This window comes from Salmo trutta, chromosome 38 (assembly GCF_901001165.1).
Source record: "Salmo trutta chromosome 38, fSalTru1.1, whole genome shotgun sequence".
Classification (NCBI taxonomy): Eukaryota; Metazoa; Chordata; class Actinopteri; order Salmoniformes; family Salmonidae; genus Salmo; species Salmo trutta.
This window is the reverse complement of record NC_042994.1, coordinates 18670236-18809987: the sequence shown is the minus strand read 5'-3', so window position 1 is coordinate 18809987 and position 139752 is coordinate 18670236. Positions and strand designations below refer to the sequence as shown.

Here is a 139752-nt window from a genome sequence, read left to right as displayed (position 1 = left end):
TGGGTTTATGTGACATGATATGCTAGCTTGAAAAATGGGTGTCTGATTATTTCTGGCTGGGTACTCTGCTGACATAATCTAATGTTTTGCTTTCGTTGTAAAGCCTTTTTGAAATCGGACAGTGGGGTTAGATTAACGAGATTCTTGTCTTTAAATAGCTGTAAAATAGTCATATGTTTGAGAAATTGAAGTAATAGTATTTCTAACGATTCAAAAATCGCGCCACTGGAATTTCAGTAGCTGTTACGTAGGTGGGACGAAATCGTCCCACATACCCGAGAGAGGTTAAGTATTCCGGGTTTTTTTGGCCACTGTTTGGTTTTCTGGTATTCTATGTTTAGTCTAGTATGCATGTTTCTATGTTTGGTTAATTGGGGTTGGGACTCTCAGTTGAAGGCAGGTGTTGTCTATCTGCCTTTGATTGAGAGTCCCATATATTAGGGTGTGTTTGTGGTTGTTATTTGTGGGTGATTGTTCTGTGTTGAGCCTTATGCTTGGCCAGACTGTTTGTAGTTGTTCGTTCGTTCATTTTCGTGTTTTGTTATTTTGGTATTCATTTTTGAAAAAAAAAAAATAATCATCAAGATGAGAGAACACATACCTGCTGCGTTTTGGTCCTCCTTCACCGACGACAACCGTGACAAAGATGTTAACATCATTCAGCTACTGTAACTGCCTACCTAACATCAACAGGCAGCACCAGTAGCGCAACAATTAAAAATGGACACCAAAAGTAAAGTTCCTGGCGATCAAAGCGATCTGACTCCCCCTTCTGTCTGAACTTGGAATATTCCTGTTCGCGGGCTTTGGCCCTGAACCTGGTTGTTCTGTTCTGCGTTGTGTACTATTCTAATAATTTGAAGTTTGATGGAATAACCATTTTAACTCTACTACAAATACATTTCGTATTAGGCTACATGTCTGACTCCTGACCTATTTAGAGTGTTTATATGCTGTTTAATACGACATGTAGCCTATTTGAAATTATGAGTGCTTCTTACAGTCACCTTTTCCTGTTGTTTACTTAAATACTTCATTCAAATCATATGGTTTGGTTTCAATATTTCAAAACCAAATGGTAGGTTATACGCCACAGCTTTCAGCCAATCAGCATTCAGGGCTCGAACCACCCGGTTTATAATTTCAATTATCTCGCCAACCCCCTCGTTACCACTCTGGGTAGCAGAGTTTCAGTTGTGTTTACATCTGTAGGTCTGATATCTGATTGGAAGTTCACTTTTATAGTAGCATATTGGTTAACAACTCACATTGTTTTATTTTAACAACTCAGAGGCTTTTAAGAGTCTTAGATTCATTGTCTCTCTCTTTTTCTTTGTTCCTGACCTGCGCTAGTGAGATACGCTCTCTCTCTCTCTCCACCCCAGCGACTCTTGGGGCATGGCCTTTCAGGCTATGACTTCTCTCCCCCCCCCCCCCTCTGATCATGCATAAGGTATTGCATTGTAATGTTTGTTAATGCCTTGTATATGATTTCATAATGTTAAATACCTTTCCACTCTCAGTCCAATTCTTGCAAGTCAATGTCAACTCATTGCCTAATGCTTGCTTGCATATTTTAAGTATCTTTATAGCGTAAAATATAAACATTTTAATGTATAAATAGTTATATATCAAATACTACCACACTACAAAGTCAATCAATTTAATATACACCATCACAAATATTCACATGTTTTCATTTAGGCAGGTCTTAAGAAACATTATGATATTAAACCTCTACGGGATCAGTGTCCCCCCCGCGGGATGGTTGAGCTAATGTAGGAAAATGTGATTAGCATGAGGTTGTAAGTAACAAAAACATTTCCCAGGACAGATATGGGCAGAAAGCTTAAATTCTTGTTAATTTAACCTCTCTGGCGCATGTGGGACGAACTCGTCCCACCTACGTAACAGCCACTGAAATCCAGTGGCGCGATTTTTGAATCGTTAGAAATACTATTACTTCAATTTCTCAAACATATGACTATTTTACAGCTATTTAAAGACGAGAATCTTGTTAATCTAACCCCACTGTCCGATTTCAAAAAGGCTTTACAACGAAAGCAAAACATTAGATTATGTCAGCAGAGTGCCCAGCCAGAAATAATCAGACACCCATTTTTCAAGCTAGCATATCATGTCACATAAACCCAAACCACAGCTAAATGCAGCACTAACCTTTTATGATCTTCATCAGATGACACACCTAGGACATTGTGTTATACAATACATGCATGTCTGTTCAATCAAGTTCATATTTATATCAAAAAACAGCTTTTTACATTAGCATGTGACGTTCAGAAAAAGCGTAACCCCCGCAAACTTCTGGGGAATTTACTAACAGTTTGCTAAATTACTCACGATAAACGTTCACAAAAAGCATAACAAATATTTTAAGAATTATAGATACATTACTCCTCTATGCACTCGATATGTCCGATTTTAAAATAGCTTTTCGGATGAAGCACATTTTGCAATAATCTAAGTACATAGCCCGGCATCACAGGGCTAGCTATTTAGATACCCACCCAGGTCAGCCTCCACCAAAATCACATTTCCTATAAGAAAAATGTTCTTACCTTGCTTGTTCTTCGTCAGAATACACTGCCTGGACTTCTACTTCAATAACAAATGTTGGTTTGGTCCCAAATAATCCATCGTTATATCCAAACAGCGACGTTTTGTTCGTGAGTTCTAGACACTATCAGAATGCTTCATCACGGTGTTGCGCATGGCGCATTGGCGTGTCAAAAATGTCTAAATATTCCATTACCGTACTTCGAAGCATGTCAACCGCTGTTTAAAACCAATTTTTATGCCATTTATCTCGTAGATAAGTGATAATATTCCGACCGGGAATATGCATTGAGCCTAAACAGCCGAAATTAAATTTCTCCTCAGGAGCGAATCGTGCACGCGCCTCATTCAAAGGTCCTCTGAGCCGCCACTTGCCAAAGCCGATAATGTGTTTCAGCCTGAGGCTCCCTCGTCAACCTTCAGTTATTTCCCGGGCTCTGAGAGCCTATCGGAGCCCTGGGAATTGTCACGTTACAGCTAAGATCCTTACTTTTCAATAAACAGATGCAAGACGCACGACTCCTTGTCAGACAGGGTACTTCCTGCTTGAAACCTTGTCAGGTTTTTGCCTGCCATAGGAGTTCTGTTATACTCACAGACACCATTCAAACAGTTTTAGAAAATTCAGAGTGTTTTCTATCCAAACCTGAACAATAATATGCATATTCTAGCTTCTGAGTTGGTGTAGGAGGCAGTTAAAAATGGGCACATATTTTTTCCAAAATTCTCAATACTGCCCCCTATCCCAAACAGGTTAACTGCACTGTCCAATTTACAGTAGGTATTACAGTGAAAGAATATCAATCTATTTGTTTGAGAGGAGTGCACAATGTATTGATAAACCAATTAGGCACATTTGGGCAGTCTTGATACAACATTTTGAACAGATATAAAATGGTTCATTGGATCAGTCTAAGACTTTGCACTGACACTGCTGCCATCTAGTGACGAAAATCGAAATTGCGCCTGGGCTGGAATATAAATACATTTATAAATATGTATATTTATAGGCAATGAGTTGACATTGACTAGCAAGAATTGGACTGAGAGTGGAAAGGTATTTAACAATATGAAATCATATACAAGGCACTATGATCAAATACCTTATTAATCATCTGATAAATCATGAACAAATCATTTAAAATAGCGTTTATAAATGTGTAAATAACTATAGATTTCTCATTGACATTTTACAAATGTAGGAATAATGATTAATAAATGGTAATTGAACTCTTCACAAACAGTTTATAAATGGTATATTAAGGGACTTTAATGTAAAGTCTTACTGAACATTTTGATCCATCGATGAGACTTCATCAATACAATCCATTATCATTCGTCTCCTAACTCATGTATCTCTATGACATGTAACTGATGTGCTCTGTTTTTCCTTCCTCAGCCACCGTAACGCTGCGGTGAGGAGCTGCACTGTTCAGCACCTGGAGAGACTGGCTGAGGTCATGGGGATGGCTCGTCTCCTGTCGGGGAAGAAAGACCTCACTGACCGTTTCTTGATTGCCGTCAGTAAACTGGCTGTGGACCCTGCACAGGAAGTCAGGTGGGATGTTCCTCCTGTAAAGTAGCTTGCTTAAACATAATGGCCGGCCTTAATTTAGGCTGTGATTCAATCCATGGCTCGCTATAGCACTAGATCGCCGACAATGCAGCTTGTAAAGGTAATTTACTCTTGAGTCGACATCTGCAGCGTTTACCACAAATACAAATTGAAATTGCCTTTAAAAGCCACATTGTCAGCTGTCTACAGCATCTATGCTAAAGGGTGTCATGGATTGAATTGCGGATTTTAGGTATTCCAAAACAACCACAGGTTCTCTTGGAGGGGAATAGTAATTGAAAACAAATAGGAAAAATTATAAACACAAATAAGTGCTACATGGCATAGGAAAATCCAAGTCCAGGCACTCATGTGGGTTTGAAAGTTAAAAAGCCAAAAGCTAAGCCGAAGCCAAAGGCCGCCAGGGATGTTCTTCTCCCATCGCCAACTAGCGACCTCCTGTGGTGACCAATGCACGCTGACAAGGTCGCCAGGTGTATGGTGTTTTCTCCGACACATTGGTGCAGCTGGCTTCCAGGTTAAGTGGGCTTTGTGTCAAGAAGTAGTACGGCTTGGCTGGGTTGTGTTTCGCAGGACGCACGGCTCTCGACCCTCCTGCAAATTCTACCTAATGTATGTCTTATTTTGATGGGATATTTTTTCTCAGGTTGCCATCGTTTGAGTACTGTTTTTAATCACAGACAGGAGAAATTATTTGATATGTTGCACGTTTAAGATGATATTAATATCTTTGTCCACAGGCATCATGGTCGCAATATCTTGAGAAACGTGGCCACCAATGGCGACTTTGCTAAAATGTGGGACAAATTCGCTCCGAGGAAAGAGCGAGAATCCTTGAGGGAGGTCATCTCAAAGGTTAACCTCAAAGAAAGGTACATTCTCTCTGGATGATTAAAAGAAGTATGACAAATGAGCTGATATGATTACAGAACTCCAATCCCACTGGGCACAGACATCAGTTCAATGTCTAGTTTTGATTTAAATTTGGGAAATCAACCAATGTGAAATTAACCAAAAATGTTGGTTAAAAGTTGGGTGAAAAAAATCCAATTGTGTTTTCCACATTGATTCACCGTCATCACATAGATTATTTGGGTTGTTGAAATGAGGTGGAAACAATGTTTATTCAACCAGTTTTGGCCCAATGGGATGAATTTAATATACTGTAAGATTAAATCTTTCTGTCTTTTCTCTTTTTCAACAGGAATATCTGAATAATCCCCAACTTGACTATATGTTTGTATCTAAATATTTGCACATTTCCCAACTTCACTATTATCCCCTCCAGTCCCCAAACTCCAATATTTTCGCTCATTCTAAGAAATTTGACACTATCATCCAAACCCCCATGTAAATGCATCTTTAAGCTGCATCGACTCCTTGTCCAAGTCCTGAATTCACTATAAGGCAATATGAACCACATTCAAAGCACTAAATGACCTTTCCTCGAAGCTCCTATCTGATCTACCAGCTCAATAGTGGTCTACTGAAACCATACTCACCATCTCAGGGGGTGCTCAGATCATCAACCACTGACCTCCACACCATCCTCAAAACCAGCAGTCCTCTTTTGGAGGCAGATTGGTCAGTGCTCCTGTATGGCACCAACATTGTGGATTTTCATCCAATGCTTCTGGACTATGAGAACATTCTTTGGACAATAAAATTAGGTAAAATGGAAGCTGGCTACAGTCTCAGTTTTATCCTTCAAGACAGTGTGAGGATGTGTAACAACAATACCTGTAGTTTAATTTCATGATCAGGGCCAGATTACCGAATGGGCACGCAGGGCACCTGCCCTGTGGGCCCCGACCTCCAGGGAATATCATCATAACATCCAAAACTAAAAGTAGAGCGGATGTATATTACAGTACGTGGACGTTTTACAATTCGTGAGCTCGTTTCATAATTTGTAGCCATGTTTAATATAAATTTGTGCTCATTTTGTAGAAATTCGTGAGCATTTAAAAACATTTAGTGGGGATGTTTTATATCAATTTGCTTACTGGTGAAAAAAAAATGCATGAAATGTATGCATTCACTACTGTAAGTCGCTCTGGATAAGAGTGTCTGCTAAATGACTAAAATGTAATAGTAAATGGTGCTCTTCCATGCCGTCTCGAGGAGGGGTGCGTCACTTGAGTGGGTTGAGTCACTGACGTGATCCTCCTGTCTGGGTTAGTGCCCCCCCTTGGGTTGTGCCGTGGCGGAGATCTTTGTGGGCTATACTCGGCCCTGTCTCAGGATGGTAAGTTGGTGATTGAAGATATCCCTCTAGTGGTGTGGGGGGCTGTGCTTTGGCAAAGTGGATAGGGTTATATCCTGCCTGTTTGGCCCTGTCCGGGGGTATCGTCGGATGGGGCCACAGTGTCTCCCGACCTCTCCTGTCTCAGCCTCCAGTATTTATGCTGCAGTAGTTTATGTGTCGGGGAGCTAGGGTCAGTCTGTTATATCTGGAGTATTTCTCCTGTCTTATCCGGTGTCCTGTGTGAATATAAGTATGCTCTCTCTAATTCTCTCTTTCTCTCTCTTTCTCTCTCTCTCTTTCTCTCTCTCTCTCTCTCTCTCTCTCTCGGAGGACCTGAGCCCTAGGACCATGCCTCAGGACTACCTGGCCTGATGACTCCTTGCTGTCCCCAGTCCACCTGGCTGTGCTGCTGCTCCAGTTTCAACTGTTCTGCCTGCGGTTATGGAACCCTGACCTGTTCACCGGACGTGCTCCTTGTCCCAGACTTGCTGTTTTCAACTCTGTAGAGACAGCTGGAGCAGTAGAGATACTCTGAATGATCGGCTATGAAAAGCCAACTGACACTTTCTCCTGAGGTGCTGACCTGTTGCACCCTCGACAACCACTGTGATTATTATTATTTGACCCTGCTGGTCATCTATGAACATTTTAACATCTTGGCCATGTTCTGTTATAAACGCATTTTATAAACTGATTTGCATTTTAATGAGGGAAATAAGTATTTGACCCCTCTGCAAAACATGACTTAGTACTTGGTTGCAAAAACCTTGTTGGCAATCACAGAGGTCAGACCTTTCTTGTAGTTGGCCACCAGGTTTGCACACATCTCAGGAGGGATTTTGTCCCAGTCCTCTTTGCAGATCTTCTCCAAGTCATTAAGGTTTCGAGGCTGACGTTTGGCAACTCGAACCTTCAGCTCCCTCCACAGATTTTCTATGGGATTAAGGTTTGGAGACTGGCTAGGCCACTCCAGGACCTTAATGTGTTTCTTCGTGAGCCACTCCTTTGTTGCCTTGGCCGTGTGTTTTGGGTCATTGTCATCCTGGAATACCCATCCACGACCCATTTTCAATGCACTGGCTGAGGGATGGAGGTTCTCACCCAAGATTTGACGGTACATGGCCCCGTCCATCGTCCCTTTGATGCGGTGAAGTTGTCCAGTCACCTTAGCTGAAAAACACCCCCAAAGCATAATGTTTCCACCTCCATGTTTGACGGTGGGGATGGTGTTCTTGGGGTCATAGGCAGCATTCCTCCTCCTCCAAACACGGCGAGTTGAGGTGATGCCAAAGAGCTCCATTTGGTCTCATCTGACCACAACACTTTCACCCAGTTGTCCTCTGAATCATTCAGATGTTCATTGGCAAACTTCAGACGGGCATGTATATGTGCTTTCTTGAACAGGGGGACCTTGCGGGCGCTGCTGGATTTCAGTCCTTCACGTTTAGTGTGTTAGCAATTGTTTTCTTGGTGACTATGGTCCCAGCTGCCTTGAGATCATTGACAAGATCCTCCTGTGTAGTTCTGGGCTGATTCCTCACCGTTCTCATGATCATTGCAACTCCACGAGGTGAGATCTTGCATGGAGCCCCAGACCGAGGGAGTATGACAGTTCTTTTGTGTTTCTTCCATTTGCGAATAATCGTTCCAACCGTTTTCACCTTCTCACCAAGCTGCTTGGCGATGGTCTTGTAGCCCATTCCAGCCTTGTGTAGGGCTACAATCTTGTCCCTGACATCCTTGGAGAGCTCTTTGGTCTTGGTTATGGTGGAGAGTTTGGAATATGATTGATTGATTGCTTCTGTGGACAGGTGTCTTTTATACAGGTAACAAACTGAGATTAGGAGCACTCCCTTTTAAGAATGTGCTCCTAATCTCAGCTCGTTACCTGTATAAAAGACACCTGGGAGCCAGAAATCTTTCTGATTGAGAGGGGGTCAAATACTTATTTCCCTCATTAAAATGCAAATCGATTTATAACATTTTTGACATGCGTTTTTCTGGATTTTTTTGTTGTTATTCTGTTTCTCACTGTTCAAATAAACCTACCATTAAAATTATAGACTGATGATTTCTTTGTCAGTGGGCAAACGTACAAAATCAGCAGGTGATCAAATACTTTTTTCCCTCACTGTAGCTAGTTAGAGCAGAAGTGGAAAAGCGTAGTCACTGGTGGGGACAAAAATAATGTTTGCTTCTTTCAGATGGCAATGTTGTCATTAGCTAGCAAAGTTTGTAAGAAAAAATTTATTGGTCTCCACTCAATCTCTTAGCTAGCTAGCTAATGTTTCACTGCAACTAAAGTCAATCTGGAGACCTCAAAATGAAGACGCAAGGTTTTGCTACTAATAAGTTGCCTTCTTTAGATATTGCATCGTGTTTTTAAGCCATAGTAATGCACTTTAGACCAAATCTTCAGCTGGCCGTCCTGGCAGTCCTGAAATGAACGTTCAAAACAATATTGTGACGAAACGTGCAACCCATGTATAGGTCAGTAGTCTCAGAGCCCAGAACCAAATTTTGCATGCATGCTGGCAATCTACTAGATTTTGTTCTGGGGGCAGACCAACCTGGTCTCAGAGCATTTTGTATTATTATAGTTTTTTTAATTAACCATTATTTAACTAGGCAAGTCAGTATGTATTCTGTATGTAAATCCGAGACACTCCAGTTAGTATGATATGTTACGTTTTGTATGGTATGTATTAATTTCTGGTTGTCCATCACCCATTTTGTATGATATATTACAATTCGTATTATGTTACAAATTTGCAAAACGTACAATATGTTACATATTTGGTACACGTATTATATGTCAAGAATTTGTGAAATGTATGATATGCTACAAATTCTAGCTTGGTGGGTAGCGTTACCTGGTTGGCATTAGCTAGTTAGGTTTAAAGGGGAAGGGTTAACTAAAAGGGTTAAGGTTAGGGTTAACTAAAAGGGTTAAGGTTATGTTTAGGGGAAGTGTTAGCTAACATGCTAAGTATTTGCAAAGTAGCTTAAAAGTGGCAAGTAGATGAAAAGTTGCTAATTAGCTAAAATGCTAAAGTTTTCCATGATGAGATTTGAACTCACAACCTTTTCACCCAAGTTTAGTCAAAACCGGGCCAGTGGTGTCTGAGAGATCGCGTGTGACTAACTAACGTGAGCATTGTACGTACGAACGGACGGAGACAGATCCACCCTCTGATTTCATCGTGGGTGACAATGAGTGAACCAACAAATATAAATGTATTTTCACACAAACTTTTTTTATTGTTGAATTAACAAATAATGTCATCATCGTATAGTATCCAGTATTTTGAAGCTGTCACTTTCAACTGCTCCTTTTGCAGACGTGTTTGTCCATAAAAGGGCATACAGTGGCGCCACACCCCCAACACACCTCCAGAGAGTGGCCAATCGGTGTCTGCATCTTGCACTCCTTACACCCGCCCACAACCCTCCCACTTGATTCCACCCCATGCCTCTGCTGACTGATGAGCTTCTCGAGGGCTTGCTTCGTGGCCGGGTCGCCACAGTGCGCGATGCCGTTAACCGCCACCCGCTTTGGATCTTTAACGCAGTCCTCCTCATGCCCAATGACGGTGGAGGGCAGCCAGGCTGTATCGTATCCGCTCTGTTGCCACGAGCACCACATTGCTACATTCTGCCTATCCATCTTCTTCACGCGGCCCACCCGGCCCTTCAGCTGCAATACCACATGTTCTCCAGTGGGACACCCACCGGGGTAACCCTTCGCCTTGGCTATGTCCCGACTGCAGTAGACCCCCGGGTCCAACGTGCCCCCCGCCGAGGGCCGGAACCCCCCTGTGGTGATGGCTCGAGCGCTGTCACGGTGGGTGCCATGGTACATGGTGTAGCCTTGTCTGCCCCGTGGTGCCTGGCCAGGTTTCAGGACAATCTGCTCCTCAACCAGAGCCTCCCAACCGGTGAACTGCACCAACTTCGCTGGCATGGCTCTGGTAACGGACACACAGTTGACACCAATTTGTAAACTGATGAGATCAATCAATCAAATGTATTTATAAAGACCTTTATACATCAGTAGTTATCACAAAGTGCTTTACAGTAACCCAGCCTAGACCCCAAAGTGCAAGCAAAGCAGAAGTGAGAGCACAGTGGCTTGGAAAGATTCCCATTTGGAACGTGGAGAGGAACCCAGCTCAGAGAGCCTATCCTCTTCTGGCTGTACCTCATAATCATCAGTGACAAAATCTATGACTCATAGCATACGTATCGGTGAATCGTTGTGACAAATGAAATATGAGTGAGAGTGTAATCAATGTGTAATAAGTACGGAAACAATTTATGAACATGTTAAATTATTATGTGACGTGGAGTCATTATTCAGGTCCTGATTGGTCAAGAAGCTTATTTGACGCGTCAAATAATGTTATTTGACGTGTATCTTTTTGACACGCCAAGACCCAAACGACATTCCATATGTACCGGGTTAGGCTATATGTGTTGTACACACACATCAATAATGTATTGATGAAAAAACATATTGAAGACATAGATATAGAGATGTTTTCTTTTCTAAAATCTAACCACTCAAATTATTATTTACTCAAAGTATGTTTCCATGATTTATTCCCCCCCAAAAGATTATTGACTAAATCTAAATTCAATCTGAAGCGCCGAAGATCCACTTTATAGGGCGATTGACAAAGGCAATGTTCCCGCAGTTGCGGATACTGCATTCACGGTACACGCTGCATATGTCGGCTCAATGAGAAATGTTATTTAAACGTGAACTACAACACAGATATTCTCAGCTACTCATTGAGTACAAAGTATGATGTCGTAATGTATACAGGGTGCCATTGAACAACACAAACCTCTTCCTTTTCGACTGAACTAAACTCCCATCTTCTCCCTCTATAAGAGTATTTTGTATAGTCACCACCAGGGCTGGGGTCAATTCAGTGAATAATTTAATTCAAATCTCCCATCATTTATTATGAAGACTTTTCATTTTACTGAACTAACTGAATTAAAGTCAACCCTGATCACCAATACAGCTGTACAGTGGTAATTTGACAGGACTGAGAGAGAAAGAAAAACATACATGTAAGTTAGATAGTAACAACAATAAATCCAGTACTGTATAGTTACCGCTGTAGAAAAACAAAAATCTATGCCTTATAGATCCCAATGTTGTGCAACTGACTGGCTGTGGATACGTTGCAAAAATATTTTTACATTGTTTCTACCTTTTTCAGGTAATTAACCTACCCGTTCTACCTCCAATGTTTTGACAGTGTATCTCTGATAGCTTCACTTTAGATTTTTCAGCCCAACTCAGCTTCCTTGCGTGACATCCATGGACATCATACCCAATGGAATCTCTTCAAACAATATCCCGTTTGCTTTAGAGATCACATTCACTTTCATTTTAAAGTGCTGTACACGGAATCCCTCATTATTGTATTCATGCTATTCCATATCGTAACGCTAACCCCATTCTCATTGCAAGACATGCCAGGCAATGTTGCCCTCTAGTGTTTTTTTTGGAGATACAGCATGTATTATTTTATCCTTCGTCATCACAGGTTGTGGTTAATTCCATTTCAATGCCAGTCAATTCAGAAACTAAACCAGATTCAAATGACACATGTTCCTCATTGGAATTGGAATTTCAAGGTACTTCCTGAATTGACTGGAATTTAAATGGAATTGACCTCAAACCTGAGGTTCATCAACCAAAAGTATACTCAGCTGGAAAGAGAAAAACAGACAGGAAATTATTTTTGAAAAAAACACACAATGGAAGTAAATGTTATTGTCACTTTTCCTAATAAAAACATAATTGATGTGTGAGTATGTGTGTGTATATACAATATATATAATTCACTGACCAAAAATATCATCGTAACACGCAACAATCTTTTAGATTTTACAGAAATACAGTTCATATGAGCAAATCAGTCAATTGAAATAAATGTATTATGCCCTAATCTATGGATTTCCCATGACTGGGAATACAGATATGCATCTGTTGGTCACAGATACCTTAAAGGTAGGGGCATGGGTCAGAACACCAGTCAGTATCTGGTATGACCACCATTTGCCTCATGCAGTGCAACACATCTCCTTCGCATAGAGTTAATCAGGCTGTTGATTGTGGCCTGTGGAATGTTTTCCCAGCCCCTTCATTGGTTGCGTGAAGTTGCCGGGAACTGGAACGCGCTGTCGTACATGTCAATCCAGAGCATCCCTAACATGCTCAATGGGTAACATGTTTGGTTAGTATGCAGGCCATGGAAGAACTGGGACATTTTCAGCTTCCAGGAATTGTGTACAGATCCGATGACATGGGGCCGTGCATTATCATGCTGAAACATAAGGTGATGGCGGTGGATGAATGGCACAACAATGGGCCTCAGGATCTCGTCACGGTATCTCTGTGCATTCAAATTGCCAAAGATAAAATGCAATTGTGTTTGTTGTCTGTAGCTTATGCCTGCCCATACCATAACCCCACCGCCAAAATGGGGAACTCGCTGTCCACAGCAATGACATCACCAAACTGCTCGCTGTCTGCCATCTGCCCAGTACAATTGAAACTGTGATTCATCCATGAAGAGCAAACTTCTCCAGCGTGCCAGCGGCCATCGAAGGTGAGCATTTTCCCACTGAAGTCGGTTACGACGCAAAACTGCAGTCAGGTCAAGACCATGGTGAGGACGACGAGTTTGCAGATGAGCTTCCCTGAGATGGTTTCTGACAGTTTGTGCAGAAATTCTTCAATTGTGCAAATCCACAGTTTCATCAGCTGTCTGGGTGGCTGGTCTCAGATGATCCCGCTGGTGAAGAAAATGGATGTGGAGGTCCTGGGCTGGCGTGGTTACACGTGGTCTGCGGTTGTGAGACTTATTGGACGTACTGCGGTTTATGGTAGAGAAATTAACATTCTATTCTCTGGCAACAGCTTTGGTAGACACTCCAGCAGCCGCATGGCGAATTGACCGCTCCCTCAAAATTTGAAAGATCTGTAGCATTGTGTTATGTAACAAAACTGCACATTTTAGAGTAGCCTTTTATTGTCCCCAGCACAAGGTGCACCTGTGTAAGGATCATGGTGTTTAATCAGCTTCTTGATATGCCACAGCTGTCAGGTGGATCGATTATCTTGGCGAAGGAGAAATGCTCACTAACAAGGATGTGAACAAATGTGTGCACAAAATATGTATATACAGTTGAAGTCGGAGGTTTACATACATTTAGGTTGGAGTCATTAAAACCCATTTTTCAACCACTCCACAAATGTCTTGTTAACAAACTATAGTTTTGGCAAGTCGGTTAGGACATCTACTTTGTGCATGACACAAGTAATTTTTCCAACAATTGTTTACAGACAGATTATTTCACTTATAATTCACTGTATCACAATTCCAATGGGTCAGAAGTTTACATACCTTTAAACAGGTTGGAAAATTCCAGAAAATGTCATGGCTTTAGAAGCTTATGATAGGCTAATTGACAACATTTGAGTCAATTGGAGGTGGATGTATTTCAATGCCTATCTTCAAACTCAGTGCCTCTTTGCTTGACATAATGGGAAAATCAAAAGAAATCAGCCAAGACCTCAGAAATAAAATTGTAGACCTCCACAAGCCTGGTTCATCCTTGGGAGCAATTTCCAAATGCCTGAAGGTACCACGTTCATCTGTACAAACAATAGAACGCAAGTATAAACACCATGGGACCACGCAGCCGTCATTCCGCTCAGGAAGGAGATGTGTTCTGTCTCCTAGAGATGAACGTACTTTGGTGCGAAAAGTGCAAATCAATCTCAGAACAACAGCAAAGGACCTTGTGAAGATGCTGGAGGAAACAGGTACAAAAGTATCTTTATCCACAGTAAAACGAGTCCTATATTGACATAACCTGAAAGGCCGCTCAGCAAGGAAGAAGCCACTGCTCCAAAACCGCCATAAAAAAAACAGACTCAGGTTTGCAACTGTACATGGGGACAAAGATTGTACTTTTTGGAGAAATGTCCTCTGGTATGATGAAACAAAACCAGACCTGTTTGGCCATAATGGCCATCATTATGTTTGGAGGGAAAAGGGGGAGGCTTGCAAGCCGAAGAACACCATCCCAACCGTGAATCACAGGGGTGGCAGCATCATGTTGTGGGGGTGCTTTGCTACAGGAGGGACTGGTGCACTTCACAAAATAGATGGCATCATGAGGGAGGAATATTATGTGGATATATTAAAGCAAAATCTCAAAACATCAGTCAGGAAGTTAAAGCTTGGTCGCAAATGGGTCTTCCAAATGGACAATGACCCCAAGCATACTTCCAAAGTTGTGGCAAAATGGCTTAAGGACAACAAAGGCAAGGTATTGGAGTGGCCATCACAAAGCCCTGACCTCAATCCTATAGAAAATGTGTGGGCAGGACTGAAAAAGCGTGTGCGTGCAAGAAGGCCTACAAACCTGATTCAGTTACACCAGCTCTGCCAACTTATCGTGGGAAGCTTTTGGAAGGCTACCCAAAACGTTTGACCCAAGTTAAACATTTTAAAGGCAATGCTACCAAATGCTAATTGAGTGTATGTAAACTTCTGACCCACTGGGAATGTGATGAAAGAAATACAAGCTGAAATAAATCAATCTCTCTTCTATTATTCTGACATTTCACATTCTTAAAATAAAGTGGTGATCCTAACTGACCTAAGACAGGGGATTTTTACTAGGATTAAATTTCAGGAATTGTGAAAAACGGAGTTTAAATGTATTTGGCTAAGGTGTATGTAAACTTCCGACTTCAACTGTATACGGTATATATATATATATATATATATATATATATATATATATATATATATATATATATATATATATATATATATATATATATATATATATATATATAAACTCAGCAAAAAAAGAAACGTCCTCTCATTGTCAACTGCATTTATTTACACTTAACATGTGTAAATATTTGTATGAACATAACAAGATTCAACAGCTGAGACAAACTGAACTAGTTCCACAGAAATGTGACTAACAGAAAGGGAATAATGTGTCCCTGAACAAAGGGGGGTCAGAATCAAAAGTTACAGTCAGTATCTGGTGTGGCCACAAACTGCATTGAGTACTGCAGTGCATCTCCTCCTCATGGACTGCACCAGATTTGCCAGTTCTTGCTGTGAGATGTTACCCCACTCTTCCACCAAGGCACCTGCAAGTTCCCAGACATTTCTGGGGGGATTGGCCCTAGCTCTCACACTCCGATCCAACAGGTCCCAGGCGTGCTCAATGGGATTGAGATCCGGGCTCTTCGCTGACCATGGCAGAACACTGATATTCCTGTCTTGCAGGAAATCATGCACAGAACGAGCAGTATGGCTGGTGGCATTGTCATGCTGGAGGGTCATGTCAGGATGAGCCTGCAGGAAGTGTACCACATGAGGGAGGAGGATGTCTTCCCTGTAATACACAGCGTTGAGACTGCCTGCAATGACACCTCCAAATCGATCCCGCTTCAGAGTACAGGCCTCGGTGTAACGTTCATTCTTTCCACGATAAACGTGAATCCGACCATCACCCCTGGTGAGACAAAACCGCGACTCGTCAGTGAAGAGCACTTTTTGGCAGTCCTGTCTGGTCCAGCGACGGTGGGTTTGTGCCCATAGGCGACGCTTTTGCCAGTGATGTCTGGTGAGGACCTGCCTTAAAACAGGCCTACAAGCACTCAGTCCAGCCTCTCTCAGCCTATTGCGGACAGTCTGAGCACTGATGGAGGGATTGTGCGTTCCTGGTGTAACTCGGGCAGTTGTTGTTGCCATCCTGTACCTGTCCCCCAGACGTGATGTTTGGATGTACCGATCCTGTGCAGGTGTTGTTACACGTGGTCTGCCACTGCGAGGATTTTTAAATGTATATTATTTTATTTCACCTTTATTTAACCAGGTAGGCAAGTTGAGAACAAGTTCTCATTTACAATTGCGATCTGGCCAAGATAAAGCAACGCAGTTCCACAACATACAATAACACAGAGTTACAAATGGAGTAAAACAAACATACCGTCAACAATACAGTAGAAAAATAAGTCTATCTATATACAATGTGAGCAAATGAGGTGAGATAAGGGAGGTAAAGGCAAAAAAGGCCATGGTGGCAAAGTAAATACAATATAGCAAGTAAAACACTGGAATGGTGGATTTGTAGTAGAGGAAAGTGCAAAGTAGAAATAAATTATGGGGTGCAAAGGAGCAAAATAAATCAAATAAATAAATACAGTAGGGGAAGGGGTAGTTGTTTGGGCTAAATTATAGATGGGCTATGTACAGGTGCAGTGATCTGTGAGCTTGTAACGATTGGCGTCGGGTGATGAGGAAGTGGACCAAAACGCAGCTGGGAGCGAACACATGTTTATTCTTTTACACCGAAATAAACACGTACACAAAATCAAGAAAATACCGATAGGTTACTGCTCCAACAAAAAGAGACAACAACCCACAAACATCGTGGGGGGAAAGGAACTTAAATGTGATTCCCAATCAGACATAACTAGCGACAGCTGTCTGATTGGAAATCACCCCGAGCCCAACATAGAAATAAACCACAAAGAAAGGCTATAACAAAACATAGAAAATAAACCATAGAAATACCACACCCTGACCAAAATAGCAGAGTTCCCCTGGTCAGGGCGTGACAGAGCTGCTCTGACAGCTGGTGCTTAAAGCTAGTGAGGGAGATAAGTGTTTCCAGTTTCAGAGATTTTTGTAGTTCGTTCCAGTCATTGGCAACAGAGAACTGGAAGGAGAGATGGCCAAAGGAGGAATTGGCTCTGGGGGTGACCAGAGATATACCTGCTGGAGCGCGTGCTACAGGTGGGTGCTGCTATGGTGACCAGTGAGCGGAGATAAGGGGGGACTTTACCTAGCAGGGTCTTGTAGATGACCTGGATCCAGTGGGTTTGGCGACGATTATGAAGCGAAGGCCAGCCAACGAGAGTGTACAGGTCGCAGTGGTGGGTAGTATATGGGGCTTTGGTGACAAAACTGATGGCACTGTGATAGACTGCATCCAGTTTGTTGAGTTATTAGAGGCTGTTTTGTAAATGACATCGCCGAAGTCAAGGTTTGGTAGGATGGTCAGTTTTACGAGGGTATGTTTGGCAGAATGAGTGAAGGATGCTTTGTTGCGAAATAGGAAGCCAATTCTAGATTTAACTTTGGATTGGAGATGTTTGATGTGAGTCTGGAAGGTGTCGGGTCGCGTCAATTCAAATCTGGTATTACAACAAAATAGTTAGCAAAGAGTAACTCCTGTTTTCTTTGTACTTTAATTAATGCAAACACTTGAATGGTAAATATGATGTTCGTATATACGGTCTCACTGTAACACCACGCAGGGCAAAACAGCAAAGAGAACATCACATCCTTTGTTCTCCCTTATATACTCTGACAGAGATAGTTCCTGCTCACTGCTGGCCTGTCAGAGGGAGGATGAGCATGGTTTAAACTTACTCATCCTATCGTTGGCGTGCAGGCTGGTCCCAACCTCGTGACGCACTTCCTGTTGCCGGGTGTAGTTATTGTCTTTAGCAGTGACTTATCTATAGTTTATATACTTAATATTGTATCATAGCTTCCCTGGTATATTATATAGGTTATGCAAACAAATAGCCAGTTCAATCCTAACAAAGGAGAGTTTACAGTCTAACCAGACACCTAGGTATTTGTAGTTGTCCACATATTCTAAGTCAGAACTGTCCAGAGTAGTGATGCTGGACAGGCGGGCAGGTGCAGGCAGCGATCGTTTGAAGAGCATGCATTTAGTTTTACTTGTATTTAGGAGCAGTTGGAGGCCACGGAAGGAGAGTTGTATGGCATTGAACCTCGTCTGGAGGGTTGTTAATACCATTTTCAACAAAAAAAATCCAGATTTTTATTTCTTCATTTTTGTGACCCAAAATTGGTGACTCGGTCATGCCGAACTAGCAACATTCTGGACTGGCCTAAAAAAAAAAAAAAAACATTTTAAAACCATTTTCACCAAAAATGGCAGATTTTTATTTTTGTCACCCAAAAACGATGACTCCGATCATGCCGAAATAGCGACATTCTGGACAGGCCTAAAAAAATATTTTTAAACCATTTTCAAAAAATAGCGCAGATTTTTTTTTTTTTCATTTTCGTGACACAAAAACGGTGACTCCGGTCATGCCGAACTAGAGACATTCTAGAAAGGCCTAAAATAACATTTTAAAACCATTTTCACAAAAAATTACAGATTTTTATGTTTGTCATCCAAAAACGGTGACTCCGGTCATACCTAACTAGCGACATTCTGGACAGGCCTAAAAAAAGTTTTTAATGCCATTTTCAAAAAAAGTGCTGATATTTTCCCCTTCATATTCGTGACACAAAAACGGTGACTCCGGTCATGCCGACATAGCGACATTCTGGAAAGGCCTAAAATAACATTTTAAAACCATTTTCACAAAAAAGTGAACATTTTTATTTTTGTGATCCAAAAACGGTGACTCCGGTCATGCCGAACTAGCGACATTCTGGACAGGCCTAAAAAAAGATTTTAAAACCATTTTCACAAAAAAGCGCAGATATTTTTTTTTCATTTTTGTGACACAAAAACGGTGACGTCGGTCATGCCGAACTAGCGACATTCTGGAAAGGCCTAAAATAACATTTTAAAACCATTTTCACAAAAAAGCGCAGATATTTTTTTTTCATTTTTGTGACACAAAAACGGTGACTCTGGTCATGCCGAATTAGCGACATTCTGGAAAGGCCTAAAATAACATTTTAAAACCATTTTCACAGGTGCGGGCAGTGATCAGTTGAAGAGCATGTATTTAGTTTTACTTGGATTTAAGAGCAGTTGGAGGCCACGGAAGGAAAGTTGTATGGCATTGAAGCTCGTCTGAAGGTTAGTTAACACAGTGTCCAAAGAAGGGCCAGAAGTATACAGAATGGTGTCGTCTGCGTAGAGGTGGATCAGAGACTCACCAGCAGCAAGAGCGACATCATTGATGTATACAGAGAAGAGGGTTTGCCCAAGAATTGAACCCTGTGGCAACCCCATAGAGACTGCCAGAGGTCCGGACAACAGACCCTCCGATTTGACACACTGAACTCTATCAGAGAAGTAGTTGGTAAACCAGGCGATGGAATCATTTGAGAAACCAAGGCTATTGAGTCTGCCGATGAGGATGTGGTGATTGACAGAGTCGAAAGCTTTGGCCAGGTCAATGAATACGGCAGCACAGTATTGTTTCTTATCGATGGCGGTTACGATATCGTTTAGGACCTTGAGCATAGCTGAGGTGCACCCATGACCAGCTCTGAAACCAGATTGCATAGCGGAGAAGGTGCGGTGGGATTCGAAATGGTCGGTAATCTGTTTGTTGACTTGGCTTTCGAAGACCTTAGAAAGGCAGGGTAGGATGGATATAGGTCTGTAGCAATTTGGGTCAAGAGTGTACCCTCCTTTGAAGAGGGGGATGACAGCAGCAGCTTTCCAATCTATGGGAATCTCAGACGACACGAGAGGTTGAACAGGCTAGTAATAGGGGTTGCAATAATTTCGGCAGATAATTTTAGAAAGAAAGGGCCCAGATTGTCTAGCCCGGCTGATTTGTAGGGGTCCAGATTTTGCAGCTCTTTCAGAACATCAGCTGAATGGATTTGGGAGAAGGAGAAATGGGGAAGGCTTGGGCGAGTAGCTGTGGGGGGTGCAGTGCTGTTGACTGCAGTAGGGGTAGCCAGGTGGAAAGCATGGCCAGCCGTAGAAAAATGCTTCTTGAAATTCTCAATTATAGTGGGTTTATCGGTGGTGACAGAGTTTCCTATCCTCAGTACAGTGGGCAGTTGGGAGGAGGTGTTCTTATTGTCCATGGACTTTACAAAGTCCCAGAACTTTTTTGAATTTGTGTTGCAGGAAGCAAATTTCTGCTGAGGATGATCAGCTGTCCGTCCTGTCTCCCTGTTGTGCTGTCTTAGGCGTCTCACAGTACGGACATTTCAATTTATTACCCTGGCCACATCTGCAGTCCTCATGCCTCCATGCAGCATGCCTAAGACACATTCACGCAGATGAGCAAGGACCATGAGCATCTTTCTTTTGGTGTTTTTCAGAGTCAGTAGAAAGGCCTGTTTAGTGTCCTAAGTTTTCATAACTGTGACCTTAATTGCCTACCGTCTGTAAGCTGTTAGTGTCTTAATGACTGTTCCACAGGTGCATGTTCAATAATTGTTTATGGTTCATTGAACAAGCATGGGAAACAGTGTTTAAACCCTTCACAATGAAGATCTGTGAAGTTACATGGATTTTTACAAATTATCTTTGAAAGACAGGGTCCTAAAAAATGGATGTTTCCTTTTTTGCTTAGTTTATATATATATAGTATTTACAAATTCATCACATGTTTATGATTTTATATGGGAATCAAAAAGCTTTCATGGATGTTCACCATGTGCTCAGTGCTGTCAACAGACCCCATTATGACATCACAATGTAACGGAATCCTTGCCATGATATCATTGCTGGTTCCATCTGACAAGTAAAATATCATTTCCACTCTTTTCATGATAGATCTCTCACAGAGATAGGTTAAGTTCTTATTTTGATAGTGTTAATATTTATCATCAATGGCTTATCGAGGAAGAAAATCAAGTGAGTTTGACAAACTCCAGAAGGAGAACTCTCAGATGAAGAGCGTCATCAAAAACTTGAGGAAGCAAAACATGGCTTTAAACCAACAGGATGACCAGGACAAGTTTTCAAGTTTTGTAAGGCTCATCAGTATTTCAAACGTTTATCAAAAATATCACGGTGTTTATTTTGTGGTTTCATAGACATACAGTAGGCCTACATCCATAACGTCTTTAGCTTAAAAGCTTTATATGACACACTGTAGAAACTATTTTGACTACTTCCCTTCTGCTATTAATTTCATACTGTACCATTGTGATCCAGGGCTATCAGGAGAGCTACCCAATCCCAGAGGGCCATCGGGGCTTCATCAGTGATGCCAGACTTCTGCAGATGCAGAGAGCTGAGAGAGAGGCCATGGAAGCAAAGCAAAGAAAGATAAGTGCTATCCATGAGAATTATGTCCGGACTGCTCTCATCGGGGTTGGCAGCACCTTCGCGCACCACTTCGTCCCCTCTATTCAGTGCATTCCGCAGCCGAAAGCTCCACCGAGGCCTTTGCCACGAAGGCTTGAACACATAGCTCTGGCCCCACTGAAGAACGTGGTGGGGGTGGACGGAGCCCAAGTTCGACCCGGATCTCACTCTCTGGAGTCAATCCAGGTGAATAAGTCATTCAGCAGCAGTAGCGTGCGGCCTGTTCCCGTCCCTCCCACTGGAGCTCCCTCCAAGAGGGGCAAGAAGAAGAAGGGCAGGCGGGGAGTCAAAGCCCTGAAAGTCCAGTTGGACCAGGGCTGTGCTGACAACAACGGACCCATTGACCTGATGGAGGAGGTGAGGGACATCGAGGCTCACCTGAAGGAGGAGGCCTGGAAGGTAGGATGGACTTTGAATTTATTGTAAATGTGAACATTTGTGAAAACACAAGTGTAGACCTTACTGTGAAACCAACAGTGCAGTTCAAGAAGAGTTAGGAAAATATTTAACAAATAAACTAATGTAAACAATAATAATAATAAAAGTAACACAATGACATAACAATAACGAGGCTATATACAGGGGGCATCGGTACCGAGTCAGTGTGCGGGGGTACAGGTTAGTTGAGGGGGTACAGTGTGCGGGGGTACAGGTTAGAAAGGATACTCTCTTTGACGGCATGATAGAATAGATCCTAGAATACAGGATCTCTGTGTATTAGTTTATGTATATACTAGTTCTATATGCATTTCTATGATGGGAGCAATCTTTTCTGGTCTACGCCAAAGGTGGTACATGAGGTGAAGGCCATGGGCAGGAGAAGTTTGGGCTCGGCCATGTCCATGGGGGAAATAGCCACCAGCTCCTTGGGAAGCCTGAGCTCAGTGGATATGAACACCCCTGCGGAGCTCCGTGACTACTTGGATGTTGGGACCCCGGTAAAGTCGCGTGACAGCCCACCCAGGCCTGCTCCCCCTCCTACCAAGCCCAGGAGCAAACTGCCTCGGCCTACAAGGTTCCTTAGCCTGCAAAAGGCTGACACCAGCTCAGGTCAGTCCCTCTCATGTACTCACACTAATTTAAATTAGACAGGGAGATCAAGCTAGGTAGACTGATAGTAGGAAGGGAAGGGACACAAATGGCTTTAGCCCAGGGCTAAGACATTTTTCCACACTTGCTTTGCCTGTTGCACAGTGAGATAACCTTTGCTCAAGGCGAATTAGACCCTGCAGAAGCAGGGTGAGCACCAAAGAAATATGTGCTAAATTTAAAATGATATATTACTAACTAAGATGTTCTAGTGTTAAAAGCTACAAACAGATATGGAAATGAGTAAATACATAAATACATACATACAGTTCACAGAGAGATAGATGTCTGCTGTCAACCCATAGACAAGAAGGCAGCCAGTGAGCCAAAGGGCCAAATAAAGAAAGGTCAGGACCAGGCCAGATTGCAGCCCCTGTCCAACCCAGAGCAGGCCCTGACTAAGACCTTTAAGCTGCTCCACTCTGCCTCTGTTGACTGGTGAGCATTCACTGTAGACATGACCAATGGAGCTAGGCTAAAGGAAGCACAGTGTAGTGTCCTTGGAAATGTAGATTTGAGCTACAGAGCGTAGAAACTTCTGAAATTAAGAGACCAGAGTCCTAATTGATGAACATCTTTTTAATGTTTTTGGAAAATGTTGTGGAAATTGCTTACGTTTCTTTCACTGGCTTGCAGGGAGAAGAAGATCGAGGGCTTGACCTCTCTCCGTGTGATGGCTCAGAACCACATGGACATACTGATGCCTAAACTCCATGATATCTGCCTCGCCATTATAAATGAGGTAGCTGTATTCATTCACTGCCCTATTCATTCATCTGCACAAATCTGCTACATTTGGAGAACAAGCCAAATTATTGTGTCATGTTTCTGATGTTCGTGGGTTGTACTGCTCAACATTAATAGTTGGTCCTGTGCGTATTTTTATGATTCAGGTGAAGAACCTGCGCTCTGCAGTGTCCTGTGCTGCCATGGCCACACTGGGTGACATGTACGTTCACCTCCAGAGGGCCATGGACAGTGAGGTGGAGGGGACGGCACGTGCGCTGCTGCACAAAGCCAGCGAGGCCAACAACTTCATCCGGCAGGCCGCCAACTTTGCCCTGGGTCACATGGTGCAGAGCTGCACCCCTACCCGTGTCATGAATGCCCTGCTGGTCGGTGGGCTGAGGTAAAGAGGGAGAGGGGTCAATTAACACTCACTAAGGGGTAGATCCGGACTTCCACAAATGTTCACTTTGTCTCACATTGAAAGTTTGACTCGAATGGAAGTTAGGATTCTCTCCAAACGGACCTGATGTGACAATGCAATAGATCATTGATATGTAGTGAACTTTCTGGTGCAAAATGGTCACTGCTCGCTTAAGTATACCACACATTAGATTAGATTCAACTTTATTGTCATTGAACAAGTACAAGTACAACGAAATGCAGTTAGTATCTGACCAGAAGTGCAAATAAAAGAGTGCAAAAAATGTAGTAAAAAGTAAAATAACTAAGTACGTTATTAAGTGGGATGTATAAATGTGCAATGAAGGCAAATGGCAAGTCTAAATGTGCAATGAAGGCATATTGAAAGTGCAAGGAGGCATGCAACTGAAATGCAGGGAGAGCAGCAATGAGGTTACCGAGGTAGACATGTACATGTACAACTGAATTATGTCCTTAATCAGATTTTGCAAAGCAATGTCAGAGTCCAGTAGTACTGTGAAATGGACAAAGAGAGTAGTGCAACAAGGTCCCTGAGAGGCAGTACCTTTTGTTTGTGGCATGGATGTGAAGGGTCCCTGATGCGCTGGAGGTCTCCGATGGCAGGGAGCTGGGCACCAGTGATGTGGTGGGTGGTTTTCACCACCCGTTGCAGGGCCTTCCGGTCAGCCACGGAGCACCCGCCAAACCACACTGTGGCGCAGTTAGTCAGATTGCTCTCGACCGTGCAGCGGTAAAAGTTCACCAGGATCTTGGGAGACAGGCAGGCCTTCTTCAGCCTCCTCAAAAAGTACAGGCGCTGCTGCGCCTTCTTGACCAGGGTTGAGGTGTTGCGGGTCCAGGAGAGGTCATCGGAGATGTAGACACCCAGGAATTTCAAGCTGGGCACCCGCTCCACTTCAGTGCCATCAATGAGAACTGGGGCGTGGCTGCGGCTTTTAGACTTCCTGTTAATCCACTATGAGCTCCTTGGTTTTCTTTGCATTGAGGGCCAGGTTGTTGTCAGCGCACCATGCAGCCAGGTGCTTGACCTCCTCCCTGTAGGCTGACTCGTCATTGTCACTGATCAGACCTACCACCGTGGTAGGTCTGATCAAAATGTTGTTTAAATGCTGAGCTTACACGGAACCCGAACTGGCTGCGCGCGTGCGCCATAGTGTTGACAGTACCAAAATAAAACAACTAATTTACAAAAAACACTGCAGCACAAACAAGTTACAACGTGAAATCGCCTCTATCCCATTCAGACCTTAGAGGACCAAACTACATCTCCCATAATGCAACGCCCGCACCAGCTCAGCTAACCGTCTGCATCACAGAAAGGCATGCTAGCTAGCAACAGCAGCACTTTTAGCACTCTGTAAACTATATTAATAACAACAATAAAACTCTGAAAGTTACATGTTTCTATAGTCTCACATTCCCTTATAACAATATCTACAGCATTAACCTTGGGATGTTTTATTTATTTCACGTTATGGACTTCTACAAAGGAGTAATCTGCAAGACACACCTTTCTCAGTGTTTTCTCGGACTGAGGAGAACGGCAGCTACGGGTAGTACCAGGGTGTTAGTAGGTGACGCAAGCACCCAGATGAAATAAAATATATTTAATGAAACAAAACCCGAAGATGTTAACATCATTCAGCTACTGTAACTGCCTACCTAACATCAACAGGCAGCACCAGTAGCGCAACAATTAAAAATGGACACCAAAAGTAAAGTTCCTGGCGATCAAAGCGATCTGACTCCCCCCTTCTGTCTGAACTTGGAATATTCTTGTTCGCGGGCTTTGGCCCTCAACCTGGTTATTCTGTTCTGCGTTGTGTACTATTCTAATAATTTGAAGTTTGATGGAATAACCATTTTAACTCTACTACAAATACATTTCGTATTAGGCTACATGTCTGACTCCTGACCTATTTAGAGTGTTTATAGGCTGTTTAATACGACATGTAGCCTATTTGAAATTATGAGTGCTTCTTACAGTCACCTTTTCCTGTTGTTTACTTAAATATGGTTTGGTTTCAATATTTCTAAACGAAATGGTAGGTTATACGTCACAGCTTTCAGCCAATCAGCATTCAGGGGTCGAACCACCCGGTTTATAATTTCAATTATCTCGCCAACCCCCTCATTACCACTCTGGGTAGCAGAGTTTCAGTTGTGTTTACATCTGTAGGTCTGATATCTGATTGGAAGTTCACTTTTATAGTAGCATATTGGTTAACAACTCACATTGTTTTATTTTAACAACTCAGAGGCTTTTAAGAGTCTTAGATTCATTTTCTCTCTCTTTTTCTTTGTTCCTGACCTGCGCTAGTGAGATACACTCTCTCTCTCTCCACCCCAGCGACTCTTGGGGCATGGCCTTTCAGGCTATGACTTCTCTCTCTCTCTCCCTCTCTGATCATGCATAAGGTATTGCATTGTAATGTTTGTTAATGCCTTGTATATGATTTCATAATGTTAAATACCTTTCCACTCTCAGTCCAATTCTTGCAAGTCAATGTCAACTCATTGCCTAATGCTTGCTTGCAAAATTATCTGCCGAAATTATTGCAACCCCTATTACTAGCCTGTTCAACCTCTCTTTCGTGTCTTCTGAGATTCCCATAGATTGGAAAGCAGCTGCTGTCATCCCCCTCTTCAAAATGAGGTGACACTCTTGACCCAAATTGCTACAGACCTATATCCATCCTACCCTGCCTTTCTAAGGTCTTCGAAAGCCAAGTCAACAAATAGATTACCGACTATTTCGAATCCCACCGCACCCTCTCCGCTATGCAATCTGGTTTCAGAGCTGGTCATGGGTGCACCTCAGCCACGCTCAAGGTCCTAAACGACATCGTAACCGCCATCGATAAGAAACAATACTGTGCTGCCGTATTCATTGACCTGGCCAAAGCTTTTGACTCTGTTAATCACCACATCCTCATCGGCAGACTCAGTAGCCTTGGTTTCTCAAACGATTGCGTCGCCTGGTTCACCAACTACTTCTCTGACAGAGTTCAGTGTGTCAAATCGGAGGGCCTACTGTCTGGACCTCTGGCAGTCTCTATGGGCGTACCACAGGGTTCAATTCTTGGGCCAACTCTTTTCTCTGTATACATAAATGATGTCGCTCTTGCTGCTGGTGAATCTCTGATCCACCTCTACGCAGACGACACCATTCTGTATACTTCTGGCCCTTCTTTGGACACTGTGTTAACAACCCTCCAGACGAGCTTCAATGCCATTCAACTCTCCTTCCGTGGTCTCCAACTGCTCCTAAACACAAGTAAAACTAAATGCATGCTCTTCAACCGATCGCTGCCTGCACCTGCCCGCCCGTCCAGCATAACTTCTCTGGACGGTTCTAACTTAGAATTTGTGGACAACTACAAATACCTAGGTGTCTGGTTAGACTGTAAACTCTCCTTCCAGACTCACATCAATCATCTCCAATCCAAAGTGAAATCTAGAATTGGCTTCCTATTTCGCAACAAAGCATCCTTCACTCATGCTGCCAAACATACCCTCGTAAAACTGACCATCCTACCAATCCTCGACTTCGGCGATGTCATTTACAAAACAGCCTCCAATACCCTACTCAACAAGCTGGATGCAGTCTATCACAGTGCCATCCGTTTTGTCACCAAAGCCCCATATACTACCCACCACTGCGACCTGTATGCTCTCGTTGGCTGGCCTTCGCTTCATAATCGTCGCCAAACACATTGGCTCCAGGTCATCTACAAGACCCTGCTAGGTAAAGTCCCCCCTTATCTCCGCTCACTGGTCACCATAGCAGCACCCACCTGTAGCACGCGCTCCAGCAGGTATATCTCTCTGGTCACCCCTAAAGCCAACTCCTCCTTTGGTCGTCTCTCCTTCCAGTTCTCTGCTGCCAATGACTGGAACGAACTACAAAAATCTCTGAAACTGGAAACACTTATCTCCCTCACTAGCTTTAAGCACCAGCTGTCAGAGCAGCTCACAGATCACTGCACCTGTACATAGCCCATCTATAATTTAGCCCAAACTACTACCTCTTCCCCTACTGTATTTATTTATTTTATTTATTTTGCTCCTTTGCACCATATTATTTATATTTTAACTTTGAACTTTCTTCAAACTACAAATCTACCATTCCAGTGTTTTTTCTTGCTGTACTTTATTTACTTTGCCACCATGGCATTTTTTGCCTTTACCTCCCTTATCTCACATCATTTGCTCACATTGTATATAGTCTTATTTTTTTCTACTGCATTATTGATTGTATGTTGTTTTACTCCATGTGTAACTCTGTGTTGTTGTATGTTGTCGAACTGCTTTGCTTTATCTTGGCCAGGTCGCAATTGTAAATGAGAACTTGTTCTCAACTTGCCTACCTGGTTAAATAAAGGTGAAATAAAAAAATAAAAATATTTTAAGTATCTTTATAGCGTAAAATATAAACATTTTAATGTATAGTTATATATCAAATACTACCAACTACAAAGTCAATCAATTTAACCTGTTAGGGTATAGGGGGCAGTATTTTCACGGCTGGATAAAAAAATGTACCCGATTTAATCTGGTTACTAATCCTACCCAGTAACTACAATATGCATATACTTATTATATATGGATAGAAAACACCCTAAAGTTTCAAAAACTGTTTGAATGGTGTCTGTGAGTATAACAGAACTCATTTGGCAGGCAAAACCCTGAGACAGATTCTGACAGGAAGTGGATACCTGATGTGTTGAATTGACTTTAAGCCTATACCATTGAAAAACAAAGGGGGTGAGGAATGTTTTGGCACTTCCTATTGCTTCCACAAGATGTCCCCAGCCTTTACGAAGTGTTTTGAGTCTTCTACAGTGAGATCTGACCGAATAAGAGCCTTGGAACTGTGATGGCCCATTAGACACCTTGCGCGCGAGTTGATGGTGGGTACTCTCATTCCGAAACGTTTTAAAAGAGAACCCAATGGTCCGCCTTGAATTTTATTCATGTTCTGGTTAAAAAAGGCCCTAATGATTTATGCGATACAACGTTTGACATGTTTGAACGAACGTAAATATATTTTTTCCGTTCGCGAAGTGAAGTCCGGCTGGCTTAGATCATGTGCTAACAACACGGAGGTTTTTGGACATAAATGATGAGCTTTTTTGAACAAAACTACATTCGTTATGGACCTGGGATTTTTTGGAAGTGACATCTGATGAAGAGAATCAAAGGTAATGGATTATTTACATAGTATTTTCGATTTTAGATCTCTCCAACATGGCGGTTAGTCTGTATCGCAATGCGTATTTTTCTGGGCGCAGTGCTCAGATTATTGCAAAGTGTGATTTCCCAGTAAGGTTAATTTTAAATCTTGCAAGTCCATTGCGTTCAAGAGATGTAAATCTATAATTCTTTGAATGACAATATAATATTTTACCAATGTTTTCTAATATTAATTAATTATTTTGTTGTCATGACTTGACTGCCGGTATTGGAGGGAAACGATTTCCTGAACATCAACGCCATAGTAAAACGCTGTTTTTAGATATAAATATGAACTTGATAGAACTAAAAATGCATGCATTGTCTAACATAATGTCCTAGGAGTGTCATCTGATGGAGATTGTAAAAGGTTAGTGCATAATTTTAGCTGATTTTATGGTTTTGGTGACGCCTGTCTTTGAATCGACAATACATTACACACAGCTATTGTCAATGTACTCTCCTAACATAACCTAACTTTATGCTTTCCCCGTAAAACCTTTTTGAAATCGGACAACGTGGTTAGATTAAGGAGATGTTTATCTTTCAAAGGCTGTAAGTTAGTTGTATGTTTGAGAAATTAGAATTTTGACATTTATTTGGTTTCAAATTTGCCGCTCTTGAAATGCACCTGCTGTTGATAGGGTGCGCCACGGGGGGCACGCTAACGTCCCACATAGCCCCAAGAAGTATACACCATCACAAATATTCACATGTTTTCATTTAGGCAGGTCTTAAGAAACATTATGATATTAAACCTCTACGGGATCAGTGACCCCCCACGGGACGGTTGAGCTAATGTAGGCAAATGTGATTAGCATGAGGTTGTAAGTAACAAAAACATTTCCCAGGACAGATATGGGCAGAAAGCTTAAATTCTTGTTCATTTAACTGCACTGTCCAATTTATAGTAGGTATTACAGTGAAAGAATATCAATCTATTTGTTTGAGAAGAGTGCACAATGTATTGATAAACCAATTAGGCACATTTGGGCAGTCTTGATACAACATTTTGAACAGATATACAATGGTTCATTGGATCAGTCTAAGACTTTGCACTGACACTGCTGCCATCTAGTGACCAAAATCGAAATTGCGCCTGGGCTGGAATATAAATACATTTATAAATCTGTATATTTATAGGCAATGAGTTGACATTGACTAGCAAGAATTGGACTGAGAGTGGAAAGGTATTTAACATTATGAAATCATATACAAGGCACTATGATCAAATACCTTATTAATTATCTGATAAATCATGAACAAATCATTTAAAATAGCGTTTATAAATGTGTAAATAACTATTTATAGATTTCTCATTGACATTTACAAATGTAGGAATAATGATTAATATATGGTAATTGAACTCTTCACAAACAGTTTATAAATTGTATATTAAGGGACTTTAATATAAAGTCTTACTGAACATTTTGATCCATCGATGAGACTTTATCAATACAATCCATTATCATTCGTCTCCTAACTCATGTATCTCTATGACATGTAAGTGATGTGCTCTGTTTTTCCTTCCTCAGCCACCGTAACGCTGCGGTGAGGAGCTGCACTGCTCAGCACCTGGAGAGACTGGCTGAGGTCATGGGGATGGCTCGTCTCCTGTCGGGGAAGAAAGACCTCACTGACCGTTTCTTGATTGCCGTCAGTAAACTGGCTGTGGACCCTGCACAGGAAGTCAGGTGGGATGTTCCTCCTGTAAAGTAGCTTGCTTAAACATAATGGCCGGCCTTAATTTAGGCTGTGATTCAATCCATGGCTCGCTATAGCACTAGATCGCCGACAATGCAGCTTGTAAAGGTAATTTACTCTTGAGTCGACATCTGCAGCGTTTACCACAAATACAAATTGAAATTGCCTTTAAAAGCCACATTGTCAGCTGTCTACAGCATCTATGCTAAAGGGTGTCATGGATTGAATTGCGGATTTTAGGTATTCCAAAACAACCACAGGTTCTCTTGGAGGGGAATAGGAATTGAAAACAAATAGGAAAAATTATAAACACAAATAAGTGCTACATGGCATAGGAAAATCCAAGTCCAGGCACTCATGTGGGTTTGAAAGTTAAAAAGCCAAAAGCTTAGCCGAAGCCAAAGGCCGCCAGGGATGTTCTTCTCCCATCGCCAACTAGCGACCTCCTGTGGTGACCAATGCACGCTGACACGGTCGCCAGGTGTATGGTGTTTTCTCCGACACATTGGTGCAGCTGGCTTCCAGGTTAAGCGGGCTTTGTGTCAAGAAGTAGTACGGCTTGGCTGGGTTGTGTTTCGCAGGACGCACGGCTCTCGACCCTCTTGCAAATTCGACCTAATGTATGTCTTATTTTGATGGGATATTTTTTCTCAGGTTGCCATCGTTTGAGTACTGTTTTTAATCACAGACAGGAGAAATTATTTGATATGTTGCACGTTTAAGATGATATTAATATCTTTGTCCACAGGCATCATGGTCGCAATATCTTGAGAAACGTGGCCACCAATGGCGACTTTGCTAAAATGTGGGACAAATTCGCTCAGAGGAAAGAGCGAGAATCCTTGAGGGAGGTCATCTCAAAAGTTAACCTCAAAGAAAGGTACATTCTCTCTGGATGATTAGAAGAAGTATGACAAATGAGCTGATATGATTACAGAACTCCAATCCCACTGGGCACAGACATCAGTTCAATGTCTAGTTTTGATTTAAATTTGGGAAATCAACCAATGTGAAATTAACCAAAAATGTTGGTTAAAAGTTGGGTGAAAAAAATCCAATTGTGTTTTCCACATTGATTCACCGCCATCACATAGATTTTTTGTTGTTGTTGAAATGAGGTGGAAACAACGTTTATTCAACCAGTTTTGGCCCAATGGGATGAATTTAATATACTGTAAGATTTTATCTTTCTGTCTTTTCTCTTTTTCAACAGGAATATCTGAATAATCCCCAACTTGACTATATGTTTGTATCTAAATATTTGCACATTTCCCAACTTGACTATTATCCCCTCCAGTCCCCAAACTCCAATATTTTCGCTCATTCTAAGAAATTTGACACTGTCATCCAAACCCCCATGTAAATGCATCTTTAAGCTGCATCGACTCCCTGTCCAAGTCCTGAATTCACTATAAGGCAATATGAACCACATTCAAAGCACTAAATGACCTTTCCTCGAAGCTCCTATCTGATCTACCAGCTCAATAGTGGTCTACTGAAACCATACTCCCCATCTCAGGGGGTGCTCAGATCATCAACCACTGACCTCCACACCATCCTCAAAACCAGCAGTCCTCTTTTGGAGGCAGATTGGTCAGTGCTCCTGTATGGCACCAACATTGTGGATTTTCATCCAATGCTTCTGGACTATGAGAACATTCTTTGGACAATAAAATTAGGTAAAATGGAAGCTGGCTACAGTCTCAGTTTTATCCTCCAAGACAGTGTGAGGATGTGTAACAACAATACCTGTAGTTTAATTTCATGATCAGGGCCAGATTACCGAATGGGCACGCAGGGCACCTGCCCTGTGGGCCCCGACCTCCAGGGAATATCATCATAACATCCAAAACTAAAAGTAGAGCGGATGTATATTACAGTACGTGGACGTTTTACAATTCGTGAGCTCGTTTCATAATTTGTAGCCATGTTTAATATACATTTGTGCTCATTTTGTAGAAATTCGTGAGCATTTAAAAACATTTAGTGGGGATGTTTTATATCAATTTGCTTACTGGTGCAAAAAAAAATGCATGAAATGTATGCATTCACTACTGTAAGTCGCTCTGGATAAGAGTGTCTGCTAAATGACTAAAATGTAATAGTAAATGGTGCTCTTCCATGCCGTCTCGAGGAGGGGTGCGTCACTTGAGTGGGTTCAGTCACTGACGTGATCCTCCTGTCTGGGTTAGTGCCCCCCCTTGGGTTGTGCCGTGGCGGAGATCTTTGTGGGCTATACTCGGCCCTGTCTCCGGATGATAAGTTGGTGATTGAAGATATCCCTCTAGTGGTGTGGGGGCTGTGCTTTGGCAAAGTGGGTAGGGTTATATCCTGCCTGTTTGGCCCTGTCCGGGGGTATCGTCGGATGGGGCCACAGTGTCTCCCGACCTCTCCTGTCTCAGCCTCCAGTATTTATGCTGCAGTAGTTTATGTGTCGGGGAGCTAGGGTCAGTCTGTTATATCTGGAGTATTTCTCCTGTCTTATCTGGTGTCCTGTGTGAATATAAGTATGCTCTCTCTAATTCTCTCTTTCTCTCTCTTTCTCTCTCTCTCTTTCTCTCTCTCTCTCGGAGGACCTGAGCCCTAGGACCATGCCTCAGGACTACCTGGCCTGATGACTCCTTGCTGTCCCCAGTCCACCTGGCTGTGCTGCTGCTCCAGTTTCAACTGTTCTGCCTGCGGTTATGGAACCCTGACCTGTTCACCGGACGTGCTCCTTGTCCCAGACTTGCTGTTTTCAACTCTGTAGAGACAGCTGGAGCAGTAGAGATACTCTGAATGATCGGCTATGAAAAGCCAACTGACACTTTCTCCTGAGGTGCTGACCTGTTGCACCCTCGACAACCACTGTGATTATTATTATTTGACCCTGCTGGTCATCTATGAACATTTTAACATCTTGGCCATGTTCTGTTATAAACGCATTTTATAAACTGATTTGCATTTTAATGAGGGAAATAAGTATTTGACCCCTCTGCAAAACATGACTTAGTACTTGGTGGCAAAAACCTTGTTGGCAATCACAGAGGTCAGACCTTTCTTGTAGTTGGCCACCAGGTTTGCACACATCTCAGGAGGGATTTTGTCCCAGTCCTCTTTGCAGATCTTCTCCAAGTCATTAAGGTTTCGAGGCTGACGTTTGGCAACTCGAACCTTCAGCTCCCTCCACAGATTTTCTATGGGATTAAGGTTTGGAGACTGGCTAGGCCACTCCAGGACCTTAATGTGTTTCTTCTTGAGCCACTCCTTTGTTGCCTTGGCCGTGTGTTTTGGGTCATTGTCATCCTGGAATACCCATCCACGACCCATTTTCAATGCACTGGCTGAGGGATGGAGGATCTCACCCAAGATTTGACGGTACATGGCCCCGTCCATTGTCCCTTTGATGCGGTGAAGTTGTCCAGTCACCTTAGCAGAAAAACACCCCCAAAGCATAATGTTTCCACCTCCATGTTTGACGGTGGGGATGGTGTTCTTGGGGTCATAGGCAGCATTCCTCCAAACACGGCGAGTTGAGGTGATGCCAAAGAGCTCCATTTGGTCTCATCTGACCACAACACTTTCACCCAGTTGTCCTCTGAATCATTCAGATGTTCATTGGCAAACTTCAGACGGGCATGTATATGTGCTTTCTTGAACAGGGGGACCTTGCGGGCGCTGCTGGATTTCAGTCCTTCACGTTTAGTGTGTTAGCAATTGTTTTCTTGGTGACTATGGTCCCAGCTGCCTTGAGATCATTGACAAGATCCTCCTGTGTAGTTCTGGGCTGATTCCTCACCGTTCTCATGATCATTGCAACTCCACGAGGTGAGATCTTGCATGGAGCCCCAGACCGAGGCAGTATGACAGTTCTTTTGTGTTTCTTCCATTTGCGAATAATCGCTCCAACTGTTGTCACCTTCTCACCAAGCTGCTTGGCGATGGTCTTGTAGCCCATTCCAGCCTTGTGTAGGGCTACAATCTTGTCCCTGACATCCTTGGAGAGCTCTTTGGTCTTGGTTATGGTGGAGAGTTTGGAATATGATTGATTGATTGCTTCTGTGGACAGGTGTCTTTTATACAGGTAACAAACTGAGATTAGGAGCACTCCCTTTTAAGAATGTGCTCCTAATCTCAGCTCGTTACCTGTATAAAAGACACCTGGGAGCCAGAAATCTTTCTGATTGAGAGGGGGTCAAATACTTATTTCCCTCATTAAAATGCAAATCGATTTATAACATTTTTGACATGCGTTTTTCTGGATTTTTTTGTTGTTATTCTGTTTCTCACTGTTCAAATAAACCTACCATTAAAATTATAGACTGATGATTTCTTTGTCAGTGGGCAAACGTACAAAATCAGCAGGGGATCAAATACTTTTTTCCCTCACTGTAGCTAGTTAGAGCACAAGTGGAAAAGCGTAGTCACTGGTGGGGACAAAAATAATGTTTGCTTCTTTCAGATGGCAATGTTGTCATTAGCTAGCAAAGTTTGTAAGAAAAAATGTATTGGTCTCCACTCAATCTCTTAGCTAGCTAGCTAATGTTTCACTGCAACTAAAGTCAATCTGGAGACCTCAAAATGAAGACACAAGGTTTTGCTACTAATAAGTTGCCTTCTTTAGAAATTGCATTGTGTTTTTAAGCCACAGTAATGCACTTTAGACCAAATCTTCAGCTGGCCGTCCTGGCAGTCCTGAAATGAACGTTCAAAACAAATTGTGACGAAACGTGCAACCCATGTATAGCTCAGTAGTCTCAGAGCCCAGAACCAAATTTTGCATGCATGCTGGCCATCTACTAGATTTTGATCTGGGGGCAGACCAACCTGGTCTCAGAGCATTTTGTATTATTATAGTTTTTTTAATTAACCATTATTTAACTAGGCAAGTCAGTATGTATTCTGTATGTAAATCCGAGACACTCCAGTTAGTATGATATGTTACGTTTCGTATGGTATGTATTAATTTCTGGTTGTCCATCACCCATTTTGTATGATATATTACAATTCGTATTATGTTACAAATTTGCAAAACGTACAATATGTTACAAATTTGGTACACGTATTATATGTCAAGAATTTGTGAAATGTATGATATGCTACAAATTCTAGCTTGGTGGGTAACGTTACCTGGTTGGCATTAGCTAGTTAGGTTTAAAGGGGAAGGGTTAACTAAAAGGGTTAAGGTTAGGGTTAACTAAAAGGGTTAAGATTAGGGTTAGCTAAAAGGGTTAAGTTTATGTTTAGGGGAAGTGTTAGCTAACATGCTAAGTATTTGTAAAGTAGCTTAAAAGTAGCAAGTAGATGAAAAGTTGCTAATTAGCTAAAATGCTAAAGTTTTCCATGATGAGATTTGAACTCACAACCTTTTCACCCAAGTTTAGTCAAAACCGGGCCAGTGGTGTCTGAGAGATCGCGTGTGACTAACTAACGTGAGCATTGTACGTAAGAACGGACGGAGACAGATCCACCCTCTGATTTCATCGTGGGTGACAATGAGTGAACCAACAAATATAAATGTATTTTCACACAAACTTTTTTTATTGTTGAATTAACAAATTATGTCATCATCGTATAGTATCCAGTATTTTGAAGCTGTCACTTTCAACTGCTCCTTTTGCAGACGTGTTTGTCCATAAAAGGGCATACAGTGGCGCCACACCCCCAACACACCTCCAGAGAGTGGCCAATCGGTGTCTGCATCTTGCACTCCTTACACCCGCCCACAACCCTTCCACTTGATTCCACCCCATGTCTCTGCTGACTGATGAGCTTCTTGAGGGCTTGCTTCGTGGCCGGGTCGCCACAGTGCGCGATGCCTTTCACCGCCACCCGCTTTGGATCTTTAACGCAGTCCTCCTCATGCCCAATGACGGTGGAGGGCAGCCAGGCTGTATCGTATCCGCTCTGTTGCCACGAGCACCACATTGCTACATTCTGCCTATCCATCTTCTTCACGCGGCCCACCCGGACCTTCAGCTGCAATACCACATGTTCTCCAGTGGGGCACCCACCGGGGTAACCCTTCGCCTTGGCTATGTCCCGACTGCAGTAGACCCCCGGGTCCAACGTGCCCCCCGCCAAGGGCCGGAACCCCCCTGTGATGATGGCTCGAGCGCTGTCACGGTGGGTGCCATGGTACATGGTGTAGCCTTGTCTGCCCCGTGGTGCCTGGCCAGGTTTCAGGACAATCTGCTTCTCAACCACAACCTCCCAACAGGTGAACTGCACCAACTTCGCTGGCATGGCTCTGCTAACGGACACACAGTTGACACCAATTTGTAAACTGATGAGATCAATCAATCAAATGTATTTATAAAGACCTTTATACATCAGTAGTTATCACAAAGTGCTTTACAGTAACCCAGCCTAGACCCCAAAGTGCAAGCAAAGCAGAAGTGAGAGCACAGTGGCTTGGAAAGATTCCCATATAGGAACGTGGAGAGGAACCCAGCTCAGAGAGCCTATCCTCTTCTGGCTGTACCTCATAATCATCAGTGACAAAATCTATGACTCATAGCATACGTATCGGTGAATCGTTGTGACATATGAAATATGAGTGAGAGTGTAATCAATGTGTAATAAGTACGGAAACAATTTATGAACATGTTAAATTATTATGTGACATGGAGTCATTATTCAGGTCCTGATTGGTCAAGAAGCTTATTTGACGCATCAAATAATGTTATTTGACGTGTATCTTTTTGACACGCCAAGACCCAAACGGCGTTCCATATGTACCGGGTTAGGCTATATGTGTTGTACACACACATCAATAATGTATTGATGAAAAAACATATTGAAGACATAGATATAGAGAGGTTTTCTTTTCTAAAATCTAACCACTCAAATTATTATTTACTCAAAGTATGTTTCCATGATTTATTCCCTCCCAAAAGATTATTGACTAAATCTAAATTCAATCTGAAGCGCCGAAGATCCACTTTATAGGGCGATTGACAAAGGCAATGTTCCCGCAGTTGCGGATACTGCATTCACGGTACACGCTGCATATGTCGGCTCAATCAGAAATGTTATTTAAACGTGAACTACAACACAGATATTCTCAGCTACTCATTGAGTACAAAGTATGATGTCGTAATGTATACAAGGTGCCATTGAACAACACAAACCTCTTCCTTTTCGACTGAACTAAACTCCATCTTCTCCCTCTATAAGAGTATTTTGTATAGTCACCACCAGGGCTGGGGTCAATTCAGTGAATAATTTAATTCAAATCTCCCATCATTTATTATGAAGACTTTTCATTTTACTGAACTAACTGAATTAAAGTCAACCCTGATCACCAATACAGCTGTACAGTGGTAATTTGACAGGACTGTGAGGGAAAGCAAAACATAACATATCTAACATGTAAGTTAGATAGTAACAACAATAAATCCAATACTGTATAGTTACTGCTGTAGAAAAACTCAAATCTATGCCTTATAGATCCCAATGTTGTGCAACTGACTGGCTGTGGATACGTTGCAAAAATATTTTTACATTGTTTCTACCTTTTTCAGGTAATTAACCTACCCGTTCTACCTCCAATGTTTTGACAGTGTATCTCTGATAGCTTCACTTTCGATTTTTCAGCCCAACAAAGCTTCCTTGCGTGACATCCATGGACATCATACCCAATGGAATCTCTTCAAACAATATCCCGTTTGCTTTAGAGATCACATTCACTTTCATTTTAAAGTGCTGTACACGGAATCCCTTATTATTGTATTCATGCTATTCCATATCGTAACGCTAACCCCATTCTCATTGCAAGACATGCCAGGCAATGTTGCCCTCTAGTGGGTTTTTTTCATCATGGGTTGTGGTTAATTCCATTTCAATGCCAGTCAATTCAGAAACTAAACCAGATTGAAATGACACATGTTCCTCATTGGAATTGGAATTTCAAGGTACTTCCTGAATTGACTGGAATTTAAATGGAATTGACCTCAAACCTGAGGTTCATCAACCAAAAGTATACTCAGCTGGAAAGAGAAAAACAGAGACAGGAAATTATTTTTGAAAAAAAACACACAATGGAAGTAAATGTTATTGTCACTTTTCCTAATAAAAACATAATTGATGTGTGAGTATGTGTGTGTATATACAATATATATAATTCACTGACCAAAAATATAAATGTAACATGCAACAATTTTTAAGATTTTACTGAAATACAGTTCATATGAGCAAATCAGTCAATTGAAATAAATGTATTATGCCCTATTCTATGGATTTCCCATGACTGGGAATACAGATATGCATCTGTTGGTCACAGATACCTTAAAAAAGGTAGGGGCATAGATCAGAACACCAGTCAGTATCTGGTGTGACCACCATTTGCCTCATGCAGTGCAACAAATCTCCTTCGCATAGAGTTAATCAGGCTGTTGATTGTGGCCTGTGGAATGTTTTCCCAGCCCCTTCATTGGTTGCGTGAAGTTGCCGGATATTGCCGGGAACTGGAACGCGCTGTCGTACATGTCAATCCAGAGCATCCCTAACATGCTCAATGGGTAACATGTTTGGTTAGTATGCAGGCCATGGAAGAACTGGGACATTTTCAGCTTCCAGGAATTGTGTACAGATCCGATGACATGGGGCCGTGCATTATCATGCTGAAACATAAGGTGATGGCGGTGGATGAATGGCACAACAATGGGCCTCAGGATCTCGTCACGGTATCTCTGTGCATTCAAATTGCCAAAGATAAAATGCAATTGTGTTTGTTGTCTGTAGCTTATGCCTGCCCATACCATAACCCCACCGCCACAATGGGGAACTCGCTGTCCACAGCAATGACATCACCAAACTGCTCGCTGTCTGCCATCTGCCCGGTACAATTGAAACAGGGATTCATCCGTGAAGAGCAAACTTCTCCAGCGTGCCAGCGGCCATCGAAGGTGAGCATTTTCCCACTGAAGTCGGTTACGACGCCAAACTGCAGTCAGGTCAAGACCATGGTGAGGACGACGAGTTTGCAGATGAGCTTCCCTGAGATGGTTTCTGACAGTTTGTGCAGAAATTCTTCAATTGTGCAAATCCACAGTTTCGTCAGCTGTCTGGGTGGCTGGTCTCAGATGATCCCGCTGGTGAAGAAAATGGATGTGGAGGTCCTGGGCTGGCGTGGTTACACGTGGTCTGCGGTTGTGAGGCTTATTGGACGTATTGCGGTTTATGGTAGAGAAATTAACATTCTATTCTCTGGCAACAGCTTTGGTAGACACTCCAGCAGCCGCATGGCGAATTGACCGCTCCCTCAAAATTTGAAAGATCTGTAGCATTGTGTTGTGTAACAAAACTGCACATTTTAGAGTAGCCTTTTATTGTCCCCAGCACAGGGTGCACCTGTGTAAGGATCATGGTGTTTAATCAGCTTCTTGATATGCCACAGCTGTCAGGTGGATCGATTATCTTGGCGAAGGAGAAATGCTCACTAACGAGGATGTAAACAAATGTGTGCACAAAATATGTATATACAGTTGAAGTCGGAGGTTTACATACACTTAGGTTGGAGTCATTAAAACCCATTTTTCAACCACTGCACAAATGTCTTGTTAACAAACTATAGTTTGGCAAGTCGGTTAGGACATCTGCTTTGTGCATGACACAAGTAATTTTTCGAACAATTGTTTACAGACAGATTATTTAACTTATAATTCACTGTATCACAATTCCAATGGGTCAGAAGTTTACATACACTAAGTTGACTGTGCCTTTAAACAGGTTGGAAAATTCCAGAAAATGATGTCATGGCTTTAGAAGCTTCTGATAGGCTAATTGACAACATTTGAGTCAAACGGAGGTGTACCTGTGGATGTATTTCAAGGCCTATCTTCAAACTCAGTGCCTCTTTGCTTGACATCATGGGAAAATCAAAAGAAATCAGCCAAGACCTCAGAAATAAAATTGTAGACCTCCACAAGCCTGGTTCATCCTTGGGAGCAACTTCCAAATGCCTGAAGGTACCACGTTCATCTGTACAAACAATAGAACGCAAGTATAAACACCATGGGACCACGCAGCCGTCATTCCGCTCAGGAAGGAGATGTGTTCTGTCTCCTAGAGATGAACGTACTTTGTCGCGAAAAGTGCAAATCAATCCCAGAACAACAGCAAAGGACCTTGTGAAGATGCTGGAGGAAACAGGTACAAAAGTATCGAAATCCACAGTAAAACGAGTCCTATATTGACATAACCTGAAAGGCCGCTCAGCAAGGAAGAAGCCACTGCTCCAAAACCGCCATAAAAAAAACAGACTCAGGTTTGCAACTGTACATGGGGACAAAGATCGTACTTTTTGGAGAAATGTCCTCTGGTATGATGAAACAAAATCAGACCTGTTTGGCCATAATGGCCATCATTATGTTTGGAGGAAAAAGGGGGAGGCTTGCAAGCCGAAGAACACCATCCCAACCGTGAATCACAGCGGTGGCAGCATCATGTTGTGGGGGTGCTTTGCTACAGGAGGGACTGGTGCACTTCACAAAATAGATGGCATCATGAGGGAGGAATATTATGTGGATATATTAAAGCAAAATCTCAAAACATCAGTCAGGAAGTTAAAGCTTGGTCGCAAATGGGTCTTCCAAATGGACAATGACCCCAAGCATACTTCCAAAGTTGTGGCAAAATGGCTTAAGGACAACAAAGGCAAGGTATTGGAGTGGCCATCACAAAGCCCTGACCTCAATCCTATAGAAAATGTGTGGGCAGGACTGAAAAAGCGTGTGCGTGCAAGAAGGCCTACAAACCTGATTCAGTTACACCAGCTCTGCCAACTTATCGTGGGAAGCTTTTGGAAGGCTACCCAAAACGTTTGACCCAAGTTAAACATTTTAAAGGCAATGCTACCAAATGCTAATTGATTGTATGTAAACTTCTGACCCACTGGGAATGTGATGAAAGAAATACAAGCTGAAATAAATCATATGTGAACTTCTGACCCACTGGGAATGTGATGAAAGAAATACAAGCTGAAATAAATCAATCTCTCTTCTATTATTCTGACATTTCACATTCTTAAAATAAAGTGGTGATCCTAACTAACCTAAGACAGGGAATTTTTACTAGGATTAAATTTCAGGAATTGTGAAAAACTGAGTTTAAATGTATTTGGCTAAGGTGTATGTAAACTTCCGACTTCAACTGTATACGGTATATATATACACTGCTCAAAAAAATAAAGAGAACACTTAAACAACACAATGTAACTCCAAGTCAATCACACTTCTGTGAAATCAAACTGTCCACTTAGAAAGCAACACTGATTGACAATAAATTTCACATGCTGTTGTGAAAATGGAATAGACAACAGGTGGAAATTATAGGCAATTAGCAAGACACCCCCAATAAAGGAGTGGTTCTGCAGGTGGGGACCACAGACCACTTCTCAGTTCCTATGCTTCCTGGCTGATGTTTTGGTCACTTTTGAATGCTGGCGGTGCTTTCACTCTAGTGGTAGCATGAGACTGAGTCTACAACCCACACAAGTGGCTCAGGTAGTGCAGCTCATCCAGGATGGCACATCAATACGAGCTGTGGCAAGAAGATTTGCTGTGTCTGTCAGCGTAGTGTCCAGAGCATGGAGGCGCTACCAGGAGACAGGCCAGTACATCAGGAGACGTGGAGGAGGCCGTAGGAGGGCAACAACCCAGCAGCAGGACCGCTACCACCTCCTTTGTGCAAGGAGGAGCAGGAGAAGCACTGCCAGAGCCCTGCAAAATGACCTCCAGCAGGCCACAAATGTGCATGTGTCTGCTCAAATGGTCTGAAACAGACTCCATGAGGGTGGTATGAGGGCCCGACGTCCACAGGTGGGGGTTGTGCTTACAGCCCAACACCGTGCAGGACGTTTGGCATTTGCCAGAGAACACCAAGATTGGCAAATTCGCCACTGGCGCCCTGTACTCTTCACAGATGAAAGCAGGTTCACACTGAGCACGTGACAGACGTGACAGAGTCTAGAGACGCCGTGGAGAATGTTCTGCTGCCTGCAACATCCTCCAGCATGACCGGTTTGGCGGTGGGTCAGTCATGGTGTGGGGTGGCATTTCTTTGGGGGGCCGCACAGCCCTCCATGTGCTCGCCAGAGGTAGCCTGACTGCCATTAGGTACCGAGATGAGATCCTCAGACCCCTTGTGAGACCATATGCTGGTGCGGTTGGCCCTGGGTTCCTCCTAATGCAAGACAATGCTAGACCTCATGTGGCTGGAGTGTGTCAGCAGTTCCTGCAAGAGGAAGGCATTGATGCTATGGACTGGCCCACCCGTTCCCCAGACCTGAATCCAATTGAGCACATCTGGGACATCATGTCTCGCTCCATCCACCAACGCCACGTTGCACCACAGACTGTCCAGGAGTTGGCGGATGCTTTAGTCCAGGTCTGGGAGGAGATCCCTCAGGAGACCATCCGCCACCTCATCAGGAGCATGCCCAGGCGTTGTAGGGAGGTCATACAGGCACGTGGAGGCCACACAGACTACTGAGCCTCATTTTGACTTGTTTTAATGACATTACATCAAAGTTGGATCAGCCTGTAGTGTGGTTTTCCACTTTAATTTTGAGTGTGACTCCAAATCCAGATCTCCATGGGTTGATAAATTGGATTTCCATTGATTATTTTGGTGTGATTTTGTTGTCAGCACATTCAACTATGTAAAGAAAAAAGTATTTAATAAGATTATTTATTTCATTCAGATCTAGGATGTGTTGTTTAAGTGTTCCCTTTATTTTTTTGAGCAGTATATATATATAAACTCAGCAAAAAAAGAAACGTCAACTCCATTTATTTACACTTAACATGTGTAAATATTTGTATGAACATAACAAGATTCAACAGCTGAGACAAACTGAACCAGTTCCACAGAAATGTCACCAACAGAAAGGGAATAATGTGTCCCTGAACAAAGGGGGGTCAAAATCAAAACTTACAGTCAGTATCTGGTGTGGCCACAAACTGCATTAAGTACTACAGTGCATCTCCTCCTCATGGACTGCACCAGATTTGCCAGTTCTTGCTGTGAGATGTTACCCCACTCTTCCACCAAGGCACCTGCAAGTTCCCGGACATTTCTGGGGGGATTGGCCCTAGCTCTCACACTCCGATCCAACAGGTCCCAGACGTGCTCAATGGGATTGAGATCCGGGCTCTTCGCTGACCATGGCAGAACACTGATATTCCTGTCTTGCAGGAAATAATGCACAGAACGAGCAGTATGGCTGGTGGCATTGTCATGCTGGAGGGTCATGTCAGGATGAGCCTGCAGGAAGTGTACCATATGAGGGAGGAGGATGTCTTCCCTGTAATACACAGCGTTGAGACTGCCTGCAATGACAACACCTCCAAATCGATCCCGCTTCAGAGTACAGGCCTCGGTGTAACGTTCATTCCTTCGACGATAAACGTGAATCCGACCATCACCCCTGGTGAGACAAAATCACGACTCGTCAGTGAAGAGCACTTTTTGGCAGTCCTGTCTGGTCCAGCGACGGTGGGTTTGTGCCCATAGGCGACGCTTTTGCCAGTGATGTCCGGTGAGGACCTGCCTTACAACAGGCCTACAAGCACTCCGTCCAGCCTCTCTCAGCCTATTGCGGACAGTCTGAGCACTGATGGAGGGATTGTGCGTTCCTGGTGTAACTCGGGCAGTTGTTGTTGCCATCCTGTACCTGTCCCGCAGGTGTGATGTTTGCATGTACCGATCCTGTGCAGGTGTTGTTACACGTGGTCTGCCACTGCGAGGATTTTTAAATGTATTTTATTTTATTTCACCTTTATTTAACCAGGTAGGCAAGTTGAGAACAAGTTCTCATTTACAATTGCGACCTGGCCAAGATAAAGCAAAGCAGTTCCACAACATACAACAACACAGAGTTACACATGGAGTAAAACAAACATACCGTCAATAATACAGTAGAAAAATAAGTCTATCTATATACAATGTGAGCAAATGAGGTGAGATAAGGGAGGTAAAGGCAAAAAAGGCCATGGTGGCAAAGTAAATACAATATAGCAAGTAAAACACTGGAATGGTAGATTTGTAGTAGAGGAAAGTGCAAAGTAGAAATAAATAATGGGGTGCAAAGGAGCAAAATAAATCAAATAAATAAATACAGCAGGGGAAGAGAGTTGTTTGGGCTAAATTATAGATGGGCTATGTACAGGTGCAGTGATCTGTGAGCTGCTCTGACAGCTGGTGCTTAAAGCTAGTGAGGGAGATAAGTGTTTCCAGTTTCAGAGATTTTTGTAGTTCGTTCCAGTCATTGGCAACAGAGAACTGGAAGGAGAGATGGCTCTGGGGAGGAAGGAGGAAAGGAGAAAGGAGGAATTGGCTGGGGAGAAAGGAGGAATTGGCTCTGGGGGTGACCAGAGATATACCTGCTGGAACGCGTGCTACAGGTGGGTGCTGCTATGGTGACCAGTGAGCGGAGATAAGGGGGGACTTTACCTAGCAGGGTCTTGTAGATGACCTGGATCCAGTGGGTTTGGCGACGATTATGAAGCGAAGGCCAGCCAACGAGAGTGTACAGGTCGCAGTGGTGGGTAGTATATGGGGCTTTGGTGACAAAACGGATGGCACTGTGATAGACTGCATCCAGTTTGTTGAGTAGGGTATTGGAGGCTGTTTTGTAAATGACATCGCCGAAGTCGAGGTTTGGTAGGATGGTCAGTTTTACGAGGGTATGTTTGGCAGCATGAGTGAAGGATGCTTTGTTGCGAAATAGGAAGCCAATTCTAGATTTAATTTTGGATTGGAGATGTTTGATGTGAGTCTGGAAGGTGTTGGGTCGCGTCAATTCAAATCTGGTATTACAACAAAATAGTTAGCAAAGAGTAACTCCTGTTTTCTTTGTACTTTAATTAATGCAAACACTTGAATGGAAAATATGATGTTCGTATACACGGTCTCACTGTAACACCACGCAGGGCAAAACAGCGAAGAGAACGTCACATCCTTTGTTCTCCCTTATATACTCTGACAGAGATAGTTCCTGCTCACTGCTGGCCTGTCAGAGGGAGGATGAGCATGGTTTAAACTTACTCATCCTATCGTTGGCGTGCAGGCTGGTCCCAACCTCGTGACGCACTTCCTGTTGCCGGGTGTAGTTATTGTCGTTAGCAGTTGACTTATCTATAGTTTATATACTTAATATTGTATCATAGCTTCCCTGGTATATTATATAGGTTATGCAAACAAATAGCCAGTTCAATCCTAACAAAGGAGAGTTTACAGTCTAACCAGACACCTAGGTATTTGCAGTTGTCCACATATTCTAAGTCAGAACCGTCCAGAGTAGTGATGCTGGACAGGCGGGCAGGTGCAGGCAGCGATCGTTTGAAGAGCATGCATTTAGTTTTACTTGTATTTAGGAGCAGTTGGAGGCCACGGAAGGAGAGTTGTATGGCATTGAAGCTCGTCTGGAGGGTTGTTACTACCATTTTCAAAAAAAAAATCCAGATTTTTATTTCTTCATTTCGTGACCCAAAAACGATGACTCCGATCATGACGAAATAGCGACATTCTGGAAAGGCCTAAAATAACATTTTAAAACCATTTTCACAAGAAATTACAGATTTTTATTTTTGTGATCCAAAAACGGTGACTCCGGTCATGCCTAACTAGCGACATTCTGGACAGGCCTAAAAAAACATCTTAAAACCATTTTCACAAAAAAACGCAGATTTTTATTTTTGTCAACCAAAAACGATGACTCCGGTCATGCGAACTAGCGACATTTTGGACAGGCCTAAAAAAAGATTTTAAAACCATTTTCACAAAAAAGCACACATTTTTTTTTCCATTTTTGTGACACATAAACGGTGACTCCTCAGGTCATGCCGAACTAGAAACATTCTGGAAAGGCTTAAAATAACACCATGTCGCTAGTTCGACATGACCGGAGTCACCATTTTTACAAAAAAGTGCAGATATTTATTTTTATTTTTGTGATCCAAAAACGGTGATTTCGGTCATGCCGAACTAGCGACATTCTGGAAAGGCCTAAAAAAAACATTTTAAAACCATTTTCACAAAAAAGTGCAGATTTTTATTTTTCATTTTTGTGACACAAAAACGGTGACTTCGGTCATGCCGAACTAGCGACATTCTGGACAAGCCTAAAAAAAGATTTTAAACCATTTTCACAAAAAAGTGCAGATTTTTATTTTTCATTTTTGTGACACAAAAACGGTGACTTCGGTCATGCCGAACTAGCGACATTCTGGACATGCCTAAAAAAAGATTTTAATGCCATTTTCAAAAAAAAGTGCTGATATTTTCCCCTTCATATTCGTGACACAAAAACGGTGACTCCGGTCATGCCGAAATAGCGACATTCTGGAAAGGCCTAAAATAAAATTTTAAAACCATTTTCACAAAAAAGTGCAGATTTTTATTTTTCATTTTTGTGACACAAAAACGGTGACTTCGGTCATGCCGAACTAGCGACATTCTGGACAAGCCTAAAAAAAGATTTTAAACCATTTTCACAAAAAAGTGCAGATTTTTATTTTTCATTTTTGTGACACAAAAACGGTGACTTCGGTCATGCCGAACTAGCGACATTCTGGAAAGGCCTAAAATAACCTTTTAAAACCATTTTCACAAAAAAGTGCAGATTTTTATTTTTGCGATCCAAAAACGGTGACTCCAGTCTTGCCGAACTAGCGACTTTCTGGACAGGCCTAAAAAAAGATTTTAATGCCATTTTCAAAAAAAAGTGCTGATATTTTCCCCTTCATATTCGTGACACAAAAACGGTGACTCCGGTCATGCCGAAATAGCGACATTCTGGAAAGGCCTAAAATAACATTTTAAAACCATTTTCACAAAAAAGTGCAGATTTTTATTTTTCATTTTTGTGACACAAAAACGGTGACTTCGGTCATGCCGAACTAGCGACATTCTGGACAAGCCTAAAAAAAGATTTTAAACCATTTTCACAAAAAAGTGCAGATTTTTATTTTTCATTTTTGTGACACAAAAACGGTGACTTTGGTCATGCCGAACTAGCGACATTCTGGAAAGGCCTAAAATAACCTTTTAAAACCATTTTCACAAAAAAGTGCAGATTTTTATTTTTGCGATCCAAAAACGGTGACTCCGGTCATGCCGAACTAGCGACATTCTGGACAAGCCTAAAAAAAGATTTTAAACCATTTTCACAAAAAAGTGCAGATTTTTATTTTTCATTTTTGTGACACAAAAACGGTGACTTCGGTCATGCCGAACTAGCGACATTCTGGAAAGGCCTAAAATAACCTTTTAAAACCATTTTCACAAAAAAGTGCAGATTTTTATTTTTGTGATCCAAAAATGGTGACTCCAGTCATGCCGAACTAGTGACTTTCTGGACAGGCCTAAAAAAAAACATTTTAAAACCATTTTCACAAAAAAATTGAGATTTTTTATATTTGTCAGCCAAAAACGACGACTCCGATCATGCCGAACTAGCGACATTCTGGACAGGCCTAAAAAAAGATTTTAATGCCATTTTCAAAAAAAAGTGCAGATATTTTCCCCTTAATATTCGTGACACAAAAACGGTGACTCCGGTCATGCCGAAATAGCGACATTCTGGAAAGGCCTAAAATAACATTTTAAAACCATTTTCACAAAAAAGTGAACATTTTTATTTTTCTGATCCAAAAACGGAGACTCCGGTCATGTCGAACTAGCGACATTCTGGACAAGCCTAAAAAAAGATTTTAAAACCATTTTCACAAAAAAGCGCAGATATTTTTTTTCATTTTTGTGACACAAAAACGGTGACTTCGGTCATGCCGTACTAGCGACATTCTGGAAAGGCCTAAAATAACATTTTTAAACCATTTTCACAAAAAAGTGCAGATTTTTATTTTTCATTTTAGTATTTAGTTCTCTGTTCCCCTCCATTGTCTTTGTGTGTAATTGTTTGTTTGTTATGTGGATTATTGTCAGGCGCTTTACTTTTGCTATGTTCTGTGTTTTTGGCACGTTATTGTTTTTATGTGCTGTCATTTTTGGAACGGAATTAAAGTGCACCTGTTCACTACACTCTGCTCTCCTGCACCTGACTTTGCCTCCCGTACACACCCCTGATAATTAGCATGAGGTTGTGTAATAAATCTATCGTATAAGCTGGTCTATTGCACAACACTTATCTGCTGATACAAAAGACACATTCTGTGTTGAACTGATACTAGCTATACACGCACACCCAGAAACAGATTGTCCGAATTAGACCTTACACAGCACTGATAAAACAGGAAATGCCCTGATCACAGGGGCCAACGTCCAGTCTCGCAATAACATCTTGTGACTACAGAGATACACAGACAAGGACTCAGCACAAAGTACACACACACACAAACCCATCCCAGAGGGCTGGGTCAGCGGAACAAAGAACACACTCATGGACCAATGGGGAGTCGATACCGACCCGAGACCAGATCGTCACTCCACTCATCGACCAGTCAGGAGGACGAATCTACAAGACTCAACATACGTCATTACATTACAATCATGTTGTATAAAACAGATGCACACTATGTGTAGGCGCTCGCTTCCGCTAGTTCCCTAAGAACTAAACGAACGAGTCCGTGCACGTTTTGCCAAATATCTTTGTCTCTTAATAAAGCTGCCTTACTATAATTGAATCCACCCGGTCCAGCGTCTTGACTTGGTCTCCTTCTCAAGTAACTGATAATCAACAGTTGTAAGTAACAAAAACATTTCCCAGGACATAGACATATCTGATATGGGCAGAAAGCTTAAATTCTTGTTAATCTAACTGCACTGTCCAATTTACAGTAGGTATTACAGTGAAAGAATACCAATCTATTTGTTTGAGAAGAGTGCACAATGTATTGATAAACCAATTAGGCACATTTGGGTAGTCTTGATACAACATTTTGAACAGATATACAATGGTTCATTGGATCAGTCTAAAACTTTGCACTGACACTGCTGTCATCTAGTTTGTCAAATTTCAAAATTGCCCCTGGCCTGGAATATTACCTTATGGCCTTTCTCTTGCGTTTCAAAGATGATGGTACAAAAAACACACAAAAAAAACGTTTACCAGATCTAATGTGTTATATTCTTCTACATTAATTTAACATTTCCACAAACTTCAAAGTGTTTCCTTTCACATGGTATCAAGAATATGCATATCCTTGCTTCAGGTCCTGAGCTACAGGTAGTTTTGGGTATGTCATTTTAGGTGAAAATTGAAGGGTCCGATCTTTAAGAGGTTCTTTCAAAATAACATAATAGCATATTTTGAGTTTAATTATGTTACTATGCTTAGCTCAAGGCTCGACTTCAAGTTCAGTCTGCCATCAAGTCGAAACGGTCCTGTGGCAATATGTTTTCACCGTGGTGACGGAAAAGGGACATGGCTTGAAAACGTATCTCAATCCAGGGATGGAAGGTATCGCTGTACTCCTAATTGTCCCATTAGCCAAGCCTCGAAATCGAGAAGGTTGAAATACTGCTAGTTTTTAATTAACTGCCTTTTTCATCAGCATGCTAGGTTATTCCATAACACTTCCGGCAGCAACTCACCCCAACGCTAGACGTCACATTTTAATGGAATCACATATTTTTGTTATGTCTTATACTTCCTTGTGTTGTGTACTTCTTATTTTACCATTACGTTATTTAGATTATTTTTAGCCATTGGTGGAGAGGTACTGTCTACTGATGTGTGCTAGCCTTTGGGGAGTAACAAGTAATTTATAAACATTTATAAAGTGTATATATAGTGAACACTTTAGATTAGGGGGTATTAGTGAGGCACTGAGGTATTAGTAAGTGCATGTACACACATTCATAAATGCTCTCATTTAATGAATAAACCATTCGTGACATTTATAAATACATTTATAAATATGTATATAAATGGTGAGTCAAACCATTAATCAACCATTAACAAATGGCTTGACAATAACTCATTTTTAACTGGTTTATAGTACATTAGTAGTACATTATTAACCATTTACAAATTGTGAACATACTATGATCAAACACCTTATTAATTATCTGATAAATCATGAACAAATCATTTAAAATAGCGTTTATAAATGTGTAAATAACAATTTATAGATTTCTTATTGACATTTACAAATGTAGGAATAATGATTAATAAATGGTAAGTTAACTCTTTCCAAACAGTTTATAAATGGTATATTAAGGGACTTTAATATAAAGTCCTACTGAACATTTTGATCCATCGATGAGACTTCATCAATACAATCCATTATCATTCGTCTCCTAACTCATGTATCTCTATGACATGTAAGTGATGTGCTCTGTTTTTCCTTCCTCAGCCACCGTAACGCTGCGGTGAGGAGCTGCACTGCTCAGCACCTGGAGAGACTGGCTGAGGTCATGGGGATGGCTCGTCTCCTGTCGGGGAAGAAAGACCTCACTGACCGTTTCTTGATTGCCGTCAGTAAACTGGCTGTGGACCCTGCACAGGAAGTCAGGTGGGATGTTCCTCCTGTAAAGTAGCTTGCTTAAACATAATGGCCGGCCTTAACTTAGGCCGTGATTCAATCCATGGCTCGCTATAGCACTAGATCGCCGACAATGCAGTTTTTAAAGGTAATTTACTCTTGAGTTGACATCTGCAGTGTTTACCACGAATACAAATTGAAATTGCCTTTAAAAGCCACATTGTCGGCTGTCTACAGCATCTATGCTAAAGGGTGTCATGGATTGAATTGCGGATTTTAGGGATTCCAAAACAACCACAGGTTCTCTTGGAGGGGAATAGTAATTGAAAACAAATAGGAAAAATTATAAACACAAATAAGTGCTACGTGGCATAGGAAAATCCAAGTCCAGGCACTCATGTGGGTTTGAAAGTTAAAAAGCCAAAAGCTTAGCTGAAGCCAAAGTCCGGCAGGGATGTTCTTCTCCCATCGCCAACTAGCGACCAGGTGTATGGTGTTCCCTCTGACACATTGGTGCAGCTGGCTTCCAGGTTAAGCGGGCATTGTGTCAAGATGCAGTGCGGCTTGGCTGGGTTGTGTTTCGGAGGACGCACGGCTCTCGACCTTCGCCTCTCCAGAGTCCTTACGGGAGTTGCAGCGATTGGACAGAGATTGTAACTACCAATTGCATACCACGAAATTGGGGTAAAAATTCAAGATGTAAATGAGTCCAAATAGTCAGTACATGATTCAGTTTCCTTCCTTCTGTTTGGTGCCTAATGAAGACAACCCTACTTGATCACAATGGTCGGCCTGAGCCAAGCGCTGTGCAGATTCGCTAAGATTTTCATAATAACGAACGGTTAATACCCAGTTGTTAGATAGTTGAGATGATTTGTAGATCAGGTAATGCGGTGCATTACTCAAACCGACCCTCTTGCAAATTCTACCTAATGTATGTCTTATTTTGATGGGATATTTTTTCTCAGGTTGCCATCAATTGATTACTGTTTTTAATCACAGACAGCAGAAATGATTTGATATGTTGCACGTTTAAGATGATATTAAAATCTTTGTCCACAGGCATCATAGTCGCAATATCTTGAGAAACGTGGCCACCAATGGCGACTTTGCTAAAATGTGGGACAAATTCGCTCCGAGGAAAGAGCGAGAATCCTTGAGGGAGGTCATCTCAAAGGTTAACCTCAAAGAAAGGTACATTCTCTCTGGATGATTAGAAGAAGTATGACAAATGAGCTGATATGATTACAGAACTCCAATCCCACTAGACACAGACATCAGTTCAATGTCTAGTTTTGATTTAAATTTGGGAAATCAACCAATGTGAAATTAACCAAAAATGTTGGTTAAAAGTTGGGTGAAAAAAATCCAATTGTGTTTTCCACATTGATTCACCGTCATCACATAGATTTTTTGTTGTTGTTGAAATGAGGTGGAAACAACGTTTATTCAACCAGTTTTGGCCCAATGGGATGAATTTAATATACTGTAAGATTATATCTTTCTGTCTTTTCTCTTTTTCAAAAGGAATATCTGAATAATCCCCAACTTGACTATATGTTTGTATCTAAATATTTGCACATTTCCCAACTTGACTATTATCCCCTCCAGTCCCCAAACTCCAATATTTTGACTCATTCTAAGAAATTTGACACTATCATCCAAACCCCCATGTAAATGCATCTTTAAGCTGCATCGACTCCTTGTCCAAGTCCTGAATTCACTATAAGGCAATATGAACCACATTCAAAGCACTAAATGACCTTTCCTCGAAGCTCCTATCTGATCTACCAGCTCAATAGTGGTCTACTGAAACCATACTCACCATCTCAGGGGGTGCTCAGATCATCAACCACTGACCTCCACACCATCCTCAAAACCAGCAGTCCTCTTTTGGAGGCAGATTGGTCAGTGCTCCTGTATGGCACCAACATTGTGGATTTTCATCCAATGCTTCTGGACTATGAGAACATTCTTTAGACAATAAAATTAGGTAAAATGGAAGCTGGCTACAGTCTCAGTTTTATCCTCCAAGACAGTGTGAGGATGTGTAACAACAATACCTGTATTTTAATTTCATGATCAGGGCCAGATTACCGAATGGGCCCACAGGGCACCTGCCCTATGGCCCCCGAACTCCAGGGAATATCATCATAACATCCAAAACTAAAAGTATAGTGGATGTATTTTACAGTACGTGGACGTTTTACAATTTGTGAGCTCGTTTCATAATTTGTAGCCATGTTTATTATAAATTTGTGCTCATTTTGTAGAAATTCGTGAGCATTTAAAAACATTTAGTGGGGATGTTTTATATCAATTTGCTTACTGGTGCTCTTCCATGCCGTCTCGAGGAGGGGTGCGTCACTTGAGTGGGTTGAGTCACTGACGTGATCTTCCTGTCTGGGTTGGTCCCCCCCTTGGGTTGTGCCGTGGCTTAGATCTTTGTGGGCTATACTCGGCCCTGTCTCAGGATGGTAAGTTGGTGGTTGAAGATATCCCTCTAGTGGTGTGGGGGCTGTGCTTTGGCAAAGTGGGTAGGGTCATATCCTGCCTGTTTGGCCTTGTCCGGGGGTATCGTCGGATGGGGCCACAGTGTCTCCCGACCTCTCCTGTCTCAGCCTCCAGTATTTATGCTGCAGTAGTTTATGTGTCGGGGAGCTAGGGTCAGTCTGTTATATCTGGAGTATTTCTCCTGTCTTATCCGGTGTCCTGTGTGAATTTAAGTATGCTCTGTCTAATTCTTTCTTTCTCTCTTTCTCTCTTTCTCTTTCTCTCTCTTTCTTTCTCTTTCTCTCTCTCTTTCTCGGAGGACCTGAGCCCTAGGACCATGCCTCAGGACTACCTTGCCTGATGACTCCTTGCTGTCCCCAGTCCACCTGGCTGTGCTGCTGCTCCAGTTTCAACTGTTCTGCCTGCGGCTATGGAACCCTGACCTGTTCACCGGACGTGCTACCTGTCCCAGACCTGCTGTTTTCAACTCTCCAGAGACAGCAGGAGCGGTAGAGATACTCTGAATGATCGGCTATGAAAAGCCAACTGACATTTACTCCTGAGGTTCTGACCTGTTGCACCCTCGACAACCACTGTGATTATTATTATTTGACCCTGCTGGTCATCTATGAACATTTGAACATCTTGGCCATGTTCTGTTATAATCTCCACCCGGCGCAGCCAGAAGAGGACTGGCCACCCCTCATAGCCTGGTTCCTCTCTAGGTTTCTTCCTAGGTTCTGGCCTTTCTAGGGAGTTGTTCCTAGCTACCGTGCTTCTACACCTGCATTGCTTGCTGTTTGGGGTTTTAAGCTGGGTTTCTGTACAGCATTTTGAGATATCAGCTGATGTAAGAAGGGATTATAAATATATTTGATTTGAAATTTGATTTGATATATGCTCCTTAAAACCAATGAGGAGATGGCACGTGGGTATATACCCCTAAAAACAAATGAGGAGATGGAAGATACAGGACTTGCAGCGCGTCCAGTGTCACAAATAGAACCAAGTTCTATTTTAGCACCTGGCTAAGCAGATGCTTTCGCGCGTGCAATGATTGAATAACATGTATGTGTTCATTTATTTTGCAACTGGTCTGGTCAGCATGTTAGAGTTAGACAGGACTCCAGTCATGTCATACTGCAAAACACCACTAGATGCCGGACATGCCATTTGCATAGATGGGAATAACCAAGAATTCATGTGAAATCCATTCATGAGAATATTTAAAGAAAGGGAAAGGGGGATAGCTAGTTAGAGCACAAGTGGAAAAGGGTAGTCACTAGTGGGGACAAAAATAACGTTTGCTTCTTTCCGCCACACATTACAATAGTGGTTGTTGTATTTTCTGTTCTGTTTGATTATCACTGGATTTGGGCTTTGTTGCCCTTGTTTACAGTGACCTAAATAATGCTCAAGTAAAAGATGGTGCCTCACAACCACGACCACCCAGAGTTTATGCCATTGGTTTCTACATCCAGCTTCTAATGGTGCATTTCCATACAGGATTTACCCCAGTATTTTACCCATGGATCTGGTAGACCTGCTCTCATTTGGGGCCAAGTCAATGCTCTGTGTTCTTTTCAGTTGTTTTTTACATAACAATGGCTATCTGTGAACTTTAACACCTTCTCACAAAGCAACAAACTTAAATGATGCAGAGATTGATGATGCCGACACCATAAGTCTTTAGAGCTGACATTAACATACAACCCTGGTCGAAACCCTGGAGTGTGGGTAAGTCTATATGGAAAAGTACCACTAGAGGGAGCCACATCCCAACATGTGATCCTGGATCCACAAATCTATCAGCAAGTGTCAAAATTTCTGCAAGGTCTCACAGTCTCACATCAGAATTAGACGTTCATCCATGTTTCTCAAACTTCAAATTTCAAAGTTGTTCCAAACGTTAAATCTCAAAGTGTTTAAGGTTAAGTTTAGGCATTAACTCCGAAATCTTAAGGTTAGGCATTAACTCCAAATGGTTAAGATAAGGGGTAAGGTTTGGCATAGGCTTATAACAAAACTATCAAAACTGACTTTCTATCGCTGGATTCAACCATGAAACCTTTGGAGTCAGAGGCAGATGCTTATCCACATCCACAATGTCCTAGAAAAACCAAAACTTACTTAAAGGTAACAGCGCTCACTGTTGCCCCTGGTGGCCGGTTTCCACGTCATATCCTGACATCCTCAGCCATGGATGGATGTCGAATACTGACTTGTATCACGGGTGATCTGCCTGCAAAACTCTGATTCCATTCCAGTCTGGCTCAGCTCAGCAAATGTAGCAATTGGACATTTGAAAATGTAGAAAATCCAATTCAATGATATTGTTGTTTCCTGAACTGAGTGAACTCATGAACTGCATTTGACTTCATTTTCAGAGTTAATTGAGTTGAAATGGAATGAAGGCCAACCCTGCTAACCATGGTCCTTCCCTGTAAAGTCTAGAGCTTTCCCATCAAAACCCCAAGCCCCCATCCTTGTCTACAGTGCCTTCAGAAAGTATTCATACACCTTGACTTATTTCACATTTCGTTGTGTTACAGCCTGAATTCAAAATTGATTAAATATGTTTTTCTCTCACCCAGCTACACACAGTACACCATAATGAAAAAGTGAAAACATATTAAGAAATGTTTGCAAATGTATTGAACATTTAACACAGAAATATCTAATTTACATAAGTATTCACATACTTGAGTCAATACTTTGTACAAGCACCTTTGGCAGCGATTACAGCTGTGAGTCTTTCTGGGTAAAGTTTCTAAGAGCTTTCCACAACTGGATTGTGCAACATTTGCCTATTATTCGTTTCAATATTCTTCAAGCTCTATACCAGGCAGTGTCAGAGGAAGGCCCTAAAAATTGTCGAAGGCTCCAGCCACCCAAGTCATAGACTGTTCTCTCTGCTACTGCACAGCAAGCGGTCCCGGAGTGCCAAAAGGCTCCTTAACAGCTTCTACCCCTAAGCCATAGCACTGCTGAACAGTTAATCAAATGGTTACCCGGACTATTTGCATTGACCCCCTTATTTTATTCATATTTGTTATTATTTTCTGCACTGACTCTCTTCCATAGGCTCGATATACACTCACTGGACTCTAACCATACACTTACACATACTACACTGACACTCCAAAACACACACACACAAAATGGTTTAATGTAACATAGTCAAGGTGTTGGAATGGCCATCACAAAGCCCTGACCTCAATCCCATAGGGCAGAACTGAAAAGGCGTGAGCGAGCAACGAGGCCTACAAACCTGACTCAGTTACACCAGCTCTGTCAGGAGGAATGGGCCAAAATTCAGCAAACTAATTGTGGGAAACTTGTGGAAGGCTACCCGAAACGTTTGACCCAAGTTAAACAATTTAAAGGCAATGCTACCAAATACTAATTGAGTGTATGTACACTTCTGACCCACTGGGAATGTGATGAAAGAAATACAAGCTGAAATAAATCAATCTCTCTACTATTATTCTGACATTGATCCTAACTGACCTAAGACAGGGGATTTTTACTAGGATTAAATTTCAGGAATTGTGAAAAACTGAGTTTAAATGTATTTGGCTAAGGTGTATGTAAACTTCCGACTTCAACTGTATACGGATATGTATATAAACTCAGCAAAAAAAAGAAATGTCCTCTCATTGTCCACTGCGTTTATTTTCAGCAAACTTAACATGTAAATATTTGTATGAACAAGATTCAACAACTGAGACATAAACTGAACCAGTTCCACAGAAATGTGACTAACAGAAATGGAATAATGTGTCCCTGAACAAAGGGGGGGTCAAAATCAAAAGTAACAGTCAGTATCTGATGTGGCCACCAACTGCTTTAAGTACTGCAGTGCATCTCCTCCTCATGGACTGCACCAGATTTGCCAGTTCTTGCTGTGAGATGTTACCCCACTCTTCCACCAAGGCACCTGCAAGTTCCCGGACATTTCTGGGGGGAATGGCCCTAGCTCTCACCCTCCGATCCAACAGGTCCCAGACGTGCTCAACGGAATTGAGATCCTGGCTCTTTGCTAACCATAGCAGAACACTTATATTCCTGTCTTGTAGGAAATAATGCACAGGACGAGCAGTACTCGTCAATGAAGAGCACTTTTTGGCAGTCCTGTCTGGTCCAGCGACGGTGGGTTTGTGCCCATAGGCGACGCTGTTGCCGGTGATGTCTGGTGAGGACCTGCCTTACAACAGGCCTACAAGCCCTCAGTCCAGCCTCTCACAGCCTATTGCGGACAGTCTGAGCACTGATAGAGGGATTGTGCGTTCCTGGTGTAACTCGGGCAGTTGTTGTTGCCATCCTGTACCTGTCCCGCAGGTGTGATGTTTGCATGTACCGATCCTGTGCAGGTGTTGTTACACGTGGTCTGCCACTGCGAGTATGATCAGCTGTCCGTCCTGTCTCCCTGTTGCGCTGTCTTAGGCGTCTCACAGTACGGACATTGCAATTTATTGCCCTGGCCACATCTGCAGTCCTCATGACTCCTTGCAGCATGCCTAAGGCACGTTCACGCAGATGAGCAGGGACCCTGGGCATCTTTCTTTTGGTGTTTTTCAGAGTCAGTAGAAAGGCCTGTTTGGTGTCCTAAGTTTTCATAACTGTGACCTTAATTGCCTACCGTCTGTAAGCTGTTAGTGTCTTAATGACTTTTCCACAGGTGCATGTTCAATAATTGTTTATGGTTCATTGAACAAGCATGGGAAACAGTGTTTAAACCCTTTACAATGAAGATCTGTGAAGTTACTTGGATTTTTACAAATTATCTGTGGAAGACAGTGTCCTAAAAAAGGGACGTTTCTTTTTTGCTGAGTTTATATATATATATAGTATTTACAAATTCATCACACATTTATGATTTTATATGGGAATCAAAAAGCTTTCATGAATGTTCACCATGTGCTGATGTGCTCAGCGCTGTCAACAGACCCCATTATGACATCACAATGTAACGGAATCCTGGCCTTGATATCATTGCTGGTTCCATCTGACAAGCAAAATTTCATTTCAACTCATTTCATGATAGTTCTCTCACAGAGATAGGTTAAGTTGTTATTTTGAGTGTTAATATTTATCATCAATGGCTTATCGAGGAAGAAAATCAAGTGAGTTTGACAAACTCCAGAAGGAGAACTCTCAGATGAAGAGAGTCATCGAAAACTTGAGGAAGCCAAACATGGCTTTAAACCAACAGGATGACCAGGACAAGTTTTCAAGTTTTGTAAGGCTCATCAGTATTTCAAACGTTTTTCAAAAATATCACTGTGTTTATTTTGTGGTTTCATAGACATACAGTAGGCCTACATCCATAACATCTTTAGCTTAAAAGCTTTATATGACACACTGTAGAAACTATTTTGACTACTTCACTTCTGCTATTCATTTCATACTATACCATTGTGATCCAGGGCTATCAGGAGAGCTACCCAATCCCAGAGGGCCATCGGGGCTTCATCAGTGATGCCAGACTCCTGCAGATGCAGAGAGCTGAGAGAGAGGCCATGGAAGCAAAGCAAAGAAAGATAAGTGCTATCCATGAGAATTATGTCCGGACTGCTCTCATCGGGGTTGGCAGCACCTTCGCGCACCACTTCGTCCCCTCTATTCAGTGCATTCCGCGGCCGAAAGCTCCACCGAGGCCTTTGCCACGAAGGCTTGAACACATAGCTCTGGCCCCACTGAAGAACGTGGTGGGGGTGGACGGAGCTCAAGTTCGACCCGGATCTCACTCTCTGGAGTCCATCCAGGTGAATAAGTCATTCAGCAGCAGTAGCGTGCGGCCTGTTCCCGTCCCTCCCACTGGAGCTCCCTCCAAGAGGGGCAAGAAGAAGAAGAAGGGCAGGCGGGGAGTCAAAGCCCTGAAAGTCCAGTTGGACCAGGGCTGTGCTGACAACAACGGACCCATTGACCTGATGGAGGAGGTGAGGGACATCGAGGCTCACCTGAAGGAGGAGGCCTGGAAGGTAGGATGGACTTTGAATTTATTGTAAATGTGAAAATTTGTGAAAACACAAGTGTAGACTTTACTGTGAAACCAACAGTGCAGTTCAAGAAGAGTTAGGAAAATATTTAACAAATAAACTAATGTAAACAATAATAATAATAAAAGTAACACAATGACATAACAATAACGAGGCTATATACAGGGGGCATCGGTACCGAGTCAGTGTGCGGGGGTACAGGTTAGTTGAGGGGGTACAGTGTGCGGGGGTACAGGTTAGAAAGGACACTCTCTTTGACGGCATGATAGAATAGATCCTAGAATACAGGATCTCTGTGTATTAGTTTATGTATATACTAGTTCTATATGCATTTCTATGATGGGAGCAATCTTTTCTGGTCTACGCCAAAGGTGGTACATGAGGTGAAGGCCATGGGCAGGAGAAGTTTGGGCTCGGCCATGTCCATGGGGGAAATAGCCACCAGCTCCTTGGGAAGCCTGAGCTCAGTGGACATGAACACCCCTGCGGAGCTCCGTGACTACTTGGATGTGGGGAACCCGGTAAAGTCGCGTGACAGCCCACCCAGGCCTGCTCCCCCTCCTACCAAGCCCAGGAGCAAACTGCCTCGGCCTACAAGGTTCCTTAGCCTGCAAAAGGCTGACACCGGCTCAGGTCAGTCCCTCTCATGTACTCACACTAATTTAAATTAGACAGGGAGATGAAGCTAGGTAGACTGATAGTAAGAAGGGAAAAGACACAAATGGCTTTAGCCCAGGGCTAAGACATTTTTCCACACTTGCTTTGCCTGTTGCACAGTGAGATAACCTTTGCTCAAGGCGAATTAGACCCTGCTTCTGAGCAGGTTGAGCACCAAAAATGTGTGCTAAATTGAAAATGATATCATAATGAACTAAGATGTTCTAGTGTTAAAAGCTACAAACAGGTATGGAAATGAGTAAATGCATAAATACATACATACAGTTCACAGAGAGATAGATGTCTGCTGTCAACCCATAGACAAGAAGGCAGCCAGTGAGCCAAAGGGCCAAATAAAGAAAAGTCAGGACCAGGCCAGATTGCAGCCCCTGTCCAACCCAGAGCAGGCCCTGACTAAGACCTTCAAGCTGCTCCAATCTGCCTCTGATGACTGGTGAGCATTCACTGTAGACAAGACCAATGGAGCTAGGCTAAAGGAAGCACAGTGTAGTGTCCTTGGAAATGTAGATTTGAGCTACAGAGTGTAGAAACTTCTGAAATTAAGAGACCAGAGTCCTAATTGATGAACATCATTATAATGTTTTTGGAAAATGTTGTGGAAATTGCTTACGTTTCTTTCACTGAATTGCAGGGAGAAGAAGATCGAGGGCTTGACCTTTGTCCGTGTGATGGCTCAGAACCACATGGACATACTGATGCCTAAACTCCATGATATCTGCCTTGCCATTATAAATGAGGTAGCTGTATTCATTCACTGCCCTATTCATTCATCTGCACAAATCTGCTACATTTGGAGAACAAGTCAAATTATTGTGTCACGTTTCTGATGTTCGTGGGTTGTACTGCTCAACATTAATAGCTGGTCCTGTGCATGTTATTATGATTCAGGTGAAGAACCTGCGCTCTGCAGTGTCCTGTGCTGCCATGGCCACACTGGGTGACATGTACGTCCACCTCCAGAGGGCCATGGACAGTGAGGTGGAGGGGACGGTACGCGTGCTGCTGCACAAAGCCAGCGAGGCCAACACCTTCATCCGGCAGGGCGCCAACTGTGCCCTGGGTCACATGGTGCAGAGCTGCACCCCTACCCGTGTCATGAATGCCCTGCTGGTCGGTGGGCTGAGGTAAAGAGGGAGAGGGGTCAATTAACACTCACTAAGGGGTAGATCCGGACTTCACAAATGTTCACTTTGTCTCACATTGAAAGTTTGACTCGAGTGGAAGTTAGGATTCACTCCAAACAGACCTGAACTTTCTGGTGCAAAATGGTCACTGCTTGCTTAGGTATACCACACATTAGATTAGATTCAACTTTACTGTCATAGTACAAGTACAGTACAACGAAATGCAGTTAGCATCTGACCAGAAGTGCAAATAAAAGAGTGCAAAAAATGTACAAGTAAAACAATTAAGTACAATGTATGTTATTAAGTGGGATGTATAAATGTGCAATGAAGGCAAATGGCAAGTACAAATGGCAAGTCTAAATGTGCAATGAAGGCAAGTATTAGGGCCGGGACAATGCCAGTATCGCAATATATTTTCAATGGCAAAAATGAAAACACAAAGCAGATCTCACTCTTTGGTCCTTTAAAAACCTGCTGTATAAATCCGCTTCGTGTTTTGGATACTGGTATCGTCCCGGACCTAATTAGCAGTGGATGTATGTCATCTCTACACAAGAACATTTGTTAACACTTTATATGAAAGTGATGCTCCAGAGCAGGGCCGGCTCTAGCCTCTTTAGCCTCTTGGGGAGGTTTGGTTGGGAGGCCCCCACACCAAGCGGGCCCCCAAAAATTATGGCACCCCTCTTGACGGCGGAGAGAAACATGTGCATATTAAAGTTAATTTCCTGTAATTCGACACTACAGTAAATGGTGACCCCGATATGATATATCTTACAGATACTTTGGACTAAATTTGAGTTTATTCTATTCTATTATTCTATTGGGGCAGCAGGTAGCCTAGTGGTTAGCGCGTTGGACTTGTAACCAAAAGGTTGCAAGATTGAATCCCCGAGCTGACAAGGTAAAAATCTGTCGTTCTGCCCCTGAACAAGGCAGTTAACCCACTGTTCCTAGGCCGTCATTGAAAATAAGAGTTTGTTCTTAACTGACTTGCCACATGTTCATTATATATGATCATTTTATTTGTTTACAAATAAAATTATCATATATAATGAACACGTGGCCTACGTGAAGGCGAATATGCAAGCAATCTATATTTTTGAGTTATGGAAATCGACTCGTATTAATGATTTGATCAAAAAAGGCAAGAATGTTCTCACATTTGATTCGAATAGGGTTGAAATTCTTTAGTGCTGGCAATATGCACTGAGTATACTTAACATAGGGGGGGCGGGGGGGTCTGGTGAACACGTCAGGGTTCTATGGCCGCAGGCAGAACAGCAGAAACAGGGTCAGCAGCACGACCAGGTGGACTAGGGACGGGGACAGCCAGGAGTCGTCAGGCCAGATAGTCCTGAGGCATGGTCCTAGGGCTCAGGTCCTCCGAGAGGGGAGAGCGAGAAAGATAGGAGAATTAGAGGGAGCATATATATGATCACACAGGACACCAGATAAGACAGGAGAATTACACCGGATATAACATAATGACCCTAGCCCCCCGTTCAAAGGCACTTAAATATTGTCTTGCCCATTCACCCTCTGAATGGCACACATACACAATCCATGTCCATATTGTCTGTCACGACTTCCGCCGAGGTCGGTCCCTCTCCTTGTTCGGGCGGCGTTCGGCGGTCTACGTCACCGACCTTCTAGCCATCGCCGATCTACTTTTCATTTTCCATTTGTTTTGTCCTTGTCTTACACACCTGATTTAGCCTTCCCTGTAGCTCAGTTGGTAGAGCATGGTGTTTGCAACACAAGGGTTGTGGGTTCAATTCCCACAGGGGGCCAGCACAGGAAAAAATAAAAAATAAAAAAATGTATGCATTCACTACTGTAAGTCGCTCTGGATAACAGCGTCTGCTAAATGACGTAAATGTAATTTCATTCCCCCAATTACTTGTTCATTATTTAACCCTCTGTTCCTCCATGTTTGTTTGTGAGTGATTGTTTGTTTGTAATACGGTCCGTTATTGTGGCCTCGAATTATTGCGTTGTATTTGTGAATATTTGAGTAAATTATGTTTATTACTCATATCTGCTGTCCTGCGCCTGACTCCTCTACACCAGCTACACACAGGCAATATTACATTGTCTCAAAACTTTAAAATCCTTATTTAACCTGTCACCTCCCCTTCATTTATACTGATTGAAGTGGATTTAACAAGTGACATCAATAATTGGATTCACCTGGTCAGTCTGTCATGGAAAGAGAATACGTTCTTAATGTTTTGTATACTCAGTGTATTGACATGAATAAGAAAAAATACGAGAGAATGTTAATTCTAAAGCTTGCTGTGCTTTTACTCGGGAAAAACTAATAGCAACACAGCAAACTACTGATGAACTTCCCAGAGGAAATCAGAGCGCAGCATAGAGCAATTGGAAGCAGAACCTCAAGCATATGAAAAAGAGCATGATCAGACTAGGTCATTTCTACATGATGCGCAGCGAGATTTGTTAGAACAGAGCACAAATAGGCTCCAACGCGACATGTCTGACTGAGATGCAGATAGCTGCAAAGTCAGTCCCACCTAGGGTGTGGCCATGCCAGAGTATGTGAGCGGAGTGAGGAGTGGAGCTTGCCCTATTTGACTGGATCGTGGAGCAAGTTTCCCAGAGGCTGGAGCTTCGACTTTCTCGCCCCCTTCAATTTCGCTCCAGTAGTGCTCCAGTAGCACTCATTTTACAAGCTCAGGGCATGCCCGCCCAACATGCATTTGCAGTCTAATTGTGTGCTGCTATAGCACCTTGCTTTAGCTACGGTCATCGAATATTCTAAATATCTTCATAAAGAAGCTGATAAAACACACAGGTGAAAAATCAAGGAGACTTACAAAGATGAGGAGGACCAAGAGCAAGAGAGGGAGTGCGGTTATGTAGTGTCCACAACTAAAGAATGAAAAGACAGGTATCCCGAAAGCATGTACTTACTACGTGTACATGCTAACAGAAAGGAACGAGGTGGTTAGCTAGGTAGGTGTCATTTTAGCGCATTATTTATAAACAAAAAATTATCTCTAAAAAGTTCAGTTAATTTTCCTTCTATTATCTACACAATAGGCCATCATTGATGGCATGTTAACTAACTCTATTACCTCTTTCAAGGAGCGTTCTGTTTTGATAGGGATATTTGACCTAAAATCCTTTAGGCCTACCTACAGAACAAAATAAAAATAACTACGCATCCCTGCCCAGCCGGGCATTAGTGGCCCAAACGGTGTTTAGCATCCCAAGTGGCTCTGCAAGAGCTGAGAGCGTATTCTCTGCGGCTGGCCTGCTCTCCAGGCACAATCACATGAGCCTGAAGCTACAGACTCTGGCCAAACTCGTGTTTCTAAAAATGAATTCAAAGGCACTGTAGACTGAGCCTAATGAGGCATTTTTATTTAATTTGTATTTCATTCTAAGTAAGTCAATCAGCATGTATGTGCAATTGATAGACTATAACGATTTAATACAACAAAATGCTGTTTAAATGCTGAGCTTACACAGAACCCAAACTGGCTGCGCGCGTGCGCCATAGTGTTGACAGTACCAAAATACAACAACTCATTTACAAAAAACACTGCAGCACAAACAAGTTACAACGTGAAATCGCCACTATCCCATTCATACCTTAGAGGACCAAACTACATCTCCCATAATGCAACGCCCGTACTGTTAGCTTCACAGAAAGGCATGATAGCTAGCAACAGCAGCACTTTTAGCACTCTGTAAACGATATTAATAACAACAATAAAACTCTGAAAGTTACATGTTTCTATAGTCTCACATTCCCTTATAACAACAATATCTACAGCATTAACCTTGGGATGTTTTATTTATTTCACGATATGGACTTCTACAAAGGAGTCATATCAAGACACACCTTTCTCAGTGTTTTCTCGGACTGAAGAGAACGGCAGCTACGGGTAGCACCAGGGTGTTAGTAGGTGACGCATGCACCCAGATGAAATAAAATACATTTAATGAAACAAAACCCGAAGATGTTAACATCATTCAGCTACTGTAACTGCCCACCTAACATCAACAGGCAGCACCAGTAGCGCAACAATTAAAAATAGACACCAAAAGTAAAGTTCCTGGCGATCAAAGCGATCTGACTCCCCCCTTCTGTCTGAACTTGGAATATTCCTGTTCGCGGGCTTTGGCCCTCAACCTGGTTGTTCTGTTCTGCGTTGTGTACTATTCTAATAATTTGAAGTTTGATGGAATAACCATTTTAACTCTACTACAAATACATTTCGTATTAGGCTACATGTCTGACTCCTGACCTATTTAGAGTGTTTATATGCTGTTTAATACGACATGTAGCCTATTTGAAATTATGAGTGCTTCTTACAGTCACCTTTTCCTGTTGTTTACTTAAATACTTCATTCAAATCATATGGTTTGGTTTCAATATTTCAAAACCAAATGGTAGGTTATACGCCACAGCTTTCAGCCAATCAGCATTCAGGGCTCGAACCACCCGGTTTATAATTACAATTATCTCACCAACCCCCTCATCACCACTCTGGGTAGCAGAGTTTCATTTGTGTTTACATCTGTAGGTCTGATATCTGATTGGAAGTTCACTTTTATAGTAGCATATTGGTCAACAACTCACATTGTTTTATTTTAAGAACTCAGAGGCTTTTAAAAGAGTCTTAGAATCATTATCTCTCTTTTTCTTTGTTCCTAACCTGCGCTAGTGAGATACACTCTCTCTCTCTCCACCCCAGCGACTCTTGGGCATGGCCTTTCAGGCTATGACTTCTCTCTCTCTCCCTCTCTGATCATGCATAAGGTATTGCATTGTAAAGTTTGTTAATGCCTTGTATATGATTTCATAATGTTAAATACCTTTCCACTCGCAGTCCAATTCTTGCCTGTCAATGTCAACTCATTGCCTAATGCTTCCTTGCATATTTTAAGTATCTTTATAGCGTAAAAGATAAACATTTTAATGTATAGTTATATATCAAATACTACCACACTACAAAGTCAATCAATTTAATATACACCATCACAAATATTCATTTTTTTTCATTTAGGCAGGTCTTAAGAAACATTATGATATTAATACCTCTACGGGATCAGTGTCATCACCGCGAGACTGTTGAGCCAACGTAGGCCAATGTGATTAGTGTCACGACTTCCACCGAAGTCGGCTCCTCTCCTTGTTCGGGTGGCGTTCGGCGATCGACGTCACCGGCTTTCTAGCCATCGCCACTCCTTTTCTCATATTCCATTGGCTTTGTCTTGTTCCATTACATACCTGGTTTTCATTCCATAATTACTGCATGTATTTAGTTCTCTGTTCCCCTCCATTGTCTTTGTGTGTAATTGTTTGTTTGTTATGTGGATTATTGTCAGGCGCTTTACTTTTGCTATGTTCCGTGTTTTTGGCACGTTATTGTTTTTATGTGCTGTCATTTTTGGAACGGCGTTAAAGTGCACCTATTCACTACACTCTGCTCTCCTGCACCTGACTTTGCCTCCCGTACACACCCCTGACAATTAGCATGAGGTTGTAAGTAACAAAAACATTTCCCAGGACATAGACATATCTGATATGGGCAGAAAGCTTAAATTCTTGTTAATCTAACTGCACTGTCCAATTTACAGTAGGTATTACAGTGAAAGAATACCAATCTATTTGTTTGAGAAGAGTGCACAATGTATTGATAAACCAATTAGGCACATTTGGGTAGTCTTGATACAACATTTTGAACAGATATACAATGGTTCATTGGATCAGTCTAAAACTTTGCACTGACACTGCTGTCATCTAGTGGCCAAAATCAAAATTGCCCCTGGGCTGGAATAATACCTTATGGCATTTCTCTTGCATTTCTAAGATGATGGTAGAAAAAACACACAAAAAAAAAAGTTTACCAGATCTAATGTGTTATATTCTTCTACATTAATTTAACATTTCCACAAACTTCAAAGTGTTTCCTTTCACATGGTATCAAGAATATGCATATCCTTGCTTCAGGTCCTGAGCTACAGATAGTTTTGGGTATGTCATTTTAGGTGAAAATTGAAGGGTGCGATCTTTAAGAGGTTCTTTCAAAATAACATAATAGCATATTTTGAGTTTAATTATGTTACTATGCTTAGCTCAAGGCTCGACTTCAAGTTCAGTCTGCCATCAAGTCGAAACGGTCCTGTGGCAATATGTTTTCACCGTGGTGACGGAAAAGGGACATGGCTTGAAAACGTATCTCAATCCAGGGATGGAAGGTATCGCTGTACTCCTAATTGTCCCATTAGCCAAGCCTCGAAATCGAGAAGATTGAAATACTGCTAGTTTTTAATTAACTGCCCTTTTTCATCAGCATGCTAGGTTATTCCACAACACTTCCGGCAGCAACTCACCCCAACGCTAGACGTCACATTTGAATGGAATCACATATTTTTGTTATGTCTTATACTTCCTTGTGTTGTGTACTTCTTATTTTACCATTACGTTATTTAGATTATTTTTAGCCATTGGTGGAGAGGTACTGTCTACTGATGTGTGCTAGCCTTTGGGGAGTAACAAGTAATTTATAAACATTTATAAAGTGTATATATAGTGAACACTTTAGATTAGGGGGTATTAGTGAGGCACTGAGGTATTAGTAAGTGCATGTACACACATTCATAAATGCTCTCATTTAATAAATACACCATTCGTGACATTTATAAATACATTTATAAATATGTATATAAATGGTGAGTCAAACCATTAATCAACCATTAACAAATGCCTTGACAATAACTCCTTTTTAACTGGTTTATAGTACATTAGTAGTACATTATTAACCATTTACAAATTGTGAACATACTATGATCAAACACCTTATTAATTATCTGATAAATCATGAACAAATCATTTAAAATAGCGTTTATAAATGTGTAAATAACAATTTATAGATTTCTTATTGACATTTACAAATGTAGGAATAATGATTAATAAATGGTAAGTTAACTCTTTCCAAACAGTTTATAAATGGTATATTAAGTGACCTTAATATAAAGTCTTACTGAACATTTTGATCCATCGATGAGACTTCATCAATACAATCCATTATCATTCGTCTCCTAACTCATGTATCTCTATGACATGTAACGGTCGGCCTGAGCCAAGCGCTGTGCAGATTCGCTAAGATTTTCATAATAACGAACGGTTAATACCAAGTTGTTAGATAGTTGAGATGATTTGTAGATCAGGTAACGTGGTGCATTACTCAAACCGACCCTCTTGCAAATTCTACCTAATGTATGTCTTATTTTGATGGGATATTTTTTCTCAGGTTGCCATCAATTGATTACTGTTTTTAATCACAGACAGCAGAAATTATTTGATATATTGCACGTTTAAGATGATATTAAAATCTTTGTCCACAGGCATCATAGTCGCAATATCTTGAGAAACGTGGCCACCAATGGCGACTTTGCTAAAATGTGGGACAAATTCGCTCCGAGGAAAGAGCGAAAATCCTTGAGGGAGGTCATCTCAAAGGTTAACCTCAAAGAAAGGTACATTCTCTCTGGATGATTAGAAGAAGTATGACAAATAAGCTGATATGATTACAGAACTCCAATCCCACTGGGCACAGACATCAGTTCAATGTCTAATTTTGATTTAAATTTGGGAAATCAACCAATGTGAAATTAACCAAAAATGTTGGTTAAAAGTTGGGTGAAAAAAATCCAATTGTGTTTTCCACATTGATTCACCGCCATCACATAGATTTTTTGTTGTTGTTGAAATGAGGTGGAAACAACGTTTATTCAACCAGTTTTGGCCCAATGGGATGAATTTAATATACTGTAAGATTTTATCTTTCTGTCTTTTCTCTTTTTCAACAGGAATATCTGAATAATCCCCAACTTGACTATATGTTTATCTAAATATTTGCACATTTCCCAACTTGACTATTATCCCCTCCAGTCCCCAAACTCCAATATTTTTGCTCATTCTAAGAAATTTGACACTATCATCCAAACCCCCATGTAAATGCATCTTTAAGCTGCATCGACTCCCTGTCCAAGTCCTGAATTCACTATAAGGCAATATGAACCACATTCAAAGCACTAAATGACCTTTCCTCGAAGCTCCTATCTGATCTACCAGCTCAATAGTGGTCTACTGAAACCATACTCACCATCTCAGGGGGTGCTCAGATCATCAACCACTGACCTCCACACCATCCTCAAAACCAGCAGTCCTCTTTTGGAGGCAGATTGGTCAGTGCTCCTGTATGGCACCAACATTGTGGATTTTCATCCAATGCTTCTGGACTATGAGAACATTCGTTAGACAATAAAATTAGGTAAAATGGAAGCTGGCTACAGTCTCAGTTTTATCCTCCAAGACAGTGTGAGGATGTGTAACAACAATACCTGTAGTTTAATTTCATGATCAGGGCCAGATTACCGAATGGGCCCGCAGGGCACCTGCCCTATGGGCCCCGACCTCCAGGGAATATCATCATAACATCCAAAACTAAAAGTATAGTGGATGTATTTTACAGTACGTGGACGTTTTACAATTCGTGAGCTCGTTTCATAATTTGTAGCCATGTTTAATATAAATTTGTGCTCATTTTGTAGAAATTCGTGAGCATTTAAAAACATTTAGTGGGGATGTTTTATATCAATTTGCTTACTGGTGCTCTTCCATGCCGTCTCGAGGAGGGGTGCGTCACTTGAGTGGGTTGAGTCACTGACGTGATCTTCCTGTCTGGGTTGGTGCCCCCCCCTTGGGTTGTGCCGTGGCTTAGATCTTTGTGGGCTATACTCGGCCCTGTCTCAGGATGGTAAGTTGGTGGTTGAAGATATCCCTCTAGTGGTGTGGGGGCTGTGCTTTGGCAAAGTGGGTAGGGTCATATCCTGCCTGTTTGGCCTTGTCCGGGGGTATCGTCGGATGGGGCCACAGTGTCTCCCGACCTCTCCTGTCTCAGCCTCCAGTATTTATGCTGCAGTAGTTTATGTGTCGGGGAGCTAGGGTCAGTCTGTTATATCTGGAGTATTTCTCCTGTCTTATCCGGTGTCCTGTGTGAATTTAAGTATGCTCTTTCTCTCTCTCTCTCTCTCTCTCTCTCTCTTTCTCTCTCACACTCACTCACTCACTCACTCACTCACTCACTCACTCACTCACACACTCTCTCTCTCTCGGAGGACCTGAGCCCTAGGACCATGCCTCAGGACTACCTAGCCTGATGACTCCTTGCTGTCCCCAGTCCACCTGGCTGTGCTGCTGCTCCAGTTTCAACTGTTTTGCCTGCGGCTATGGAACCCTGACCTGTTCACCGGACGTGCTACCTGTCCCTGACCTGCTGTTTTCAACTCTCCATAGACAGCAGGAGTGGTAGAGATACTGATCGGCTATGAAAAGCCAACTGACATTTACTCCTGAGGTTCTGACCTGTTGCACCCTCGACAACCACTGTGATTATTATTATTTGACCTTGCTGGTCATCTATGAACATTTGAACATCTTGGCCATGTTCTGTTATAATCTCCACCCGGCACAGCCAGAAGAGGACTGGCCACCCCTCATAGCCTGGTTCCTCTCTAGGTTTCTTCCTAGGTTCTGGCCTTTCTAGGGAGTTGTTCCTAGCCACCGTGCTTCTACACCTACATTGCTTGCTGTTTGTGGTTTTAGGATGGGTTTCTGTACAGCACTTTGAGATATCAGCTGATGTAAGAAGGGCTTTATAAATAAATTTGATTTGAAATTTGATTTGATATATGCTCCTTAAAACCAATGAGGAGATGGCACGTGGGTATATGCTCCTAAAAACAAATGAGGAGATGGAAGATACAGGACTTGCAGCGCGTCCAGTGTCACAAATAGAACCAAGTTCTATTTTTGCACCTGGCTAAGCAGATGCTTGCGCGCGTGCAATGATTGAATAACATGTATGTGTTCATTTATTTTGCAACTGGTCTGGCCAGCATGTTAGAGATAGACAGGACTCCAGTCATGTCATACTGCAAAACACCACTAGATGCCGGACATACCATTTGCATAGATGGGAATAACCAAGAATTCATGTGAAATCCATTCATGAGAATATTTAAAGAAAGGGAAAGGGGGATAGCTAGTTAGAGTACAAGTGGAAAAGGGTAGTCACTGGTGGGGACAAAAATAATGTTTGCTTCTTTCCGCCACACATTACAACAGTGGTTGTTGTATTTTCTGTTCTGTTTGATTATCACTGGATTTGGGCTTTGTTGCCCTTGTTTACAGTGACCTAAATAATGCTCAAGTAAAAGATGGTGCCTCACAACCACGACCACCCAGAGTTTATGCCATTGGTTTCTACATCCAGCTTCTAATGGTTCATTTCCATACAGGATTTACCCCAGTATTTTACCCATGGATCTGGTAGACCTGCTCTCACTTGGGGCCAAGGCAATGCTCTGTGTTCTTTTCAGCTGTTTTTTACATAACAATGGCTATCTGTGAACTTTAGCACCTCACAAAGCAACAGACTTGAATGATGCAGAGATTGTTGATGCCCTCTCCATAAGTCTTTAGAGCTGACATTAACATAAAACCCTGGTCGAAACCCTGGAGTGTGGGTAAGTCTATATGGAAAAGTACCACTAGAGGGAGCCACATCCCAACATGTGATCCTGGATCCACAAATCTATCAGCAAGTGTCAAAATTTCTGCAAGGTCTCACAGTCTCACATCAGAGTTAGACGTTCATCCATGTTTCTCAAACTTCAAATTTCAAAGTTGTTCCAAAGGTTAAATCTCAAAGTGTTTAAGGTTAAATTTACGGATTAACTTCGGATTTTAAGGTTAAGGTTAAGTTTAGGCATTAACTCCGAAATCTTAAGGTTAGGCATTAACTCCAAATGGTTAAGGTAAGGGGTAAGGTTTGGGATAGGCTTATAACAAAACTATCAAAAATGACACTCTATCGCTGGTTTCAACCATGCAACCTTTGGAGTCAGAGGCAGATGCTTATCCACATCTACAATGTCCTAGAAAAACCAAAACTTACTTAAAGGTAACAGCGCTCACTGTTGCCCCTGGTGGCCGGTTTCCACGTCATATCCTAACATCCTCAGCCATGGATGGATGTCGAATACTGACTTGTATCACGGGTGATCTGCCTGCAAAACTCTGATTCCATTCCAGTCTGGCTCAGCTCAGCAAATGTAGCAATTGGACATTTGAAAACGTAGAAAATCCAATTCAATGAATTTGTTGTTTCCTGAACAGTTTGAACTCATGAACTGCATTTGACTTCATTTTCACAGTTAATTGAGTTGAAATGGAATGAAGGCCAACCCTGCTAACCATGGTCCTTCCCTGTAAAGTCTAGAGCTTTCCCATCAAAACCCCAAGCCCCCATCCTTGTCTACAGTGCCTTCAGAAAGTATTCATACACCTTGACTTATTCCACATTTTGTTGTGTTACAGTCTGAATTCAAAATGGATTAAATATATGTTTTTCTCTCACCCAGCTACACACAGTACACCATAATAAAAAAGTGAAAACATATATTAACAAATGTTTGCAAATGTATTGAATATTTAATACTGAAATATCTAATTTACATAAGTATTCACACCCTTGAGCCAATACTTTGTACAAGCACCTTTGGCAGCGATTACAGCTGTGAGTCTTTCTGGGTAAGTGTCTAAGAGCTTTCCACACCTGGATTGTGCAACATTTGCCCATTATTCTTTTCAATATTCTTCAAGCTCTATACCAGGCAGTGTCAGAGGAAGGCCCTAAAAATTGTCAAAGGCTCCAGCCACCCAAGTCATAGACTGTTCTCTCAGCTACTGCACAGCAAGCGGTCCCGGAGTGCCAAAAGGCTCCTTAACAGCTTCTACCCCTAAGCTATAGCACTGCTGAACAGTTAATCAAATGGTTACCCGGACTATTTGCATTGACACCCTTATTTTATGAATATTTGTTATTATTATCTGCATTGACTCTCTTGCACAGGCTCGATATACACTCACTGGACTCTAACCATACACTTACACTGACACTCCAAAACACACACACACAAAATAGCTTATGGACAACAAAGTCAAGGTGTTGGAGTGGCCATCACAAAGCCCTGATCTCAATCCTATAGAACATTTGTGGGCAGAACTGAAAAAGCTTGTGTGAGCAACGAGGCCTACAAACTTGACTCAGTTACGCCAGCTCTGTCAGGAGGAATGGGCCAAAATTCACCCAACTTATTGTGGGAAGCTTGTGGAAGGCTACTCGAAACGTTTGACCCAAGTTAAACAATTTAAAGGCAATGCTACCAAATACTAATTGAGTGTATGTAAACTTCTGACCCACTGGGAATGTGATGAAAGATATAAAAGCTGAAATAAATCATTCTCTCTACTATTATTCTGACATTTCACATTCTTAAAATAAAGTAGTGATCCTAACTGACCTAAAACAGGGAGTTTTTACTAGGATTAAATGAATTGTGAAAAACTGAGTTTAAAAGTATTTGGCTAAGGTGTATGTTAACTTCCGACTTCAACTGTATATTTCCACTATAGGAAACAATGGGACGACCTCAGAGTTCCATGAGCAATTTTTTGTTGTTGTTTATGTTACAACGTGGGCAGGTCTCATTGCCAACAATAGCGAAGCAGGCATTGTGACGTAGAACAATGGGCTGGGAATAGAACATTCGGAAAGCGAGTTGGTGCCACGGTGCTCAATAGAACTAATCGGAGCTGGCAGGGTGAAAAATGCCCTAAAATAAGGCCTGTTTTTTTGTAATTATTTAAAAACTACGGCAAACAGCTGGGATATGGGAATATTGTGAAACTAGGCTCCACGGCGGATGCAATGGACCATTTTTTTATCAGAAAAAAGCATTGTTAAAAATTTCAGTCCAGCCTAACTGGAGCATCTAGGCTAGTCACTTCCCAGGGAAAGGATGGTCTTCAGTCGGCCTGTTGTCCACGAAGTGATAGGAACACACATAGGGTCGGTTTGGTGGTTTCTTCAAGTTCAATGCTTTGAGCCAAAGCCGAAGAGACTCCTCATCCATAGGAGGTGGGTGCAAATCAAAAAAGTTTGGTGGTCAACCGTCCTGCTCCATGAACAGCTTCCGTTTCTGCCAGTTGTTGTGGCATTCCCTTACCGAACATTAAATGTCCGTTTTGCATGAATACATGTTTGGGAAGTTATGCGAGTTAGTTAGCTAGCTGCGAACTTCTGGCCGGAAGTGCTTAACCGGAAGTCCCCACAAAAAATAAATAAACAGACCCTGCCCATATTTCCATTGAACACGGGACAGAACCAAACCAATCAGTTATAAGTATATAGTTGGTGAAGTGTGGTGGCTAGGTTCTGCATTACCAAATGAGGAGTTACAAACACACCAGTCCGAGTTAAACTACATCTTTAATACTTAATTAAGATACTTTTGCAAAAGTTCTTGACCCCCAATAATGCATTCTCTCGAATGAACCATTTAATGAGGTGATTACAGAATGGCTACAGGGATCTTTTATAGCAGCGATACAGCCCCTTCAACGTACATTGACAAACCACAGATACTTAGTAACAGTTCACAAAGGTTAAGTTTTGTATGACAGATATCAATAAAACACATCAGACAGTAACTGCTAAGTCAACAGGATTCATTGTACAGCCCAGTATCTGGTCTCCTTAGAACCGTCTCTCCCTGGTACGGTATTGAACAGAACTATTTCATCCAATGGCATATATCAATTGTCAACTCTAGATACTCCCATCTCAAGCAAACCCCCTCTTGACCCCACTCCTGGACAGGCTCACTGGGGGGAGTGAGCCTCTAGGCCATTTATTATCACAGGATAAGTGTGAGATCTAAGAGAGGACATACAAGGGTCCATTTACTGCCATAATCCTCCCCACAATGAAGAAAAGGAGGGAGTGACTTGCTCACAGACATTGTGGAGACAAGTCATTGGTTCCCCATTAATCACGCATCCCTTCACATGGTTTAAGAAATAGGTAAAGACACATTCCCATGATGACAAGTCTGACCTCTCCCCTCTCTGGGCCCCAAGTGTCTGAGCCCCAGCTAAGGTAGACGTGCAACTGAAAAGACACCAGAGTCCAATGGACACTTTCTAATGACAAGTACCTCAAATAAGCATATTATACTAATAAAACATCTTAATTATCTATGTTACCCAACTAATTCTGATTCGTCCACGACAGAAGGCATTCACAGCCGACTGCTCAGACGGGTGACGGCATTCCAGACACCCATTTTTTACTTGGTCCTTCTAGACGGATTTAGTGACCAACAGTTTTTTACATGGTCCGTAATTTCTCCGGATTTAGCTACCAATAGATTTTACAGATAACCAAGATACATGTAATACCATTGTTGGAACTAGGTATTGAGTTTATTCTTGTAAAAAACAAATATTGAGTTTATTTTTTATAATTAATTGGTATTATATTTAAAAAGTGATTGAATTGCTCCTAACTTGTAATGTTGTTAATGCATTTCTTTTTGAATAAATATGTATTTAATGTATAAGTGAATAGTTGGGTTTACTTTGAAGTTTAAGTTTTGACCAATAAGGTCGCTTGTTAAGCTGTGGCCAATGGGAGAGTGGACCTGGTTAATGGAAGCTTGGGAAAAAAGAGAGGGAAAGAGACGTTGAGAAGAGGATGGTCGTTTTACATTAGGACCGTTGGTAAAGAAAATTATAAAAGAAGACGACAAAACTAGAACAAAACCCATACCTACTAAGACATGAAGGGAAATAACGATTTTATTTTATAAGAGAGTTGTTATAATTTTGTTAAAACTTAGTAAAGACTTAAGCTACCGTCTCATTGTGGAGGTTTTTGACAGCCTTGAGGTTAGCTTAGCATCGTGTAACACCGAGAGATAATTGCTTGGGAAAGCATAACAGTTCATGTTCCCATTGTCTTGTTTTGTACGCTTTGTACAAAATAATAAAACGCAGAACTACAGGATGTTTCTTAACATAACTCTTTATTAACTAACTACAACTGCATGTTCGCCTATCTCCAACCACGATCAACTGACGATGCCCTAACCGTCTGGGTGGTCTTAACCAATCACTGCACAGTAGGATACGGCGGTAAAATGCATCCAATTATAATTCAGTATGTATTCACATATGAATATTACATCCCCCTTCTTTTAAAACAAAATACAAATGTTTTACATATTCTAAGCTTTTCTTTTGAATACAGGCTCTGTAGTTTGAACTCAAGGTAAGTAACCATTTATATTGCATACTACACCAACTGAATCAACATACTCTGAAACAATGATCCAACATACTGTTACTTTTCAAACAAGGGATTCTCAGCAACTCAGCTTTCACTGTAGAAATGACATCTTAACATTTCAAACAAATACAATACCAAAGCATGTCAAGTGAACTTTCAATAACAAGTTTACAGTCTGGAACTCTTTTAGGGCAGCGATCCGCCTACACCCTTTGACATTTCACAGGTCGAGGACAGCTCTGGGCTTGACCTCTCTTCCTGACCTTGTGCGATATGATGTTGAGCATGCTTCTGTGTCAGTCAACAGCTCTTGTGGTGTTGCAGGTAAGTGTGGTGTATGTTGTGCTGTGTGTGTGTTTAGTCCATCACGTTCTCTTTCAGGGGAACAGTTCATCTCATCAGTGTGTTGTTCTTTTGTGTTCAGTAAGTGACGACGATTGCGGCGGTACACTGCTCCTTCTGCTGTGCGGATGTGATATGAACGTTCAGTGTCAGCTGGCTGGATGACGACTGCTGGTTTCCAGAGGCCATGCTCCTGGATTCTAACTGACTCTCCGTTGATCAGTGGTGGCAGTGGTCTAGCTGACCTGCCGTAGTATCGCTTTTGTTGTTGTTGTCTCTGTGCACGTTTTCCATGCATTTCCTCGTAGCTGACGACCTCAGGTTGCAGCTGCTGGTTGGTGCTGGGAAGGGTTGAGCGAAGTCTGCGGCTCATCAACAGCTGGGCTGGTGATTTGAAGTTGTCAACTGGAGTGTTGCGGTATTCAAGGAGACTGAGGTAGGGGTCTCTCTTGTCTGCTTTTGCTTTGTCCATGAGTGATTTAGCAATCTGCACAGATTTTTCAGCAAGGCCATTACTTTGAGGGTAATGTGGGCTTGTGGTGACATGTGAGAACTCCCATGCTTTTGTGAAGGATTCAAACTCATTTGATTTGTAACAGGGCCCATTGTCAGATATTAAAGTCTCTACAATGCCATGCCTGGCAAAGGCTGCTTTCAGCTTGTGTATCACAGCTGCAGATGTGGTGCTGTGAAGCTTGTCGAGTTCGAAGTATCTGCTGTAGTAGTCCACTGTTATGATGTAGTCCTCATTGTTCCAGGTGAACAGATCGGTTGCCACGACCTGCCAGGGTCGGTCTGGGATACAGTGAGGTAACATTGGCTCTTTGGTGTTTGAGGGGCGTCGTTCAAGACAGATGGCGCATCTACCAACAATGTCCTCTATTTGTTTGCACATTCCAGGCCAAAACATAATGTCCCGTGCTCTCTGTTTGCACTTTTCCATGCCCATGTGTCCAGCATGGATCTTTGTCAAAATCTCTTCTCTGAGACTGGTAGGAATAATGATTTTCTCTCCTTTGAAAATGATTCCGTTGATCTGTGATAGTTCATCACGATGGTTCCAGAATTCTGAGACGCTCTGAGGGCATTTTCTCCTCTCCTCAGGCCATCCATCCTGTATGACTTCTCTCAGCTGTGTGAGTTGAGAAACTTCCTGGAGAGTGTGTCTGCGACAGGGATGTCTTTGCCTGGACGGTGAGTGACTGTGAAGTCGTATTTTTGTAGTTGAAGGATCATTCTCTGTAGCCTTGGCGGGGCTGCAGCTCGTGGTTTCCTCATGATTGACTCAAGGGGCTTGTGGTCGGATTCCACAATGACTTGTCGTCCATATACGTACTGATGGAAACGTTTACATCCGAACAGAATGGCATAGAGCTCCTTTTCGATTTGAGCGTAGTTGATTTCACAGTCTGTGAGAGATTTGGAAGCGTAGCCGATGGGCTTTCCTTCTTGCAGTAGCACTGCACCTAGTCCATACTTCGACGCGTCCACTTGGAGTCTGAGCTCTTTGTTGGGGTCGTAGTAGGCAAGGATTGTTCCTGGTTCTCTCGTGATCAAGTCTTTCACATTCTGGAAAGCAATGTCGTGTTGCTTGTCCCAAAGAAACTCACTGGACTGCTTTAGCAGTTGACGCAGGGGTGCATTAGCATTGGAGAGGCTGGGTGCGAACTTGGATAAGTAGTTGACCATGCCAAGCACTGTTTCCAGCTCTGCACGGTTTTTTGGTGGCTCCATTTCTTTTATGGCTGAGATCTTCTGTGGATCTGGCTTGGTTCCAGTCGCTGTGAGAAGATGTCCGAAGTAGCTGACCTCTGTAGCGCTGACTGTGCTCTTCTCGGGGTTGAGTCGGACTCCTCTCTCGCGGGACCTTTGCAGCATCGCGCGGAGGTTTCGGCCGTGCTCCTCTTTGGTTCGACCATAAACAAGGATGTCATCCACAATTGTCACAACTCCGTCGAGGCCTTCGTACACTTCGTCGATCTTTCGCTGAAACTCGTCTTGGGCTGAGATAATCCCAAAAGGCAGGCGACAGAACCTGTAGCGTCCAAACGGTGTGTTGAATGTTGTGAGCTTAGATGACTCTTCTGTGAGCTTGATAGCCCAGTAGCCTGATCTAGCGTCCATGACACTGAAGTAGTGTGCTCCCGCTAGCTTGTGTGTGATACCATCTAGCGTCGGTAAAGGGTAATGGGGCCATTTGATAGCCTTGTTCAAGTCTCTTGGGTCGAGGCATACTCGGAGCTTGCCTGTGCGTGGTTTCTCCACCACCACTAACGCGTTTACCCAGTCAGTCGGTTCTGTAACCTTGGTGACTATGTCAGATTGCTCCATGCTCTCCAACTCTTTCTTCAGACGGGCACGGAGAGCAAGGGGAATCTTTCTCGGGGGGTAGACCACAGGGGTTGCGTCTGGGTCAAGGTGAATGGTACATTCTCCTGGGAATAATCCTATTCCTGTAAAGACATCAGCAAACTCCTCCAGTACATTTCCTGTCTCTACTGGTGCTGTTACTGATAAAACTAGCTTGATGAGGTCCATGTCTAAACATGCTTTAAGACCTAGCACTGCAGGTGCTCTAGTGTCAACAACGTAAAAGTCCAACATCATGTCACTTTCCTTGTATTTGCATTTGAAAGTGCATGTGCCTTTTACTGGGAGCTGTTCACCACCATAACCAGTCAGTCTGCGCATGGTGGGCTGTAGCTCGCACTCAGATGTCAAGCTGCGGTACTTATTCAGAGGAATAATGTTTACTTGTGCACCAGTGTCTAGTTTGAACTTTAGCTTTGCGCCTTGTATTCCTATCTCAATGTCAGCAAAGGCTTGCTCTGTCTCTGATATGTGACTTTTTTGTGTCACTGAATCAATAAACAGTTCATCATCATTTGACTCTTTGATTGACATTTCATCTTCACTCACTGTGTGTACTGTTTTTCCACGGTAAGCTCTACACACTTTTGCAAAGTGATTCCATTTACCACATTTAGTACACTGTTTGCCTTTAGCTGGGCAATTTCCTTGTTCGCCATGCACTTTGTATCCACAATATCCACATGTTTTGGGGCGTTTTGAGTCTGTGTCGCTCTGTTTTGGAGTTATGTCTCTCTCCGTTCTGAAACGCGCTCTCTGGGCACCGGAGGTGTGCTTTGATGTCTGCCTGACTGCGTGCACTGCTTGTTCACGTGATGCGCTCGTGCTGCGGCGCGAAATGGTTTTCATCTGAGCCTGTGCTAGCTCGTGAGATCTGGCTATGTCGATAGCTTTGTCCAGCGTTAGCTCAGACCCAACATTCAAAAGTTTCTCTCTCACTCGCGGTGAGTGTATTCCAAATACAATACGGTCCCTGACCATGTCATCCTTGTTTGCATAATCACAGTCTTTCACAAGCAGACGCAGCTCAGTCACAAACTGTTCAAAAAACTCGCTAGCTCCCTGTACTTTCTCATGGAATTTGTACCTAGCGAAAATTGTATTAGTCTTCGGCACAACATATGCTTCAAAACGATCGTAGTATGTTTTCAGTACCTTTGATTCAGCCTCGGTAAGTGTCCATGTGTTGTAAATATCTCTCCCTTTTTCACCGATCCAGAGGAGCAGGTAGCTACACTTTTCCTCTTCTCCTCTTGCCTTCAGAGGACCCGTGAACATTAGCTCTACATGCTGTTTGTACTTACGCCATGCATCGGGTAAGTTTGTAGACTCCCAGTCCATTCGAGGTGAAGGAACTCCAGAAAAATCCATCTTTTAAGACCATCCCACTTCTGACACCATGTCTTGTTTTGTACGCTTTGTACAAAATAATAAAACGCAGAACTACAGGATGTTTCTTAACATAACTCTTTATTAACTAGCTACAACTGCATGTTCGCCTATCTCCAACCACGATCAACTGACGATGCCTTAACCGTCTGGGTGGTCTTAACCAATCACTGCACAGTAGGATACGGTGGTAAAATGCATCCAATTATAATTCAGTATGTATTCACATATGAATATTACACCCATGGTATATCGGTTACGGCTAAGGAGTACTGTCTGCCTTGTAGCGGTGCTTGCTGTGGATTTTGTGAGGAAACCTGCAAGGAACTGCCATACTTCCCTGAAGGAATATCTACAAGTAGTGAGTAATCACAACGTGAGGTGCTTCTGGACTTTGTGTGTTTAGTCGTTTTTTATTTATTTTTATTTTTAGCTCCAACGAGCGCAAACGGGTTATTAAGCAAGCTTTAAATAATTTGGACATGGGTTGTGCATGACTCATTGGGGTTTATTTTTTATTTTTTTTGATGTTTTGCTGTGAAAATGTAATCATACACATATTGGACCTTATGTATGTTGCCTTGGTGGAGTCATACTGTTTCAGTTAAATATATATTAAAAAAATATATATATAAAAATATAAATTGAATGCATGGGCTAGCCTATCCTGATACAATATCAGAAACATATAATCATTTCATCTGAAGTTAATACCCTGTCGTCACCCTATACAGTTTACAATAGGAATTCTTATTGGAGATGTCCTTCTCACCTAACATCCCATGCTGTGGAGATACTCTACATAAGTTAATATTGTGAGAATCATATTCGAGCCTGGTGAGAGGGTTACATACAGTATAGCCCAGTGGTTCCCAACCAGGGGTACTAATATTCTATTCTTATTTACAATAAAAGTTACCACAAAATGACCCCGACAGGGTTAGATTGTGTAGAAATTAGCTTTAGATTCCCCCAAAAAACGTAGGGAGGACCCCCAGACCTCCCGCCACTTATAAAACCAAAGGCCTGCCCCTGGTAATCCATCTGGCCCTGCAGCCTTGTGGAGTTGTTAAGATACACTTTATAGCTGCCTGGTGTTTTTCTCAGAACCTGGAAGTGCCTAATACTGGAAGCGCCTGATATCTCGTGATAGCTTCAGATGTCGGTGTTGAGCAAGAAGAGAGTGGTCCAAAGAAGGGAGAGGTCCATAGAGTAAGGTCGGTTAAGTAAGACAGGCAGGCAGACAGTTGAAGACTCGATGTGTCTCTTCGGTCTAATCGTACAAAACCCTTCCCATAGAAGATAACATTTCCTGATAGGTCTGTGCCTGAGAGAGAGACGTTCCGTAAATGTAATCTGTAATGTATGTTGCGTGAGACAAGCAACTTGATCAAATCAAATCAAATTTATTTATATAGCCCTTCGTACATCAGCTGAAATCTCAAAGTGCTGTACAGAAACCCAGCCTAAAACCCCAAACAGCAAGCAATGCATGTGAAAGAAGCACGGTGGCTGGGAAAAACTCCCTAGGAAAAACTCCTGAGAAAGGCCAAAAATTCTAGGAAGAAACCTAGAGAGGAACCAGGCTATGAGGGGTGGCCAGTCCTCTTCTGGCTGTGCCGGGTGGATATTATAACAGAACATGGTCAAGATGTTAAAATGTTCGTAAATGACCAGCATGGTCAAATAATCATAGTAATTGTCGAGGGTGCAACAAGCACGTCCGGTGAAACAGGTCAGGGTTCCGTAGCCGCAGGCAGAACAGTTGAAACTGGAGCAGCAGCATGGCCAGGTGGACTGGGGACAGCAAGGAGTCATCATGCCAGGTAGTCCTGAGGCATGGTCCTAGGGCTCAGGTCCTCCGAGAGAAAGAAAGGAAGAGAGAATTAGAGAGAGCATATTTACATTCACACAGGACACCGGATAAGACAAGAGAATACTCCAGATGTAACAGACTGACCCTAGCCCCCCGACACATAAACTACTGCAGCATAAATACTGGAGGCTGAGACAGGAGGGATCAGAAGACACTGTGGCCCCATCCGATGATACCCCCGGACAGGGCCAAACAGGCAGGATATAACCCCACCCACTTTGCCAAAGCACAGCCCCCACACCACTAGAGGGATATCTACAACCACCAACTTACCGTCCGAAGACAAGGCCGAGTATAGCCCACAAAGATCTCCGCCACGGCACAACCCAAGGGGGGGGGGCGCCAACCCAGACAGGAAGACCACGTCAGTGGCTCAACCTACTCAAGTGACGCACCCCTCCCATGGACGGCATGGAAGAACACCAGATCACATTTGTAGAGACAAAGTCAGTAGGTATCTGAATTGGAGCTTACATTTTCATGGGTCGCCACTCCATCACGTGGTCGAGTCGTTGGCATTGTTATCAACGTTCTACAGCCACATTGATGTCCAAGAGTAAATGACTTTGAATGGGAGCTATGACCGTTTCGCCTAAAATACACTATAGTGGCTTCGAAATACGATGACGTTGCTAAAGTAGGCAAATATTTAGTAGGAAACGACTGCCATTATCATCATGTCATCGAATTTACTTTAGACAGATGGCAATGTTGTCATTAGCTAGCAAAGTTTGTAAGAAAAAATGTGGTGGTCTCCACTCAATCTCTTAGCTAGCAAGCTAACGTTACACTGACTTTAGTTGCAATCTGGAGACCTCAAAATGAAGACACAAGGTTTTGCTACTAATACGTTGCCTTCTTTAGATATTGCATCGTGTTTTTAAGCCACAGTAATGCACTTTAGACCAAATCTTCATCAGTGCCTATTGAGGATGTATTGAGTAAATGTTCAGCTGGCTGTCCTGGCAGTCCTAAAACGAACGTTCAAAACAATATTGTGATGAAACGCGCAACACATGTATAGCTCAGTAGTCTCAGAAACCAAAACCAAATTTTATATGCATGCTGGCCATCTACTAGATTTTGTTCTGGGGGCAGACCAACCTTGTCTCAGAGCATTTTGTATTATTATATATATATTTTTTAATTAACCTTTATTTAACTAGGCAAGTCAGTATGTGTTCTGTATGTAAATCCGAGACACCCCAGTTAGTATGATATGTTACCTTTCGTATAGTATGTACAGTGCCTTGCGAAAGTATTCGGCCCCCTTGAACTTTTCGACCTTTTGCCACATTTCAGGCTTCAAACATAAAGATATAAAACTGTAATTTTTTGTGAAGAATCAACAACAAGTGGGACACAATCATGAAGTGGAACAAAATTTAATGGATATTTCAAACTTTTTTAACAAATAAAAAACTGAAAAATTGGGCGTGCAAAATTATTCAGCCCCCTTAAGTTAATACTTTGTAGCGCCACCTTTTGCTGCGATTACAGCTGTAAGTCACTTGGGGTATGTCTCTATCAGTTTTGCACATCGAGAGACTGACATTTTTGCCCATTCCTCCTTGCAAAACAGCTCGAGCTCAGTGAGGTTGGATGGAGAGCGTTTGTGAACAGCAGTTTTCAGTTCTTTCCACAGATTCTCGATTGGATTCAGGTCTGGACTTTGACTTGGCCATTCTAACACCTGGATATGTTTATTTGTGAACCATTCCATTGTAGATTTTGATTTATGTTTTGGATCATTGTCTTGTTGGAAGACAAATCTCCGTCCCAGTCTCAGGTCTTTTGCAGACTCCATCAGGTTTTCTTCCAGAATGGTCCTGTATTTGGCTCCATCCATCTTCCCATCAATTTTAACCATCTTCCCTGCCCCTGCTGAAGAAAAGCAGGCCCAAACCATGATGCTGCCACCACCATGTTTGACAGTGGGGATGATGTGTTCAGTGTGATGAGCTGTGTTGCTTTTACGCCAAACATAACGTTTTGCATTGTTGCCAAAAAGTTCGATTTTGGTTTCATCTGACCAGAGCACCTTCTTCCACATGTTTGGTGTGTCTCCCAGGTGGCTAGTGGCAAACTTTAAACAACACTTTTTATGGATATCTTTAAAGGTAACAGCGCTCACTGTTGCCCCTGGTGGCCGGTTTCCACGTCATATCCTGACATCCTCAGCCATGGATGGATGTCGAATACTGACTTGTATCACGGGTGATCTGCCTGCAAAACTCTGATTCCATTCCAGTCTGGCTCAGCTCAGCAAATGTAGCAATTGGACATTTGAAAACGTAGAAAATCCAATTCAATGATATTGTTGTTTCCTGAACTGAGTGAACTCATGAACTGCATTTGACTTAATTTTCAGAGTTGAAATGGAATGAAGGCCAACCCTGCTAACCATGGTTTTTCCCTGTAAAGTCTAGACCTTTCCCATCAAAACCCCAAGCCCCCATCCTTGTCTATAGTGCCTTCAGAAAGTATTCATACACCTTGACTTATTCCACATTTCGTTGTGTTACAGCCTGAATTCAAAATGGATTAAATATATGTTTTTCTCTCACCCAGCTACACACAGTACACCATAATGAAAAAGTGAAAACATATATTAAGAAATGTTTGAAAATGTATTGAACATTTAATATAGAAATATCTAATTTACATAAGTATTCACACCCTTGAGTCAATACTTTGTACAAACACCTTTGGCAGCGATTACAGCTGTGAGTCTTTCTGGGTAAAGTTTCTAAGAGCTTTCCACACCTGGATTGTGCAACATTTGCCTATTATTCGTTTCAATATTCTTCAAGCTCTATACCAGGCAGTGTCAGAGGAAGGCCCTAAAAATTGTCGAAGGCTCCAGCCACCCAAGTCATAGACTGTTCTCTCTGCTACTGCACAGCAAGCGGTCCCGGAGTGCCAAAAGGCTCCTTAACAGCTTCTACCCCTAAGCCATAGCACTGCTGAAAAGTTAATCAAATGGTTACCCGGACTATTTGCAATTGACCCCCTTATTTTATTCCTATTTGTTATTATTTTCTGCACTGACTCTCTTCCATAGGCTCGATATACACTCACTGGACTCTAACCATACACTTACACATACTACACTGACACTCCAAAACACACACACAAAATGGTTTAAGGGCAACAAAGTCAAGGTGTTGGAATGGCCATCGCAAAGCCCTGATCTCAATCCTATAGGGCAGAAGCGTGAGCGAGCAACGAGGCCTACTAACCTGACTCAGTTACACCAGCTCTGTCAGGAGGAATTGGCCAAAATTCACCAAACTAATTGTGGGAAACTTGTGGAAGGCTACCCGAAACGTTTGACCCAAGTTAAACAATTTAAAGGCAATGCTACCAAATACTAATTGAGTGTATGTACACTTCTGACCCATTGGGAATGTGATGAAAGAAATACAAGCTGAAATAAATCAATCTCTCTACTATTATTCTGACATTTCACATTCTTAAAATAAAGTGGTGATCCTAACTAACCTAAGACAGGGGATTTGTACTAGGATTAAATTTCAGGAATTGTGAAAAACTGAGTTTAAATGTATTTGGCTACGGTGTATGTGAACTTCCGACTTCAGCTTTATACGGTGTATATATATATATATATATATATATATATATATATATATATATAATCATATCATATATAAACTCAGCAAAAAAAGAAACGTCCTGTCATTGTCAACTGCGTTTATTTTCAGCAAACTTAACGTGTAAATATTTGTATGAACATAACAAGTTCAACAACTGAGACATAAACTGAACCAGTTCCACAGAAATGTGACCAACAGAAATGGAATAATGTGTCCCTGAACAAAGGGGGGGTCAAAATCAAAAGTAACAGTCTGTATCTGGTGTGGCCACCAACTGCATGAAGTACTGCAGTGCATCTCCTCCTCATGGACTGCACCAGATTTGCCAGTTCTTGCTGTGAGATGTTACCCCACTCTTCCACCAAGGCACCTGCAAGTTCCTGGACATTTCTGGGGGGAATGGCCCTAGCTCTCACCCTCCGATCCAACAGGTCCCAGACGTGCTCAATGGGATTGAGATCCGGGCTCTTTGCTAACCATGGCAGACCACTGATATTCCTGTCTTGTAGGCAATAATGCACAGAACGAGCAGTATGGCTGGTGGCATTGTCACGCTGGAGGGTCATGTCAGGATGAGCCTGCAGGAAGTGTACCACATGAGGGAGGAGGATGTCTTCCCTGTAATACACAGCGTTGAGACTGCCTGCAATGACAACAAGCTCAGTTATATGATGCTGTGACACACCGCCCCAGACCACGACAGACCGTCCACCTCCAAATTGATCCCGCTCCAGAGTACAGGCCTCGGTGTAACGCTCATTCCTTCGACGATAAACTTGAATCTGACCATCACCCCTGGTGAGACAAAATCACGACTCGTCAATGAAGAGCACTTTTTGGCAGTCCTGTCTGGTCCAGCGACGGTGGGTTTGTTCCCATAGGCGACACTGTTGCCGGTGATGTCTGGTGAGGACCTGCCTTACAACAGGCCTACAAGCCCTCAGTCCAGCCTCTCACAGCCTATTGCGGACAGTCTGAGCACTGATAGAGGGATTGTGCGTTCCTGGTGTAACTCGGGCAGTTGTTGTTGCCATCCTGTACCTGTCCCGCAGGTGTGATGTTTGCATGTACCGATCCTGTGCAGGTGTTGTTACACGTGGTCTGCCACTGCGAGGATGATCAGCTGTCCGTCCTGTTTCCCTGTTGCGCTGTGTTAGGCGTCTCACAGTACGGACATTGCAATTTATTGCCCTGGCCACATCTGCAGTCCTCATGACTCCTTGCAGCATGCCTAAGGCACGTTCACGCAGATGAGCAGGGACCCTGGGCATCTTTCTTTTGGTGTTTTTCAGAGTCAGTAGAAAGGCCTGTTTGGTGTCCTAAGTTTTCATAACTGTGACCTTAATTGCCTACCGTCTGTAAGCTGTTGGTGTCTTAATGACTGTTCCACAGGTGCATGTTCAATAATTGTTTATGGTTCATTGAACAAGCATGGGAAACAGTGTTTAAACCCTTTACAATGAAGATCTGTGAAGTAAGTTGGATTTTTACAAATTATCTGTGGAAGACAGGGTCCTAAAAAAGAGACGTTTCTTTTTTGCTGAGTTTATATATATATATATATATATATATATATTATTTACAAATTCATCACACATTTATAATTTTATATGGGAATCAAAAAGCTTTCATGGATGTTCACCATGTGCTCAGTGCTGTCAACAGACCCCATTATGACATCACAATGTAACGGAATCCTTGCCATGATATCATTGCTGGTTCCATCTGACAAGCAAAATTTCATTTCCACTCATTTCATGATAGTTCTCTCACAGAGATAGGTTAAGTTCTTATTTTGAGAGTGTTAACATTTATTATCAATGACTTATCGAGGAAGAAAATCAAGTGAGTTTGACAAACTCCAGAAGGAGAACTCTCAGATGAAGAGCGTCATCGAAAACTTGAGGAAGCAAAACATGGCTTTAAACCAACAGGATGACCAGGACAAGTTTTCAAGTTTTGTAAGGCTCATCAGTATTTCAAACGTTTTTCAAAAATATCACTGTGTTTATTTTGTGGTTTCATAGACATACAGTAGGCCTACATCCATAACATCTTTAGCTTAAAAGCTTTATATGACACACTGTAGAAACTATTTTGACTACTTCACTTCTGCTATTCATTTCATACTATACCATTGTGATCCAGGGCTATCAGGAGAGCTACCCAATCCCAGAGGGCCATCGGGGCTTCATCAGTGATGCCAGACTTCTGCAGATGCAGAGAGCTGAGAGAGAGGCCATGGAAGCAAAGCAAAGAAAGATAAGTGCTATCCATGAGAATTATGTCCGGACTGCTCTCATCGGGGTTGGCAGCACCTTCGCGCACCACTTCGTCCCCTCTATTCAGTGCATTCCGCGGCCGAAAGCTCCACCGAGGCCTTTGCCACGAAGGCTTGAACACATAGCTCTGGCCCCACTGAAGAACGTGGTGGGGGTGGACGGAGCCCAAGTTCGACCCGGATCTCACTCTCTGGAGTCCATCCAGGTAAATAAGTCATTCAGCAGCAGTAGCGTGCGGCCTGTTCCCGTCCCTCCCACTGGAGCTCCCTCCAAGAGGGGCAAGAAGAAGAAGGGCAGGCGGGGAGTCAAAGCCCTGAAAGTCCAGTTGGACCAGGGCTGTGCTGACTACAACAGACCCATTGACCTGATGGAGGAGGTGAGGGACATCGAGGCTCACCTGAAGGAGGAGGCCTGGAAGGTAGGATGGACTTGGAATTTATTGTAAATGTGAAAATTTGTGAAAACACAAGTGTAGACTTTACTGTGAAACCAACAGTGCAGTTCAAGAAGAGTTAGGAAAATATTTAACAAATAAACTAATGTAAACAATAATAATAATAAAAGTAACACAATGACATAACAATAACGAGGCTATATACAGGGGGCATCGGTACCGAGTCAGTGTGCGGGGGTACAGGTTAGTTGAGGGGGTACAGTGTGCGGGGGTACAGGTTAGAAAGGATACTCTCTTTGACGGCATGATAGAATAGATCCTAGAATACAGGATCTCTGTGTATTAGTTTATGTATATACTAGTTCTATATGCATTTCTATGATGGGAGCAATCTTTTCTGGTCTACGCCAAAGGTGGTACATGAGGTGAAGGCCATGGGCAGGAGAAGTTTGGGCTCGGCCATGTCCATGGGGGAAATAGCCACCAGCTCTCTGGGAAGCCTGAGCTCAGTGGATATGAACACCCCTGCGGAGCTCCGTGACTACTTGGATGTTGGGACCCCGGTAAAGTCGCGTGACAGCCCACCCAGGCCTGCTCCCCCTCCTACCAAGCCCAGGAGCAAACTGCCTCGGCCTACAAGGTTCCTTAGCCTTCAAAAGGCTGACACCGGCTCAGGTCAGTCCCTCTCATGTACTCACACTAATTTAAATTAGACAGGGAGATGAAGCTAGGTAGACTGATAGTAGGAAGGGAAGGGACACAAATGGCTTTAGCCCAGGGCTAAGACATTTTTCCACACTTGCTTTGCCTGTTGCACAGTGAGATAACCTTTGCTCAAGGCGAATTAGACCCTGCTTCTGAGCAGGTTGAGCACCAAAAATGTGTGCTAAATTGAAAATGATATCATAATGAACTAAGATGTTCTAGTGTTAAAAGCTACAAACAGATATGGAAATGAGTAAATGCATAAATACATACATACAGTTCACAGAGAGATAGATTTCTGCTGTCAACCCATAGACAAGAAGGCAGCCAGTGAGCCAAAGGGCCAAATAAAGAAAAGTCAGGACCAGGCCAGATTGCAGCCCCTGTCCAACCCAGAGCAGGCCCTGACTAAGACCTTCAAGCTGCTCCACTCTGCCTCTGATGACTGGTGAGCATTCACTGTAGACATGACCAATGGAGCTAGGCTAAAGGAAGCACAGTGTAGTGTCCTTGGAAATGTAGATTTGAGCTACAGAGCGTAGAAACTTCTGAAATTAAGAGACCAGAGTCCTAATTGATGAACATCATTATAATGTTTTTGGAAAATGTTGTGGAAATTGCTTACGTTTCTTTCACTGGCTTGCAGGGAGAAGAAGATCGAGGGCTTGACCTCTCTCCGTGTGATGGCTCAGAACCACATGGACATACTGATGCCTAAACTCCATGATATCTGCCTTGTCATTATAAATGAGGTAGCTGTATTCATTCACTGCCCTATTCATTCATCTGCACAAATCTGCTACATTTGGAGAACAAGTCAAATTATTGTGTCACGTTTCTGATGTTCGTGGGTTGTACTGCTCAACATTAATAGCTGGTCCTGTGCATGTTATTATGATTCAGGTGAAGAACCTGCGCTCTGCAGTGTCCTGTGCTGCCATGGCCACACTGGGTGACATGTACGTCCACCTCCAGAGGGCCATGGACAGTGAGGTGGAGGGGACGGCACGCGTGCTGCTGCACAAAGCCAGCGAGGCCAACACCTTCATCCGGCAGGGCGCCAACTGTGCCCTGGGTCACATGGTGCAGAGCTGCACCCCTACCCGTGTCATGAATGCCCTGCTGGTCGGTGGGCTGAGGTAAAGAGGGAGAGGGGTCAATTAACACTCACTAAGGGGTAGATCCGGACTTCACAAATGTTCACTTGGTCTCACATTGAAAGTTTGACTCGAGTGGAAGTTAGGATTCACTCCAAACAGACCTGAACTTTCTGGTGCAAAATGGTCACTGCTCGCTTAGGTATACCACACATTAGATTAGATTCAACTTTACTGTCATAGTACAAGTACAGTACAACGAAATGCAGTTAGCATCTGACCAGAAGTGCAAATAAAAGAGTGCAAAAAATGTACAAGTAAAACAATTAAGTACAATGTATGTTATTAAGTGGGATGTATAAATGTGCAATGAAGGCAAATGGCAAGTACAAATGGCAAGTCTAAATGTGCAATGAAGGCAAGTATTAGGGCCGGGACAATGCCAGTATCGCAATATATTTTCAATGGCAAAAATGAAAACACAAAGCAGATCTCACTCTTTGGTCCTTTAAAAACCTGCTGTATAAATCCGCTTCGTGTTTTGGATACTGGTATCGTCCCGGACCTAATTAGCAGTGGATGTATGTCATCTCTACACAAGAACATTTGTTAACACTTTATATGAAAGTGATGCTCCAGAGCAGGGCCGGCTCTAGCCTCTTTAGCCTCTTGGGGAGGTTTGGTTGGAAGGCCCCCACACCAAGCGGGCCCCCAAAAATTATGGCACCCCTCTTGACGGCGGAGAGAAACATGTGCATATTAAAGTTAATTTCCTGTAATTCAACACTACAGTAAATGGTGACCCCGATGTGATATATCTTACAGATACTTTGGACTAAATTTGAGTTTATTCTATTCTATTATTCTATTGGGGCAGCAGGTAGCCTAGTGGTTAGCGCGTTGGGCTTGTAACCAAAAGGTTGCAAGATTGAATCCCCGAGCTGACAAGGTAAAAATCTGTTGTTCTGCCCCTGAACAAGGCAGTTAACCCACTGTTCCTAGGCCGTCATTGAAAATAAGAGTTTGTTCTTAACTGACTTGCCACATGTTCATTATATATGATCATTTTATTTGTTTACAAATAAAATTATCATATATAATGAACACGTGGCCTACGTGAAGGCGAATATGCAAGCAATCTATATTTTTGAGTTATGGAAATCGACTCGTATTAATGATTTGATCAAAAAAGGCAAGAATGTTCTCACATTTGATTCGAATAGGGTTGAAATTCTTTAGTGCTGGCAATATGCACTGAGTATACTTAACATAGGGGGGCGGGGGGGTCTGGTGAACACGTCAGGGTTCTATGGCCGCAGGCAGAACAGCAGAAACAGGGTCAGCAGCACGACCAGGTGGACTAGGGACGGGGACAGCCAGGAGTCGTCAGGCCAGATAGTCCTGAGGCATGGTCCTAGGGCTCAGGTCCTCCGAGAGGGGAGAGCGAGAAAGATAGGAGAATTAGAGGGAGCATATATATGATCACACAGGACACCAGATAAGACAGGAGAATTACACCGGATATAACATAATGACCCTAGCCCCCCGTTCAAAGGCACTTAAATATTGTCTTGCCCATTCACCCTCTGAATGGCACACATACACAATCTATGTCCATATTGTCTGTCACGACTTCCGCCGAGGTCGGTCCCTCTCCTGGTTCGGGCGGCGTTCGGCGGTCTACGTCACCGACCTTCTAGCCATCGCCGATCTACTTTTCATTTTCCATTTGTTTTGTCCTTGTCTTACACACCTGATTTCATTCCCCCAATTACTTGTTCATTATTTAACCCTCTGTTCCTCCATGTTTGTTTGTGAGTGATTGTTTGTTTGTAATACGGTCCGTTATTGTGGCCTCGAATTATTGCGTTGTATTTGTGAATATTTGAGTAAATTATGTTTATTACTCATATCTGCTGTCCTGCGCCTGACTCCTCTACACCAGCTACACACAGGCAATATTACATTGTCTCAAAACTTTAAAATCCTTATTTAACCTGTCACCTCCCCTTCATTTATACTGATTGAAGTGGATTTAACAAGTGACATCAATAATTGGATTCACCTGGTCAGTCTGTCATGGAAAGAGAATACGTTCTTAATGTTTTGTATACTCAGTGTATTGACATGCATAAGAAAAAATACGAGAGAATGTTAATTCTAAAGCTTGCTGTGCTTTTACTCGGGAAAAACTAATAGCAACACAGCAAACTACTGATGAACTTCCCAGAGGAAATCAGAGCGCAGCATAGAGCAATTGGAAGCAGAACTTCAAGCATATGAAAAAGAGCATGATCAGACTAGGTCATTTCTACATGATGCGCAGCGAGATTTGTTAGAACAGAGCACAAATAGGCTCCAACGCGACATGTCTGACTGAGATGCAGATAGCTGCAAAGTCAGTCCCACCTAGGGTGTGGCCATGCCAGAGTATGTGAGCGGAGTGAGGAGTGGAGCTTGCCCTATTTGACTGGATCGTGGAGCAAGTTTCCCAGAGGCTGGAGCTTCGGCTTTCTCGCCCCCTTCAATTTCGCTCCAGTAGTGCTCCAGTTGCACTCATTTTACAAGCTCAGGGCATGCCCGGCCCAACATGCATTTGTATACTTGTGTGCTGCTATAGCACCTTGCTTTAGCTACTGTCATCTAATATTCTAAATATCTTCATAAAGAAGCTGATAAAACACACAGGTGAAAAATCAAGGAGACTTACAAAGATGAGGAGGACCAAGAGCAAGAGAGGGAGTGCGGTTATGTAGTGTCCACAACTAAAGAATGAAAAGACAGGTATCCCGAAAGCATGTACTTACTACGTGTACATGCTAACAGAAAGGAACGAGGTGGTTAGCTAGGTAGGTGTCATTTTAGCGCATTATTTATAAACAAAAAATTATCTCTAAAAAGTTCCGTTAATTTTCCTTCTATTATCTACACAATAGGCCATCATTGATGGCATGTTAACTAACTCTATTACCTCTTTCAAGGAGCGTTCTGTTTTGATAGGGATATTTGACCTAAAATCCTTTAGGCCTACCTACAGAACAAAATAAAAATAACTACGCATCCCTGCCCAGCCGGGCATTAGTGGCCCAAACGGTGTTTAGCATCCCAAGTGGCTCTGCAAGAGCTGAGAGCGTATTCTCTGCGGCTGGCCTGCTCTCCAGGCACAATCACATGAGCCTGAAGCTACAGACTCTGGCCAAACTCGTGTTTCTAAAAATGAATTCAAAGGCACTGTAGACTGAGCCTAATGAGGCATTTTTATTTCATTTGTATTTCATTCTAAGTAAGTCAATCAGCATGTATGTGCAATTGATAGACTATAACGATTTAATACAACAAAATGCTGTTTAAATGCTGAGCTTACACAGAACCCAAACTGGCTGCGCGCGTGCGCCATAGTGTTGACAGTACCAAAATACAACAACTCATTTACAAAAAACACTGCATCACAAACAAGTTACAACGTGAAATCGCCACTATCCCATTCATACCTTAGAGGACCAAACTACATCTCCCATAATGCAACGCCCGTACTGTTAGCTTCACAGAAAGGCATGATAGCTAGCAACAGCAGCACTTTTAGCACTCTGTAAACTATATTAATAACAACAATAAAACTCTGAAAGTTACATGTTTCTATAGTCTCACATTCCCTTAAAACAACAATATCTACAGCATTAACCTTGGGATGTTTTATTTATTTCACGATATGGACTTCTACAAAGGAGTCATATCAAGACACACCTTTCTCTCTGGGTTTTCTCGGACTGAAGAGAACGGCAGCTACGGGTAGCACCAGGGTGTTAGTAGGTGACGCATGCACCCAGATGAAATAAAATACATTTAATGAAACAAAACCCGAAGATGTTAACATCATTCAGCTACTGTAACTGCCCACCTAACATCAACAGGCAGCACCAGTAGCGCAACAATTAAAAATAGACACCAAAAGTAAAGTTCCTGGCGATCAAAGCGATCTGACTCCCCCCTTCTGTCTGAACTTGGAATATTCCTGTTCGCGGGCTTTGGCCCTGAACCAGGTTGTTCTGTTCTGCGTTGTGTACTATTCTAATAATTTGAAGTTTGATGGAATAACCATTTTAACTCTACTACAAATACATTTCGTATTAGGCTACATGTCTGACTCCTGACCTATTTAGAGTGTTTATATGCTGTTTAATACGACATGTAGCCTATTTGAAATTATGAGTGCTTCTTACAGTCACCTTTTCCTGTTGTTTACTTAAATACTTCATTCAAATCATATGGTTTGGTTTCAATATTTCAAAACCAAATGGTAGTTTTTATGCCACAGCTTTCAGCCAATCAGCATTCAGGGCTCGAACCACCCGGTTTATAATTACAATTATCTCACCAACCCCCTCATCACCACTCTGGGTAGCAGAGTTTCATTTGTGTTTACATCTGTAGGTCTGATATCTGATTGGAAGTTCACTTTTATAGTAGCATATTGGTCAACAACTCACATTGTTTTATTCTAACAACTCAGAGGCTTTTAAAAGAGTCTTAGAATCATTATCTCTCTTTTTCTTTGTTCCTGACCTGCGCTAGTGAGATACGCTCTCTCTCTCTCCACCCCAGCGACTCTTGGGGCATGGCCTTTCAGGCTATGACTTCTCGTTCTCTCCCTCTCTGATCATGCATAAGGTATTGCATTGTAATGTTTGTTAATGCCTTGTATATGATTTCATAATGTTAAATACCTTTCCACTCGCAGTCCAATTCTTGCCTGTCAATGTCAACTCATTGCCTAATGCTTCCTTGCATATTTTAAGTATCTTTATAGCGTAAAAGATAAACATTTTAATGTATAGTTATATATCAAATACTACCACACTACAAAGTCAATCAATTTAATATACACCATCACAAATATTCATTTTTTTTCATTTAGGCAGGTCTTAAGAAACATTATGATATTAATACCTCTACGGGATCAGTTTCAACCCTGCGGGACGGTTGAGCCAACGTAGGCCAATGTGATTAGTGTCACGACTTCCACCGAAGTCGGCTCCTCTCCTTGTTCGGGTGGCGTTCGGCGATCGACGTCACCGGCTTTCTAGCCATCGCCACTCCATTTCTCATATTCCATTGGTTTTGTCTTGTTCCATTACATACCTGGTTTTCATTCCATAATTACTGCATGTATTTAGTTCTCTGTTCTCCTCCATTGTCTTTGTGTGTAATTGTTTGTTTGTTATGTGGATTATTGTCAGGCGCTTTACTTTTGCTATGTTCCGTGTTTTTGGCACGTTATTGTTTTTATGTGCTGTCATTTTTGGAACGGCGTTAAAGTACACCTATTCACTACACTCTGCTCTCCTGCACCTGACTTTGCCTCCTGTACACACCCCTGACAGTTAGCATGAGGTTGTAAGTAACAAAAACATTTCCCAGGACATAGACATATCTGATATGGGCAGAAAGCTTAAATTCTTGTTAATCTAACTGCACTGTCCAATTTACAGTAGGTATTACAGTGAAAGAATACCAATCTATTTGTTTGAGAAGAGTGCACAATGTATTGATAAACCAATTAGGCACATTTGGGTAGTCTTGATACAACATTTTGAACAGATATACAATGGTTCATTGGATCAGTCTAAAACTTTGCACTGACACTGCTGTCATCTAGTGGCCAAAATCAAAATTGCCCCTGGGCTGGAATAATACCTTATGGCATTTCTCTTGCATTTCTAAGATGATGGTAGAAAAAACACACAAAAAAAAAGTTTACCAGATCTAATGTGTTATATTCTTCTACATTAATTTAACATTTCCACAAACTTCAAAGTGTTTCCTTTCACATGGTATCAAGAATATGCATATCCTTGCTTCAGGTCCTGAGCTACAGATAGTTTTGGGTATGTCATTTTAGGTGAAAATTGAAGGGTGCGATCTTTAAGAGGTTCTTTCAAAATAACATAATAGCATATTTTGAGTTTAATTATGTTACTATGCTTAGCTCAAGGCTCGACTTCAAGTTCAGTCTGCCATCAAGTCGAAACGGTCCTGTGGCAATATGTTTTCACCGTGGTGACGGAAAAGGGACATGGCTTGAAAACGTATCTCAATCCAGGGATGGAAGGTATCGCTGTACTCCTAATTGTCCCATTAGCCAAGCCTCGAAATCGAGAAGATTGAAATACTGCTAGTTTTTAATTAACTGCCTTTTTCATCAGCATGCTAGGTTATTCCACAACACTTCCGGCAGCAACTCACCCCAACGCTAGACGTCACATTTTAATGGAATCACATATTTTTGTTATGTCTTATACTTCCTTGTGTTGTGTACTTCTTATTTTACCATTACGTTATTTAGATTATTTTTAGCCATTGGTGGAGAGGTACTGTCTACTGATGTGTGCTAGCCTTTGGGGAGTAACAAGTAATTTATAAACATTTATAAAGTGTATATATAGTGAACACTTTAGATTAGGGGGTATTAGTGAGGCTCTGAGGTATTAGTAAGTGCATGTACACACATTCATAAATGCTCTCATTTAATGAATACACCATTCGTGACATTTATAAATACATTTATAAATATGTATATAAATGGTGAGTCAAACCATTAATCAACCATTAACAAATGCCTTGACAATAACTCCTTTTTAACTGGTTTATAGTACATTAGTAGTACATTATTAACCATTTACAAATTGTGAACATACTATGATCAAACACCTTATTAATTATCTGATAAATCATGAACAAATCATTTAAAATAGCGTTTATAAATGTGTAAATAACAATTTATAGATTTCTTATTGACATGTACAAATGTAGGAATAATGATTAATAAATGGTAATTGAACTCTTCACAAACAGTTTATAAATGGTATATTAAGGGACTTTAATATAAAGTCTTACTGAACATTTTGATCCATCGATGAGACTTCATCAATACAATCCATTATCATTCGTCTCCTAACTCATGTATCTCTATGACATGTAACTGATGTGCTCTGTTTTTCCTTCCTCAGCCACCGTAACGCTGCGGTGAGGAGCTGCACTGCTCAGCACCTGGAGAGACTGGCTGAGGTCATGGGGATGGCTCGTCTCCTGTCGGGGAAGAAAGACCTCACTGACCGTTTCTTGATTGCCGTCAGTAAACTGGCTGTGGACCCTGCACAGGAAGTCAGGTGGGATGTTCCTCCTGTAAAGTAGCTTGCTTAAACATAATGGCCCGCCTTAACTTAGGCCGTGATTCAATCCATGGCTCGCTATAGCACTAGATCGCCGACAATGCAGTTTTTAAAGGTAATTTACTCTTGAGTTGACATCTGCAGTGTTTACCACGAATACAAATTGAAATTGCCTTTAAAAGCCACATTGTCGGCTGTCTACAGCATCTATGCTAAAGGGTGTCATGGATTGAATTGCGGATTTTAGGGATTCCAAAACAACCACAGGTTCTCTTGGAGGGGAATAGTAATTGAAAACAAATAGGAAAAATTAGAAACTCAAATAAGTGCTACGTGGCATAGGAAAATCCAAGTCCAGGCACTCATGTGGGTTTGAAAGTTAAAAAGCCAAAAGCTTAGCTGAAGCCAAAGTCCGGCAGGGATGTTCTTCTCCCATCGCCAACTAGCGACCAGGTGTATGGTGTTCCCTCTGACACATTGGTGCAGCTGGCTTCCAGGTTAAGCGGGCATTGTGTCAAGATGCAGTGCGGCTTGGCTGGGTTGTGTTTCGGAGGACGCACGGCTCTCGACCTTCGCCTCTCCAGAGTCCTTACGGGAGTTGCAGCGATTGGACAGAGATTGTAACTACCTATTGGATACCACGAAATTGGGGTAAAAATTCAAGATGTAAATGAGTCCAAATAGTCAGTACATGATTCAGTTTCCTTCCTTCTGTTTGGTGCCTAATGAAGACAACCCTACTTGATCACAATGGTCGGCCTGAGCCAAGCGCTGTGCAGATTCGCTAAGATTTTCATAATAACGAACGGTTAATACCCAGTTGTTAGATAGTTGAGATGATTTGTAGATCAGGTAATGCGGTGCATTACTCAAACCGACCCTCTTGCAAATTCTACCTAATGTATGTCTTATTTTGATGGGATATTTTTTCTCAGGTTGCCATCAATTGATTACTGTTTTTAATCACAGACAGCAGAAATGATTTGATATGTTGCACGTTTAAGATGATATTAAAATCTTTGTCCACAGGCATCATAGTCGCAATATCTTGAGAAACGTGGCCACCAATGGCGACTTTGCTAAAATGTGGGACAAATTCGCTCCGAGGAAAGAGCGAGAATCCTTGAGGGAGGTCATCTCAAAGGTTAACCTCAAAGAAAGGTACATTCTCTCTGGATGATTAGAAGAAGTATGACAAATGAGCTGATATGATTACAGAACTCCAATCCCACTGGACACAGACATCAGTTCAATGTCTAGTTTTGATTTAAATTTGGGAAATCAACCAATGTGAAATTAACCAAAAATGTTGGTTAAAAGTTGGGTGAAAAAAATCCAATTGTGTTTTCCACATTGATTCACCGTCATCACATTGATTTTTTGTTGTTGTTGAAATGAGGTGGAAACAACGTTTATTCAACCAGTTTTGGCCCAATGGGATGAATTTAATATACTGTAAGATTATATCTTTCTGTCTTTTCTCTTTTTCAACAGGAATATCTGAATAATCCCCAACTTGACTATATGTTTGTATCTAAATATTTGCACATTTCCCAACTTGACTATTATCCCCTCCAGTCCCCAAACTCCAATATTTTCACTCATTCTAAGAAATTTGACACTATCATCCAAACCCCCATGTAAATGCATCTTTAAGCTGCATCGACTCCCTGTCCAAGTCCTGAATTCACTATAAGGCAATATGAACCACATTCAAAGCACTAAATGACCTTTCCTCGAAGCTCCTATCTGATCTACCAGCTCAATAGTGGTCTACTGAAACCATACTCACCATCTCAGGGGGTGCTCAGATCATCAACCACTGACCTCCACACCATCCTCAAAACCAGCAGTCCTCTTTTGGAGGCAGATTGGTCAGTGCTCCTGTATGGCACCAACATTGTGGATTTTCATCCAATGCTTCTGGAGTATGAGAACATTCTTTAGACAATAAAATTAGGTAAAATGGAAGCTGGCTACAGTCTCAGTTTTATCCTCCAAGACAGTGTGAGGATGTGTAACAATAATACCTGTAGTTTAATTTCATGATCAGGGCCAGATTACCGAATGGGCCCGCAGGGCACCTGCCCTATGGGCCCCGACCTCCAGGGAATATCATCATAACATCCAAAACTAAAAGTATAGTGGATGTATTTTACAGTACGTGGACGTTTTACAATTCGTGAGCTCGTTTCATAATTTGTAGCCATGTTTATTATAAATTTGTGCTCATTTTGTAGAAATTCGTGAGCATTTAAAAACATTTAGTGGGGATGTTTTATATCAATTTGCTTACTGGTGCTCTTCCATGCCGTCTCGAGGAGGGGTGCGTCACTTGAGTGGGTTGAGTCACTGACGTGATCTTCCTGTCTGGGTTGGTCCCCCCCTTGGGTTGTGCCGTGGCTTAGATCTTTGTGGGCTATACTCGGCCCTGTCTCAGGATGGTAAGTTGGTGGTTGAAGATATCCCTCTAGTGGTGTGGGGTCTGTGCTTTGGCAAAGTGGGTAGGGTCATATCCTGCCTGTTTGGCCTTGTCCGGGGGTATCGTCGGATGGGGCCACAGTGTCTCCCGACCTCTCCTGTCTCAGCCTCCAGTATTTATGCTGCAGTAGTTTATGTGTCGGGGAGCTAGGGTCAGTCTGTTATATCTGGAGTATTTCTCCTGTCTTATCCGGTGTCCTGTGTGAATTTAAGTATGCTCTGTCTAATTCTTTCTTTCTCTCTTTCTCTCTTTCTCTTTCTCTCTCTTTCTTTCTCTCTCTCTTTCTCGGAGGACCTGAGCCCTAGGACCATGCCTCAGGACTACCTTGCCTGATGACTCCTTGCTGTCCCCAGTCCACCTGGCTGTGCTGCTGCTCCAGTTTCAACTGTTCTGCCTGCGGCTATGGAACCCTGACCTGTTCACCGGACGTGCTACCTGTCCCAGACCTGCTGTTTTCAACTCTCCAGAGACAGCAGGAGCGGTAGAGATACTCTGAATGATCGGCTATGAAAAGCCAACTGACATTTACTCCTGAGGTTCTGACCTGTTGCACCCTCGACAACCACTGTGATTATTATTATTTGACCCTGCTGGTCATCTATGAACATTTGAACATCTTGGCCATGTTCTGTTATAATCTCCACCCGGCGCAGCCAGAAGAGGACTGGCCACCCCTCATAGCCTGGTTCCTCTCTAGGTTTCTTCCTAGGTTCTGGCCTTTCTAGGGAGTTGTTCCTAGCTACCGTGCTTCTACACATGCATTGCTTGCTGTTTGGGGTTTTAAGCTGGGTTTCTGTACAGCATTTTGAGATATCAGCTGATGTAAGAAGGGCTTTATAAATAAATTTGATTTGAAATTTGATTTGATATATGCTCCTTAAAACCAATGAGGAGATGGCACGTGGGTATATGCCCCTAAAAACAAATGAGGAGATGGAAGATACAGGACTTGCAGCGCGTCCAGTGTCACAAATAGAACCAAGTTCTATTTTAGCACCTGGCTAAGCAGATGCTTGCGTGCGTGCAATGATTGAATAACATGTATGTGTTCATTTATTTTGCAACTGGTCTGGTCAGCATGTTAGAGTTAGACAGGACTCCAGTCATGTCATACTGCAAAACACCACTAGATGCCGGACATGCCATTTGCATAGATGGGAATAACCAAGAATTCATGTGAAATCCATTCATGAGAATATTTAAAGAAAGGGAAAGGGGAATAGCTAGTTAGAGCACAAGTGGAAAAGGGTAGTCACTGGTGGGGACAAAAATAATGTTTGCTTCTTTCCGCCACACATTACAATAGTGGTTGTTGTATTTTCTGTTCTGTTTGATTATCACTGGATTTGGGCTTTGTTGCCCTTGTTTACAGTGACCTAAATAATGCTCAAGTAAAAGATGGTGCCTCACAACCACGACCACCCAGAGTTTATGCCATTGGTTTCTACATCCAGCTTCTAATGGTGCATTTCCATACAGGATTTACCCCAGTATTTTACCCATGGATCTGGTAGACCTGCTCTCATTTGGGGCCAAGGCAATGCTCTGTGTTCTTTTCAGCTGTTTTTTACATAACAATGGCTATCTGTGAACTTTAACACCTTCTCACAAAGCAACAGACTTGAATGATGCAGAGATTGTTGATGCTGTCACCATAAGTCTTTAGAGCTGACATTAACATAAAACCCTGGTCGAAACCCTGGAGTGTGGGTAAGTCTATATGGAAAAGTACCACTAGAGGGAGCCACATCCCAACATGTGATCCTGGATCCACAAATCTATCAGCAAGTGTCAACATTTATGCAAGGTCTCAGTCTCACATCAAAATTAGACGTTCATCCATGTTTCTCAAACTTCAAATTTCAAAGTTGTTCCAAATGTTAAATCTCAAAGGGTTTAAGGTTAAATTTACGGATTAACTCCGGATTTTAAGGTTAAGTTTAGGCATTAACTCCAAATGGTTAAGTTAAGGGGTAAGGTTTGGGATAGGCTTATAAGAAAACTATCAAAAATGACTTTCTATCGCTGGATTCAACCATGAAACCTTTGGAGTCAGAGGCAGATGCTTTTCCACATGCACAATGTCCTAGAAAAACCAAAACTTACTCAAAGGTAACAGCGCTCACTGTTGCCCCTGGTGGCCGGTTTCCACGTCATATCCTGACATCCTCAGCCATGGATGGATGTCGAATACTGACTTGTATCACGGGTGATCTGCCTGCAAAACTCTGATTCCATTCCAGTCTGGCTCAGCTCAGCAAATGTAGCAATTGGACATTTGAAAACGTAGAAAATCCAATTCAATGATATTGTTGTTTCCTGAACTGAGTGAACTCATGAACTGCATTTGACTTCATTTTCAGAGTTAATTGAGTTGAAATGGAATGAAGGCCAACCCTGCTAACCATGGTCCTTCCCTGTAAAGTCTAGACCTTTCCCATCAAAACCCCAAGCCCCCATCCTTGTCTACAGTGCCTTCAGAAAGTATTCATACACCTTGACTTATTTCACATTTTGTTGTGTTACAGCCTGAATTCAAAATTGATTATATGTTTTTCACCATAATGAAAAAGTGAAAACGTATATTAAGAAATGTTTGCAAAGGTATTGAATATTTAATACTGAAATATCTAATTTACATAAGTATTCACACCCTTGAGCCAATACTTTGTACAAGCACCTTTGGCAGCGATTACAGCTGTGAGTCTTTCTGGGTAAGTGTCTAAGAGCTTTCCACACCTGGATTGTGCAACATTTGCCTATTATTCTTTTCAATATTCTTCAAGCTCTATACCAGGCAGTGTCAGAGGAAGGCCCTAAAAATTGTCAAAGGCTCCAGCCACCCAAGTCATAGACTGTTCTCTCTGCTACTGCACAGCCAAAAGGCTCCTTAACAGCTTCTACCCCTAAGCCATAGCACTGCTGAACAGTTAATCAAATTGTTACCCGGACTATTTGCATTGACACCCTTTTTTTATTAATATTTGTTATTATTATCTGCATTGACTCTCTTGCACAGGCTCGATATACACTCACTGGACTCTAACCATACACTTACACTGACACTCCCAAACACACACACACAAAATAGCTTATGGACAACAAAGTCAAGGTGTTGGAGTGGCCATCACAAAGCCCTGATCTCAATCCAATAGAACATTTGTGGGCAGAACTGAAAAAGCTTGTGTGAGCAACGAGGCCTACAAACCTGACCAGCTCTGTCAGGAGGAATGGGCCAAAATTCACCCAACTTATTGTGGGAAGCTTGTGGAAGGCTACTCGAAACGTTTGACCCAAGTTAAACAATTTAAAGGCAATGCTACCAAATACTAATTGAGTGTATGTAAACTTCTGACCCACTGGGAATGTGATGAAAGATATAAAAGCTGAAATAAATCATTCTCTCTACTATTATTCTGACATTTCACATTCTTAAAATAAAGTAGTGATCCTAACTGACCTAAAACAGGGAGTTTTTACTAGGATTAAATGAATTGTGAAAAACTGAGTTTAAAAGTATTTGGCTAAGGTGTATGTTAACTTCCGACTTCAACTGTATATTTCCACTATCGGAAACAATGGGACGACCTCAGAGCTCCATGAGCAATTTTTTGTTGTTGTTTATGTTACAACGTGGGCAGGTCTCATTGCCAACAATAGCAAAGCAGGCATTGTGACGTAGAACAATGGGCTAGGAATAGAACATTCGGAAAGCGAGTTGGTGCCACGGTGCTCAATAGAACTAATAGGAGCTGGCAGGGTGAAAAATGCCCTAAAATAAGGCCTGTTTTTTGTGATTATTTAAAAACTACGGCAAACAGCTGGGATATGGTAATATTGTGAAACTAGGCTCCACGGCGGATGCAATGGTATTCCTCCAAAGCTCCATTGTCCTGAGCCTGCACAACTCTGCCAGGACCTAGGATCAAGGGAGATACTAAAGTGTTTTAGTACTATATCTCTTGACACAATGATGAAAATAATCATGGCCTCCAAACCCTCAAGCTGCATACTGGACCCTATTCCAACTAAACTACTGAAAGAGCTGCTTCCTGTGCTTGGCCCTCCTATGTTGAACATAATAAACGGCTCTCTATCCACCGGATGTGTACCAAGCTCACTAAATGTGGCAGTAATAAAGCCTCTCTTGAAAAAGCCGAATCTTGACCCAGAAATTATAAAAAACTATCGGCCTATATCGAATCTTCCATTCCTCTCAAATATTTTAGAAAAAGCTGTTGCACAGCAACTCACTGCCTTCCTGAAGACAAACAATGTATACGAAACGCTTCAGTCTGGTTTTAGACCCCATCATAGCACCGAGACTGCACTTGTGAAGGTGGTAAATGACCTTTTAATGACGTCAGACCGAGGCTTTGCATCTGTCCTCGTGCTCCTAGATCTTAGTGCCGCTTTTGATACCATCGATCACCACATTCTTTTGGAGAGATTGGAAACCCAAATTGGTCTACATGGACAAGTTCTGGCCTGGTTTAGATCTTATCTGTCGGAAAGATATCAGTTTGTCTCTGTGAATGGTTTGTCCTCTGACAAATCAATTGTAAATTTCGGTGTTCCTCAAGGTTCCGTTTTAGGACCACTATTGTTTTCACTATATATTTTACCTCTTGGGGATGTCATTCGAAAACATAATGTTAAATTTCACTGCTATGCGGATGACACACAGCTGTACATTTCAATGAAACATGGTGAAGCCCCAAAATTGCCCTCGCTAGAAGCCTGTGTTTCAGACATAAGGAAGTGGATGGCTGCAAACGTTCTACTTTTAAACTCGGACAAAACAGAGATGCTTGTTCTAGGTCCCAAGAAACAAAGAGATCTTCTGTTGAATCTGCCAATTAATCTGGATGGTTGTACAGTCGTCTCAAATAAAACTGTGAAGGACCTCGGCATTACTCTGGACCCTGATCTCTCTTTTGAAGAACATATCAAGACTGTCACAAGGACAGCTTTTTTCCATCTACGTAACATTGCAAAAATAGTCTGGCCCAGGAGTGTGAAGGTGAACGGAAAGGCTGGAGCAACGAACCGCCCTTGCTGTCTCTGCCTTGACGGTTCCCCTCTTTCCACTGGGATTCTCTGCCTCTAACCCTATTACAGGGGCTGAGTCACTGGCTTACTGGTGTTCTTCCATGCCGTCCATGGGAGGGGTGCGTCACTGACGTGGTCTTCCTGTCTGGGTTGGCGCCCCCCCTTGGGTTGTGCCATGGCGGAGATCTTTGTGGGCTATACTCGGCCTTGTCTTAGGACGGTTAGTTGGTGGTTGTAGACATCCCTCTAGTAGTGTGGGGACTGTGCTTTGGCAAAGTGGGTGGGGTTATATCCTGCCTGTTTGGCCCTGTCCGGGGGTATCATCGGATGGGGCCACAGTGTCTTCTGATCCCTCCTGTCTCAGCCTCCAGTATTTATGCTGCAGTAGTTTATGTGTCGGGGGGCTAGGGTCAGTCTGTTACATCTGGAGTATTTCTCTTGTCTTATCCGGTGTCCTGTGTGAATTTAAATATGCTCTCTCTAATTCTCTCTTTCTCTCTTTCTTTCTTTCTCTCGGAGGACCTGAGCCCTAGGACCATGCCTCAGGACTACCTGGCATGATGACTCCTTGTTGTCCCCAGTCCACCTGGCCATGCTGCTGCTCCAGTTTCAACTGTTCTGCCTGCGGCTATGGAACCCTGACCTGTTCACCGGACGTGCTTGTTGCACCCTCGACAACTACTATGATTATTATTATTTGACCATGCTGGTCATTTATGAACATTTTAACATCTTGACCATGTTCTGTTATAATATCCACCCGGCACAGCCAGAAGAGGACTGGCCACCCCTCATAGCCTGGTTCCTCTCTAGGTTTCTTCCTAGGTTTTTGGCCTTTCTAGGGAGTTTTTCCTAGGGAGTTTTTCCTAGCCACCGTGCTTCTTTCACATGCATTGCTTGCTGTTTGGGGTTTTAGGCTGGGTTTCTGTACAGCACTTTGAGATTTCAGCTGATGTACGAAGGGCTATATAAATACATTTGATTTGAAAAATTTGATTTAAATGGACCATTTTTTTATCAGAAAAAAGCATTGTTAAAAATGTCATGAGTCCAGCCTAACTGGAGCATCTAGGCTAGTCACTTCCCAGGGAAAGGATGGTCTTCAGTCGGCCTGTTGTCCACGAAGTGATAGGAACACACATAGGGTCGGTTTGGTGGTTTCTTCAAGTTCAATGAATCCCAGCCTAAATCCACATTTGCCTGAAACATGAGATAAGGACTAAGTTTGCCTAACCCCTAGTCGGAACAGTCCTTCTGAGATACTGTATCTACCACTATGCTAGAGTTATCTGCAGTCGGATTCAATGTGTAAATACAATTCATTTAACCTGTTTAGGATAGGGGGCAGTATTTTCACGGCCGGATAAAAAACGTACCCGATTTAATCTGGTTATTACTCCTGCCCAGAAACTAGAATATGCATACAATTATTTTATTTGGATTGAAAACACCCTAAAGTTTCTTAAACTGTTTGAATGGTGTCTGTGAGTATAACAGAACTCATATGACAGGCCAAAACCTGAGAAGATATCATACAGGAAGTGCCCCCTCTGACCATTTCTTGGCCTTCTATAGCCTCTTTATGGAAAATAGAGGATCTCTGCTGTAACGTGACATTTTCTAAGGCTCCCATAGGCTCTCAGAAGGCGCCAGAACGGGGAATGATGACTCTGCAGTCCCTGGGCGAAAAACAGTAGGGGATTTGGAAAGTGGTCGATCTGAGAACAATGACACGGGTGCGCGCGTGCATGTGACGACTCCATTTTACTTATTTCAGTCTTTGAACGGATACAATGTCTCCCGGTCGGAATATTATCGCTATTTTATGAGAAAAATCGCATAAAATTGATTTTAAACAGCGTTTGACATGCTTCGAAGTACGGTAATGGAATATTTTGAATTTTTTTGTCACGATACCCGCTGGCGCGTCACCCTTCGGATAGTGTCTTGAACGCAAGAACAGAACGCAGCTATTTGGATATAACTATGGATTATTTGGAACCAAAACAACATTGGGTGTTGAAGTAGAAGTCCTGGGAGTGTATTCTGACGAAGAACAGCAAAGGTAATCCAATTTTTCTTATAGTAAATCTCAGTTTGGTGGGTGTCAAAATAGCTAGCCATGATGGCCGTGCTATCTACTCAGAATATTGCAAAATGTGCTTTCACCGAAAAGCTATTTTAAAATCGGACACCGCGATTGCATAAAGGACTTCTGTATCTATAATACTAAAAATAATTTGTTTTTTGTGAACGTTTATCGTGAGTCATTTTGTAAATTTACCGGAAGTTTTCGGTGGGTATGCTAGTTCTGAATGTCACATGCTAATGTAAAAATCTGTTTTTTGAGATAAATATGAACTTGATTGAACAAAACATGCATGCATGTATTGTATAACATAATGTCCATAATGTCTGATGAAGATCATCAAAGGTTAGTGCTGCATTTAGCTGTGGTTTTGGTTTTTGTGACATTATATGCTAGCTTGAAAAATGGGTGTGTGATTATTTCTGGCTGGGTCCTCTCCTGACATAATCTAATGTTTTGCTTTCGTTGTAAAGCCTTTTTGAAATCGGGCAATGTGGTTAGATAAAGGAGAGTCTTGTCTTTAAAATGGTGTAAAAAAAAGTCAGTGTTTTCCCGGCCTCTGAGAGCCTATGGAAGCCGTAGGAAGTGTCACGTTACAGCTAAGATCCCCACTCTTCAATAAGCAGAGACAAGAAGAACGACTCCTTGTCAGACAGGCCACTTACTGCATGAAACCTTCTCAGGTTTTTGCCTGCCATATGAGTTCTGTTATACTCACAGACACCATTCAAACAGTTTTATAAACTTTAGGGTGTTTTCTATCCAAAGCCAATAATTATATGCATATTCTAGTTACTGGGCAGGAGTAGTAACCAGATTAAATCGGGTACGTTTTTTATCTGCATCTGCAGAAGTCTGGCATCACTGATGAAGCCCCGATGGCCCTCTGGGATTGGGTAGCTCTCCTGATAGCCCTGGATCACAATGGTACAGTATGAAATGAATAGCAGAAGGGAAGTAGTCAAAATAGTTTCTACAGTGTGTCATATAAAGCTTTTAAGCTAAAGATGTTATGGATGTAGGCCTACTATATGTCTATGAAACCACAAAATAAACACAGCGATATTTTTGAAAAACGTTTGAAATACTGATGAGCCTTACAAAACTTGAAAACTTGTCCTGGTCATCCTGTTGGTTTAAAGCCATGTTTTGCTTCCTCAAGTTTTCGATGACGCTCTTCATCTGAGAGTTCTCCTTCTGGAGTTTGTCAAACTCACTTGATTTTCTTCCTCGATAAGCCATTGATGATAAATATTAACACTCTCAAAATAAGAACTTAACCTATCTCTGTGAGAGAACTATCATGAAATGAGTGGAAATGAAATTTTGCTTGTCAGATGGAACCAGCAATGATATCATGGCAAGGATTCCGTTACATTGTGATGTCATAATGGGGTCTGTTGACAGCACTGAGCACATGGTGAACATCCATGAAAGCTTTTTGATTCCCATATAAAATCATAAATGTGTGATGAATTTGTAAATACTATATATACACTGCTCAAAAAAATAAAGGGAACACTTAAACAACACAATGTAACTCCAAGTCAATCACACTTCTGTGAAATCAAACTGTCCACTTAGGAAGCAACACTGATTGACAATAAATTTCACATGCTGTTGTGCAAATGGAATAGACAACAGGTGGAAATTATAGGCAATTAGCAAGACACCCCCAATAAAGGAGTGGTTCTGCAGGTGGTGACCATAGACCACTTCTCAGTTCCTATGCTTCCTGGCTGATGTTTTGGTCCCTTTTGAATGCTGGTGGTGCTTTCACTCTAGTGGTAGCATGAGACGGAGTCTACAACCCACACAAGTGGCTCAGGTAGTGCAGCTCATCCAGGATGGCACATCAATGCGAGCTGTGGCAAGAAGGTTTGCTGTGTCTGTCAGCGTAGTGTCCAGAGCATGGAGGCGCTACCAGGAGACAGGCCAGTACATCAGGAGACGTGGAGGAGGCCGTAGGAGGGCAACAACCCAGCAGCAGGACCGCTACCTCCGCCTTTGTGCAAGGAGGAGCAGGAGGAGCACTGCCAGAGCCCTGCAAAATGACCTCCAGCAGGCCACAAACGTGCATGTGTCTGCTCAAATGGTCAGAAACAGACTCCATGAGGGTGGTATGAGGGCCCGACGTCCACAGGTGAGGGTTGTGCTTACAGCCCAACACCGTGCAGGACGTTTGGCATTTGCCAGAGAACACCAAGATTTGCAAATTCGCCACTGGCTCCCTGTGCTCTTCACAGATGAAAGCAGGTTCACACTGAGCACGTGACAGACTTGACAGAGTCTGGAGACGCCGTGGAGAACATTCTGCTGCCTGCAACATCCTCCAGCATGACCGGTTTGGCGGTGGGTCAGTCATGGTGTGGGGTGGCATTTCTTTAGGGGGCCGCACAGCCCTCCATGTGCTCGCCAGAGGTAGCCTGACTGCCATTAGGTACCGAGATGAGATCCTCAGACCCCTTGTGAGACCATATGCTGGTGCGGTTGGCCCTGGGTTCCTCCTAATGCAAGACAATGCTAGACCTCATGTGGCTGGAGTGTGTCAGCAGTTCCTGCAAGAGGAAGGCATTGATGCTATGGACTGGCCCGCCCGTTCCCCAGACCTGAATCCAATTGAGCACATCTGGGACATCATGTCTCGCTCCATCCACCAACGCCACGTTGCACCACAGACTGTCCAGGAGTTGGCGGATGCTTTAGTCCAGGTCTGGGAGGAGATCCCTCAGGAGACCATCCCCCACCTCATCAGGAGCATGCCCTGGCGTTGTAGGGAGGTCATACAGGCACGTGGAGGCCACACACACTACTGAGCCTCATTTTGACTTGTTTTAAGGACATTACATCAAAGTTGGATCAGCCTGTAGTGTGGTTTTCCACTTTAATTTTGAGTGTGACTCCAAATCCAGACCTCCATGGGTTGATAAATTGGATTTCCATTGATTATTTTTGTGTGATTTTGATGTCAGCACATTCAACTATGTAAAGAAAAAAGTATTTAAGAAGATTATTTCTTTCATTCAAATCTAGGATGTGTTGTTTAAGTGTTCCCTTTATTTTTTTGAGCAGTGTATATATAAACTCAGCAAAAAAGAAACGTCCCTTTTTTAGGACACTGTCTTCCACAGATAATTTGTAAAAATCCAAGTAACTTCACAGATCTTCATTGTAAAGGGTTTAAACACTGTTTCCCATGCTTGTTCAATGAACCATAAACAATTATTGAACATGCACCTGTGGAACAGTCATTAAGACACTAACAGCTTACAGACGGTAGGCAATTAAGGTCACAGTTATGAAAACTTAGGACACCAAACAGGCCTTTCTACTGACTCTGAAAAACACCAAAAGAAAGATGCCCAGGGTCCCTGCTCATCTGCGTGAACGTGCCTTAGGCATGCTGCAAAAAGTCATGAGGACTGCAGATGTGGCCAGGGCAATAAATTGCAATGTCCGTACTGTGAGACGCCTAAGACAGCGCAACAGGGAGACAGGACGGACAGCTGATCATACTCGCAGTGGCAGACCACGTTTAACAACACCTGCACAGGATCGGTACATGCAAACATCACACCTGCGGGACAGGTACAGGATGGCAACAACAACTGCCCGAGTTACACCAGGAACGCACAATCCCTCTATCAGTGCTCAGACTGTCCGCAATAGGCTGTGAGAGGCTGGACTGAGGGCTTGTAGGCCTGTTGTAAGGCAAGTCCTCACCAGACATCACCGGCAACAGCGTCGCCTATGGGCACAAACCCACCGTCGCTGGACCAGACAGGACTGCCAAAAAGTGCTCTTCATTGACGAGTCGTGATTTTGTCTCACCAGGGGTGATGGTCAAATTCACGTTGACATTTCACATTCTTAAAATAAAGTGGTGATCCTAACTAACCTAAGACAGGGGATTTTTACTAGGATTAAATTTCAGGAATTGTGAAAAACTGAGTTTAAATGTATTTGGCTAAGGTGTATGTAAACTTCCGACTTCAACTGTATACGGATATGTATATAAACTCAGCAAAAAAAAGAAATGTCCTCTCATTGTCAACTGCGTTTATTTTCAGCAAACTTAACGTGTAAATATTTGTATGAACATAACAAGATTCAACAACTGAGACATAAACTGAACCAGTTCCACAGAAATGTGACTAACAGAAATTGAATAATGTGTCCCTGAACAAAGGGGGGGTCAAAATCAAAAGTAACAGTCAGTATCTGATGTGGCCACCAACTGCTTTAAGTACTGCAGTGCATCTCCTCCTCATGGACTGCACCAGATTTGCCAGTTCTTGCTGTGAGATGTTACCCCACTCTTCCACCAAGGCACCTGCAAGTTCCCAGACATTTCTGGGGGGAATGGCCCTAGCTCTCACCCTCCGATCCAACAGGTCCCAGACGTGCTCAACGGGATTGAGATCCGGGCTCTTTGCTAACCATGGCAGAACACTTATATTCCTGTCTTGTAGGAAATAATGTACAGAACGAGCAGTATGGCTGGTGGCATTGTCACGCTGGAGGGTCATGTCAGGATGAGCCTGCAGGAAGTGTACCACATGAGGGAGGAGGATGTCTTCCCTGTAATACACAGCGTTGAGACTGCCTGCAATGACAACAAGCTCAGTCATATGATGCTGTGACACACAGGTCTCGGTGTAACGCTCATTCCTTCGACGATAAACGTGAATTTGACCATCACCCCTGGTGAGACAAAATCACGACTCGTCAATGAAGAGCACTTTTTGGCAGTCCTGTCTGGTCCAGCGACGGTGGGTTTGTGCCCATAGGCGACGCTGTTGCCGGTGATGTCTGGTGAGGACTTGCCTTACAACAGGCCTACAAGCCCTCAGTCCAGCCTCTCACAGCCTATTGCGGACAGTCTGAGCACTGATAGAGGGATTGTGCGTTCCTGGTGTAACTCGGGCAGTTGTTGTTGCCATCCTGTACCTGTCCCGCAGGTGTGATGTTTGCATGTACCGATCCTGTGCAGGTGTTGTTACACGTGGTCTGCCACTGCGAGTATGATCAGCTGTCCGTCCTGTCTCCCTGTTGCGCTGTCTTAGGCGTCTCACAGTACGGACATTGCAATTTATTGCCCTGGCCACATCTGCAGTCCTCATGACTTTTTGCAGCATGCCTAAGGCACGTTCACGCAGATGAGCAGGGACCCTGGGCATCTTTCTTTTGGTGTTTTTCAGAGTCAGTAGAAAGGCCTGTTTGGTGTCCTAAGTTTTCATAACTGTGACCTTAATTGCCTACCGTCTGTAAGCTGTTAGTGTCTTAATGACTGTTCCACAGGTGCATGTTCAATAATTGTTTATGGTTCATTGAACAAGCATGGGAAACAGTGTTTAAACCCTTTACAATGAAGATCTGTGAAGTTACTTGGATTTTTACAAATTATCTGTGGAAGACAGTGTCCTAAAAAAGGGACGTTTCTTTTTTGCTGAGTTTATATATACACTGCTCAAAAAAATAAAGGGAACACTTAAACAACACATCCTAGATTTGAATGAAAGAAATAATCTTCTTAAATACTTTTTTCTTTACATAGTTGAATGTGCTGACATCAAAATCACACAAAAATAATCAATGGAAATCCAATTTATCAACCCATGGAGGTCTGGATTTGGAGTCACACTCAAAATTAAAGTGGAAAACCACACTACAGGCTGATCCAACTTTGATGTAATGTCCTTAAAACAAGTCAAAATGAGGCTCAGTAGTGTGTGTGGCCTCCACGTGCCTGTATGACCTCCCTACAACGCCAGGGCATGCTCCTGATGAGGTGGGGGATGGTCTCCTGAGGGATCTCCTCCCAGACCTGGACTAAAGCATCCGCCAACTCCTGGACAGTCTGTGGTGCAACGTGGCGTTGGTGGATGGAGCGAGACATGATGTCCCAGATGTGCTCAATTGGATTCAGGTCTGGGGAACGGGCGGGCCAGTCCATAGCATCAATGCCTTCCTCTTGCAGGAACTGCTGACACACTCCAGCCACATGAGGTCTAGCATTGTCTTGCATTAGGAGGAACCCAGGGCCAACCGCACCAGCATATGGTCTCACAAGGGGTCTGAGGATCTCATCTCGGTACCTAATGGCAGTCAGGCTACCTCTGGCGAGCACATGGAGGGCTGTGCGGCCCCCTAAAGAAATGCCACCCCACACCATGACTGACCCACCGCCAAACCGGTCATGCTGGAGGATGTTGCAGGCAGCAGAATGTTCTCCACGGCGTCTCCAGACTCTGTCAAGTCTGTCACGTGCTCAGTGTGAACCTGCTTTCATCTGTGAAGAGCACAGGGAGCCAGTGGCGAATTTGCAAATCTTGGTGTTCTCTGGCAAATGCCAAACGTCCTGCACGGTGTTGGGCTGTAAGCACAACCCTCACCTGTGGACGTCGGGCCCTCATACCACCCTCATGGAGTCTGTTTCTGACCATTTGAGCAGACACATGCACGTTTGTGGCCTGCTGGAGGTCATTTTGCAGGGCTCTGGCAGTGCTCCTCCTGCTCCTCCTTGCACAAAGGCGGAGGTAGCGGTCCTGCTGCTGGGTTGTTGCCCTCCTACGGCCTCCTCCACGTCTCCTGATGTACTGGCCTGTCTCCTGGTAGCGCCTCCATGCTCTGGACACTACGCTGACAGACACAGCAAACCTTCTTGCCACAGCTCGCATTGATGTGCCATCCTGGATGAGCTGCACTACCTGAGCCACTTGTGTGGGTTGTAGACTCCGTCTCATGCTACCACTAGAGTGAAAGCACCACCAGCATTCAAAAGGGACCAAAACATCAGCCAGGAAGCATAGGAACTGAGAAGTGGTCTATGGTCACCACCTGCAGAACCACTCCTTTATTGGGGGTGTCTTGCTAATTGCCTATAATTTCCACCTGTTGTCTATTCCATTTGCACAACAGCATGTGAAATTTATTGTCAATCAGTGTTGCTTCCTAAGTGGACAGTTTGATTTCACAGAAGTGTGATTGACTTGGAGTTACATTGTGTTGTTTAAGTGTTCCCTTTATTTTTTTGAGCAGTGTATATATAGTATTTACAAATTCATCACACATTTATGATTTTATATGGGAATCAAAAAGCTTTCATGGATGTTCACCATGTGCTCAGTGCTGTCAACAGACCCCATTATGACATCACAATGTAACGGAATCCTTGCCATGATATCATTGCTGGTTCCATCTGACAAGCAAAATTTCATTTCCACTCATTTCATGATAGTTCTCTCACAGAGATAGGTTAAGTTCTTATTTTGAGAGTGTTAATATTTATCATCAATGGCTTATCGAGGAAGAAAATCAAGTGAGTTTGACAAACTCCAGAAGGAGAACTCTCAGATGAAGAGCGTCATCGAAAACTTGAGGAAGCAAAACATGGCTTTAAACCAACAGGATGACCAGGACAAGTTTTCAAGTTTTGTAAGGCTCATCAGTATTTCAAACGTTTTTCAAAAATATCGCTGTGTTTATTTTGTGGTTTCATAGACATATAGTAGGCCTACATCCATAACATCTTTAGCTTAAAAGCTTTATATGACACACTGTAGAAACTATTTTGACTACTTCCCTTCTGCTATTCATTTCATACTGTACCATTGTGATCCAGGGCTATCAGGAGAGCTACCCAATCCCAGAGGGCCATCGGGGCTTCATCAGTGATGCCAGACTTCTGCAGATGCAGAGAGCTGAGAGAGAGGCCATGGAAGCAAAGCAAAGAAAGATAAGTGCTATCCATGAGAATTATGTCCGGACTGCTCTCATCGGGGTTGGCAGCACATTCGCGCACCACTTCGTCCCCTCTATTCAGTGCATTCCGCGGCCGAAAGCTCCACCGAGGCCTTTGCCACGAAGGCTTGAACACATAGCTCTGGCCCCACTGAAGAACGTGGTGGGGGTGGACGGAGCCCAAGTTCGACCCGGATCTCACTCTCTGGAGTCCATCCAGGTAAATGAGTCATTCAGCAGCAGTAGCGTGCGGCCTGTTCCCGTCCCTCCCACTGGAGCTCCCTCCAAGAGGGGCAAGAAGAAGAAGGGCAGGCGGGGAGTCAAAGCCCTGAAAGTCCAGTTGGACCAGGGCTGTGCTGACAACAACGGACCCATTGACCTGATGGAGGAGGTGAGGGACATCGAGGCTCACCTGAAGGAGGAGGCCTGGAAGGTAGGATGGACTTTGAATTTATTGTAAATGTGAAAATTTGTGAAAACACAAGTGTAGACCTTACTGTGAAACCAACAGTGCAGTTCAAGAAGAGTTAGGAAAATATTTAACAAATAAACTAATGTAAACAATAATAATAATAAAAGTAACACAATGACATAACAATAACGAGGCTATATACAGGGGGTATCGGTACCGAGTCAGTGTGCGGGGGTACAGGTTAGTTGAGGGGGTACAGTGTGCGGGGGTACAGGTTAGAAAGGATACTCTCTTTGACGGCATGATAGAATAGATCCTAGAATACCGGATCTCTGTGTATTAGTTTATGTATATACTAGTTCTATATGCATTTCTATGATGGGAGCATTCTTTTCTGGTCTACGCCAAAGGTGGTACATGAGGTGAAGGCCATGAGCAGGAGAAGTTTGGGCTCGGCCATGTCCATGGGGGAAATAGCCACCAGCTCTCTGGGAAGCCTGAGCTCAGTGGATATGAACACCCCTGCGGAGCTCCGTGACTACTTGGATGTTGGGACCCCGGTAAAGTTGCGTGACAGCCCACCCAGGCCTGCTCCCCCTCCTACCAAGCCCAGGAGCAAACTGCCTCGGCCTACAAGGTTCCTTAGCCTGCAAATGGCTGACACCGGCTCAGGTCAGTCCCTATAATGTACTCACACTAATTTAAATTAGACAGGGAGATGAAGCTAGGTAGACTGATAGTTGGAAGGGAAGGGACACAAATGGATTTAGCCCAGGGCTAAGACATTTTTCCACACTGGCTTTGCCTGTTGCACAGTGAGATAACCTTTGCTCAAGGCGAATTAGACCCTGCTTCTGAGCAGGGTGAGCACCAAAGAAATGTGTGCTAAATTTAAAATGATATATTACTAACTAAGATGTTCTGGTGTTAAAAGCTACAAACAGATATGGAAATGAGTAAATACATAAATACATACATACAGTTCACAGAGAGATAGATGTCTGCTGTCAACCCATAGACAAGAAGGCAGCCAGTGAGCCAAAGGGCCAAATAAAGAAAGGTCAGGACCAGGCCAGATTGCAGCCCCTGTCCAACCCAGAGCAGGCCCTGACTAAGACCTTTAAGCTGCTCCACTCTGCCTCTGATGACTGGTGAGCATTCACTGTAGACAAGACCAATGGAGCTAGGCTAAAGGAAGCACAGTGTAGTGTCCTTGGAAATGTAGATTTGAGCTACAGAGCGTAGAAACTTCTGAAATTAAGAGACCAGAGTCCTAATTGATGAACATCTTTATAATGTTTTTGGAAAATGTTGTGGAAATTGCTTACGTTTCTTTCACTGGCTTGCAGGGAGAAGAAGATTGAGGGCTTGACCTCTCTCCATGTGATGGCTCAGAACCACATGGACATACTGATGCCTAAACTCCATGATATCTGCCTTGCCATTATAAATGAGGTAGCTGTATTCATTCACTGCCCTATTCATTCATCTGCACAAATCTGCTACATTTGGAGAACAAGCCAAATTATTGTGTCATGTTTCTGATGTTCGTGGGTTGTACTGCTCAACATTAATAGTTGGTCCTGTGCGTGTTATTATGATTCAGGTGAAGAACCTGCGCTCTGCAGTGTCCTGTGCTGCCATGGCCACACTGGGTGACATGTACGTTCACCTCCAGAGGGCCATGGACAGTGAGGTGGAGGGGACGGCACGCGTGCTGCTGCACAAAGCCAGCGAGGCCAACAACTTCATCCGGCAGGCCGCCAACTTTGCCCTGGGTCACATGGTGCAGAGCTGCACCCCTACCCGTGTCATGAATGCCCTGCTGGTCGGTGGGCTGAGGTAAAGAGGGAGAGGGGTCAATTAACACTCACTAAGGGGTAGATCCGGACTTCCACAAATGTTCACTTTGTCTCACATTGAAAGTTTGACTCGAGTGGAAGTTAGGATTCACTCCAAACAGACCTGAACTTTCTGGTGCAAAATGGTCACTGCTCGCTTAGGTATACCACACATTAGATTAGATTCAACTTTATTGTCATTGAACAAGTAGAAGTACAGTACAACGAAATGCAGTTAGCATCTGACCAGAAGTGCAAATAAAAGAGTGCAAAAAATGTACAAGTAAAACAATTAAGTACAATGTATGTTATTAAGTTGGATGTATAAATGTGCAATGAAGGCAAATGGCAAGTCTAAATGTGCAATGAAGGCAAGTATTAGGGCCGGGACAATGCCAGTATCGCAATATATTTTCAATGGCAAAAATGAAAACACAAAGCAGATCTCACTCTTTGGTCCTTTAAAAACCTGCTGTATAAATCCGCTTCGTGTTTTGGATACTGGTATCGTCCCGGACCTAATTAGCAGTGGATGTATGTCATCTCTACACAAGAACATTTGTTAACACTTTATATGAAAGTGATGCTCCAGAACAGGGCCGGCTCTAGCCTCTTTAGCCTCTTGGGGAGGTTTGGTTGGGAGGCCCCCACACCAAGCGGGCCCCCAAAAATTATGGCACCCCTCTTGACGGCGGAGAGAAACATGTGCATATTAAAGTTAATTTCCTGTAATTCGACACTACAGTAAATGGTGACCCCGATGTGATATATCTTACAGATACTTTGGACTAAATTTGAGTTTATTCTATTCTATTATTCTATTGGGGCAGCAGGTAGCCTAGTCGTTAGCGTGTTGGACTTGTAACCAAAAGGTTGCAAGATCGAATCCCTGAGCTGACAAGGTAAAAATCTGTCGTTCTGCCCCTGAACAAGGCAGTTAACCCACTGTTCCTAGGCCGTCATTGAAAATAAGAGTTCTTAACTGACTTGCCTAGTTAAACAAATAAAATTATCATATATAATGAACCTATGTGAAGGCGAATATGCAAGCAATCTATTGATTTGATCAAAAAGGCAAGAATGTTCTCACATTTGATTCGAATAGGGATGAAATTCTTTAGTGCTGGCAATATGCACTGAGTATACTTAACATAGGGGGGGCGGGGGGGTCTGGTGAACACGTCAGGGTTCTATGGCCGCAGGCAGAACAGCAGAAACAGGGTCAGCAGCACGACCAGGTGGACTAGGGACGGGGACAGCCAGGAGTCGTCAGGCCAGATAGTCCTGAGGCATGGTCCTAGGGCTCAGGTCCTTCGAGAGGGGAGAGCGAGAAAGATAGGAGAATTAGAGGGAGCATATATATGATCACACAGGACACCAGATAAGACAGGAGAATTACACCGGATATAACAATATCACCCTAGCCCCCCATTCAAAGGCACTTAAATATTGTCTTGCCCATTCACCCTCTGAATGGCACACATACACAATCCATGTCCATATTGTCTGTCACGACTTCCGCCGAGGTCGGTCCCTGTCCTTGTTTGGGCGGCGTTCGGCGGTCTACGTCACCGACCTTCTAGCCATCGCCGATCTACTTTTCATTTTCCATTTGTTTTGTCCTTGTCTTACACACCTGATTTCATTCCCCCAATTACTTGTTCATTATTTAACCCTCTGTTCCTCCATGTTTGTTTGTAATACGGTCCGTTATTGTGGGCTCAAATTATTGCGTTGTATTTGTGAATATTTGAGTAAATTATGTTTATTACTCATATCTGCTGTCCTGCGCCTGACTCCTCTACACCAGCTACACACAGGCAATATTACATTGTCTCAAAACTTAAAAATCCTTATTTAACCTGTCACCTCCCCTTCATTTATACTGATTGAAGTGGATTTAACAAGTGACATCAATAATTGGATTCACCTGGTCAGTCTGTCATGGAAAGAGAAGACGTTCTTAATGTTTTGTATACTCAGTGTATTGACATGCATAAGAAAAAATACGAGAGAATGTTAATTCTAAAGCTTGCTGTGCTTTTACTCGGGAAAAACTAATAGCAACAAAGCAAACTACTGATGAACTTCCCAGAGGAAATCAGAGCGCAGCATAGAGCAATTGGAAGCAGAACTTCAAGCATATGAAAAAGAGCATGATCAGACTAGGTCATTTCTACATGATGCGCAGCGAGATTTGTTAGAACAGAGCACAAATAGGCTCCAACGCGACATGTCTGACTGAGATGCAGATAGCTGCAAAGTCAGTCCCACCTAGGGTGTGGCCATGCCAGAGTATGTGAACGGAGTGAGGAGTGGAGCTTGCCCTATTTGACTGGATCGTGGAGCAAGTTTCCCAGAGGCTGGAGCTTCGGCTTTCTCGCCCCCTTCAATTTCGCTCCAGTAGTACTCATTTTACAAGCTCAGGGCATGCCCGGCCCAACATGCATTTGTAGTCTACTTGTGTGCTGCTATAACACCTTGCTTTAGCTACTGTCATCTAATATTCTAAATATCTTCATAAAGAAGCTGATAAAACACACAGGTGAAAAATCAAGGAGACTTACAAAGATGAGGAGGACCAAGAGCAAGAGAGGGAGTGCGGTTATGTAGTGTCCACAACTAAAAAATTAAAAGACAGGTATCCCGAAAGCATGTACTTACTACGTGTACATGCTAACAGAAAGGAACGAGGTGGGTAGCTAGGTAGGTGTCATTTTAGAGCATTATTTATAAACAAAAAATTATCTCTAAAAAGTTCAGTTAATTTTCCTTCTATTATCAACACAATAGGCCATCATTGATGGCATGTTAACTAACTCTATTACCTCTTTCAAGGAGCATTCTGTTTTGATAGGGATATTTGACCTAAAATCCTTTAGGCCTACCTACAGAACAAAATAAAAATAACTATGCATCCCTGCCCAGCCGGGCATTAGTGGCCCAAACGGTGTTTAGCATCCCAAGTGGCTCTGCAAGAGCTGAGAGCGTATTCTCTGCGGCTGGCCTGCTCTCCAGGCACAATCACATGAGCCTGAAGCTACAGACTCTGGCCAAACTCATGTTTCTAAAAATGAATTCAAAGGCACTGTAGACTGAGCCTAATGAGGCATTTTTATTTAATTTGTATTTAATTCTAAGTAAGTCAATCAGCATGTATGTGCAATGTATAGACTATAATGATTTAATACAACAAAATGTTGTTTAAATGATGAGCTTACACGGAACTCAAACTGGCTGCGCGCGTGCGCCATAGTGTTGACAGTACCAAAATATAACAACTAATTTACAAAAAACTTTGCAGCACAAACAAGTTACAACGTGAAATCGCCTCTATCCCATTCAGACCTTAGAGGACCAAACTACATCTCCCATAATGCAACGCCCGCACCAGCTCAGCTAACCGTCTGCATCACAGAAAGGCATGATAGCTAGCAACAGCAGCACTTTTAGCACTCTGTAAACTATATTAATAACAACAATAAAACTCTGAAAGTTACATGTTTCTATAGTCTCACATTCCCTTATAACAATATCTACAGCATTAACCTTGGGATGTTTTATTTATTTCACGTTATGGACTTCTACAAAGGAGTAATCTGCAAGACACACCTTTCTCAGTGTTTTCTCGGACTGAGGAGAACGGCAGCTACGGGTAGTACCAGGGTGTTAGTAGGTGACGCAAGCACCCAGATGAAATAAAATATATTTAATGAAACAAAACCCGAAGATGTTAACATCATTCAGCTACTGTAACTGCCCACCTAACATCAACAGGCAGCACCAGTAGCGCAACAATTAAAAATGGACACCAAAAGTAAAGTTCCTGGCGATCAAAGCGATCTGACTCCCCCTTCTGTCTGAACTTGGAATATTCCTGTTCGCGGGCTTTGGCCCTGAACCTGGTTGTTCTGTTCTGCGTTGTGTACTATTCTAATAATTTGAAGTTTGATGGAATAACCATTTTAACTCTACAAATACATTTCGTATTAGGCTACATGTCTGACTCCTGACCTATTTAGAGTGTTTATAGGCTGTTTAATACGACATGTAGCCTATTTGAAATTATGAGTGCTTCTTACAGTCACCTTTTCCTGTTGTTTACTTAAATATGGTTTGGTTTCAATATTTCAAAACCAAATGGTAGGTTATACGCCACAGCTTTCAGCGAATCAGCATTCAGAGGTCGAACCACCCGGTTTATAATTTCAATTATCTCGCCAACCCCCTCGTTACCACTCTGGGTAGCAGAGTTTCAGTTGTGTTTACATCTGTAGGTCTGATATCTGATTGGAAGTTCACTTTTATAGTAGCATATTGGTTAACAACTCACATTGTTTTATTTTAACAACTCAGAGGCTTTTAAGAGTCTTAGATTCATTGTCTCTCTTTTTCTTTGTTCCTGACCTTCTCTCTCTTTTTCTTTGTTCCTGACCTGCGCTAGTGAGATACACTCTCTCTCTCTCTCCACCCCAGTGACTCTTGGGGCATGGCCTTTCAGGCTATGACTTCTCTCTCTCTCCCTCTCTGATCATGCATAAGGTATTGCATTGTAATGTTTGTTAATGCCTTGTATATGATTTCATAATGTTAAATACCTTTCCACTCTCAGTCCAATTCTTGCAAGTCAATGTCAACTCATTGCCTAATGCTTGCTTGCATATTTTAAGTATCTTTATAGCGTAAAATATAAACATTTTAATGTATATATAGTTATATATCAAATACTACCACACTACAAAGTCAATCAATTTAATATACACCATCACAAATATTCACATGTTTTCATTTAGGCAGGTCTTAAGAAACATTATGATATTAAACCTCTACGGGATCAGTGTCCCCCCCGCGGGATGGTTGAGCTAATGTAGGAAAATGTGATTAGCATGAGGTTGTAAGTAACAAAAACATTTCCCAGGACAGATATGGGCAGAAAGCTTAAATTCTTGTTAATTTAACTGCACTGTCCAATTCACAGTAGGTATTACAGTGAAAGAATATCAATCTATTTGTTTGAGAAGAGTGCACAATGTATTGATAAACCAATTAGGCACATTTGGGCAGTCTTGATACAACATTTTGAACAGATATACAATGGTTCATTGGATCAGTCTAAGACTTTGCACTGACACTGCTGCCATCTAGTGACGAAAATCGAAATTGCGCCTGGGCTGGAATATAAATACATTTATAAATATGTATATTTATAGGCAATGAGTTGACATTGACTAGCAAGAATTGGACTGAGAGTGGAAAGGTATTTAACAATATGAAATCATATACAAGGCACTATGATCAAATACCTTATTAATCATCTGATAAATCATGAACAAATCATTTAAAATAGCGTTTATAAATGTGTAAATAACTATAGATTTCTCATTGACATTTACAAATGTAGGAATAATGATTAATAAATGGTAATTGAACTCTTCACAAACAGTTTATAAATGGTATATTAAGGGACTTTAATGTAAAGTCTTACTGAACATTTTGATCCATCGATGAGACTTCATCAATACAATCCATTATCATTCGTCTCCTAACTCATGTATCTCTATGACATGTAACTGATGTGCTCTGTTTTTCCTTCCTCAGCCACCGTAACGCTGCGGTGAGGAGCTGCACTGTTCAGCACCTGGAGAGACTGGCTGAGGTCATGGGGATGGCTCGTCTCCTGTCGGGGAAGAAAGACCTCACTGACCGTTTCTTGATTGCCGTCAGTAAACTGGCTGTGGACCCTGCACAGGAAGTCAGGTGGGATGTTCCTCCTGTAAAGTAGCTTGCTTAAACATAATGGCCGGCCTTAATTTAGGCTGTGATTCAATCCATGGCTCGCTATAGCACTAGATCGCCGACAATGCAGCTTGTAAAGGTAATTTACTCTTGAGTCGACATCTGCAGCGTTTACCACAAATACAAATTGAAATTGCCTCTCTGGGCTATGTGGGACGATTTCGTCCCACCTACGTAACAGCCACTTCAATCCAGTGGCGCGATTTTTGAATCGTTAGAAATGCTATAACTTCAATTTCTCAAACATATGACTATTTCACAGCTATTTAAAGACAAGAATCTCGTTAATCTAACCCCACTGTCCGATTTCAAAAAGGCTTTACAACAAAAGCAAAACATTAGATTATGTCAGCAGAGTACCCAGCCAGAAATAATCACACAGCCATTTTTCAAGCTAGCATATCATGTCACATAAACCCAAACCATATCTAAATGCAGCACTAACCTTTGATGATCTTCATCAGATGACACACCTAGGACATTGTGTTATACAATACATGCATGTCTGTTCAATCAAGTTCATATTTATATCAAAAACCAGCTTTTTACATTAGCATATGACGTTCAGAACTAGCATTCCCACCGAACACTTCCGGTGATTTTACTAAATTACTCACGATAAACGTTCACAAAAAGCATAACAATTATTTTAAGAATTATAGATACATTACCCCTCTATGCACTCGATATGTCCGATTTTAAAATAGCTTTTCGGATGAAGCACATTTTGCAATAATCTAAGTACATAGCCCGGCATTACAGGGCTAGCTATTTAGATACCCACCCAGTTCAGCCTCCACCAAAATCACATTTCCTATAAGAAAAATGTTCTTACCTTGCTTGTTCTTCATCAGAATACACTGCCAGGACTTCTACTTCAATAACAAATGTTGGTTTGGTCCCAAATAATCCATCGTTATATTCCAACAGCGACGTTTTGTTCGTGAGTTCTAGAATGCTTCTTCGCGGTGTCGCGCATGGCGCATTGGCGTGTCAAAAATGTCTAAATATTCCATTACCGTACTTCGAAGCATGTCAACCGCTGTTTAAAACCAATTTTTATGCCATTTATGTCGTAGAGAAGTGTTAATATTCCGACCGGGAGTATGCATTGAGCCTAAACAGCCGAATAAAATTTCTCCTCAGAAGCGACTCATGCACGCGCATCATTGAAAGGTCCTCCGAGCATCCACTTACAAAAGGCGATAATATATTTCAACCTGAGGTTCCCTCGTAAACCTTCAGTTATTTCGCGGGCTCTGAGAGCCTATTGGAGCCCTGGGAATTGTCACGTTACAGCTAAGATCCTTACTTTTCAATAAAAAGAGGTAAGACGCACGACTCCTTGTCAGACAGGGTACTTCCTGCTTGAAGCCTTGTCAGGTTTTTGCCTGCCATAGGAGTTCTGTTATACTCACAGACACCATTCAAACAGTTTTAGAAAATTCAGAGTGTTTTCTATCCAAACCTGAACAATAATATGCATATTCTAGCTTCTGAGTTGGTGTAGGAGGCAGTTAAAAATGGGAACATATTTTTTCCAAAATTCTCAATACTGCCCCCTATACCAAACAGGTTAAAAGCCACATTGTCAGCTGTCTACAGCATCTATGCTAAAGGGTGTCATGGATTGAATTGCGGATTTTAGGTATTCCAAAACAACCACAGGTTCTCTTGGAGGGGAATAGTAATTGAAAACAAATAGGAAAAATTATAAACACAAATAAGTGCTACATGGCATAGGAAAATCCAAGTCCAGGCACTCATGTGGGTTTGAAAGTTAAAAAGCCAAAAGCTAAGCCGAAGCCAAAGGCCGCCAGGGATGTTCTTCTCCCATCGCCAACTAGCGACCTCCTGTGGTGACCAATGCACGCTGACAAGGTCGCCAGGTGTATGGTGTTTTCTCCGACACATTGGTGCAGCTGGCTTCCAGGTTAAGTGGGCTTTGTGTCAAGAAGTAGTACGGCTTGGCTGGGTTGTGTTTCGCAGGACGCACGGCTCTCGACCCTCCTGCAAATTCTACCTAATGTATGTCTTATTTTGATGGGATATTTTTTCTCAGGTTGCCATCGTTTGAGTACTGTTTTTAATCACAGACAGGAGAAATTATTTGATATGTTGCACGTTTAAGATGATATTAATATCTTTGTCCACAGGCATCATGGTCGCAATATCTTGAGAAACGTGGCCACCAATGGCGACTTTGCTAAAATGTGGGACAAATTCGCTCCGAGGAAAGAGCGAGAATCCTTGAGGGAGGTCATCTCAAAGGTTAACCTCAAAGAAAGGTACATTTTCTCTGGATGATTAGAAGAAGTATGACAAATGAGCTGATATGATTACAGAACTCCAATCCCACTGGGCACAGACATCAGTTCAATGTCTAGTTTTGATTTAAATTTGGGAAATCAACCAATGTGAAATTAACCAAAAATGTTGGTTAAAAGTTGGGTGAAAAAAATCCAATTGTGTTTTCCACATTGATTCACCGTCATCACATAGATTATTTGGGTTGTTGAAATGAGGTGGAAACAATGTTTATTCAACCAGTTTTGGCCCAATGGGATGAATTTAATATACTGTAAGATTATATCTTTCTGTCTTTTCTCTTTTTCAACAGGAATATCTGAATAATCCCCAACTTGACTATATGTTTGTATCTAAATATTTGCACATTTCCCAACTTCACTATTATCCCCTCCAGTCCCCAAACTCCAATATTTTCGCTCATTCTAAGAAATTTGACACTATCATCCAAACCCCCATGTAAATGCATCTTTAAGCTGCATCGACTCCCTGTCCAAGTCCTGAATTCACTATAAGGCAATATGAACCACATTCAAAGCACTAAATGACCTTTCCTCGAAGCTCCTATCTGATCTACCAGCTCAATAGTGGTCTACTGAAACCATACTCACCATCTCAGGGGGTGCTCAGATCATCAACCACTGACCTCCACACCATCCTCAAAACCAGCAGTCCTCTTTTGGAGGCAGATTGGTCAGTGCTCCTGTATGGCACCAACATTTTGGATTTTCATCCAATGCTTCTGGACTATGAGAACATTCTTTGGACAATAAAATTAGGTAAAATGGAAGCTGGCTACAGTCTCAGTTTTATCCTTCAAGACAGTGTGAGGATGTGTAACAACAATACCTGTAGTTTAATTTCATGATCAGGGCCAGATTACCGAATGGGCATGCAGGGCACCTGCCCTGTGGGCCCCGACCTCCAGGGAATATCATCATAACATCCAAAACTAAAAGTAGAGCGGATGTATATTACAGTACGTGGACGTTTTACAATTCGTGAGCTCGTTTCATAATTTGTATGCCATGTTTAATATAAATTTGTGCTCATTTTGTAGAAATTCGTGAGCATTTAAAAACATTTAGTGGGGATGTTTTATATCAATTTGCTTACTGGTGCAAAAAAAAATGCATGAAATGTATGCATTCACTACTGTAAGTCGCTCTGGATAAGAGTGTCGGCTAAATGACTAAAATGTAATAGTAAATGGTGCTCTTCCATGCCGTCTCGAGGAGGGGTGCGTCACTTGAGTGGGTTGAGTCACTGACGTGATCCTCCTGTCTGGGTTAGTGCCCCCCCTTGGGTTGTGCCGTGACGGAGATCTTTGTGGGCTATACTCGGCCCTGTCTCAGGATGGTAAGTTGGTGATTGAAGATATCCCTCTAGTGGTGTGGGGGCTGTGCTTTGGCAAAGTGGATAGGGTTATATCCTGCCTGTTTGGCCCTGTCCGGGGGTATCGTCGGATGGGGCCACAGTGTCTCCCGACCTCTCCTGTCTCAGCCTCCAGTATTTATGCTGCAGTAGTTTATGTGTCGGGGAGCTAGGGTCAGTCTGTTATATCTGGAGTATTTCTCCTGTCTTATCCGGTGTCCTGTGTGAATATAAGTATGCTCTCTCTAATTCTCTCTTTCTCTCTCTTTCTCTCTCTCTCTTTCTCTCTCTCTCTCTCTCTCTCTCTCGGAGGATCTGAGCCCTAGGACCATGCCTCAGGACTACCTGGCCTGATGACTCCTTGCTGTCCCCAGTCCACCTGGCTGTGCTGCTGCTCGTTTCAACTGTTCTGCCTGCAGTTATGGAACCCTGACCTGTTCACCGGACGTGCTCCTTGTCCCAGACTTGCTGTTTTCAACTCTGTAGAGACAGCTGGAGCAGTAGAGATACTCTGAATGATCGGCTATGAAAAGCCAACTGACACTTTCTCCTGAGGTGCTGACCTGTTGCACCCTCGACAACCACTGTGATTATTATTATTTGACCCTGCTGGTCATCTATGAACATTTTAACATCTTGGCCATGTTCTGTTATAAACGCATTTTATAAACTGATTTGCATTTTAATGAGGGAAATAAGTATTTGACCCCTCTGCAAAACATGACTTAGTACTTGGTGGCAAAAACCTTGTTGGCAATCACAGAGGTCAGACCTTTCTTGTAGTTGGCCACCAGGTTTGCACACATCTCAGGAGGGATTTTGTCCCAGTCCTCTTTGCAGATCTTCTCCAAGTCATTAAGGTTTCGAGGCTGACGTTTGGCAACTCGAACCTTCAGCTCCCTCCACAGATTTTCTATGGGATTAAGGTTTGGAGACTGGCTAGGCCACTCCAGGACCTTAATGTGTTTCTTCGTGAGCCACTCCTTTGTTGCCTTGGCCGTGTGTTTTGGGTCATTGTCATCCTGGAATACCCATCCACGACCCATTTTCAATGCACTGGCTGAGGGATGGAGGTTCTCACCCAAGATTTGACGGTACATGGCCCCGTCCATCGTCCCTTTGATGCGGTGAAGTTGTCCAGTCACCTTAGCTGAAAAACACCCCCAAAGCATAATGTTTCCACCTCCCTGTTTGACGGTGGGGATGGTGTTCTTGGGGTCATAGGCAGCATTCCTCCTCCTCCAAACACGGCGAGTTGAGGTGATGCCAAAGAGCTCCATTTGGTCTCATCTGACCACAACACTTTCACCCAGTTGTCCTCTGAATCATTCAGATGTTCATTGGCAAACTTCAGACGGGCATGTATATGTGCTTTCTTGAACAGGGGGACCTTGCGGGCGCTGCTGGATTTCAGTCCTTCACGTTTAGTGTGTTAGCAATTGTTTTCTTGGTGACTATGGTCCCAGCTGCCTTGAGATCATTGACAAGATCCTCCTGTGTAGTTCTGGGCTGATTCCTCACCGTTCTCATGATCATTGCAACTCCACGAGGTGAGATCTTGCATGGAGCCCCAGACCGAGGGAGTATGACAGTTATTTTGTGTTTCTTCCATTTGCGAATAATCGTTCCAACCGTTGTCACCTTCTCACCAAGCTGCTTGGCGATGGTCTTGTAGCCCATTCCAGCCTTGTGTAGGGCTACAATCTTGTCCCTGACATCCTTGGAGAGCTCTTTGGTCTTGGTTATGGTGGAGAGTTTGGAATATGATTGATTGATTGCTTCTGTGGACAGGTGTCTTTTATACAGGTAACAAGCTGAGATTAGGAGCACTCCCTTTTAAGAATGTGCTCCTAATCTCAGCTCGTTACCTGTATAAAAGACACCTGGGAGCCAGAAATCTTTCTGATTGAGAGGGGGTCAAATACTTATTTCCCTCATTAAAATGCAAATCGATTTATAACATTTTTGACATGCGTTTTTCTGGATTTTTTTGTTGTTATTCTGTTTCTCACTGTTCAAATAAACCTACCATTAAAATTATAGACTGATGATTTCTTTGTCAGTGGGCAAACGTACAAAATCAGCAGGTGATCAAATACTTTTTTCCCTCACTGTAGCTAGTTAGAGCACAAGTGGAAAAGCGTAGTCACTGGTGGGGACAAAAATAATGTTTGCTTCTTTCAGATGGCAATGTTGTCATTAGCTAGCAAAGTTTGTAAGAAAAAATGTATTGGTCTCCACTCAATCTCTTAGCTAGCTAGCTAATGTTTCACTGCAACTAAAGTCAATCTGGAGACCTCAAAATGAAGACGCAAGGTTTTGCTACTAATAAGTTGCCTTCTTTAGATATTGCATCGTGTTTTTAAGCCATAGTAATGCACTTTAGACCAAATCTTCAGCTGGCCGTCCTGGCAGTCCTGAAATGAACGTTCAAAACAATATTGTGACGAAACGTGCAACCCATGTATAGCTCAGTAGTCTCAGAGCCCAGAACCAAATTTTGCATGCATGCTGGCAATCTACTAGATTTTGTTCTGGGGGCAGACCAACCTGGTCTCAGAGCATTTTGTATTATTATAGTTTTTTTAATTAACCATTATTTAACTAGGCAAGTCAGTATGTATTCTGTATGTAAATCCGAGACACTCCAGTTAGTATGATATGTTACGTTTCGTATGGTATGTATTAATTTCTGGTTGTCCATCACCCCTTTTGTATGATATATTACAATTCGTATTATGTTACAAATTTGCAAAACGTACAATATGTTACATATTTGGTACACGTATTATATGTCAAGAATTTGTGAAATGTATGATATGCTACAAATTCTAGCTTGGTGGGTAGCGTTACCTGGTTGGCATTAGCTAGCTAGGTTTAAAGGGGAAGGGTTAACTAAAAGGGTTAAGGTTAGGGTTAACTAAAAGGGTTAAGTTTATGTTTAGGGGAAGTGTTAGCTAACAAGCTAAGTATTTGCAAAGTAGCTTAAAAGTAGCAAGTAGATGAAAAGTTGCTAATTAGCTAAAATGCTAAAGTTTTCCATGATGAGATTTGAACTCACAACCTTTTCACCCAAGTTTAGTCAAAACCGGGCCAGTGGTGTCTGAGAGATCGCGTGTGACTAACTAACGTGAGCATTGTACGTACGAACGGACGGAGACAGATCCACCCTCTGATTTCATCGTGGGTGACAATGAGTGAACCAACAAATATAAATGTATTTTCACACAAACTTTTATTGTTGAATTAACAAATAATGTCATCATCGTATAGTATCCAGTATTTTGAAGCTGTCACTTTCAACTGCTCCTTTTGCAGACGTGTTTGTCCATAAAAGGGCATACAGTGGCGCCACACCCCCAACACACCTCCAGAGAGTGGCCAATCGGTGTCTGCATCTTGCACTCCTTACACCCGCCCACAACCCTCCCACTTGATTCCACCCCATGCCTCTGCTGACTGATGAGCTTCTCGAGGGCTTGCTTCGTGGCCGGGTCGCCACAGTGCGCGATGCCGTTAACCGCCACCCGCTTTGGATCTTTAACGCAGTCCTCCTCATGCCCAATGACGGTGGAGGGCAGCCAGGCTGTATCGTATCCGCTCTGTTGCCACGAGCACCACATTGCTACATTCTGCCTATCCATCTTCTTCACGCGGCCCACCCGGACCTTCAGCTGCAATACCACATGTTCTCCAGTGGGACACCCACCGGGGTAACCCTTCGCCTTGGCTATGTCCCGACTGCAGTAGACCCCCGGGCCCAACGTGCCCCCCGCCGAGGGCCGGAACCCACCTGTGATGATGGCTCGAGCGCTGTCACGGTGGGTGCCATGGTACATGGTGTAGCCTTGTCTGCCCCGTGGTGCCTGGCCAGGTTTCAGGACAATCTGCTTCTCAACCACAGCCTCCCAACCGGTGAACTGCACCAACTTCGCTGGCATGGCTCTGCTAACGGACACACAGTTGACACCAATTTGTAAACTGATGAGATCAATCAATCAAATGTATTTATAAAGACCTTTATACATCAGTAGTTATCACAAAGTGCTTTACAGTAACCCAGCCTAGACCCCAAAGTGCAAGCAAAGCAGAAGTGAGAGCACAGTGGCTTGGAAAGATTCCCATATAGGAACGTGGAGAGGAACCCAGCTCAGAGAGCCTATCCTCTTCTGGCTGTACCTCATAATCATCAGTGACAAAATCTATGACTCATAGCATACGTATCGGTGAATCGTTGTGACATATGAAATATGAGTGAGAGTGTAATCAATGTGTAATAAGTACGGAAACAATTTATGAACATGTTAAATTATTATGTGACGTGGAGTCATTATTCAGGTCCTGATTGGTCAAGAAGCTTATTTGACGCGTCAAATAATGTTATTTGACGTGTATCTTTTTGACACGCCAAGACCCAAACGGCATTCCATATGTACCGTGTTAGGCTATATGTGTTGTACACTCACATCAATAATGTATTGATGAAAAAACATATTGAAGACATAGATATAGAGATGTTTTCTTTTCTAAAATCTAACCACTCAAATTATTATTTACTCAAAGTATGTTTCCATGATTTATTCCCCCCCAAAAGATTATTGACGAAATCTAAATTCAATCTGAAGCGCCGAAGATCCACTTTATAGGGCGATTGACAAAGGCAATGTTCCCGCAGTTGCGGATACTGCATTCACGGTACACGCTGCATATGTCGGCTCAATGAGAAATGTTATTTAAACGTGAACTACAACACAGATATTCTCAGCTACTGATTGAGTACAAAGTATGATGTCGTAATGTATACAGGGTGTCATTGAACAACACAAACCTCTTCCTTTTCGACTGAACTAAACTCCCATCTTCTCCCTCTATAAGAGTATTTTGTATAGTCACCACCAGGGCTGGGGTCAATTCAGTGAATAATTTAATTCAAATCTCCCATCATTTATTATGAAGACTTTTCATTTTACTGAACTAACTGAATTAAAGTCAACCCTGATCACCAATACAGCTGCACAGTGGTAATTTGACAGGACTGAGAGAGAAAGAAAAACATACATGTAAGTTAGATAGTAACAACAATAAATCCAGTACTGTATAGTTACCGCTGTAGAAAAACAAAAATCTATGCCTTATAGATCCCAATGTTGTGCAACTGACTGGCTGTGGATAAGTAGCAAAAATATTTTTACATTGTTTCTACCTTTTTCAGGTAATTAACCTACCCGTTCTACCTCCAATGTTTTGACACTGTATCTCTGATAGTTTCACTTTCGATTTTTCAGCTCAACTCAGCTTCCTTGCGTGACATCATGACATCATACCCAATGGAATCTCTTCAAACAATATCCCGTTTGCTTTAGAGATCACATTCACTTTCATTTTAAAGTGCTGTACACGGAATCCCTCATTATTTTATTCATGCTATTCCATATCGTAACGCTAACCCCATTCTCATTGCAAGACATGCCAGGCAATGTTGCCCTCTAGTGTTTTTTTTGGAGATACAGCATGTATTATTTTATCATTCGTCATCACGGGTTGTGGTTAATTCCATTTCAATGCCAGTCAATTCAGAAACTAAACCAGATTCAAATGACACATGTTCCTCATTGGAATTTGAATTTCAAGGTACTTCCTGAATTGACTGGAATTTAAATGGAATTGACCTCAAACCTGAGGTTCATCAACCAAAAGTATACTCAGCTGGAAAGAGAAAAACAGACAGGAAATTATTTTTGAAAAAAACACACAATGGAAGTAAATGTTATTGCCACTTTTCCTAATAAAAACATAATTGATGTGTGAGTATGTGTGTGTATATACAATATATATAATTCACTGACCAAAAATATAAACGTAACATGCAACAATCTTTTAGATTTTACTGAAATACAGTTCATATGAGCAAATCAGTCAATTGAAATAAATGTATTAGGCCCTAATGTATGGATTTCCCATGACTGGGAATACAGATATGCATCTGTTGGTCACAGATACCTTAAAGGTAGGGGCATGGGTCAGAACACCAGTCAGTATCTGGTATGACCACCATTTGCCTCATGCAGTGCAACACATCTCCTTCGCATAGAGTTAATCAGGCTGTTGATTGTGGCCTGTGGAATGTTTTCCCAGCCCCTTCATTGGTTGCGTGAAGTTGCCGGATATTGCCGGGAACTGGAACGCGCTGTCGTACATGTCAATCCAGAGCATCCCTAACATGCTCAATGGGTAACATGTTTGGTTAGTATGCAGGCCATGGAAGAACTGGGACATTTTCAGCTTCCAGGAATTGTGTACAGATCCGATGACATGGGGCCGTGCATTATCATGCTGAAACATAAGGTGATGGCGGTGGCTGAATGGCACAACAATGGGCCTCAGGATCTCGTCACGGTATCTCTGTGCATTCAAATTGCCAAAGATAAAATGCAATTGTGTTTGTTGTCTGTAGCTTATGCCTGCCCATACCATAACCCCACCGCCAAAATGGGGAACTCGCTGTCCACAGCAATGACATCACCAAACTGCTCACTGTCTGCCATCTGCCCAGTACAATTGAAACTGTGATTCATCCGTGAAGAGCAAACTTCTCCAGCGTGCCAGCGGCCATCGAAGGTGAGCATTTTCCCACTGAAGTCGGTTACGACGCAAAACTGCAGTCAGGTCAAGACCATGGTGAGGACGATGAGTTTGCAGATGAGCTTCCCTGAGATGGTTTCTGACAGTTTGTGCAGAAATTCTTCAATTGTGCAAATCCACAGTTTCATCAGCTGTCTGGGTGGCTGGTCTCAGATGATCCCGCTGGTGAAGAAAATGGATGTGGAGGTCCTGGGCTGGCGTGGTTACACGTGGTCTGCGGTTGTGAGACTTATTGGACGTACTGCGGTTTATGGTAGAGAAATTAACATTCTATTCTCTGGCAACAGCTTTGGAAGACACTCCAGCAGCCGCATGGCGAATTGACCGCTCCCTCAAAATTTGAAAGATCTGTAGCATTGTGTTGTGTAACAAAACTGCACATTTTAGAGTAGCCTTTTATTGTCCCCAGCACAAGGTGCACCTGTGTAAGGATCATGGTGTTTAATCAGCTTCTTGATATGCCACAGCTGTCAGGTGGATCGATTATCTTGGCGAAGGAGAAATGCTCACTAACAAGGATGTAAACAAATGTGTGCACAAAATATGTATATACAGTTGAAGTCGGAGGTTTACATACACTAAGGTTGGAGTCATTAAAACCCATTTTTCAACCACTCCACAAATGTCTTGTTAACAAACTATAGTTTTGGCAAGTTGGTTAGGACATCTACTTTGTGCATGACACAAGTAATTTTTCCAACAATTGTTTACAGACAGATTATTTCACTTATAATTCACTGTATCACAATTCCAATGGGTCAGAAGTTTACATACCTTTAAACAGGTACGAAAATTCCAGAAAATGATGTCATGGCTTTAGAAGCTTCTGATAGGCTAATTGACAACATTTGAGTCAATTGGAGGTGGATGTATTTCAAGGCCTACCTTCAAACTCAGTGCCTCTTTGCTTGACATCATGGGAAAATCAAAAGAAATCAGCCAAGACCTCAGAAATAAAATTGTAGACCTCCACAAGCCTGGTTCATCCTTGGGAGCAAATTCCAAATGCCTGAAGGTACCACGTTCATCTGTACAAACAATAGAACGCAAGTATAAACACCATGGGACCACGCAGCCGTCATTCCGCTCAGGAAGGAGATGTGTTCTGTCTCCTAGAGATGAACGTACTTTGGTGCGAAAAGTGCAAATCAATCTCAGAACAACAGCAAAGGACCTTGTGAAGATGCTGGAGGAAACAGGTACAAAAGTATCTTTATCCACAGTAAAACGAGTCCTATATTGACATAACCTGAAAGGCCGCTCAGCAAGGAAGAAGCCACTGCTCCAAAACCGCCATAAAAAAAACAGACTCAGGTTTGCAACTGTACATGGGGACAAAGATTGTACTTTTTGGAGAAATGTCCTCTGGTATGATGAAACAAAATCAGACCTGTTTGGCCATAATGGCCATCATTATGTTTGGAGGAAAAAGGGGGAGGCTTGCAAGCCGAAGAACACCATCCCAACCGTGAATCACAGGGGTGGCAGCATCATGTTGTGGGGTGCTTTGCTACAGGAGGGACTGGTGCACTTCACAAAATAGATGGCATCATGAGGGAGGATATGTGGATATATTAAAGCAAAATCTCAAAACATCAGTCAGGAAGTTAAAGCTTGGTCGCAAATGGGTCTTCCAAATGGACAATGACCCCAAGCATACTTCCAAAGTTGTGGCAAAATGGCTTAAGGACAACAAAGGCAAGGTATTGGAGTGGCCATCACAAAGCCCTGACCTCAATCCTATAGAAAATGTGTGGGCAGGACTGAAAAAGCGTGTGCGTGCAAGAAGGCCTACAAACCTGATTCAGTTACACCAGCTCTGCCAACTTATCGTGGGAAGCTTTTGGAAGGCTACCCAAAACGTTTGACCCAAGTTAAACATTTTAAAGGCAATGCTACCAAATACTAATTGAGTGTATGTACACTTCCGACCCACTGGGAATGTGATGAAAGAAATACAAGCTGAAATAAATCAATCTCTCTACTATTATTCTGACATTTCACATTCTTAACATAAAGTGGTGATCCTAACTAACCTAAGACAGGGGATTTTTACTAGGATTCAATTTCAGGAATTGTGAAAAACTGAGTTTAAATGTATTTGGCTAAGGTGTATGTAAACTTCCGACTTCAACTGTATACGGATATGTATATAAACTCAGCAAAAAAAGAAACGTCCTCTCATTGTCAACTGCATTTATTTACACTTAACATGTGTAAATATTTGTATGAACATAACAAGATTCTAACAGCTGAGACAAACTGAACCAGTTCCACAGAAATGTGACTAACAGAAAGGGAATAATGTGTCCCTGAACAAAGGGGGGTCAGAATCAAAAGTTACAGTCAGTATCTGGTGTGGCCACAAACTGCATTAAGTACTGCAGTGCATCTCCTCCTCATGGACTGCACCAGATTTGCCAGTTCTTGCTGTGAGATGTTACCCCACTCTTCCACCAAGGCACCTGCAAGTTCCCGGACATTTCTGGGGGGATTGGCCCTAGCTCTCACACTCCGATCCAACAGGTCCCAGACGTGCTCAATGGGATTGAGATCCGGGCTCTTCGCTGACCATGGCAGAACACTGATATTCCTGTCTTGCAGGAAATCATGCACAGAACGAGCAGTATGGCTGGTGGCATTGTCATGCTGGAGGGTCATGTCAGGATGAGCCTGCAGGAAGTGTACCACATGAGGGAGGAGGATGTCTTCCCTGTAATACACAGCGTTGAGACTGCCTGCAATGACAACACCTCCAAATCGATCCCGCTTCAGAGTACAGGCCTCGGTGTAACGTTCATTCTTTCGACGATAAACGTGAATCCGACCATCACCCCTGGTGAGACAAAACCGCGACTCATCAGTGAAGAGCACTTTTTGGCAGTCCTGTCTGGTCCAGCGACGGTGGGTTTGTACCCATAGGCGACGCTTTTGCCAGTGATGTCTGGTGAGGACCTGCCTTACAACAGGCCTACAAGCACTCAGTCCAGCCTCTCTCAGCCTATTGAGGACAGTCTGAGCACTGATGGAGGGATTGTGCGTTCCTGGTGTAACTCGGGCAGTTGTTGTTGCCATCCTGTACCTGTCCCCCAGACGTGATGTTTGGATGTACCGATCCTGTGCAGGTGTTGTTACACGTGGTCTGCCACTGCGAGGATTTTTAAATGTATTTTATTTTATTTCACCTTTATTTAACCAGGTAGGCAAGTTGAGAACAAGTTCTCATTTACAATTGCGACCTGGCCAAGATAAAGCAAAGCAGTTCCACAACATACAATAACACAGAGTTACAAATGGAGTAAAACAAACATACCGTCAACAATACAGTAGAAAAATAAGTCTATCTATATACAATGTGAGCAAATGAGGTGAGATAAGGGAGGTAAAGGCAAAAAAGGCCATGGTGGCAAAGTAAATACAATATAGCAAGTAAAACACTGGAATGGTGGATTTGTAGTAGAGGAAAGTGCAAAGTAGAAATAAATAATGGGGTGCAAAGGAGCAAAATAAATCAAATAAATAAATACAGTAGGGGAAGGGGTAGTTGTTTGGGCTAAATTATAGATGGGCTATGTACAGGTGCAGTGATCTGTGAGCTTGTAACGATTGGCGTCGGGTGATGAGGAAGTGGACCAAAACGCAGCTGGGAGCGAACACATGTTTATTCTTTTACACCGAAATAAACACGTACACAAAATCAAGAAAATACCGATAGGTTACTGCTCCAACAAAAAGAGACAACAACCCACAAACATCGTGGGGGGAAAGGAACTTAAATGTGATTCCCAATCAGACATAACTAGCGACAGCTGTCTGATTGGAAATCACCCCCGAGCCCAACATAGAAATAAACCACAAAGAAAGGCTATAACAAAACATAGAAAATAAACCATAGAAATACCACACCCTGACCAAAATAGCAGAGTTCCCCTGGTCAGGGCGTGACAGTACCCCCCCTCCAACGGTGCGTACTCCCGGCGCACCAACCTAAAGTCTATTAGGGGGGGGGACCCGGGTGGGCGCCTCACCCTCGGTGGAGGCTCTGGCCCCGGGCGTGTTTCTCCCCCTGCCTCCACCCTAGCCCTACCCCTCTGGCCCGGACTGGACCACGGTGGAGCGGCATGCTCAGGCTCTGGAGCGGAGCCGCCGACCGGAACAGGACTGGTCACCGGTGGACCGGACACAGGCCGTGCCGGACTGTGGACACGCGCCGTGGGCCTGGTGCGGGGAACAGGGACGGGCCGGACAGGACCGGGGACACGCACCACCAACCTGGTGCGGGGAGCAGGGACGGGCCGGACTGGACTGGGGACACGCACCACCGGCTTGGTGCGGGGAGCCGGGATGGGCCGGACAGGACTGTGGACACGCACCACTAACCTGGTGCGGGGAGCAGGGACGGGCCGGACTGGACTGGGGACACGCACCACTGGCTTGGTGCGGGGAGCAGGGACGGGCCGGACTGGACTGGGGACACACACCACTGGCTTGGTGCGGGGAGCAGGGATGGGCCGGACAGGACTGTGGACACGCACCACCAACCTGGTGCGGGGAGCAGGGACGGGCCGGACAGGACTGGGGACACGCACCACTGGCTTGGTGCGGGGAGCAGGAATGGGCCGGACAGGACTGTGGACACGCACCACTAACTTGGTGCGGGGAGCAGGAATGGGCCGGACAGGACTGGGGACACGCACCACTAACTTGGTGCGGGGAGCAGGGATGGGCCGGACTGGACTGTGGACACGCACCACATTCGCCCGGCAAGGGCGAGGTGCTGGCACAGGACGTGCTGGACCGTGACCGCACACCGGCGACACAGTGCGCATAAGCGGCGCCGGATATCCTGGACCGAGGAGGCGCACTGGAGGTCTGGAGTGCACAGCTGACATCACCCGTTCTGGCTCAACGCCCACCTTAGCCTGGCAAGTGTGGAGCGCTGGCACAGAACGCACTGGGCTGTGCAGCCGTACCGGAGACACAGTGCGCGTCCTCGGCGCAGGATACATCGGACCGAGAAGGGGCACCGGAGGCCAGGAGCGCTGAGCCGGCACAACACGTCCTCGCTGAACACTCCCCCTAGCCCGGCAAATGTGGGGCGCTGGCACAGAGCGCACTGGGCTGTGCAGGCGCACTGGCGATACCGTGCGCACCTCTGCCACCCAAGGCTCTTCCTCCACGCTGTCCCTACGCAGGTCCTCCAGGACCTGCCACATCTCTGCCTCCTCCTTCGCCGTTATCCCCCACGAGAGCAGTGGTCTGGGCTCTTCCTCTGCCCTTCCGGACCACCCCATTAGCCCCCCCCAAAAAAAATTCTTGGGGGTGTCTTCCGGGCCTCCTCGACCGCCGCCTGCGACTCCCTCCACCGGCTGGCATCACCTCCTCGACCTGGGAATCCTTCCGCCAGGGTCCTTTCCCCGACATGATCTCCTCCCAGGTCCAGAACTCCTTCCCCTCGCGAGCCCATCTCTCGCGCTCCTTATCCTCCCGCTGCTTGGTCCTGGTTCGGTGGGCTGTTCTGTAACGATCGTCGTGCATGAAGGAAGAAGTGGACCAAGGCGCAGCTGGGAGCGAACACATGTTATTTATTTCAAACTGAAATAACACGGTCAAAACAGAGAATAAACATATCGCTACTGCTCCAACAAAAAGAGACAACAACCCACAAACATCGTGGGGGGAAAGGAACTTAAATGTGATTCCCAATCAGACATAACTAGCGACAGCTGTCTGATTGGAAATCACCCCGAGCCCAACATAGAAATAAACCACAAAGAAAGGCTATAACAAAACATAGAAAATAAACCATAGAAATACGACACCCTGACCAAAATAGCAGAGTTCCCCTGGTCAGGGCGTGACAGAGCTGCTCTGACAGCTGGTGCTTAAAGCTAGTGAGGGAGATAAGTGTTTCCAGTTTCAGAGATTTTTGTAGTTCGTTCCAGTCATTGGCAACAGAGAACTGGAAGGAGAGATGGCCAAAGGAGGAATTGGCTCTGGGGGTGACCAGAGATATACCTGCTGGAGCGCGTGCTACAGGTGGGTGCTGCTATGGTGACCAGTGAGCGGAGATAAGGGGGGAC

General features: G+C 42.8%; 7 protein-coding genes and 1 long non-coding RNA gene across 10 annotated transcripts; 5 read left to right on the top strand and 3 right to left on the bottom strand.

The window, feature by feature from the left end:
* Nucleotides 1-9637: 9637 nt before the first annotated feature.
* On the bottom strand, nt 9638-10369 carry LOC115178023 (uncharacterized). Its single transcript, XM_029739034.1, has one exon. The coding sequence runs from the start codon at nt 10363-10365 to the stop codon at nt 9724-9726; it is 642 nt and encodes a 213-aa protein (XP_029594894.1). The 5' UTR covers nt 10366-10369; the 3' UTR covers nt 9638-9723.
* A 10479-nt stretch (nt 10370-20848) lies between these two features.
* On the top strand, nt 20849-23055 carry LOC115177995 (uncharacterized). The gene is made up of 4 exons (XM_029739005.1): nt 20849-21184; nt 21372-21923; nt 22313-22574; nt 22919-23055. The coding sequence occupies exons 1-4, from the start codon at nt 21044-21046 to the stop codon at nt 23053-23055; spliced, it is 1092 nt and encodes a 363-aa protein (XP_029594865.1). The 5' UTR covers nt 20849-21043.
* A 570-nt stretch (nt 23056-23625) lies between these two features.
* LOC115178020 (TOG array regulator of axonemal microtubules protein 1) lies at nt 23626-32407 on the top strand. The gene is made up of 4 exons (XM_029739029.1): nt 23626-23742; nt 30554-30712; nt 31471-31602; nt 31936-32407. The coding sequence occupies exons 1-4, from the start codon at nt 23684-23686 to the stop codon at nt 31943-31945; spliced, it is 360 nt and encodes a 119-aa protein (XP_029594889.1). The 5' UTR covers nt 23626-23683; the 3' UTR covers nt 31946-32407.
* Nucleotides 32408-36274: 3867 nt separating this feature from the next.
* LOC115178019 (uncharacterized) lies at nt 36275-36962 on the bottom strand. Its single transcript, XM_029739027.1, has one exon. The coding sequence runs from the start codon at nt 36945-36947 to the stop codon at nt 36306-36308; it is 642 nt and encodes a 213-aa protein (XP_029594887.1). The 5' UTR covers nt 36948-36962; the 3' UTR covers nt 36275-36305.
* A 24029-nt stretch (nt 36963-60991) lies between these two features.
* Nucleotides 60992-61880, top strand: LOC115178747 (TOG array regulator of axonemal microtubules protein 1-like). The gene is made up of 2 exons (XM_029740024.1): nt 60992-61061; nt 61213-61880. Exons 1-2 carry the CDS (start codon nt 60993-60995, stop codon nt 61450-61452), a joined length of 309 nt encoding a protein of 102 aa, XP_029595884.1. The 5' UTR covers nt 60992; the 3' UTR covers nt 61453-61880.
* A 27039-nt stretch (nt 61881-88919) lies between these two features.
* On the top strand, nt 88920-126769 carry LOC115178462 (TOG array regulator of axonemal microtubules protein 1-like). Its single transcript, XM_029739651.1, has 8 exons — nt 88920-88984; nt 89374-89635; nt 116692-116860; nt 117059-117164; nt 117316-117551; nt 123149-123307; nt 125503-125634; nt 125967-126769. Exons 1-8 carry the CDS (start codon nt 88934-88936, stop codon nt 125974-125976), a joined length of 1125 nt encoding a protein of 374 aa, XP_029595511.1. The 5' UTR covers nt 88920-88933; the 3' UTR covers nt 125977-126769.
* On the top strand, nt 98321-100064 carry LOC115178465 (uncharacterized). The gene is made up of 2 exons (XR_003872632.1): nt 98321-98582; nt 98961-100064. It is a non-coding gene; the product is annotated as an uncharacterized LOC115178465 (long non-coding RNA).
* Nucleotides 126770-130243: 3474 nt separating the features above from the next.
* LOC115178463 (uncharacterized) lies at nt 130244-132291 on the bottom strand. 3 transcript variants are annotated; one of them, XM_029739653.1, is made up of 2 exons: nt 132253-132291; nt 130244-130975 (listed from the first exon to the last, which is right to left on the bottom strand). In XM_029739653.1, the coding sequence occupies exon 2, from the start codon at nt 130966-130968 to the stop codon at nt 130327-130329; it is 642 nt and encodes a 213-aa protein (XP_029595513.1). In that variant the 5' UTR covers nt 130969-130975; nt 132253-132291; the 3' UTR covers nt 130244-130326. The 3 variants fall into 3 exon arrangements, with proteins under 3 accessions (XP_029595513.1, XP_029595515.1, XP_029595514.1); XM_029739655.1 differs by having other exon boundaries at nt 130244-130972; nt 132253-132267; XM_029739654.1 differs by lacking the exon at nt 132253-132291 and adding an exon at nt 132133-132197.
* Between the last annotated feature and the right edge of the window lie 7461 nt (nt 132292-139752).

What these genes read in the sequence shown, in the direction of transcription:
- LOC115177995 (XM_029739005.1), top strand. Translation starts at nt 21,044, where the DNA reads ATGGCTTATCGAGGAAGAAAATCAAGTGAGTTTGACAAACTCCAGAAG. An exon ending in TGAAGGAGGAGGCCTGGAAG is followed by an intron (nt 21,924 to 22,312) that starts GTAGGATGGACT and finishes TCTACGCCAAAG; the next exon opens with GTGGTACATGAGGTGAAGGC. An exon ending in AAAGGCTGACACCAGCTCAG is followed by an intron (nt 22,575 to 22,918) that starts GTCAGTCCCTCT and finishes GTCAACCCATAG; the next exon opens with ACAAGAAGGCAGCCAGTGAG.
- LOC115178462 (XM_029739651.1), top strand. Translation starts at nt 88,934, where the DNA reads ATGGAGGAGGTGAGGGACATCGAGGCTCACCTGAAGGAGGAGGCCTGG. An exon ending in AAAGGCTGACACCGGCTCAG is followed by an intron (nt 89,636 to 116,691) that starts GTCAGTCCCTCT and finishes ACATACATACAG; the next exon opens with TTCACAGAGAGATAGATGTC. An exon ending in CACTCTGCCTCTGATGACTG is followed by an intron (nt 116,861 to 117,058) that starts GTGAGCATTCAC and finishes ACTGGCTTGCAG; the next exon opens with GGAGAAGAAGATTGAGGGCT.
- LOC115178747 (XM_029740024.1), top strand. Translation starts at nt 60,993, where the DNA reads ATGGCTCAGAACCACATGGACATACTGATGCCTAAACTCCATGATATC. An exon ending in GCCTTGCCATTATAAATGAG is followed by an intron (nt 61,062 to 61,212) that starts GTAGCTGTATTC and finishes ATTATGATTCAG; the next exon opens with GTGAAGAACCTGCGCTCTGC.
- LOC115178463 (XM_029739653.1), bottom strand. Translation starts at nt 130,968, where the DNA reads ATGCCAGCGAAGTTGGTGCAGTTCACCGGTTGGGAGGCTGTGGTTGAG.
- LOC115178019 (XM_029739027.1), bottom strand. Translation starts at nt 36,947, where the DNA reads ATGCCAGCGAAGTTGGTGCAGTTCACCTGTTGGGAGGTTGTGGTTGAG.
- LOC115178023 (XM_029739034.1), bottom strand. Translation starts at nt 10,365, where the DNA reads ATGCCAGCGAAGTTGGTGCAGTTCACCGGTTGGGAGGCTCTGGTTGAG.
- LOC115178020 (XM_029739029.1), top strand. Translation starts at nt 23,684, where the DNA reads ATGGTGCAGAGCTGCACCCCTACCCGTGTCATGAATGCCCTGCTGGTC. An exon ending in CTGCTGGTCGGTGGGCTGAG is followed by an intron (nt 23,743 to 30,553) that starts GTAAAGAGGGAG and finishes TTCCTTCCTCAG; the next exon opens with CCACCGTAACGCTGCGGTGA. An exon ending in GACCCTGCACAGGAAGTCAG is followed by an intron (nt 30,713 to 31,470) that starts GTGGGATGTTCC and finishes CTTTGTCCACAG; the next exon opens with GCATCATGGTCGCAATATCT.